This window comes from Micropterus salmoides, unplaced genomic scaffold (genome assembly GCF_014851395.1).
Source record: "Micropterus salmoides isolate LMB-PRFRI ecotype aquatic unplaced genomic scaffold, ASM1485139v1 Ms_hic_scaffold_5, whole genome shotgun sequence".
Taxonomy (NCBI): domain Eukaryota; kingdom Metazoa; phylum Chordata; class Actinopteri; order Centrarchiformes; family Centrarchidae; genus Micropterus; species Micropterus salmoides.
This window is the reverse complement of record NW_024044237.1, coordinates 9,986,674-10,094,024: the sequence shown is the minus strand read 5'-3', so window position 1 is coordinate 10,094,024 and position 107,351 is coordinate 9,986,674. Positions and strand designations below refer to the sequence as shown.

At 40.5% G+C, this 107,351-nt stretch overlaps 7 protein-coding genes and 1 long non-coding RNA gene across 11 annotated transcripts; 5 read left to right on the top strand and 3 right to left on the bottom strand.

Annotated features, from left to right (window-relative positions):
* Positions 1–1,161: 1,161 nt before the first annotated feature.
* nrg2b (neuregulin 2b) lies at positions 1,162–61,055 on the top strand. Its single transcript, XM_038699499.1, has 12 exons — positions 1,162–2,504; positions 24,912–25,074; positions 26,898–27,016; positions 27,875–27,998; positions 39,177–39,235; positions 42,876–42,899; positions 45,842–45,944; positions 49,237–49,366; positions 50,397–50,524; positions 53,098–53,313; positions 54,982–55,165; positions 56,053–61,055. Exons 1-12 carry the CDS (start codon positions 2,093–2,095, stop codon positions 56,527–56,529), a joined length of 2,139 nt encoding a protein of 712 aa, XP_038555427.1. The 5' UTR covers positions 1,162–2,092; the 3' UTR covers positions 56,530–61,055.
* Positions 37,031–56,170, bottom strand: LOC119888776. Of its 3 annotated transcripts, none has more exons than XR_005441945.1 (3): positions 56,098–56,170; positions 44,915–45,034; positions 37,031–37,197 (listed from the first exon to the last, which is right to left on the bottom strand). It is a non-coding gene; the product is annotated as an uncharacterized LOC119888776 (long non-coding RNA). The 3 variants fall into 3 exon arrangements; XR_005441944.1 differs by lacking the exon at positions 56,098–56,170 and adding an exon at positions 47,329–47,417; XR_005441946.1 differs by lacking the exon at positions 56,098–56,170 and adding an exon at positions 47,077–47,108.
* Positions 61,056–61,594: 539 nt separating the features above from the next.
* On the top strand, positions 61,595–65,357 carry LOC119888772 (N-acetyllactosaminide beta-1,3-N-acetylglucosaminyltransferase 2). 2 transcript variants are annotated; one of them, XM_038699495.1, is made up of 2 exons: positions 61,595–61,855; positions 63,236–65,357. In XM_038699495.1, the coding sequence occupies exon 2, from the start codon at positions 63,240–63,242 to the stop codon at positions 64,617–64,619; it is 1,380 nt and encodes a 459-aa protein (XP_038555423.1). In that variant the 5' UTR covers positions 61,595–61,855; positions 63,236–63,239; the 3' UTR covers positions 64,620–65,357. The 2 variants fall into 2 exon arrangements, with proteins under 2 accessions (XP_038555423.1, XP_038555422.1); XM_038699494.1 differs by having other exon boundaries at positions 63,233–65,357.
* Positions 65,358–66,623: 1,266 nt separating this feature from the next.
* Positions 66,624–69,579, bottom strand: eif1ad (eukaryotic translation initiation factor 1A domain containing). The gene is made up of 5 exons (XM_038699498.1): positions 69,412–69,579; positions 68,956–69,074; positions 68,757–68,865; positions 67,665–67,773; positions 66,624–67,554 (listed from the first exon to the last, which is right to left on the bottom strand). Exons 2-5 carry the CDS (start codon positions 69,040–69,042, stop codon positions 67,317–67,319), a joined length of 543 nt encoding a protein of 180 aa, XP_038555426.1. The 5' UTR covers positions 69,043–69,074; positions 69,412–69,579; the 3' UTR covers positions 66,624–67,316.
* Positions 69,580–72,253: 2,674 nt separating this feature from the next.
* Positions 72,254–79,295, bottom strand: ctsf (cathepsin F). The gene is made up of 14 exons (XM_038699721.1): positions 78,901–79,295; positions 78,092–78,202; positions 77,421–77,502; positions 76,446–76,507; positions 76,210–76,282; positions 75,163–75,276; positions 74,864–75,012; positions 74,667–74,763; positions 74,481–74,561; positions 74,195–74,314; positions 73,839–73,903; positions 73,560–73,650; positions 73,349–73,407; positions 72,254–72,854 (listed from the first exon to the last, which is right to left on the bottom strand). The coding sequence occupies exons 1-14, from the start codon at positions 79,144–79,146 to the stop codon at positions 72,780–72,782; spliced, it is 1,425 nt and encodes a 474-aa protein (XP_038555649.1). The 5' UTR covers positions 79,147–79,295; the 3' UTR covers positions 72,254–72,779.
* Positions 79,296–83,369: 4,074 nt separating this feature from the next.
* aup1 (AUP1 lipid droplet regulating VLDL assembly factor) lies at positions 83,370–93,119 on the top strand. The gene is made up of 12 exons (XM_038699926.1): positions 83,370–83,668; positions 84,879–85,016; positions 85,610–85,760; positions 86,175–86,362; positions 86,840–86,912; positions 87,407–87,480; positions 87,871–87,937; positions 88,807–88,909; positions 89,011–89,148; positions 90,219–90,358; positions 90,633–90,721; positions 92,755–93,119. Exons 1-12 carry the CDS (start codon positions 83,628–83,630, stop codon positions 92,798–92,800), a joined length of 1,248 nt encoding a protein of 415 aa, XP_038555854.1. The 5' UTR covers positions 83,370–83,627; the 3' UTR covers positions 92,801–93,119.
* Positions 93,120–93,792: 673 nt separating this feature from the next.
* On the top strand, positions 93,793–97,787 carry fnta (farnesyltransferase, CAAX box, alpha). The gene is made up of 9 exons (XM_038699927.1): positions 93,793–93,971; positions 94,400–94,485; positions 94,710–94,824; positions 94,949–95,053; positions 95,370–95,496; positions 95,751–95,899; positions 96,238–96,300; positions 96,584–96,776; positions 96,864–97,787. The coding sequence occupies exons 1-9, from the start codon at positions 93,844–93,846 to the stop codon at positions 97,026–97,028; spliced, it is 1,131 nt and encodes a 376-aa protein (XP_038555855.1). The 5' UTR covers positions 93,793–93,843; the 3' UTR covers positions 97,029–97,787.
* A 7,438-nt stretch (positions 97,788–105,225) lies between these two features.
* LOC119889071 (transmembrane protein 271-like) lies at positions 105,226–107,102 on the top strand. The gene has a single exon (XM_038699925.1). The coding sequence runs from the start codon at positions 105,618–105,620 to the stop codon at positions 106,407–106,409; it is 792 nt and encodes a 263-aa protein (XP_038555853.1). The 5' UTR covers positions 105,226–105,617; the 3' UTR covers positions 106,410–107,102.
* Positions 107,103–107,351: the final 249 nt, after the last annotated feature.

The window sequence follows — 107,351 nt, the reverse complement described above, 5'->3', positions numbered from 1 at the left end:
GAGTGGTATAGGGGTGGGTCACTGGACGGATCACAGACGCTGAAGGTCCTGTATTTCCCTCTTGAAATGCTGTGGAGAACCTCAAACTGGAGTCCCAGTAATGTGGAACCATCCACATGTGACTAAGAAAAGATAAACCCAGCAGGTTTTGTTGCATTTAGCACCATGGACAGCACTGAATCTGTTTGTACTTCCAGATATAGGGGTTGACTCTTTTAGGTTAATGTATTACAGTAAAGAATGACACATTTAGTGAGGACACCGACCTTTATTGCAGAAACTGGCTGTGGCCTTGAGTTTGCATGAGGTGCCATGTGATTGGCCTATTGGGACAGAGCACTAAATCTGTCAAGCCTTTCAGCACCATGGACAGAGACTGGTCCCTGAGGTGACCTGCTGATGGTCAAACATGTGGATGAAGCCATGATGTAGGTGCATACTGTGATGAAATGGCCTCTCTACATATTCTTTATCATCTCAGTCATCTATAGTAAAAAATGTCCACGTCCCATAAATGAGCTTATATCTTATCCCTTTCTCAGCATGGAAATCGAAAGGCTTTCTGACCTCTAGCGAAGGACGCACAGCTCCTGACAGGGGGAGAAAGGCGAATCTTATGAATGGCTTGATTGATTGATACAGAGATGGAGGCAGGGACTGGTTTGCTGTGGAGGGAGGAGGGTATTCTTGTGGTCACCATAAAAAGCCCGAGTATAGTGTGTAAAGCTCTCATTTCATTGGTGGAGATGCATTCAATGAAAAAAAGTGGTTTTATTAGCTGTAGCTGAGCAGGATTGGCAAAATATTTGGGTAGGATGTCTTTGCAGAACCCGCAGGTTGAAGTAACTGATGCTCCCACGTGTTGCCATAGAGTCCTCAAACTGTACAGTATCCCAAGACAATAGTGAACTGCAGTGACTCAAATAATAGTGGGGAAAATGTCAGTGTGCTGACACACTTTGTGCTCTCTTGCAGCGTGCAGTGAGCATATAGATGTCTGAGGGCAAGACTCGAAACTCCCAGCTTGCCTCGCCATGCTGAGGAATCCATTGAGAGAATTTCGCAGCGTTAGTCATCACAACAAGTATCCGCAGTGTGTGTAGTAGTCGCCTATAGCCTCTCTTGCACCTCTTGCACTGGAGATCCACAGTGGGCGCCGTGCAGAGCTTGGCTCCAGACGCACTCTGTGCTGTGTGTCTGTGCACTGCGTGCGTGATTTAGGTTTAACACAGTCGACCGGTATGGTCACATGCTGGTTTGGTCTGTGGCGCTGTACCGGTGGGTGCCCAGGTCGTTAGGGTGTTTGCGCAGGACGTGGCGAGCCGACGCCAGTGACCGGGCAGGTGATGTTTGCTCACGTAAGCCGCTCGCGTTTGATGAGGGGCGCAGGGGACGCGGCTGGAGAGTGCGCGCTACTGTTGCATCGCCTCACCGGATAACCCTTGCTATCTCATCCTGTCCGTCTGTTCCTCCCCGGTTTTGTGTGTCTCTTTTTTATGTTGCTTAGCCACAAACGGATTTGCAGGAAAGGGACTCTTTTGACGATCGAAATAAGTGGATAAAGGAGCCGACCTTGCGTGTGCGTGTGCGTGGGGTGCGTATCGTTTCTTGTGATTCCCCTGTACGCGCAAGCTGCTTTTTTCCTTCCAGAGAGGCAATGCGCCCACCCATGCGATGCTAGCCTATTAGCTGGTGAGAGAGAGAGAGAGAGAGAGAGAGAGAGAGAGAGAGAGAGAAAGAGAGCGTGAGAGGTTTCAGCCCTGGATTCGAGAGGAGGCTAATTTACGAGTCTTGTTTTGCCTTTCAGGAATAGGGGCGATAAGAGGGGGAGGGTGGTTGGTGAAGGAGAATGCAGCAATCACATTTTTAAGCATGCAGAAGCGGGCCGTTTCCGGTTCCTAGGCTGGTGTGTCCCCCCATCCGAGGCCAGCAGCCGTATGGGGAAAGCAGCGGCAGACACAGATGGCATGGACACTTCCACAAGGTCTGCCGCTCTGCCCTGCCTGCTCTGCCGGAGCCCGTTCGCCGCCGTCTCTCTCTTCCAGCTTGCTCCGCCGCCCAGCAGCACTGCAGCACAGCACAGGCTGACGGCATGAGGCTTGATCCAGTGCATTTCTCCATGCTGGTCATCGGGGTCTCCTTCGCCTGTTACGCCCCGAGTCTCAACTCCCTTCAGGATCAGGCGTACCGATCAGCCGTGGTCATCGAGGGCGAGGTGCGCTCCTTCCCGGAGAACGTCTCCTCCCGGGAGCCCTACAGTGTGAATGTCAAAGTGCTGGACGTGTGGCCCGTCAACAGCGGCGGCCTCGAGAGGGAGCAGCTCGTGACCGTCGGGGACTTCGGTTCCGAGGCCCCGTGCACCACGGTGGAGAAGGACCACAGATATATCTTTTTCATGGACCCGACCGCCGAGCCCTTGGTATTCAAAGCATCGTACGCCCCTGTGGACGCCAGCGAGCCGGAGCTGAAGAAGGATGTGGAGAGAGTGTTGTGCGAGGACTGCGGTAAGTTTAAGGCTTTCCCGTTATACCTGCCATACACTCACACCGCACTATAAGGGCCACTGAAGCTGCCATGGTGATGTAAGGAGACAGTCACCGCTCTCTGGCTGCGCGTGCGCGTGTGTAGTCTATACAATGTGTCAGCGTGTGTACACACGTGCATGCGCGCAAGTCGATTGACACTTCCATCCTCCATAACCCGGTCACCCATAATGAAATGAGAAGCGTGGCTGGGAACGCGTGTGTGCGTGTGTGTGTGTGTGTGAGAGAGAGAGAGAGAGAGAGAGAGCGATAGAGGGACGTAGTTAAAACAGCAGGTTCCACCTGGTGATTAGACACGCGCTGATGATCAGTGGGTACTGAAACTTCCAGCAAGATAAGCAACATCACATCATTACAGGAAGTCGCCTGCATGTGGAGTCTTAAGGTGCAGCTCCTGTGTGTGTCAGAGAGAGAGAGATAGATAGGCAGAACATGTGATGGGAATCAGGGACAGCAACCTTGTCTTGAGGCGACCTCCTTTCCAAACTTTGTAGTTGCAGCCTGTACTGGGCTTCATGTTAGATAAGTTGCTGTTCTAAGTTCAGAAATCGTGCCAAAAGCCTGACAGTCAGTGTTGACTGCAGTAACAGTGGGTGGTGGTCATCTCTCAACTTGTTGTAAGTTTCCACCATGGACATCTGAAAGTGTGCTCCTGGTTTCAGGAGAAACTCTATTTAAGTTATTGTCACCTGTTATGACTTCTATAAATGAACAGTCTGAACACAGCACAAGAAAAAACTTAGACTATAGTCCAAAGATGAGGTTGTAATCTTTCAATTTTTTTCCTCACATTTCCTGCCTTGGTTTCTCTCCAACAGGGAGGAAAGAAGCCGTGAATTGATCCCTGTTCTTACCAAAAGTCTTTCAGAATCAGGGTCAGCTTCTCAGCTCAAACAACATGTGAACTGGCCTCTTACAAAATGTGATTTATGTCTATTGTATATTAATCTGGTAGTTGCAAAGGCTTTCAGGTCTTTTACCTTTAGATATTTCCTAAAAGACAAGGCTGACTTTTTGGCAAATTATTGCTATGATCCACTCCACCTGTGTTTTCAGTATTTAAAATGTTACACTGCTTTTGGAATGATGTAACTACAATTTGTACCATTTACTACTGTTAAAACATCTGCTTGTCATGTGGTAAACCTGAGTGTAGAAGTAAACTGACAGGAAGTACCATTTTCCCCTGCTGCACAAAAGAGAGCGGAATAAGATCTTAACTATTCAAGTGTCACACATTTCTCCAATACCAGCTTTAGGAGCACCACTGTAAACCTTCTGGGGTTCATCATCTTTGTTAGGTGAATGTGAGGACGAAATCTTTGAAACAATGTGATTATGCGGAAACTCATCTTTAAGTTCTTCCAATCCAGAATCATTGTAATTTCCATGCAAACTGCCAGTGTCTATAAAGCGTTAAACGCTAATAGGAAGTCACTCCGATGTCTTAATAAAGGGTTCATCCGGCATCTGAGATAACAACGTGATGTTCTATTTTTACCTCCCTGACATGCTAAAATTATCAAGTCATTTATTTATGACAGTGCTGTTTGCAATCAGGCTTCAGTCTAAAACACATTTTCCAGGCAGGAATAAGCTCAAGAGAGGAGATACCCACTCATGGACTGATTCACCCCACACACATGCACACACACACACACACACACTCACACCACAAGTATGTCATGAGGTTAAAGGGACACCTTAACCAAAAATATATAATTTCTTTTAACAATTGTTAGCACTTAGCCGCATCATTGAACATAAAAATGTTTGTACTCCATATCTTCAGACAATTCTGCAGGGTGAATTGGGTTTTGAGTTGTTATGAGTTGGAACCCAGTTTAACAACAGGAAAACAATATTCAATCATGTCTCACTTTGCAGTACAGATTTAGTTTCATGTGTCTACACCTATGCTCAGTGCATCTCAAACACATAAACCTTCAGTGAAGTATTACAAAATGATCGTCCTCTGCAAAATGCAACTGCTGTGTCAGCCAGGACTCCCCCTCATTCATTGCTCACTCACAGGCTACACTGACACTTTTCATTGGGTTGATCCATGTCAGGGTAGCCGGTGAATGAGCTACGGCCGAGCAAGAGTCCTGGCCAGTGATCAGGCTGCAGATCTGCACAAGAGCATACTGTGGAAGAGTTTAATTTGAGACAGAAGTAACTGCAGCTTAAAGATGGATTGGGCTAAGGTCAGCAGACACACACCCTGAGCCTAGCCAATCCCAAACAAAGTCTAAACACAGCCAGCCAATCACAGCCAAACTGTTGGAAAAGCCCACTTCTGTACACACCCCTACCAATTTCTTTCAACACACTTAAATTATGGTGGTGCTTTTAGCTACAATATATGTTTAATTTTGCAGTAGGCCTATTATTGTAATTACTGTAAAAAGCTGCGCTTGGGTTGTAATGAGCACACAAGTTCATAGCTGAGACTAGCTGAGAATTTTAATGACAATTTTATGGTTTGTGTTAAAATTGTAATCTGTAATTCAACAACATGTTATTTTAATTGTCAAATTGTGTTACCAGTGGGTGGAGGTACACCTGTCCCCTCTCACCCAGCAAAAGAAAGTGTTTGGTGTAAAATGCCGGGAAAATGAATTCTGAGAGATAGAAGATGTAGCTCTACATTTCCTTAATGAACGAGAGTACTGCAGCTGTTGTGAACTGGCACATTTACTTACCAGGAACAGAGCTTAAAAATCCTGTCAGACTTTATTCCGTCATGACAGTACACACTCTACCCTCTGGCATATATATCAAAACCCTAAATACAAGCGAGCATTCACCGCGGCAGCACCAGAGTGCCAAACATAAAGAGGATAGTGCATCACAGTAGCCTAAAATACAGCATTACCATTTATGGTGTTTACTGTGGTAAAACATCACTACTGCTTTACTTGCATGTTTACATTTGTCAGCTTTACCGTATTGTAAAAGTGTCTTCAATCAGTCATATAAAACTGTATAAAAAGAACACAAGCTTAGCAATTAAAGATACATTTTTTAGCTTGCTTGCTACATTTCTGGACTACCAGCACCTGTTGGATGGAAATTTAGAGACCTAGTTCTGGGCTACATGAATATGTAGAAGCCTCATGGTGTCAGCTTGAAATTGGTTAAAATAATTACCAAATCTGTTTGAAACAACTGGTTATTAGGTTTCTGACTTTCTACCAGTGAATGTTGCCATTCACTGCAAGCTACAGTTCTGCAAAGTTGGAAGCACAGACCCCTCGCTGGGAGAGAAATTATGAGACTGTAAATCTTTTGGAACTATAAAAGATAGCAGAGCCATCTTCCAAAAGCAGAGCCAATGTTGATTAAATGGCAAGAGCAGTCAGGTTTCTCTCTTACTGTTTATGTTATTGAGCCTGCCATAGCTAATCTAATAAACCACCCCAACCCCACACCTCTGACCAAAACACAAAATGCCGCTTGATGAGGCAAAACTGCAGACTGGACTCTGTAGAACTGGCTGCAACACCTGATGTGAAAGAATGGAGTACAAACTTTATTCATATAGAAATCAACGCTACAGGAGTGTACTTAATAGGGAATCTTTGTTTTGTCCTGAACAACGGAAACCACATGTATGTCTCCACCGAGCTCAACTGGCCATCACTGTCGTTCCCACTACGGCTCACACTCCCCTCTTAAAAGCACAAAGCCAATCCTATCTTAAGTCCCAGGCGGTCTAAAGCGTAATGTAGGTCTTCTCTGATCATTGCTGTTGGCATGCCTTTTGAGATACATTGACAGTTCCTTCCTAAAATAGCTTTAGCTGATGCCCAAACATGCTCCTGTCACTGATGCTGTATCTAGTGCTGCATACCTCAACTCTCATGCCCTCACCCTCTCTCTCCCCCTCTTTCTGTCTCCCTCCTCATGGTGTAGCTGACTGTAGCTGGAGTGCGTGGTTCAGCTTATGCCTGCCCTCCTGTCAGTCAGCCACACAGAGGAGGAGAGAAGGGGTGTTGGGTCTTTAGCTTTGAGATTACAATTAGATGCCGCCATAATGCATACTGTATAACTTCATAGCCAGCGCCCTTTTCTCCCTAATTGAGAGTCAGAGCACTAAATTCAGGCATTTTGTATTGTACATAAAATGAATTTACTGCTATTCTGTTGTAATACTGTAGTGTCAACTTTTTCTAGGTTATAAATCACCATGCGTTAGTGCCACTTTAACAGCATTAAAGGAATAATTCATCATTTTGGGAAAAAATCTTTTTAGATTTTTAGTTAGATGATAGATATCAATCATCTGTCTGTGTGTCAAGTATGGAATTGGAGTAAGCCTAACCATGTTAGACGGTTAGTTAAAAAATATGCCAGGCTAGGCTAACCGCGTTGTGACTTCAGCTCTGTACTTACTGTAACACACAAACATAAAAGTGGTATCGATCTTCTCATCTCACTCTCAGAAAGAAAGTGAATAAGCGTATTCGCTCTAATGTATTGGAAGCATTCCTTTAAAATGAGCATTTGGACCAAGCCATCTATGTGACATGGATCTCAGAACACTCACAGCTCTCAAATGATCACCCAAATTGACGGTTATGATTTTGAAAAGGAAAAGAAGCACATCTAAATGTGTGTGTGTGTGTGTGTGTGTGTGTGTGTGTGTGTGTGTGTGTGTGCATGCAAAATGTGTATAATTATGTATAAGTGCTATTGAATGTGTCTACAAAGTGTAATTGCAGATTAGTGTGCATGTGACTTGTGTGCGTAGAAGACTGTGTTTGCATGTGTGTCTAACACCAGCACCTTATCAGCAGCAGCAGTATAATTATTCTGGGCCAACATGCACTGCTATATCTCAGCTCAGGCTCACATCAGTGTGTACAGCAGCTGGAGGGCAGAACCACTGTGGCATTGATCTCCAAATCCCAGAATTAGGAGATTTTTTTTGCTCTGGGGCAGCACGTCAAAACCATCCTTGCAACAGGAAACGTATCCAAGGCCACCCCCTTGAACAAGTCGTTACACCAATCCCAGTGAATTTAAGCGTTCATTATAGCTCTCTTTGGTGCTAACACCTTTAGGTCTGTAGTGAACAACTGTCTCTATTAGCCAATGATGTGTTTGTGGGTCCATAACAGAGTCTGAGGCTCTTCAGTGCACGTGCATCGCACACTGCTGTATGTACTGGATACTGTATACACTGCTCTGTGATTTTTTTAAATTAAGAGGCATTCCACATTAAGCCTTTAAAGGTGGCACATATTAACGTTCATACTGTACATTAATATGAGCGCACATACAGGCAGATTCACTGGACGAATCGGTGACTTGACGAGAGAGAGTGTGTGTGTGTGTGGGTTTGTGTTGTAAGAGGCCTCTCACATGTCAGTCTCATCCTTTCCCCTCTTTGTTGCGTTATCTGTGTCTATTTCAGACACCCTGTGTGTCTCTTTTTCTTCTGTTTGTCCCTCCTTCTGTCTTTCTCACTGTCCTTGTCTCAACAGAGCATTATACCTCTACAAACACACAAGCACACATACACACACACACATACATGCCAGTTAGCTGTTGCTGTTGCTGCTGTGCTGCAGATGCCCCAGTGTGCTGTCATTAGCAAGGAGATCTGGGGCTGCTATAAATTATGCACACTGAATAACAGAAGGCTGAGGATTTCTCCCCTCTGCTGCCTGCGTGTATATAAATGTGTGTCTGTGTGTGCGTGTAGCGAGAGGATGCATAGACCATGTTTTTGCTCATTTATGTTCTACTGACATTATACTGATCAACTTTGCTTGTCGACGTGTGTGTATTAGTGCACTTCTCTGTGTCTCAGCACTCTTACCCCTGCCTAACTCGTGTACATGTCCTTCAGTTATGCAGTGTGTGTGTGTGTGTGTGTGTGTCCTTGCTTGTGAATAATGTATTAGCACTTACCTTTTCCAGCAGTCAGCCTTAGTAGAAAACTCTGACACATGCCTTTTAAAGGGACCAGCCCAGTGCCACATGGCTCAGTTTGTGAATGAGGGAGGTGTTCTTGTAACCCCACTTACACACACAGAAACACACATGCAGATGTACTGCACACGCCACCCACACACTTATGCGGCTGCCGCTGCACACACCCTCCTCACTGCATCAGCAAAGTGCCGGTTTCAGACAGGATGGATTTGGCCGATGCTCCCTCTGTTTCTCTCTTCAGATTATTTCACCACAGAATTAGATTAGACATCAAACTCAAAATTGAACTATTAGAAATGTTTATGCCAAGAACATGTCAGTTGGTATTCCAGATAAAACATTTAAAAATGACAAGTTTGCTGCTGTTTTGAGAAATCTTAGGCGCTACTCTTTTCTTGGAAAGTCATTTAAATCTTTGGCATTCTTCTCCATAACTATTCCTGCTGTGCCTGACTCTAAGAGGTTGGCATGCAGTCAGCGAACGCCTGATATTCATGAAGTTGTAAAATGTCATTTTCAACTGTCACTCTGGGTAGGACTTCATGAGCAAGAAGTGTTCTTTCTCACATCCAAGCTGCTTTGGAGCAAGGCATTGAACTGATGAAATCCCAGGTGATGCTCAGTACAACACCGTGGCTGTTCTGGTCAACTTCCATATAAACCAGAGGAATAGTATTACTGAGGCAGAGAATGTAGAAACATTTCATGAGCAAGAAAAGGGTTAAAACATCCCTTTAGTTCTATATCAGGCTATCTTTGGCTCAGAAAGGTGGGCTATTTTTATCTCTCTTTGTTGTGATGATCTTTGATGGTGACAGGTGGAGTATGTTCATCCGTCTTCCAGATGTCCTCCTCTGCCTCTCTAGATGTTATCTTGAAACTATTATAGGCTTGTGGTAGATAATGTGTGAACTACATGTTCATTTTTACATCTTTTTATGCTTCTGTGTGAGCGTATCTTTGAATATACAGAAATAGTACATATTTGCTTTTGAGAAGTGGATCTTCATTTTCTTTTGAAGGAACATTCTGCTCATTAAATGAGAAGATGTTGGCAATACATTGTGTAATTCTAACTTATGAAACAATATTTTAGCTTCCCCCTGTCCCCCTGCTTTGCGATATTGAAGTTTTTTATTTGTGATTTGCTCAATTATGCTACAATTCCAACAACTCCCAGGATTGATTTTGCCTCATTTCTTTCTGTACCTGCAGGTGCATCACCATCATCTGCACTGAGAATACTGAATCTATCACAGTTAGTCAATAATAATTTGGGCAAAATAGCAACTTAAGAGGAAGTTAGGATAATATCTCTTAGCATAGAAAAGGTTTTGTTGCTATATATTAAATCAAATATTCTTGTTAAATGGTTGGCTTTGTAATACAAGAATATTGTGAACACATCTCCTCATTAACCTTCAGAAAGACAAATTATTTCTTAAAACATGGGAATGGTTTAAGTTTATATTTTGGATGAGTCCATATGAAGAAATAAACTATTTTATGTTATGTTGCATTTTCTTTGCTATTAATTTTTAGAAATGTTTAGCAGAGGTGAAGGCAAGCAAACACATCAGGATTAGGTTAGAAAACCACGTTATGTCAAATTAACCATATTTTCTGTACTTGAACAAGAACGGTAAAAGGCATGTACAAGAACTTGAACAGAAACAGTATTTTTATCAGAGATTATATTAAAAAAGTTAAATCATATTTCCAGTGTGTTTCACTCTGTTTTACTCAAATCATTTTTGGCTAATACAGTTATATGTATGGTACATGATTGTGCGCCTGTTATTATAGAGAATTCATTACAGAAAGTGATGGCAAAGAAAGATAATCACAGGGTGCATGTGAACATTTGTTCTGCTCTTTTCAGGGTTGTCCTTACTAGTGCTCCAGGATGTCAGTAGCTTTATTAACCTCATTTACTAAGGTCTGCTGTCTGTCTTCATTAGAGTCATCCATTTATCTACCATGTGTCACCTGGGTACCAGTGCATACATTTCATTTAAATGTAGGCATGGCCCTGGTTCAGTTTGACCTCATGGATCATCAGTATTTATATTATCTGTAATTATAATCATGTTGTAAAATAAGCCAGATGTGTCTAAGGCTGTGTTAGGAAAATTGGTGTGTGTATTTTAAACTAGACCTTGGCAAGACTTGTATATGAAAATACAGGATCTTAAATGCCATTATCCTTGTTTTATATCCCATAGATGCATAATGTAAGTGTTAACCAACTGGAAATGACGACACCCAATTTAAAAGTGAGCTACTAACTGTCTCTCGGGCAGCAGTAAATAAGCATTCAGACTCACTCATAATAAATATTTTTCCACTCTTGTCTCTTTGGTATGAAGTATCACAGGCTGACCAGCTGATAAAGGAGTATGCTGTGATCAGTTTACCGAGGTTACAATCCAGGGTTTTTGGGAAATCAACTTCAAACATAAAAAACTGGTTTCTCTCACTGCTATTTGGAGCTGACAAGATTCAAACTCGCCAAGTGCAGATTTAAACCTTGATAAACCTTTGTCAGTGCAGTGCAATTATTTTAGTGGATATGGAAATGCCAGTGGGACTTCAATCCACAGCAGTGCCAGTCAAACAAAAAGCCAAGAGACATATTTTACATGTAATTTAGTGACATACTAAACACCCACAGTACATTTACCTTCAGGTGACCCTCTTAAACAGCAGTTTGTTCTACTTACTATTTTGTATGTCCATGTAGTGAACAGTCTGTTCAACAACCCACACATTCAATGAACACAGTCAAAGAAGGTTAAATGTCTGGTGGAGTAACTAGATAGATGCAAAGCTGGCACACATGAACTTCACATAAACGAGCCATTCCTGAAATTACAATTTTGGCATTTCCTGCACAAGCTTCTTTCGAGCTTTGTTCTTTTTTCCTTTTCTCAAGCACTTGATATTGTTTTGTTTACATTATGGGGGAATACATCAACCTCAGCCCATACGTTTTTTAAAGAATTAGTTCCATAAGCTTACGTATTAGAGAACTTAAAGGGGGAATATGTAGTTTTCAGAGGCCACTATCAGTGTTGCTTTTAGACCAGGTGTGTGCTCATACGCTTGCTCAAACTCATGAGCAAGCATAATCCAATACACATAGACAGACCCATCGGGAGACAGCTGCACACAACATGTTGGAAATGTTACATTGAAATGTTACAGTAATATTTTTATCAGCTTGAGGTTGATCTAATCCATGCTATTTACATGAAAACATTACATTTATTGCATTTAGCCGAAGTGATACATTGTCGTTAGCTCGCCTTTCTCCTTTTCAGTAAGAAAGGTTACTATTTGATTATCTTTCACCAGAGGCTCAGCAATGTGAGCACAGCTAAATTTACTGGATGATTACGAAAACAGTTGAGTGAGCTGGACTGAATATTATAAATGAGATTTTTGCCACACTTAAGTAACTGAATGGGTCTCCCACTGTGTTGTTGTCATGTTATGTTGCATTATTGTATAATATGTGAGTGATGTAGATTACAGTGTCTGAGATGTTGGAAAAGCTACCTGAGTATCGTAAGACGACAATTAATATAGAGTGTTACGAAACAGTGGCAGATCCGATTGCTGGCTGCCCCTGCCTTGCATCACCAAAGGCTAGTATAAACAAATACCTCCACATTTGCTTTTTACCGTTAAGTCCTTTCTTGCAGGCTAAAATCAACACTTTGACATAACATCGGTGGTACACAGGATAGTAATATGGATCGTGTTAGCTGGTGAAGTAATGTGGAAAGCCATACATCTGTAGTATTTTGCACCAGAAAATGTTAGCAACTGCTCTGCGTTAACTGGCGAGCTAACGTTATCTAACTTGAGCCAACTAAACCACAACATCACAATATATTTCACATGCTTTGCTTTAATGTTAGTTTACCTGTCCAATAAGATGAAAGCCAACTCTGTGTCGGTTTTTTACATTTATTCATTTAGCTGATGTTTTTATCCAGAGCGACTTAAAATTGCTACATATATGAGGTCGCACACGTCTGGAGCAACTAGGGGTTAAGTGTTTTCCTCAGGAACAAATTGGTGGACCAGTGGGAATTGAAGCCAGGTCTCTCAGACTAAAGGAATGTGTCTTATCCACTGCTCCATCACCACCCAAGGTTTAGTTTAAAAACAAAGCGGAGGTCTCTCAGTGACTCTAGCCTTTCTGTTCTGATGTTGACTGTGTTTTCATCTGACATCGATCTGATTTTTGTTTGGCCTGATGGGCTTCAGCACATAAAACTTTGTTGCTGTTTTTTATCCTTATGTGGAGTGTGTGTTGGAGTCTTTGTTGAGCTGGGAGACGGTTGGATCTCTGTATGCGCGCTACTCTACTGGATTCCTTCACATAAAAAGCAAAAGAGTGGCTGTTCCAAGCAACAGAGAAAAAAGGCATGGTTACAGCCCGTTGACAAATAGACAGTAAAAAGTGATTTATTGATAAATGATTTCATTGAATAACTACATATAGTCCCTTTAAGAAATTAATCTAAAATATTGACTACAAGGGACTTCCAGCCCAGGAGAACATTTCGCTTGTTGGCAATAGAGGGAATGGCTAGATATAAAAACAATAGTACAGTGTGGTGTCAGAGAGGAAAAGCAGTCTCCCCTCTCTAATTGCTAGTCAAGAACCAATAAGCTGATTCAGATTTGTCTTTGTTATCTTATCTATGGCAAACCTGACAGAAAACATTTAATAGGCTGTCACTATCTTGCTATTGTACATTTTCACCTTCAAGTTGTAAGGAAAGCACAGACCCTCATTTCTACATGAAGGCTGTTCCACGGTTCGGGGGTGTTTGACCTGAAATGCAGTCCTGAGCTGTGAAGCCTAACAGTATATGTAACTTGGGTTTTATCTTTGAAGATCTGGCACACTGTTCTATTGGTAATAATAACAATGTACAGTAATTGCTGTGATCTTAGAATGCAGCAACATCTCTAACAAATAAGTCAGAGGTTGCAAGAAACAAGAGTAGTCAGACAAGCAGACAGCTGCTAGTTGTGCTCCAACTTTATTTTGAGGTAAAACCAAAAGTGAACACGCCTGTAAAGTGGCTAGTAATCCAACAGTTTGGGTTGCAAATCTTTCAAATAAATTTGACTAACCTGGGGGGTTGTTTTCAACCTGTAAGATTTAGGTCTTCTTGCTTGGTGGGATTTATTTTTAGTGCTGCTTTCTGACATCTCAGCACCTTAAATCAGTTTAGCTTGCGGCCAATGGGGGTTTAGTGTAGGTCTCAAATGTGCACTCACTTTAGTTTTGGTAAGGATCCTGGCGGCAGCGTTTAAACCAGTTGTAGATGTTTGATGAGGTTCTTTAAAAGGCTTCAAACACTGTGTTGCAGTAGTCATGATGAGTGTAAAAGGAAGTGTGGAAAAGATTTTCACAGTTGTCCAAAGAGATACAGCTTGGTGATGGTTTATTGTTGGCCCATTTTTTTTTACCCAATAAGTAATAATCTCTGTTTTGTCCTTCTTTTTGTTGTAAAAACATCTTGTCTGATCCATTCACTGATATCAGGAATGCAAACAGTTCTCTGATGTTCAGGCGAAGCAATGCATAACACTAGAAACCAATGTCAATATTGTATTAACAAATGACGGAACCTAATAGCAGCGTATATGGACACAAAAAAATGTGACCAAGGACAGAACCCTGGGGGACACCACCACAATTAAATCTCAACATCTTTGTTTTATCTTTCGAAGATGCAGAAGGGCATCTTCGGCTAACGGCGTCTTTGTTTGGTCTCTCAAAGGGGCAGTGGCAGTTCTTCTTTAGCACCTCATGGAGGACGGATGTGATCAATGCTTCAATCTGCTTATCAGGAGAATTGTGTCTGTTAGTCTGCTTCACAAGCCTGCATTTAATGGCGTGTGCGCGTGTTAAGGGGGGAAGGTTGATGGGAGAGATGAGAGGTGAGAAATGGTGGGATGAGGGGTGGGGGATAAGAGATGGAGGAGGGAGAGGCGAGAGAGCAGGATGGATGAAAACAGGAAAGGAGGCAGAGACGAGGGGAGAGGTGAGAGAAAGAATAGAACGTGTTGGGGGGGGAGATAAATGGAGGACAGGTGGGTTGCAGAATGACTTGCACACGACTCCCAGCCTGAGAAAGAAAAAGAGGAAAAAGAACAGACAGAGAGAATAGCTTTCCCCCACCGTTCTGCCCGCAAGCCCGTCATTAACTATTTATTAGCAACTCTTCACATCCTATCTATCTATCTATCTATCTATCTATCTAGCATCACCCTCTCCAACTAACTACACAAATACACTTCTCTATGTGTGTGTGTGTGTGTGTGTGTGTGTGTGTGTCTGAAAAAAACTGATTTATGTTGAATCTGAAGAGTGTATTTATACCTAAATAGATCTCACTGCAGCCAATAGAACAATGCACAACACCAACGATGAGAGACAAGGTCAAGTCAGTCTGTGTGTGTGTGTGTGTGTGTGTGAAAGGGAATGATTTATTGACAATCCCTCTTGCAACCATGCACACAGATCCACACAGAATGATTTTCACCGTCAAATGTGGATGTGACAGGTGCACACACGCACACACCCACACACACACATTGCCAAGTATTCTCTGTTTGCAATACACACGCATGCATACACTCAGACACATGGAGGGCTGCCCTGGGCTCGGTATTGGGGTTAGCTGGGTGATACTGCATGAAGGCCTGTTGTGGCTGCTATCATTCAACAACCAATGCTCATCTCTCTCTTTTTCTCCCTTTCCCCACCTCTCCCCTTCTCTCTCTCTCTCTCTCTCACACACACACACACACACACACACACACACACACACACACACACACACACACACACATCCTCTCTCCTACTCTTTCTCAATCTTTTTTCCCCTTTCTTTCTGCCTTACATCCTCTTTCTATCTCCTGCTCCCTCCCTGGTTTCCATGGTGACAGCTGTGCGCTGCAGAAATCACACTGATCGGAGAATGAGATAGAAGGAGCTTCTCTCTTTTATACATGAACACACACAAACACACACACACACACACACACACGCCCATGCTCAACACCAACCACAAACGTAATAGTATGTTTGCAGATTCCTCCACACACACACCCAGACATCAGCTTCTTCTCCACGTCTATGTACGTTTTATGAATGTGCTATGCTTCTTCACTCACTGTCTTCCTAGTCTGTCAGCTGACTCACACACACCAGCACACACACACACACAAACACCCACGTTCAGCCCATGTGTGCATGCATGTTGCTGGCCTAGCCTTCTCAGCGTTCACCTGTCTGCGAACACACCTAATTGGTTTGGCTTCTATATCACTCTCTATTATTGGATCATGCTTAGCAAGAAATTAGATCAATTTTGTTGATGCCTGCTTTGCTGGACAGAGAAGGCGGGGGGGGGGGGGGGGGGGCTGGGGCATCAGCTGACCTTGAAAGAAGGACCTTTTGATGGACGGCTGATGGGACCGCTGGTCATGTGTGATTGGATAGAGGCGCAGGCCGGTCACAAGCTATTGGCCAGACACTGCTGTCCATTTGTGGCTCCCCTACCACCCCCCTACCCATCCACCCACCTCTCTGTGCTCTCATTGAGGAATTCTCCCATCACTCGGTGATATAGAAGGCTTGGATCAGCAGCTTACAGTGCACTCGCACACACACACACACACACACACACACACACACACACACACACACACACACACACACACATTCAGTACACATTTACACACACAGACAATCACATGTATCCATCAGTGCAGACAATAAAATGCTCACGTGCACATCTGTGCATCACACACATGTTCTCCTGTAGGCACTCTCTCATACACACACACACACATTCATGCACATTCACAGTGCTGTGGAAAATCGGTCTGTGTGTAAATTGCAGCTGCAGAATTAGACTTGTTATGACTTGCTTGGTGCGTGTGGTGTGTGGGATGTGTGAATCTACTCTAATTGTGTTCGTGCACATGTATTTCAGAGTCTCTCTTTTTATGCATTTTTTAATGTCTGCAGTAGTAAAAATATTTCCTTATCAAACTAATACTCAACCCCAAACACAACATTTCCAAATTAAGTCATTTTAAAATCTACTTCTGTTTCATCTACAATATTTTTTCTGTACTTGTTAGCAAGCAGGCCATGAGTGTGTACAGGATTTATAAGCTGACTGGATGTTGTCCAGTCAGCTTACGAATAATTTTACAGGTAAAAAAGTATAAAGAGGATGATAAATAGTTTTTTTGTCCTATTGGATTTTACAACCATTGAAAGGTCGACATCACATAGTAACGAAAAAGCCATTAGTGTCACAACATGGTGATATAGAGGTTTGACAACCTTTTAAAGGGTTTGGCTGTTTCAACATATTTGTGTTAATGTTGCTGATTGCTGATGTCTCTAAATGTCTGTATTTCCGTCTCACAATTAAAAAGTATTCTACCCTGTAAATCCCTAAAAAAAAACCTCACTGTTGGTCCAATTGACAAATCGATATGTTAGTCAATCCTTATTCCCAATTTGACCCGTCAACAGTTTTCTATTGCGCTGGTCTGTCTTACAAGATGCATGGACATTTCCATGTATTTGCTAGAGTAGGAGAGCCTCAGAAGTTTATAAGATGTTGTATTTTATGCACACTCAGAGTCTAATCGTTTGCACTTTAGAGGAATCCTTAATTACCAAAAACACGTGTCTGTCATACATGTGTGTTTGGTAATTAATGCAGAGAACCTGAAGGTCTAGTCAATGAGGCAAGATGGAAATATCAATTGAATTACTTATTTAAAAACATAATTTGCCCAACATCCTAATTTACCCTATAGGTGCTAATGTGTTTCTGGCACAGCAAGAGTAGTTTTAAGACTTAATGGAGAACCCTTCACAGTAAATTCTTCCTCCTCAGCATTCGTGTTTTGGTTTTGGAACATCAAACAGCAACAGTAGAGTGTGCAGCAAGGTTACTTATATGTGTAACTGTAATTAAAGATTCAACCATTAAAAATAAACCCATCTGAGAATCTACCTGTCATTTATGAGTTTATCATCACATCTAAAATAAGATCAGTGAAGGTCTGTATTGATCAATCCTCTCTGAATTTAGTTTGAAACATTAGAATAGAACATCTTTGATGATGAACTGTAGTCATTTGATGTCTGATTAAAATAACCATAAAATAAACACACATACCCATGCAGCAACATCTAAAATTATTTTGATAGGACAAACTTTTAACGATGTCTGAATACCTAAAGTGACTTGAAGTATCATGTCAGATGTTGAAAAACGAGCTAAGACTGGAGTGGGAATTTGTTGTGATTCAACCGATCTGACACTGACACTGAAATATGGATGCCACATGCATGAAAGGTAATATCCTTCTGGTTCTCAGCTAACATTCCCAGGCTGACAAAACTTCCATGTTGCCTGAGGAGAGCGTCCCAGAGTGGAATGAGCTCATTGGTAACCAGGTTCACCACTCACAGCAGCTTCAGGCTGACTCTCACCACTCATTTCCACATTCTCAGCTCAGACTCACCAGGTGATGAGTCTCATCTGGGTGGCTGTTAAGGGGAGCTGCTGCAGTAGCGTTCATCTTGAAATATAGTCTAGAAGTCTTATTTTGAAACAGGTATGCTAGTATATGTGCGACTGAGGTATGATAATGTCATGTATCCTAATGCAAACCATCTTGTTTTAAGTATTTCCTTTAATACTAAATTATTTGCTTTTTTCGACAAATTTTAACCTCCGTACTTGTTGTTTAAGCATAGATCCCCCCCAAAAAACCATTATAGCATGTCAAGGTATTTACAGCAGGTTCAATAGAGTTTAATTTTATTAGATGATAATGCCACTGGTCATTTTGCTATACATAGTACTCTGTGGGTGCTTGTCTGAGGAAGTCATGTTGTTGGTGAAATTGTTGCTGTTGATATTAAAGGGAGCTGTAATTCCAGTGTGCGGGTACTAGGCTATAGAGTTTAATAGCAGGAAACATGTTAGCTACCTAAAACATAAACAGTAAATGTCAGGTCTTAGTTCTCTCTAGACTCACCATGTTGGACTTGGAAATATATTGTAAAGAAATACAAACTTAATCATTGTCACATGCTTTCTGTCTACTGAAAAATCTGTGGCTCTTCTGCTCCAACCCTTTCGCCTAGAAATTAATTTCAGAACCTTGATGTAGGTTTTCAAAACTCTAGACACAAAGCTCAAAACAGTCATCACTTGTAAGGCAGGCTGTCCAGTGTTCAAAACATTGTATTGTGCATTTATATCTTTGCACTTGCAGAATCATTGGTTCAAATAAATAATTTATCATGAAATACCAGAGGAACATTCATTTAGATCACCCACACACAAGATACTGATAGTTTCACTGTGTAGCTGTTCGTACGCCACAGTCTATTTTGTTCTGCCAAAGTTTCAAAATGAACTAATAATATATTAACTTCTAACATTGTGTTTTGCGCTGCTGTTCCCCGCTGCTGTAAACTCGCGCGCTCACACACTTTTGCATCCGACTGGAGACAACCATTTCTCTTTTGAGGTAATTACGGTAACGTTAACTAAGGGTTTGAACAGCGTTGAGTGTATCCACACTGTCACTGGTTTGTGAGAACGCGATCACGCTAAATTTGGAGTGCACACGTATTAGAGCCTTTATGGTAAATGCAGTTAAAAGGAGCAGAGGGAGCTGACAGGCAGGGTTAGTGACTTTATTCTGATATTTTTTCTCTTTACACAGTGTTACAGTATGAGAGTCTTACCCGAAGAGAGGCTATTAAGTCTTAATTGTACGCAATACGAGCACAACATACAAGATAATTTATCTAAATAAGTCGAAATTGGTGATTGTAGCGCGAGGATGGAGGATACACGTGACAAAGTCCGATTTTCAAAATAAGGTGTTAACACAACGTATACGGTATGGAAATAAGATCAATTTGATTATATTTACAGGAAGTATAAAACATGTTACATGTGTCCATTAAAAGTAAAATAAAATGTTAGGGAAATTACTTGTGGTTGCTGGAAAAACATTAAATAAATTAGTTGACTGTTTTGCTCTTTCATCACCATTTATAATTTACTAAATGAACATCATGTTGTATTGAAGAAGACATAAAACTAATGATTGAGACCATAAACTCATTAGGAAAGTGTTTACTGAGGTAATAAATCCGCTGAGAAGTAGGGACATTTTACCATTATTTCTAATGGAACCGGACTTCTTTTTGCAACTAGAAGAGTCGCCCCCTGCTCGCCGTTCAATAGTATGCAGGTTTAAGGGACTTCCACATTGGCTTTGCGTTCTTTATCAAACGCCAATGTGGACCGGAAACTTCCCGTTTGATAAAGAACAATGATGAATTATTACATCCACAGATAATTTTGTCCAATTGGTTCCCATTCCATGGAATATTGTTAATCAGTTTCCATAAAACTATGCATTAAAAGTAATGCAACAGTTATCATTTTGAGCAGTTGTATCAATTGATAGTTAGATCATTGTAATGAATAAACAGTGTTCTCAAATGTAATGTGTGAATAGTGATTTAAAATGGTGATACTGTTCTTAGTTAAGTGAACAAATGATCTTAGGTTTATGTATATTGTATCCAAGCAATTGGAAAAAAGTGTTAGAGTTTTGAAAAAGGACATCAAGGTTCTGAAAATAGTGCCAAAGTGATTCTAAAAAACTGTAACTTACTTTGACAGTTACCTTTTATTGGATTCACTGGATTATGTTCACTGCCATGGTTTTATCCTTCACATTCTTGTACAGCACAGAGGTCACATGGAGGCATTCATAGTAGGTGGTTTGTGTCCGAAGCACATGACTTTGACACCTGAGACTGGGGTTCACATCCTGAGTCATGTGTGAGGTTAGATTTAGGCTTTTAAATAACTTTGGTTAAGGTGGAGGAAAGATTGTGGTTTTGGTTGTACATGTTTATAGAAAGACGTCCTGTCTTGTGAGTCAGTGATCTTTCTCAAACCTTACAGTGCTTTAACCTAACCTTTAAAATATTAATCATGCTTTAGATGCAATGAGTGGATATTGTGATGCAAAAGCAAATATTTACAAGAAAACAAAGTAAATATATTGTCAGTCAATATTTACAGATCTGTTTGGTAAGAACATTTTTGCAGATATATGTTTATTAAGAACGTTTCCTTATTACATCATTTGAGCAGAATGACGTTTTGCTGAAAACAGTCTTTCTGTTGCAAATTAGTAGTTTTAAACATTATTTATAGTAGACAGGGTTGATTTTGCTTCATGGCAAAATGTAGAGGACACTATAACATGTACAAGTATTTCCCACAATTGAGTTTATGTGTGAGATTTTAATTCTTGTCTCTAGACTCACTATGTTGTACCCACATTAGACAATAATACAGGGGAAAATCCTGTAGGGCAAAAGGCAAGGGAAAAAACTCAACAATTTTCTCTAGCTTTGTCTACAATGTCTACTTCTGCTCTTATTATGTTGTGTTATGTTTGGCATTTGTTTGGGAATTGTCAAAGGAAATCTACCTTAGAGATTGATATTTACAGTTAAAGAGGATCTGAGGACGTTATTCCTTTAAAGTGGGCGAATGTCCGAGCTCTGGCCACACAGTGGGAATAGCAGTTAGAAAGAGAAGCTGTGTAGTGCTCCTGCAAATGGGATTGAATTGACCACTTGAGGTAGTTTAAAGGGATTGATTAATAGATTGACAGAAGGATTGACTGTTATTTAACACTGCATGTATGGGCAAACTGGCTGTCCTCTCCTTCTCCTCCTGTGTGTCTTAACTTCCCACTCATGTACATGTGTTGCCAAGCTTTAGAAAAATATTCCAATCTGCAGAGACCTAAATTTCATTTTAACACTTCACTCCCTTTCTCCCACACATCTTTTAAATGGTTTCAGAGAAGTCACAACTATAATGTCTGTCCGTTTTTTTATCATCAGTTTTACTTCATGTTTCTTGAAATGATACAAATATGTTAACTGTAGTTTGTGTAGAGTAACTTTGTAGAGCAACGCCTTGACTCATTCAGACTTTGAAATCATGCATGTTTTTACCAGTAATTTGTTTTTTGTATGTATTTGACTCTGCTGTGGCATTTCTAGTTAATTTACTGTTCTAATGTATTTACTGACTGTGAAGCACTTTGTAACTTGCTTTTGAAAAGTGCAATACAAACAAAGATTATTATTCTCAGAGGTGTTTTGTCATTGTGAGTCTAAATGTCAAATCTGTACTGCTAAAACTGGCCTAAAGTCGTCCCTCCAACAATGAAATCTCATCTCTTTTCCACATATGGTACCTTGTTATTAAATTACAGTTCCCATGATTTCCTCATTGTCTCCTGCAAAATATCCACAGCAAAAAACAGCAAGGAGGCTGCTCATTTTGCTATGAAAAGCTATTTGTCATGACCAGAGTAGGAAGAGTAACCCGGTGAGATCTGACTTTATGCCTTTTCACCAATATAATAAAGGTTCCTGGTAACTCATCCTCATTTTAAATGGGAGATACACAGTGAATGTTTCATGTAATGACTTCCAGCTAGCAATGGTCTAAAAAGGCTCCACTTGATAGGCTTAATGCTCCATTCATGCTATGTTAGATCTATTATATGACCTCTCATATTTGATTTAAGTGTATAAAGGAGTACAAGGGTTGAGGTATAATCAAAAAGAAGTAGTTTGCACTATTAGACAGTTTCTGTTGGAACATCATCACAGTGTTGCACTTGGTTGTTAACATGAAAAAAGGTTGGACATAGCCCACTGCTGCGTCTCGTCTGCATATGGCCTTTGGTTTCATCAGTCAAGAGGAGCACAAGCCAAGACCAAGTCTAGTTGAGTCAATTCAAGATTCAATCGTGGATCTGGTCTTTACTGAGACTTAGGCATCTTGAGCAGAAATTACCAAAATAGCAGGCAAATTATTCCAAGAAATATATAATGACAGTGACACAGTGCTGTTCTTCAGCATAACTCATTACAAGCCAGGAGCCACAGAGAGAGAGAGAGAGAGAGAGAGAGAGAGAGAGAAAGAGACAGCATCTGGTGATGTTGAGATGATTTACTTTGGTGTGACGTGGAATTATACATCAACAGTGTGTGTCAAGTTCGTGACAAGACTAAATCTCACAAAATGTAAGAACTGCATCTCAAGACGTGCTGCTTGTTCTGTTGTGAGTCTAAAAATCCTACCTAAATCTTACTTGCATAACTGCAAGCTGTTTGGCTGGTACTTCACAGAGGTTCACCCTTAATAGAAGCCCCCATCCCCCATTAATGTCCATTTGTGGAATTTGAGGATAAGGCTGGTGTTAATGTATATTTTTGTAGCTGTGAATAAATCCCATAAAAAGACCAAAACCAGCAATGTATTAGTCAGTCTCTCAATACCTTCTGACTTCCCTATCCTGTCTGTGGGACTAGAAGCACATTTGTTCCTACTGAAGATGTAAAAATAGGTCACAAATTTAAAGCTTAGTTTAAAAAAAACTGCCCTGTGTAAACAGCAGGGCACTGTAGTTGTTAAAAAAGTGCATTTCTCACTATTTTTAGTAGGGGATTAATACTTATTTGGAGCTCTAGTGAGTATTTAAGTCCAAATACAGTGGATCATGTTAAGGAAGGACCATGTCACCAAGCGCAACATTGTGGCTCACTGATGTGAGTGAGTGGAGGTCTATGGCACAAAGTAATAAGATTAATCAGGCTTTGCCTATGATACTTTCTAGTATGTTACTAGTTAAATACTGTTACTAAAGCTGATGCATTGTGATGGCCCAGTAATCTGGTAAACGGACTGTAATGCCATTTTTGTTTTCAATTGACAATTCAGCCTAACACTATATTCACTTTATTTCTTTGTAGGAGGGGGCTTGTTTTACCCTAGCAGTAGTGACTGATGTATCCAATCCATCAAGATCCTATCCAACTTTATTTTTAGTGGAAAGATCAGTTAATTTAACTTTGTCATGTAGATCAAAGACATATGTAACAGTAAAAATTTTCAAAAGGTGACTTACAACAAACTGAATGGTTGCACCTATCCCATCCGGGATACTTGCTGTTATTTTTGTGACAGTTTTTCTGTTGGTTGTATCTCCAACCAGGATGACCACAACACCAAACCTATCTGAATCAATGAAAATAACTTGTGATGTGGGCTGTAATTCAGAGGTCTACACCCAGGTTAGTGGCCCAGCAGACTAACATGTATAATTGCCATGTTCTCAGTTCAAGTCTGGATGGGAACCTTTGTACCGCATCATCCACATGTCTCTCCACCAAATGTTTCCTGTCACTCTCTGCTGTCAACGCTATCCAGTAAAAGCAAAAGGCCACAATGTTTTAAAAAAATGCAAAACCACACAATGTGGGTTGAATTTAGCACGTAAACCTTTCATCATAATCACTTAGTGCTGTTTTCCAAACTATGTATTGTGTATTAGAAGAAGACATAGAGTGTCCTCCTATATCCTATAACTAGAACTGGAGTTATGAGGTTCTCATGGAATATCCAGCATGCGATTTTCAGTATGCTGTATTGTATTTATTCACAGACATATAGACCTAGAGTGTCGTGTTGAAGCTCAACATATGCAGTTTCTACTGAGGAGTAAATGGGAGGATGCAGCAGAGCTGTGAGGAGCTGTGGGCCTATACAACAGTTGCCTCACAGTTGATCAAGCATGTCCTATCACTTCAACACTGTGTGCGTGTTTGTGTGTGTGTGTGTGTGTGTGTGTGTGTGTGTGTGTGTGTGTGTGTGTGTGTGTGTGTGTATAAATGGTACTAGATGGTGCTGAGTTGTCTCTTTGCTTTAGCTTCTGTGTGCTTGTGTTGCCTGTGCTGGCGTCAGTGATGCAGTCTGCTGTAGTTTTAAAGGAGAGAAGAGTGAAATTCTCCTGAGACTGATGAAGCACATGCATGCACACACACGTAAACCCACCACCATAGTGAAAATCTACTGCAGAGTTTCCGAGGAAAGCTTTCAGTTTGTCTTCGCTTTTCAGGATTCAGACCATACCCGAGTGCTGGTGTAGTCTGTTTGGGTGATGTATCATTGACTTTTCTTGGTTCTGTTGTCATCTCTTTTTTGAACTCTGACCTATTGCCTCAGGTTTTGACCCCAACATCTGAAAAACACACATGCAGAGTCATGCACATATACACACAAAGACACACACAAAGACACACACAAAGACACACACACACACACACACACACAGACACACAATAAAATGGAATGATTAACTAAATGTCTGTAGTTAATTTCAATAATGCAAGCTTTGATTTTCTTTCTCCTCTCCCTCTTTGTCTCTCTCTCTCGCTCCGTCCAGCCTCTGCTCCTAAGCTTCGGCTGATGCGAGGCCAGTCTCTGATGGAAGGGGACAAGCTGTACTTGAAGTGTGAGGCATCGGGGAATCCCAGCCCTTCCTTCCGCTGGTACAAAGACGGACACGAGCTTCAGAAGGGCAGAGACCTCAAAATAAAGACCAACAAGTGAGTCTGTCAGACTGGATGTATTTCATATATTTATACTCCACAATTATGCACCACAAAGTTGGAAAATGTCAAAACTCCATGCAGATGACTTTTGTACAAACTACAATGATTCCTGGCATGCAGCTCTGTTTTGATGACACTGGACAACTTCACTCTGAACTCCAACTGTTTCTATTATTAGTCAAAAATTGGACTTTCACTTTGTGTTTCATTGACTTCCAGTAAAGGGAATGAAATTTTAAGTATAGGTTTAGATTTTCATCATAAAACAACACCTACAGGCCCATGTGTTTGTTGAGAAAGTCTATGGTTGCTTTAAACATTCCTCCTCTTCAAGGCCGTCCATTGCCCGTAAAGTGAAAAATAAGCCGTTCTTGTTAAAGAAAAAATACATTGTAAAGTTCAGTCAAAGTTAATATCAAGCTTCAGCAGTCTGAGTCAGCCCAATCAAGCATGTATCTACATCTTGTTTCTGTGATGGCAATTCATGTTTTCAAATAAACAGCTCGGGCAAACAACTGGCACATGTTGTCCTAAGAGGTCCCTTGGAGGACACTCCAAGTAAAGACATTTAAAAATGTATACGTTGTAAAACATTCTAGGCACCTGATAATCAGGACATATCGTAAAGCATCATATATTTACCTCTCACAGACCTCCCTCCTCTAAACCCAGAGGTCCCCAGAAAGTCATAAAAGTTACATGACTATGTTTGAAGAAGATAATACTTATGAATTCCCATTAAAAGTCCTGGAGTTCTAAACTTTTTAATTTAATTCCCATTATAATTTCCCTGGACACTGTTCCCTTGCTGAGCCACGGCAGAGGAACACATCCTGGTAGTCGCGTATAGATTTGTTGTTGGGACAAAACCTCAACAATAACTACATGTGACTGTCAGGACCAAGATATTCACTCTGCAGCTAAGTCAGACTACTGAAGCGTCATATGAGCTTTAGCTGAATTTCACAACGAGTTTTTGTACTATACATGGAAACTGCATTTCTTAGTGTCTTAAGAAAGGTCTTGCTTCAAGGCCAGTCTGGAGAGAAGGCATGAATACACACAACTCTTTCGATATGCAATACATACGTACGTTGAACATTATATTAAGATAGACTTGGGAAAATGCGAACCTATCCTTTTATGTGCACAGTGAAATCTGTCTCACTTTCATTTTGTACCTCTGTGACACTGTTCAAATCATCTTCCAAAGCAGTATTATCAGGCACTGTCCTATTTTTGTTGCACTGGTTATCACACACGCACAAAATAATCACCTGGTATAATTACAGATCACTCTTTCATCTGTTCAAAATCTTCAATTAATATTTAATCTACTGAAATGCTCATTTAAATTTACTTGAAGATGCAATCAAACACTTATTTTGCACTTATATACACTTATGAACGACACCCTCTTCATCACTGTTGTGATAAGTTTGCTTTAAACAGACGTTTGAGTTGTCACCTTCTTTAAAGTATCTGTCTTGTGGTTCGTGTTTCCAGTTCAGTCACAGCATTTTAAAGGAGTACAGTGTCCTTTCTTGTGATCAGTTCCTGTAACCCTGTAAAGATTGGGTTTAGCCTGGGTCTGGGTTGAACTTAATAATTGTCCGTTAGCATTGCTGGCCACTCACTGTGAACTTGTATAATGATCCATTGTTTATGGCTATCTGGTCTGGAAACAGGAATTACATTTCTCATCCATTCCTGGATGAGTTTGCTGCTGTTGAAACAATAACTGACGCTGTCTTTGTATCACTCTCTCTCTCCCTTCCCCCTTCTCTGCCTCTGCCTCTCATTCCCCATCACTGAAGGAAAAACTCAAAGGTGCAGATCAGTCGTGTCCGTGTGGAAGACTCTGGAAACTACACCTGTGTGGCTGAAAACTCCCTAGGACAAGAAAACACTACGAGTATAATCAGCGTGCAGATCTGTGAGCATATCAGTCTCTATCTATCTTTCCACACAATCTGACCAATTAATGTTGATTGTAACAAAAAGAAATGACTATCATTAAGATAACTTTTAACTATTATAGCACATTGATATAAACCGCCTTTATATACGATTTGTTCTTTAAGCCCCCTTTCCTACATATATTTTTTCATAGAGAAAGTCCACACACCTATGGAGTTGTTTTTCAGAATAAAAGGGTTAGAATAGAATAGAATCACATGTTTATTATAAAAGCTACGTGATATAAAAAATGTTACCTGGCCTGTGACACCATATTGTCATCTGTCAAGATCAGTGAGTGTAGTCTCAGTATATCGTTAATGTCCAGCTTTTGTATCTTGTATCAGACTATTTTCCATGCTGTGGGATTCTGTCTAGCGAGAACCCAGCAGTTACAACAGAAACAGAAATGAGGGAAAACAGAATCACGTATTATACAGTATTACTATCAAAGTATATTACAGTATACTATTATCACTTATTAAATATAGCTAAATAGACCCTTCAAGTTTGAAAAGAAGAAGACAGAAGTGTGTTGGAGTTGGGGGAGCGTGTGTATTCGACTGAATCTTGCTCTTTCTACTCACATAACCAGCAGCTGTGAGCTGGAGAGCTGCAGTGTGCACAGGAAAGTGACTGATGCCTGCCCAAAAAGTAGATTTGTTACACTAAGCTATTTGAAATTCACTAAAGAGGTCTTAAAGGTATGTGGTATAGGACGATATGATATGTGGTACTATGGCTGCCATCAAATATGAACACCTTGTTATTTTAACAAAGAGGTGACAGCATTTTTTTGTGTTTTGTGTTTCCTTTTTGACTGTCCTCCTCGCAGTGACCACTACCACCCCATCTCCAGGTGTGAGTCATGCGAGGCGCTGCAACGACTCAGAGAAGGCCTACTGTGTAAATGGAGGAGACTGTTACTTCATACATGGTATTAACCAGCTGTCCTGCAAGTAAGTTGGTTGATCAGTCGGCCCCCGTCCCCTCAGTCATCACTGTGTAGTCGCTCCCCCGTCTCTCCTCCCTCCATGTCTCTTTCTGTCTGCCTCTCTCTGGTCTCGGACACCTAGTTGTACCCTCCCCCACATACATGCACCTGTAACCCACCTAACCACTCACTATGGACTATGTCTAAGGCTTGGTGTTTGCAATTTTTCACCAATTGCCACAGAAGAAAATTGTTTTGTTTTTTCTCCATAGAGCTGATGTGACTTGGACATTATGTCCTCATGCATTAAAAATATAATGTGTTTTGCTCCACGTAGATCACTTTAGTTTACAGTGAGTGAGGTCTGCTTGTGACAGACATGCCTGAGAAAAAAATTGGGAGGAAATGCTAATGTATTAAAAAAGACCATGGTGTTACAAATTATATTGACAAATTAAATTATATTATTTATTTAATCAACACTGAAGATAAAGAGCTCAAAATTTTTTTGTAGTTGAGATGCATATGCTAGTAGAACCCAACTAGGGAAAACTGTAGGGTTTTGGGGTTTTTTCAAGCCAATATGCAGGGTAATGTCAGTTTATGTTGGGCAAGTCCATTGATGCTATGGTAAATAATATATATAGTAATCAGCAATTTTAAGAAAAGCCTTTTTTTTAATCTTCCATCAGAGTACAGCAGAGCTTTGTCTCCTTGGACTATAGGTTAGCAAGCAGGTAACTTGTGTAAGAAGGCAGTTGATTCTACTTTTGATTACCATGTAGCAAAAAAAGAATGGCATGTAAAGTAAAGGACGTCCCGCTGATGCAGTATATGAGCTGCTGTCTCTATTGTCGGTTACTCTGTTGGCATGTAACCACAAAATGCTTTGCATGCTGAGGGTAAAGCAAAGACAACAGAGGACACAAGACAGATTTTAATACTTCAGAACTGTACAGTACTGGACTGAACCCTAGCCCTTAAGTCTGTGTTAGCCTACATTTTATAAATATATTCACTGTCACAGTTAAACTCACCACCATCTATCATAAGCCATTGTTAGGAGTCAATTACTTGGCAACCATAATCACAGTATTGTTAATCCCTAATGGCTAGCTGCAAGTATTAACTATACTTTAACTTTAACATTCAGATAAAATTTCTAACAAGATCAACTGATAGTTGATATTAGCTTTGACTCAACAAGAGCTGATATTCTGTTGATACTAATGATTTGATCATGAACAGTTAAAAGTCCAAATACAGTATCTCAAAAAAGTGAGAATACCCCTCAAATTATAGTAAATATTTGATTATATCTTTTCATGTGACAACACTGAAGAAATGACACTTTGCTACAATATAAAGTAGTGAGTGTACAGCGTGTATAACAGTGTAAATTTGATGTCCCCTCAAAATAACACATCACATAGCCATTCATTTCTAAACCGCTGGCAACAAAAGTGAGTCCACCCCTAAGTGAAAATGTCCAAATTGGGCCCAAAGTGTCAATATTGTGTGGCCACCATTATTTTCCAGCACTGCCTTAACCCTCTTGGACATGGAGTTCACCAGAGCTTCACAGGTTGCCACTGGAGTCCTCTTCCACTTCTCCATGACAACATCACAGAGCTGGTGGATGTCAGAGACCTTGCGTTCCTCCACCTTCCGATTGAGGACGCCCCACAGATGCTGTCTCTGAAGGGAGGGGATCATGCTCTTAGAGCCCTGACCGATATGGGATTTTTAAGTCCGATACCGATTTTAATATTTGAGGATTATAAAATCCGTTAGCCGACATATCGGCCAATATTCTTTTTTCCCCTGATTTTAATAAACACATAACATAAACAAAATTATTTGTTACATTTGTTAGGTTGAGACCTCACCAAGATCCCATGACATAATGCAGTTTAAAAAGTTTTGATAAATAAGAGTCAAATGTATAAAACTACAGAAAACATTTTAAAAATATCTGATTTATTATAAATTATTACATTTATAATATAAATTTAAATTATTAAATTTATAATTTATTAAATTACTGCTACTACTAATGAACATTAAATTAAATAGTGTATGTATTGTGGGGGCCAGCAAAACAGAAACTATAAACTACTACTAAAAATAATAATAATACCATATATCATCTCTCACGTCATTGCTGTCATAATAATGATAAACAGGGCTCTCCTACATAGGCAAATAATTTTATATATATATATATATATATATATATATATATATATATATATATAAACATTTTTTTATTTTTTTTTTGTCAAGCTGTAGTTATTATCTTAGATACAATCTGCCACAATGACTACTTTCTAAATCTATCTGCACTGCTCTGTTAATTCCATCCAAAGCTACAGAAACGATTTCCTTCTGGCTCTATGATACAGTGACGCAGAGGAAACGCGGCCCTTGAATTAATCTAATACTACATGACTGTCTACAATGAGGACCTGCAACTGTGTGTTAGATACTTGTTCAGCTCACGTTTATTCACAAGTCCCCTACGGTTTAATCATTTCTGACACGCTGACTGTAACTAGAGACACTACAGTTTAATCGCTGATTAATGTTAGTGTCCTCCACTGATAAACACGGCATTAGATTTGTGGCTAATTTAGCCAACAGGCAGCGTTATCTGCTGATGGCGATGTTAGAAATTGTTTAGAAGTATTAAATTAGAGAGAAATGAGAGGACCGGTCACTAGAACTGCCAAACTGTTTCAGAAATAAATCTACATTCACATGTCAGCAGCGTAGCCTCCAGCACTAGGTTACCGTAACATTAAACACACTGCTGAGCCTGGGGAGGGCAGTGAAAAACGGGAGGGTTATCAAATCTGTTCTCCTAGGAGGAAAAGTGATGAGGGATATTTTTATTATTATTTAAGTCATGTAATTGACGTGACAAAAGACCAACTCACCGGGAACACTGAGTGTGAGAGCTACCAAGAGTAACCGACCGTAGCTCCAGCTGAGCCGGTGTTTTGACAATATATGCTGCCTTGTCGAAAAATGCTACCATAGCGCAAATCGATAGCAGAGTCCATCGAGTCGCGCTGCCCTATTGAAAAAAGGCTACCTTATGTGTTGTCATTTCCAATCCCATAAAGGTACAACTCTTACAGTATTAGGATGTCTTCTGTTTTTTTCTGTTTTTCAGGGGTAGCGTATTCTGATATACTAAAATCCTCTATCAAATAATGCTCCCACTACAGAATAATTTTATATTGCACCATTACTCACTCCATGTGTACTGTAAGGAGATGGGGAGCATGTTCAAATACTATATTATAACATCTTTATTTAAGATATCAGGGGTAGCATATTCTGTTAAGACTAATAATGAATAATTATTTTGAAAATGCTGACGATCAACCACTGTATCTATGGCATGCCCAACAGCAAGGTTGCACAGATTTATGGGCGTGGAAACAGACCTCGCTTGTGGGTCCTACGCATGCGCAGAACTGCTAAGTAGCACATCTCGATAGGTAGCATAAATCAACAATACAGGGGGCCCTGAGCTCTGGTACACTGCGGTCAGCTGATGTTTTGTTCTGTGGTGCTACAGTGTTTTGAACTGAGGAGCTGCAGCACGCCCCCTGGTGGGCAAACTATGAAACACTCATGACAAGAGTGAAGGATCCGACACGCTGTTTCTTTTTTAATAATCATATGTTGGCTGTTATAAACGCCGATGCAGATATATCTGCAAGTAGCTTATATCTGCAAAACGATAAATCGGTCGGGCTCTAATGCTCTGCTTCAGTATGTCACAGTACATGTTGGCATTCATGATTCCTTCAATGAACTGTATCTCCCCAGTGCCGGCAGCACTCATGCAGCCCCAGACACTCCCACCACCATGCTTGACTGTAGGCAAGACACACTTGTCTTTGTACTCCTCAGCTGGTTGCTGCCACACACGCTTGACACCATCTGAACCAAATAAGTTTATCTTGGTCTCATCAGACCACAGGACATGGTTCCAGTAATCCAGGTCCTTAGTCTGCTTGTCTTCAGAAAACTGTTTGCGGGCTTTCTTGTGCATCATCTTTAGAAGAGGCTTCCTTCTGGGATGACAGCCATGCAAACCAGTTTGATGCAGTGTGTGGCGTATGGTCTGAGCACTGACAGGCTGACCCCCCCCACCCCTTCCTCTGCAGCAATGCTGGCAGCACTCATACGCCTGTTTCCCAAAGACAACCTCTGGATATGACGTTGAGCATGTGCACTCAACTTCTTAGGTCAAACATGGCGAGGCGTTCTGAGTGGAACTTGTCCTGTTGAACCGCTGTATGGTCTTGGCCACCGTGCTGCAGTTCAGTTTCAGGGTCTGGGCAATCTTCTTATAGCCTAGGCCATCTTTATTTAGAGCAACCATTCTTTTTTTCAGATCCTCAGAGTTATTTGCCATGAGGCGCCATATTGAACTTCTAGTGACCAGTATGAGGGAGTGTGAGAGCGATAACACCAAATTTAACACACCTGCTCCCCATTCACACCTGAGACCTTGTAACACTAATGAGTCACATGACACCGGGGAGGGAAAATGGCTAATTGGGCCCAATTTGAACATTTTCACTTAGGGGTGTATTCACTTTTGTTGCCAGCAGTTTAGACATTAATGGCTATGTGATGTGTTATTTTGAAGGGACAGCAAATTTACAAGCTACAAGTTATACAAGCTTTACACTCACTACTTTACATTGTAGCAAAGTGTCATTTCTTCAGTGTTGTCACATGGAAAAATATAATCAAATATTTACAACAATGTGAGGGGTGTAGTCACCTTTGTGAGATACTGTCTGCTGTTTACTCCTGGATTGTTGGCCATAGATTTATCTTTACTTGGCTCACAGTTGTAAAGTTGACAGGATGCAGGAATCGTGTGGAAGCCAACCGACACTCAGAAGCTCAGACACGCGCATGAACACCTCACTTTGAACATGTTTAGAAGGTGCTTCGCTTCTGTACAGGGATAATAGAGTACAGAGTAATAGTTTAGGACATACACAGCTCAGGCCTTACAAACTTCCCCATTTTCCTCTTTTTCTCCTCTTCTCTGTCACCATATTTTGTGTTGTCCCCGTAGGGAGGAGACAGGCAAGCTGGATCTGAAAGATAGTAGTAGTGATGCCATAACTATTTTTGCACTGACACAGACCAGGAGTGGTTAATGAGTTTCACTACATGCTAAGTATCTAGTACTTCTTCTGTTGTTTTGAAAGAAACTGTGAACATAAAATGCATCACTTCCTGTGAGTGGGAGGATTTTTCCCAGGAAACAGCTACCAGACTGGTAGGTTTTAAGAACAGCAAGTGCAAAGATGTCCATGAACTCGTTATTAGATGAATCACTGCTGTGTATTATCAACTTATTACAGTGATTTATTTATAGTGGCACCTGCAGAGGCAAGTTATAGCTAGTTATAGTTATAGAATCTTAGCTAGTGTAGTAGAGGTGGATAATGGCATCATATTAACAGTTATCGGGTTGCATTGCCCTTCTTTGGTATACATTACAGTACTTTGTATTAACCTATGAAAAAGTCTGTGTTTTCTACTTCATGAAACATATATTTTCCAAACTGGAGGTTGTAATCTTTCAGTTCCAACTTGCCATACACTGGGTCATTTTGTAGATGTGTAACAAACACTTCCTCTGACAGCGTGGATAACAGATGGCGGGTATAGTCGTGCATGATCAAGAGCTTTGTTGTTATGCTTCCTGTACAATTGGATGTATCTGCTTGATATCCATCCTTAGATGCTTTGGTGTGTGTGCCAGAGTTTCTTAGTTTCTTCATTTCCATCTCTCTCTCTCTCTCTCTCTGTCTTTTTCTCTCTCTTTCTCTATGTATATATATGTGTGTGTGTGTGTGTGTGTGTATGTGTGTGTATATATATATATATATACACATACATATATACATACATATATGTGTGTGTGTGTGTGTGTGTGTGTGTGTGTGTGTATGTATGTATGTTTCTATCCCTTGCTTCCCCTCTTCACTCTCTCTATCCCTGCATTTCTCTCTATCTCTCATCTGATGTACCTTCCGGTCATTGCTGAAGGATAAATCAGGATTTTTTTTCATGGTGCTGACAAGCAGAAAACTTTGTTGGAGAGGGTGCATATAGACATTACAAGCTGCGTATATAGCAATTTAGGGGAACAAAATATGCAGGATTGTACAACCTTCTGTCCATGACTCTGCTACATACGGACACACTGCATATTTCAAGAAGCTACAGCAGACCAGCCAGCAGTTTCCAGAGAGTTACTGTAGCTTCTCAGCTTTGTCATCCTTTGTTGGCCTGTCTGTTTGGGTCGTTGGAAAACAGCATGTAAATAAGACTGCTGTCGGTAGACTGTCTGCTCGGCTTGTTCACTTTAGAGATATGTAGACCCCTGCTCACACTCACATACAAAGACACTCACGGTTCTGCACAACAGCTGCAAATGAGTGCACTGCGTGGAACTGGCAGACAGTAAAAATGGTTAATATCCCTGAAATGTAAGGTGGTATTTCCAAGCTCGTTTGTGCATGGAAACATATAATCTCCTCTTTCCTGAAGGGGAAAGTAATGCTGTACTGCAAAATGGAGTCTGTAGGTTAAAGTGGAGGACAGCACACACAGAAAGGCACCCTGGCTAAAACAGAGTGTGGAGGTTTAAGTGGAGATCAGAACATACAAACATTGCCTCTGGCAAGCTGTTGCAGATAAAGCTTGGCGTGTCATGCTTACTCAAATTTCCTTTCAACCTATGTTATAGTTTTTTGTGTAGAGCTGCAGATAGATCTGATTCTATTTAATCTGAACTTTGTTGGTAAACTCTAGTCTGGCAGCCAGTAGAAAACATTAGCCCCTGTATTCCCAGCTATAGGTTGAAAATGCCGAATTATCCATTTGAATCAATAAAGTTCATGTAATCAAATCTAATCTGATCCTCAAATGTCATGAGTTCAGGCTATTATTGATGTCTGAACATAATGTCCATCTCTGTGGTTTTTTTCTCTCTTAAATCTGACGAGGCTTTGTATAATGAATATAACAAAATGAATCACAGGCTTTGCTTTCATTCAAATGGCTGGAACAAAAGGTGTGCTGGCTTTCTTTTCCTCATGGCTGCAAGAACAGTAGAGTCGGGGAAAAAAGGAAAAGCAAGCACGGGCAGATAAATAAAGGGTGGAGAGAAGAGGGGAAATGCGAAGCAGAGAGAGAAAGAGAAAAGGCAAAAGGGAAAAGAAATGATATACAGTAAAAGCTCTGCCGGCATAGGGCTGCTTCAGCTCAGAGTGTCTCCCACCTCTCTCTCTTTCTCTCTGCTCTATTTATAACTCTATGGGAAATTGCTGAGTGGGCTCTTCCGAGGGTTTTTGCTGTAATTGATTCAAAATGCAAGTTGTCTCTTTAGTGGTGAGAAAGAGGAGAAAAGGATACCCAGTAAGTTATATGGACAGTATACACATGCGGTTAAGACTAAGGTCCTTGCGTTTAAGCTGGATACATTTGTTGACCCGATACTTAATCACTGTAATAAATACATTATGGTCGTGAGAGCCAGAGGGCTTCGGTTATCCTATAATGACTGTAAGAGGGCCACACCCAAAAGATAACTGTGGTTCATCCACAGTATAAGGTGCACTGCAGTTGGATCACATTTTCTGTAACATGCCTATTTTTCATTTGACTGCAGTTAAAGTTGATTTGCTATAAATTATGGCAATGCAAATATAAAATCAATTATGCCTGACTGGATAAAAGCCATGACACCCATTATAATACACAATTCAAGACATCTCAAAAAGCTTTTTTTATTTTCAAGGACATCAGTTGTAATGAGGTCATGTAGTGTTTCATTTAAAGAGCTGATAAAGAATAAAAGAAAGGCAATACCTATGCTTAGCTTCAAAGTATTAAACATTACTTATATTTTGGACCATGTACATGCATACATTTTCTAGTTACTGTGATGCAGTGAGGAGCCTACTTGTTAGTTTCAGTGTTATGAGTTTGATGGCTGATGCCAGAATATGAATCATATTCAGCCCGTGGTATTGCTGACAGCTCGCCACCCATCCAGAAACAAAACACCACATTCTGCAGCTGCATGTAAACTGTTGCTGTTATTTATGCACAAGAAATACCAAAACCTATTCCAGCCATTTTCATGCTCACACACTGTGGAAGGCTGTCTCTCTGTGTGCTGTGTGTGTGTGTCCCATTTTTATTCTTGTAAAAAACTGTTGAATTTTACACATCTCCATTTTAGCGTTTGTCAGAAGGTCATTTTGACAAGTACTCATTCTCGAAGGCTCAGTTTACAGGGTTCACATTATGCTCATTTTCAGGTCCATAAATTTATTTAGGGGTTTTACCAGAATAGGTTTACGTGGTTTAATTTTCAAAAAACACTGTATTTCTGTCATACTGCACATTTCTGCAGCACAACTTTATGTCTATTGACTGCCTGGGGGGTATCTAACATTTGGTAGGGAGGGTGGGGGTGAGGGCTGGCAGATGTCTTGTCACTGTGTGTGCTGCAACTCGGTGCGTTTCTCCGCCAGTGTTTGAGGGCGTGCCACACGATCTGCTAGGCAAGCATTACGACACGTGTTACATAGTAACGCAGATAGGTTACGGAAGTAAAGGATGAACTACAAACGAGCTGTTTTCAGGCAGTTCAGAGCAGTGTTTTCTGTGGGAGATGGTAACTCCCTTTGGGCTTTTTCACTTTGCAAACCTATTACATCCACACAAAAAAAGATATAACACAATAAAGGAAAAGGAAAAAGGCAAATAGCATTATATGAAAAGTTTGTGAGGGTTAGCACACTTCCACACCAGTCAGCATTACACAAATCAAGGATGTTGTTCTCAATGGAGAATGCAGCATCACTCTCCGTAATCACTGCATGTGCATGACTGAACAGGGTACTGCTTTGATTCCCTGCTGCCCCCCCCCCCCCCCTTCATTAATCTTTGACCTCAAAATATTCTACAGGGAACATTTGTTAGCAGACCAGGAAGTAGATGAACAGTAATTCAGTTTTATTCAGAGCACAGATAACAGGACTTGGGGACAAAGCGAGCGGGCTGGACGGAGCAGGGGTCTCAGGCTAACTAGGGCATATTTATAAGTCAGGACTCTCTCTAGGCTGGCAGGCAGCGTCTCCAAACATGACTGAAGTCTCTCTCTGTAAACAGGCAAAGGAAACTGGCGTTAGTAAAAAAAGGCAACAAGAATCACTTAGGCAGTAGAAAAACACAGAGGGCCGGAACGCATGTTATCGCAGAATGTTAACTGACGAACTGGCAGGGAGTGACTGTAGAGCCGGGGTTTTAACAGCATGGGTTGACTGCAGGCGGTGAGCCAGGATGACACGCCCAAAACACACAGACTGACAGACAGAGACAGACAAAGACAAAGGGGAAGGGAAAACACAAGAAACAAGAGGATGGGGAGAAGGCAGAGCCACTCCTAACAACATTCAAAGACATTCCGAGTACTTATGTGTTGGTTGGAGTACTAACCATAACTGTAACTCTACACTGCATCATATTGATAAAGTTATACACATAGCAGAAAGTATCCAGGCAGCCAGTAATGCAATATGTTTGTTTACAAATTCCATATTCCGTCCACATTTGGTATGTTAATAAGATAATACATTTAGCAGTACATACAGTACAATACATTCAGTATTTTTCTATTAACGGTGGATCAAATCACTATGTGTAAAAGGTGTCTCTTGTGGTGACAAACACACAGAGAATTATCACCTGCAGCTTCCCTGCAGTAGAACGATAGTTTCTTTTTTCTCGTTGTTTGGGATGCATGGGCCGAAACCATATTATTTTGGTTCACTCTTACAGCTCTCATCAGCCTTATTTCCTACAAAAGCAGGCAGCTGTTTTCAGTGGGAAAAGCTCTGATAAACCCACTGTATGCCACCTGCTCAGCACCAAACAGTAGACGTTTGCAATTACCTTGTGAAGAAAGTAGAAAATGTAGCTGGTGGAGACCAAAAACAGAGCTAATATGCAGAGTGTGAATATTTGATTTAGATTCATCAGGTTCCCAGAAACTCAAAATGAATGTTAATGTTGCTCATTTGCTGGATGTGTAAATAGGCAACTGTTTACTAACACGTTTTTCTTTCCATGTTGCTTAACATGCACTGGCTAGCATGTTAGTCAGTGAAAATGATCCTGTTACTATAATGGTAATCTACAAATCAGTTAGATTGATTTGTTAATCTTGGATAATGTCAGTTTTGAAATAAAGGCCTGCATGAGAAAATGCATTTATTAGGGAGAAATTGAATACAGTATAAAAAAATGGCCAGCCATTAATTTGAACATAACTCTGGCAGCATATATTCAAGAAAGGTTTTCTCCCTTTACTTTGCTGCTGCTTTGGGCAACTTACGACACATGCAATGTCTATCTTTCCCCGCCCCTTATGGCTCATACCATAGACTTTACATTGAGATGATATCATGTGCAAAGAACACTTTGCTGAGTCTGAGCAAGTTGTACAGGCAAACAATGGCAGTATAAATTGACTTTGTCTGCTGTTTTACCGTTTTTACAGATATATTTTATAATGGACATCAAAATTATGGATGTCCATTATAAATCAGATCTACTTAAAAGTTTCCCTTTGCTTTGCTTTTCTATTTCATCATGGTTTTGGTCTGGATTTAAGAAATTAATGCAATGAATGAGAGGCCATAATCTACTATAAGGCAATTGGTTGTGTGTGTGAGTTTGTGTGTGTGTGCTTGCGGTCATCTGTGTTTGTGTATGAGAGGGGTTGGAGGTTAACCACTGTACGCTTGACCCCTCCTACTTCCTGCACCACCATCACATGACCCTCATGACTGTGATGATGTCTTAACTGTAGCAGTGATGTCATATTGATGCCGGCAATGTCACGGTATGCAGGCCATCTCTCTCTCTGTAGTTGGTGGACTGTGCTGTTTCTAACCCCTCATCTCTCTGCTCTCTTATGTCTCCCTCTTTCCCTTCCTCTTTATTTCCCCCTCTTTTCTATCTGTCTTTGTGTACTCCTCCTTCTCTCCTGCCTCCTGTTTTATCCCCTCTCTTCCCTCTGTATCTTTAACCCTCCCCACCTCCCTCCCCACCCCGTGTCTTGTTTTCCCTCCATCAGGTGTCCCAATGACTATACGGGGGACCGCTGTCAAAACTCCGTCATGGCCGGTTTCTACAGTATGTCCATTTGCTCTTGTCTGTCTCCTTCTCACTGAGATGCTGCATGCTATGGGGTTGGGTGGAGGGAGCGCTGTGTGTGTGTGAGTGTGTTTAATTGTGTTTGCAAACCTGCTCTTATGTTTCATGTAAGTTAACGTGTGTGTGTGTGTGTGTGTGTGTGTGTGTGTGTGTGTGTGTGTGTGTGTGTGTGTGTGTGTGTGTGTGTGTGGTGGGGGGAGGGTGTAAATGTGAGTTTGCATGCCTCTGTGTCCACCCCTCCGTCTGCCTGTCTCCCCTGGTTCCTCTGTGGTGCTCCTCTGGACACCAGAAACAAACAGTTGAGATAGTTTAAAATCTACACGTAAGATATTTTTCCCACTAGTCCATCTGCTTTAAATCGTATTTAGAGCATATCACATACTGGATGTCGAGAAAGCTGCATAAAAAAGTATTGGATTAGAGCAGTCGCACAGTAACAAATGTCAAGATACGTAACTCACAAAATACAATTCACAAATAAATGCAGAGTGATTGTATCTGTAAATCTGTATCTGTCCCTCTAGTTTACAACTCTGATATCATCATTTGTATGTCAACTAGCCACCAGTTACACTTGCCAAACAAGCAACCAGTGGTTTGGTTTGGTTTCTCCTTCTCCTTCTTCTTCTCCTCTTGTAGTTTAACAGCTGTTGGCATCATAATCTGTATTGTTGGCATCCATAAATGTTACATTATTGGAAAAGCTTGTTCATGGGAATTTTTTGTGCGACACCAATGGCACGGAACAACACTCTCAAAAGGATCCACTCGAGTAGGTGGAGATTCACAAATATATACCACTGAAAAATGGAAATGAAATATACGAGCTGTAAATTAGAGCCACAGGTACAGATCCAGATTTACGCATACAAATCACTCTGCTTTTATTTGTGCATTGTGGTTTACAAGTTACGTATCTTGACAATTTTTTCTTATTAGTTAGGAGACTGTTCTAATCCCATTTTTTTAAATAAAGCTCCAGACAGCTCAACAATCAAGCTCAACAATCAGTACCAAATTTTAACGCTGTGTTTACGCTTACATTTTAAAATTCTGTATTTTTAAGCTGTAAATTGCATACAAATACTTTTGCAGCTTGATCCAGAGAAGTGCATAAAAAGAAACAGAGGAGACAGAGAATTAACACATTAAGCAATGCAGGAGGTTGAAGTTATTTTTTTTTATTGGATTTATTGTCACTTTTCTTTGTAAGTGGTCCATTGGTGCTGCTTAGATTTCTATGTTCTAACGATCAAGGCTAAACTATGTGTGATAGGAATTATTAATACTAGTCATTTCTCTATGCTGTACCTCTCTTATAAACAAAGAAAAATATTGATTTTACTTTAAGGAGTAGGAGCACGACTGACAATTGAAGGCTTTAGATGGAGAACACTGTAAGTCCTTCTGACATTGTTTTGAACAGCCGCCAGTCATTACGAGAAGCTACAGTGTGTCCAAAATCCAAATTATTTGGTAAGTGAATGAGAATGAGATTTAGGCTTAGAATATGTAATTTTAAGTCTTAATGTAATGAGATTTGAAAACATCACTCATGGTTGCATCTATCTGAGAGCCAGTCCCTTTGTGATATTGATTTTCATATAAGCCGAGTTTCTTCGTATCACGTCAGTGAGACCTGTCCTAAACTAAGAGAGGAGTAACCCCACAGCGGTGAATGTGACAACCTGCTGTTTTCACCCTGAGCATCCATGGATCATCTGATAAAATCTCTCATTATGGCATGTGGCTAAATTCTGCTTGAAATGTTTTGGGATTGACTTCTAATATGTTCAAAATGGTGTCACATGTTTTGCTTTTCATTATCATGTGAGTGAAGGAACAGTTAGACATTTATGTGAAATACACTTATTCAATGTCATTAGTAAGTTGAATATTAAGCAACAGCTAGGAAACAGTTAGCATAAGCATAAAAACTAGAAACAGGGGGAAACAGCTAGCCTGGCTTTGGTCAAATGTAACAAAATGCTCCTCTAAAGCTCTCTAATTGTTATGTTATCTAGATTGAACTAAAATGTGAACTAACATGTAAAAACTACAAGTTGTGGTTTCAGGAGCAGTGTTATCCTGTCTTGATGTTAGTCGGAGGTTACTTAAAAACCAGTGGTGCTGGTAGGCAGTTGTTTTTTCTACCTTGTGACAGAGTGAGGCTGGCTGTTTCTTCCTGTTTCCAGTCTTTATGCTAAGCTAAGCTAACAGTCTCCTGGCCCTGGCTTCATATTTACTATACAGAAACAAGAGTGGTATCGATCTTCTCATCTAACTCTCGGCAACAAAGCAAGTATGCACATTTCCCAAAATGTCAAACTATTCCTTTAAATCATAGGGATGCAAATGAGGGCATGTGTTGTCACTCTCCTGTGATTGCATGGGCAGTGACACTGAAACAGTATTGGCAAAATCAGATGAAAGAAACTGCTCCTCCCTCCACTGGCTGTGTCACGGTTCTGTTACTGGCTCAGCAATCACAGAGAGATAAAACAGAGGGATTAAAATGACCCTCTTCTTCTTGTTTCCAGGGGTTAAACACTGTTGCTACACGCCATGTTGTCTTGCTTTGCTGTTTGTCTGTTGCGGAAGTTTCCACACTGAATAATGTCCAATTTTTAACCAAGAACAGGTTTTACATCATAATATATCATACTATGTAATGTCTGCTTATTATGACCCCATCATCAAGCCTTGTCTACGCGCTGAAATCTGTCTTTGTGACGTTGTGCTTTTGTTTTGCATTGTGATCCTCGTTCAGTCAGTTAAGGGAATACTTTCTGCTGTTTTAAATACATGCTAATTTGTTACTGCCTGCTTTTCTAGCGGTACAAATGTAAAGCACTTTCAAAATGCAGAGTAGTTAAGGTTAGGGTGGACAGTAGATTGGCTGGCTTTTGTATGTGAATCTCTCCTTACGGCCAGTAATGCATGCAAAGCCGTGGAAAATTGCAAATGCCGAGATGATTTCTCTGTAAATCACATGAAAGGTTATAATAGCTGTACGCAGCAATAGTGGGACAAATTGCTATACAAGAGGTATGCCGTAATCAATGCAAAGGCACACAATCGCCATTAGTCAAATGAGTTACAACACCCACCCCATTTGCTGTGCCAGTCTCATCGACTGTACTGTGTTTTTATGTTGGAGAGTAACTCACTGCTTTTAATCTTTTGTTTTTCTTGTATTGTTTCTTTTGTTTTGTTGTTTTCTGTCCAATGTTGTTTACTCCAGAAATGAGGTCTAGTAAATATAGCAGTAAGTGATGTGGCTTCTTGTTTGTCCGTCTGTCGCTGCATGTCTTTTCCTGCCTGTTGGATTCTCTTTCCTTCTGCATTTGGTTCATTTTTTCCCTTCGCTTTTTGTTTGGTTCCGTTGTTTGTTTGTTTTCTTGTCATTTCTGGGGGTCACAGAGCTGAGGCTGTCTGGGTTGTCTGTCTGTTACTGGACGGCACACATGTCAGTCACCATGGCTGACAGCACTGATTAACTCATATCCTGGTTCAGCGTATACAGGACATGAAAATACTATATCTGCTCCAAAGTGGACACTACACCTGACCCTATCTGTCTCTTTCCTTTTACCACGACAACTTTCTGCGCTGGCAGAGCTTCTCAGAATTGAATTTATGGGTATGGAACATTATTATTCATTTTGCTGTGCTTAAAGGGTTTGCCAAGATCCTCTCACAGTCACACATTATTGTGCCATCTTCTTTCTAAAACCAACAACTGGGTCTCCCTCAACCTGTCCCTCTTTTTCTCCTGCCCACTAACCTGCTTTAAATACATGTAACATCCCTTCTCTGCATGCACTCCTCTTACATTCTGAAAAATTTGGAAGAGTAGACTTTAGAGAAAGAGAGAATATTAACTGGGAAGGATACATGAATGAAAGAAAGTGCGTAATTATAATTAAAACACAATGTAATGGGCCTTATACAAAACAAAGTTGTGTTTGTCTGGACACCATATCGGAGCAAATGTTACCTTCTTTGTCCAAAAATCAGAGAATGTTTCACATCATCTATAAATACAAATAACTGGCTCGTCCTCAAGGCTTTGGCAATGTGCATATTGGCTTCAGCAGCCTGTCGAATAAAAACATGCAAGCTGCGAGTATTTTTGCAAAGCGTTGCCAAAAGCGAGCAAAAGGCCTGACCACATAGTCTGTCCTTATTATTCTGCCCTTGATTGACTCAGTGTCAGAGTCAAGAGCTCGCCTATCCTAAATCACGATTGCTGTTGGCTCCACTGTGCCAGCGAGCTCGCCTTCCCATTTCCCTTTGTCTGTATCAGTACCCTGTGACACACACACAATGCCGGGCCAAGGCTCTCGTAGGCTTGTCAGTCCCCAAAGAGGCCCTTTATTTAGAACCCCCTCGCCCCCTTCCTTCCTTCATTCCCCTTCAGTGGCGTGTCTAGAGCTTCTTGAGGGAGGGGAAAGGTAAGGTGATGAATTAGGTAAAGGGGACAGTTTTTGATTCATAAGCACCTGTTTCAAGCTGTTTTCAGAAATTATATCAGAACATTCAGCTCTCTGATGTATTTTTACCTTTTTCTCAACTAACCTTCGCTAGAACCACAACTAGATACATACAGAGAGATATTCTTCAACTAGTGATTGCTCATAGGTATCAGTGTCTTAAGTGGACTGCTTCATTTTTAGTCCGAACTGAGAAGAAACTTTGAAACTAACAAATATTTGAGTTTATGACATTGAAAAACAATGATTGGTCTTCAGGGGCTTTAATTCAGCCATAACTAACAATCCAAGGGCCTCTATAATCCTGTTTTAGTTGATAAGGGGACAAAGTCAGGGCAGTCTTTGGTTTCTGGGGACTAGCTTCTCCCTGGGCCTTTCTCCTGGACACGCCCCTGCTCCCCTCTCAGCCCCCTTCCTCTCCCTCTGTCTCTCTGTTTTCTCCCTCCTCACCACTTAGCCTTTTCTCCTTTTATTCCCTCCCTCTTCCCCTCATGTTCTGTTTGTTGCTCCCTCTGTCACTGTGTCGTCTCGCTTGCCGTTCTGACACAGAGTGTTACACCATAAAAGGCCCAGAAACCAGAATTAACCTAGACAACACCAAGATGGTATTCACACTGCGTCACCACAAACCTGTTAGAACTTAATGAGTTTAATGTGGTGCAGTGTAATGTGATCCAAATCGGTCTAGAGATGTTCTCAGCAGCAAGTCACCAGCAAACGCTTTTGTAGACAAAACTGTCAGAGGCGTTGTCCGCAGAATTGTTAGTGAGCAAATAGTAAAATGTATGCATTTTGGCTATGTAATTATAATTAAATTAAATAGCTTTATAAGGAATAGTGAATAGTCTTTTATGGTATTATATTTCGGAAGCCAAAACAGTCTTAATAATAATAATTATATAGATAATTATTACATAATATTAATGAAAAACTCCAAGACAACGATTATAAAAACTGTTATGACAACTTGCTTCCAACATCAGAAAAATAACTGATCCCATAGTATTTCCACCTGTTTTTCAAACCAAAACATTTAGTTATGTAAATCAACTTTGATTTAAGGTCAAGGTTAAGGACAGGAAACTAAAACAACTTTGATTAATCTTGGCATTAGGTTTAGATTACTAAACTACTATTTAGAAAGTGACTTGTTTTTGCTGACCTCCAGTGGTTTAATGTCTCATCTTGCTGCAGTGATGTCCTCCAGGACCCTGTGGATCCAGGTGCAACAGGCTTGGAGCTTTCAACCACAGAGGGCAGCAATACACTGCTTTTAAACAACCTTTAACAAACAAGAGTTGGAGAATAATGATGTTTAGACAAAAAATGAAAACCTCAGCCAGTTAAGTCAGATGACCTACCATATGACCACCAAGGGGTCTCCTAAAAGCCTTGATAGAGTATGAAAACATTACCGTTCATGCAATCTGCAGGAATGTATACAAATAATTGAAGCTTATGTATCCCTTTATAATTAATGTCAAAATAAAATAGAAAACATTTGATAACTTTTGTGACAGTTACAGTTATGGTGTGCTTTATGAATACCTAACCTTCATACTGTCAGCCCATTGTGGTGTTAACACTTTGAACACTTATTTAATTTTTGTCTTTTGTTGATTCCATCCATACAGGCATGCATTCAGATCCCCTCCAGTGCCATCTGTAGCATTACATCCCCATGGCCATTGTAAAAACACTTGTGTAGGGACAGCAGGAAGTCTATGACAGGATTCAGGTTTACAGCTCTGCTTTTTATCATAATATTTATAATCTTGTAGAATAACTCCTGTGTTGTAGCGGCACTGTATGACTAGTAGAGTTAGAAGTGAAAGGCATGTGACATGACAGAGCAGGAGCTGTTTTATAGACAGCACAGGGGATAGGATGGCAGCAGATAATAGTGAGTACCTGTTTCTGTAGTTACCATCAATGGCGTAGCGCTCATGCTGTGTGTGTGTGTGTGTGTGTGTGTGTGTGTGTGTGTGTGTGTGTGTGTATTCTTGTCTGTTTTATGATTGTGTATCTGCAACGCATGGATGTGTGCGTGCATGTGTGTGTGTGTGTTTTTATGTGTTTCCTTCTACAGAGGCTGAGGAGCTCTACCAGAGGCGGGTGCTGACGATCACAGGCATCTGTGTGGCGTTGTTGGTGGTTGGCATCGTTTGTGTGGTTGCCTACTGCAAAACCAAGTATGTGTCTTTGAAGAAACGATAAATGACTCCCCATTCATGAAAGACTCCAAACCTTTAAATTCACCTACTGCAAATGTCCTCTGTGGCGGACATATTATTACAGATATATATGACATTATTAGACGGCAGCTGATGCATCACTGAGTAAGCAGCATTTTATTCTTGTAGTTGGTCGAGTTGGGGCTAGTTTTAACTACTTTATGTACAGTTAGTTAGTGCAGTGGTTCCCGACCTAGGGCTCGGGCCCCTCCAAGGGGTCACAAGACAAATAGATGATTAATGAAAGAGGAAACGGCTCATATGGTGTCTTTATTTTTGTTATTTTTATATAATCATTGCTTTAAAATACTGGATCTGTAAAATGTAGAGGGGAACGTCTCTTTAGTAGAACTGCTTACACATTATAGACACCTGAAACGTGACAAGGAGCCCCAACTAGTCACATGAGACTCAATGGCTACGACCTGCAAGGCGAGGTTCACGAGACTGATGGAGACTACAGAAGGCTTTGCTAGCTTTTCTGCAGTGTACTGTGCGAAGAAGCATACAACAAAACACTTAAAGGGACTATATGCAAGTTTTTCAATGAAATAAATCAAATTTTCATTGCCTTATTGTCAACGGGCTCAAAACTCACTTAGAAATGAAGTACACGCCTGTTTTCTCCGTTACTTGCATCAGCCACTATTCTGATTTTAATGTGAGGTCTCCGGGTCAGATTCAGCGCAGATTATCTCAGACTACAGCGACAACAAGGCAGCTAATGACATGTAGTCCACTAACACCATAAAACAACCAGCTCACAGCAAAACACAGGCTCCACGAAAGGATACAAAACAACAATAAACGGTTTATGTGCTGAAGCCCATCAGACCAAACAGGTTCAGATGATGTCGAGTAAGAACAAAGTGATCATTAGCAAAGCTGGAGAAACACAGAGAAAGTCACGTTAGCTCCCCGGCTAACGCCGAGCAGTTGCTAATGTTTTCCGGTTCAAAGTTATATCACTTTCCACATTACTTCACCAACTAATGCGACGCATGTTACTATCCCCTGTACCACTGTTGATTTAGCCTGCAAGAAAGGATGTAAAGGCAAAAAGCAAATGCGGAACGATTTCTTTACTTACGTTAGCCTATAGTGATGCAGTCAGGAGCAGCCAGCTAACGCTACAGTAACGTTAGCTCCGACCTGTCGCTGTTTGCTTCCTAACGTTCGGTTTGTTTATTGTGTTTTTACCAATACTCAGATACATAGCTTCTCCACCTCTCCGTCGCTGTAATTAACGTGACCCACATAATATAAAACACTGCAACAAAACGGTCACAACAACCCGGAGGAAGAGCCATCCACTATCATTCTTTACAGTAAAGTTACTTACTGCGGTCTAACGTTAACTGGTATAAAGACACAGTCCGTTTCATTATCATCCAAAACATGTATGTAAGCATCCGGTGACAGATTCACAGATAGTAAAGATGATTACTGAAAAGTAGCAGGGGAGCTAACGATGTAGCACGTCGGCTAAATGCAGTAAATGTAACGTTATCATGTAACGAGCATGAATTAGTTAAACCTGCGGTTGATAAAACTATTACTGTAACGTTGCAGTGGGAGTTTCCCTGAGTTTCCAGTAGTGATGTGCGGATCGATCCTAAAGTATCGATATTTCTGATACCAACGTTTCCTGCTCTAGGATCGATGCTCACATAAAAGAATCGATATCTAAACTCAGTCATTTGGAGTGAGTGTGTGATGTTGTAATTACACACGGTTGATAGGAACTACTTTTCCTTCCGCCTGTCAAAGTCATGCTTGCGCTAAGGCTCTGTGACGGATCTTCTTTGAAGTGAGCCGCTGCAGCCCTTTACATTACTGTGAAGGTAATAATGTTGCTCTTTGTGCAAAGACAGTGTAATACTTTGGCAACACTGCAAACTTCGCTAAACATCTGAGATTAAGTCTGTCACAACAATAGGATGATGTTATGAAGCGGCAGTTCTGAGCAGGATATTTTTATTATTAAAGAATATGACAGTAGTTTGATGTCTTGTCATTATGCAGCTATTATTTTGCCTACTAGTTATTTCTCTCCTAAATATAGAAACGGGAGAGGGGAGGTCACATTAAACTAGAAATAAAACATGTAAAAAGTATTGGTATCGGTATCGACAAAACCAGCCTGGGTATTACTTGGTATTGGAATTAAGTGGTATCGCACATCACTAGTTTCCAGCTCTGTCTGTTCTCCCTGTCTGTCTATAGCCGCTGCCTTTTTTCGGGAGTATTGAGCAAATATGTGGCTGGCTGTGCTGAATGAAATGTATGGCGCCGGACCGGTGTTGATCTGCCTCTGAGACGGGGTTGAAGTAACAGAGCCTGAAAAGCCACAGCCTGCATGCAGGTGTTTCTGCGTTTATTGTGGTATTTCTGTATGAAAGTGGTTGTGTTTCGGATTATGCTCCCTCATGAGTTCAAGCGAGCTGAAAACTACATAATGCCCCTTTAATGAAAAAGAACTATAATAATAATAATAATAATTGATGAGTTGGCAATCAGTCACATAACCCTCGCCTTGCAGGTCATAGCGGTCTGTCAAGAGTCCCCTTAACTAGTCTTTGCTTTTTGGTAAAGGGTCACAAGCAGAAAGGTTTGGAAACGATCTGCTATCAAATAAATGTAATGGAGAAAAAAGTATCATACAATGGAATCACTCAAAGTACAAGTACCTCAAAACTGTACTGGACTGTACTGGACTGTACTGGTGTAAATGTATGAAGTTACTTTCCACCACTGCTGTAGTAAATAATTCACTACACTACATCTGACCAGGTAAAAGATAAATCCTTAGTTGCTTTGTCATGTTGGCAGCATGATCAAAAAAAGAGAGAAGGGTCCAGTCTTAAACAAATATAGAATAATACACAATCACAAGAAGTTGGTCAAGAGCCTTCAGTTATTAATAAATCCCAACTGCTCTTCACAACATATTTTTATATTGTTTAATTTTGCTGGACCTCCATTCCTGAGCATTTTACAGTGAATACTTTCATCCCAATAAGTGGCCAAAAGGTGTGCAATAGAGAGAGGGTGCTGCAGTGCTGTGATCATAAAACGATCGTGTGATGAGTGAAGTTCTAGCAGAAGAAGTAATGAAAGCTAAAGACAGCAATGGAAGAAATTTTTAAAGAGCAATTATAGTGAATTATGGTGCAAATGATATCAGTCACTGTCTCTAGTTCAGCACTTTGCCAGACCACTTATTGTTCCTTCATCGCCGCCCCTCCAGGAAGCAGAGAAAGAAGATGCACAGTCACCTACACCAGAACCAGAATCAGTGTGTGGAGCAACCCAACCGAATGCTGGCCAACGGACCCAACCACCCCGGGCCTGGTCCCGAGGAGATCCCCATGGTTGACGTGAGTCCAAACAGTGGAAACACACAGCAGAGGCATGTACAGGTGATCCTGAGGCCAGATTTAACTGACAGACTGGAAGTAAAGTCACCTCCTGACAACCCTGCACTTCATGCTGAGAGGAAACACACAATAGGTCATTCCAGATATAAGGTTTTCAGAGGCAGAGCTGCTCTCAAGGCAAAAATAAATAAGGAACCATAGTTTAAAAATGAAACAAAAGTAACTGCCCGATTTAATGTCAAAACGAGGAAAAGTTAGTCAGTTTATGGCAAGAGGGATAGGTTTCATAATAATTGCTTTTTTTATTTAAGACGCTGGTTAAACATGCAGTTGGCTCCAAAGTGGGTGCGGTGTGCTGTGGTTTTGTTTTAGCTTCTGGTACCTAACAATAACAATTATACAGTACAACAATGGCAGAGACGCCACACTTTGTCATCTCCAGGCTGACTTCGCCTTCCCATCAGTGCACAGGATTTGCTGAAATAAAACCAGATAAATCAGTGCCTTTAATTAAATATTACTTTCCTATAAATAGGATTTTGGTGTCAAAATGTTCAGAATACCCTCATATATTCATTAATGCCAAAGTAGGGAGAGAAGAGGTCCGCAGAGCCACCGCTGGTTCATGTCTTCATAGGTGGAGTTACTCAAAGACTTTATTTAGCTTTGGCACTCAGAACTCTGCCAGCTATTTTAGGCTTCAGAGCGATTTTTGAGTCCTCATGCAAATAAAACTCTGATCCCCCGACAACATGGAAAAATACAGTGGCACATAGCTGACAGATGTTAAAGAGAGGGCAGAAAACGCCAACCGTTCTCTCTGAGAAGTAATGGGGATGAGTCAGCATAATGGCAGCAATGAAAATAGTGAAGTGATGAGGAGTTAAAACAGATCTGTACAGAGGAATACTCTCATCATTAGAAATCTCTTTGTATGTATAATTTATCTATATTTACTAAATGAAATTGGTATTTTAAAAATTAAAACATAGCGTTATTATGTGTTTATGTATGTGTGTGTGTATTGCAGTACATCTCCAAGAGCGTCCCAACGACAGAGTGTGTTATCAGCCACGGAGCTGAGGGTGCAGGCAACTACGCAGGCAGCCGAATGTCAACCCGCTCCCACCACTCTACCACTGCCTCACATGCTTCTAGGTAGACATGCACATGCACATGCAGATGCAGATGAGCACGTATACATAGGCCAACATAGTATGTTCTCTATTCTTAATTTGTCTTTCAATAAGAACCCAACAGTTTTCATAGGGACTTGTTTCTTTTGTAGGAAGTAGCTCCAATGAGAACTGTTGGCAGGAAGGTCTGCGGATTATCCAGAGGAACGGAAAAACTGTTTCTGGAAAGAAATATTCCTGTTTAAGTTTGTAGCGAAGGGAGAGAACAGACACCCCACCCGGATTCAAATCCAGGTCTACAGGGTACCAATTGTCTACCCTGTAGACCCAGGTTTGGATCTGGGTGGGGTCACTTCTCCCTTCATGACAACGTTTTTTTAATGTCATTTTTAAATGCCTTTGTACCAAAAATAAAATTCTTATAAAATTTTTATTGGGGTGGCAATAGAAACCTTAGAGACAACTATCTCAAAACCTAGACAGCTTGAGACTCGCACTGGAAACCTATAAGTGTTGTTTGAAGAATGTTTCGTTCATTTGACCTAATCTTGTATATGACTCAGGAGGAACGATTAGTCTGAGGGAGTAATTCGTTCATTTTCACGCATGCGTGAATAGTCTTGGACTCTTAAGTTCACTCGTCACACGGCAGCTGCATGGGCTCCGTCAGCACAGGAAACAGAATTGATTAGTTTACGACTCTCAGCTGTGGGTCTCTGGGTTTGAGTCGTTCATTTGTCACGTGACAGTTCGGCTACTGTGCAGCAGGAATGAACTAATTGTTCACCACTCACATCACAGTCTTTTGTTCATTCAGCAGGCTGAGTTACTGCCAGCGCCGGAGAATGAGAGGAAAGTCGGTTGTCAGGTAACAGTCACTAGACTGATTACAGTGCAGTGATGTTGTGCTATAGTTTTAACAGAGCCATACCTTAATTTTGCTAGCGTTTGCAGCTAACAGCTGATGAGAGTTGTTCTGGGTCCGCTCCACTTCAGCGCCCTGACAGGGTTCTACCGGGAGCCGAATTACCTCCGAGGTCATCTCCTCTCCAAAACAAACAGACCCGGTCATTAAAACATTAAAACACAGCCACATAGCAACGTTAGCGTTAGCCCTGTGGTGTGTTTACAGCTAACAGCTGATCCGAGTCCGCCAGAGAACACAACATAACTTTTCCTTTTTATTTATCAACAGAGCCGTGCTGTTGTTTCACAGCTCTTGACTGGTGAAACAACATCTTGAGCGATGTGTTCATGTTTGTTTCTCTCTGTCAGCAGAATCCGGACCTGATGTGGCCCATTATGCGTCCAACTGCTGCCTTTATATTATGTGTTAATATTTATTTGTTCCTCTCTCTGTGCTGGAGTTCTTATAAGAACTTGGTGGCTTTATCCAGATTATTATTAACCCCTTGACGCCGATTGTCGCGAATTCGCATCATACCTCTTCCTTGCAGACTGCAAGCCAAGATAGCACATGGATTCCCCCAATGCCTGTTGGTGCATATTCGATACGTACCTAGGAACCATTTGCAAGCCCTGGTTTCTCGTTTATGCCTGTTATCGCTAATTTGCATCATACCTACACATACCTGAATTTATCTTTTCTATGTTTTAAAGACAAATTAACAATCTTCACTTAATATCAGCTTGAAAGCAAATGAAAACACAAATATTTTTTTTAATTTTTTGATTGTAAAAAAATTCAGGCGTTAAGTTGGGGTTAAATTGGTTGAATTTTAATAACAGTGTGTTTTATTCATCTAGTGTGTTATTACTTCTGCTATATGAATGAGCACTTTAGAGATATAATGATAGTAATTGCAGTTATATTCATATCACTGGTCTGGTAGTATACTCAGGAAACATTGTGAAAATGGACGGATTTAGCCAGAGTAGTGGCGATTGAATATTGATAACATATTTATGTGGTTTTTACTTGGTTTGAATTTGGTTGTGGCTCCATGGGGCTTTATAGAATGATGATAGAGAAAGATCAAGAGGTGAATGTGTGCATTATACTTTGTCAATTAAAGTAAGCCAGGCAGCCTTCTGTGTTTGAGAACTGCGCTGTTTTTTAATCGCCCACTAGAGGGCTGCAGCGCTGCAGTAACCAGCCTAGTTCAAATGAACGAAATGACAAAAAAAAGAGATTAGTTAATTTTAATGAACAAGATTTGATGACTCGAGTCTGTCAAAAGAGTGACTTTTCCCATCACTAAAACCTACACCTTTGAAAAATATGTGGTCTTTGGCTTGATGATGTTCCACTTGCTTCACCAGCCACTTTTTTTTTACCTTGTCATGTCTCTATGTCATGCTGAACAGGGCGTGTACAGTCTGTGTAGAGTTGCACAGTTGGCTATTGATTGTCATAGCAATCTGCAGTACTACCAGCTCTGCTACCTTACCCAGAGTGATTTGATTCAGTGTTTTATATCAAAAATATCACTTGATGATGTTTTAATATACCATGCATGTGAACATTTTTGAAGAATAGTCTCTTTAACTAGCATTCCTTCTTCCTCTGCATCCTCCTGCCTCCTCAGTGCTGTAACCTTTTCTAACTTGTTCTGCTAACACCCACACCTGCAGACACGAGGAGCAGACGTGGAGCATGGAACGAACAGAGAGTATGAACTCAGACTGCCAGTCAGGTGGGCTGTCCAGCTCTGTGGGAACCAGCAAGTGCAGCAGCCCGGCATGCATGGCGAGGAGGGCCGCCCACTGGGGCTGTACAGACGTGTCAGGACCGGGTATGCAGTACGGGGATTCCTATGACTCTCTAAGAGACTCGCCTCACAGTGACAGGTAGGGAGGGTGGTAATGTGTGTGTGTGTGTGTGGGGGGGGGGGTTAACTCTGTCTTTGTTCATTCTACAACACTTTTGCTTTGTTTAGTTTTTTTGTCAAACCAGCCCCTTTACTCTTTGGCGACCCCAAGTGGGAGTTAATTGTTAGGAATCTTTCAACATGTCGGTCACCCAGATACTGTATGTTGTAATGTGGCTTCATAAACCAGTACTGTCCTGGGATCTAAATGAGATCTTCACATGTAGTGGTAGTGAAGGTAATGAAACAAAACAAAAAAACAAACATCATTTGTGAACTTTTTGTCAAAAAGTGAAAAGAAGCTCTCACTTAGTTGAGTCATTCTGTGAAGGTCAGTTATTTAACTACATTTTAAATAACTTTGGTGTTAACTCAACCTATTTTTATCGTTAGTTAGTGGTTTCCTCCATGTCCCAGATTGCCCTCCGACTAATAAACAGACTTGACATTCCTGAGCTTAGCTATGTTTGTATCACCTGTCTGCAACACAATAGTACAGTTACTTGCTATAAAACATGGATATTCTGTCAATGTTTTCACACTGAATAACTTCTAAAGGAAGCTTGGAGTTTGGAAGTTTGGAGGAACGATTTTAGACCTTTTTTTTTGTAAAGCAACTTGTCTGTACAACATAAAACAAGTGGTGATCTGCTTTGTGTCTCCCTGTTGTGCTTCATATGCCATTTCAAACAACCTTAGAGTTTCAGTACATTTTAATGCAACAAATATGTAGTTCCCAATAAGCATAAATCATTTTCCTGCTGAATTGACTCACTCTTTGTTTCAGAAGTTGGCATCTCTGCTGTGGCAAAACTGTGCATTAACAACAGAGTTAAACTTAATAAGGTGCAGCAGTCTTACGCTACTTGCAGCTGTGATGACACATGTTCAGTAATATTTTTCAAATTCTTGGGACTGACTGAGTGGGTGGCTCATCAGTTAACACTGTCGTTTCATGGGCGAAAAGGTCCTGCATACGAACTTCAGCCAGCTGGCTGCAGTGTTTTTGCGTGGATTTTCCTCCCACAGTCCAAACACTTGCAGGTCAGGTGGACAGGAAACACTAAATCGCCTGCAAGTGTGATGGTGGTTGTTAGCCATGTGATGGACCAGGGGGTGTCCCCCTTCTTGTCCAGTGCATGCTGGGTGTGCCCCAGCCTCCCGGCCCTGAGTGTTTTAGAAAACAGATGTTTGGGACTGACAAGCTATCAGTGTGTCAAAGAAGTTTATCTCATCGCCTACTTTTGTACCCCACTGATTTGTTTCATGACCTTTCTGGTGATGTGTACTGTAAGGTCACTCGTAATCAAACTACTTGTACCTTAGTGCCAAATCAAAAAAACACATGCAAAGCAGAAATGCAGTTAAACAGTCAATTCTTCTTGGTACGTTTTGGCAGAAAGCATCAAAGACTAACATAATGCTAAACATGAATATATTAAGTTTATGTGTTTCCAACAACTTGTTGCCACTTACAGCTTTGTGTACAGTTTTAAAGTTAGTGTATTTAGTTACCCAGACATTATTGTTCATTACAGTTGTAGCCATGTGCTAGTTTGGGTGGACTGTTACGTCAGCACATTTGCATGTACGTGGTCGAGGTGTGATTCAGACACTGCAATAATTTGCTGTCATCTTTCCTGTCCAGGTATGTGTCGGCACTGACCACGCCAGCGCGCCTATCTCCAGTGGAGTTCCACTACCCACCATTGCCGCCCCAGGTGCCCACTTTCCAGATCACCTCACCCAACACAAGCCACGCCCTCTCCCTTCCTCCTGCTGCTGCTGCCTACCACAGAGAAGATGATCAGCCGCTGCTACGATGCCCCGATGTACGTAGGCAAATATAGTACACACATGTCAATGACTGGAGCAGCACAGTGTTCGTGACAACATGAATGTCAGTTAATGGAAGTGGCTGTTGATGTCCTATATTTTTTCATTGTCAACAAAAGACCAAAATACATCTCTGTTGTGACTTCTCAACCTGTCTACGGCACTCAGGCCCAAGCCCATTTTTTCATACTGGAGATGTAAATCTTTACATTTAATATATTCAGTTCAGTTATGTTTATTATTTTTTATTTATTTTTTTATTTATATAGTAAGGACTGAGTGAAAATCAATGAATTGTATGTAAGTAATTTGTGAATAACTCCAAATGGAGAACTATATAGTAGATAATGGTAAATGACTTGAGAACTGGGAGATACTATGTCTATGAAGACATAGTAGGGAGATACTATAGGGAGGGAGATACTATATGTATGTAGGTAATGATTACTTAAAGGGGTTATATGTCATTTTTCAATGAAATCACTTATTAATAAATCAAAAAAATTCAGACGGCAGTTAATAGTGCCTTATTTGGGGACTATTTTCAGCTGTGGATAACTACACATTTGGTGCGCTAGTGAGTATTTATGTATGTATTATATATTCGGGATCACATATATAATAGAACAACAATCAGTTTATAGATCAACAATACTTGTTAGTAGGTTGAATTAATTGTTGGTTTTGCTTTTTTCTTGGGATTTGTTCTTAATAAGAAACATATAAGCTAACATATAACGAGACTCATCCTTTAACCTGATGATTCAGGTCCTTGTGTTGGCATCCACCATCAATGCTTTGAGCAAACCACTGACAAACATACTTTACATTTAGAGTAGGCTATACAGTTTCTATTAAATTCTCTACTCTGCTTTCGTTCTAGGACGGAAGTTTATACAGGCAGCCCCGGCGTCCACGGCGACCTTACCTGACGGAGAGCACAGGAAGTCTACCATCAAGCCCCTACCGTCTCCCTGACGACGAGGCCTACGAGACCACGCAGGAGTACGCCTCTTCAAGGGAACCCATCCGGAGCCGGCGACGCCCGCGTCGCAACCGCCTCAACGGACACATCTCCCAGCGTTCAGCGGGCCTACGGGACTACAGCTCACAGAGCTTCAGCGAGTCAGAGGAGGAGGAGGAAGAGGAGGAGGAAGAGGATGCTCACGGGGAGAGCACACCTTTCCTTAGTATGCAGAACATGAACATGGACCCGCCCTTAACCGTTCCGGGTTTCCGTTCGTCATCTGGTGCGGACACACGGACTCCCCGTGGGCTGAGTCGGCCGGGGACGCGCAGCAACGGGCAGAGCCGCGGCTCCCAGTCGCATCGCTCCAAGGCTGACAACATGCCCCTTTAAGACTTAACCCCCCTCCCCCCTCCCCCACCTCCCCCCCTCCCCTCCCCCCCGCCACCCACCCCCTCCACTTCACACACTCCCCTTCCTCCTACACACAACCAGTGGACTAGAGACCTGCACCTAGGAGAAATATTTTTATTTTGTATAACAGACAGATATTCTAAACAAATGAAATATTTATTTTCATTTCAGCAAAAATTGTCTACTAGCTAACAGCAAAGACTTTTTTTATAACGGGGGGGAATATTTATATGTAAAGTTTTTTGATTTACAGCATTATGAGAGATGAAAAAATAAGAGAATTACGTGCCAATTTTTTCACAAGTTAGATAAATAGAATAATATTGTGGTGCCTTTTGCTGTATGCTGAAGTCGGAGGTCCCATTGAGTTTTTGTAGCCTTTCTTATAAAGACTCCTCGTTTTTATAGAGACCAACCCTCTTCCTTCCTTTTGCTTTCGTTCTATCTCTGATTTGGGATCTTCCTCTTTTTGAACTGTGATCTGATTATGTCATCATGCAATATTGATTCCTCCTGTGTAAAAGGTGTCTGTTTACATGAGTATGATACACGCAAAATGCGTTCGATTCACAGGGACATTAGTCACTGACGCAACCGGATGTGTAGGGTAGTTTTTCTTGGATGATTTTTGGATGAATCACATCGGCCATTTGTGTCCTCGTTCGCTGCCTCTCCGTCATTTGTTGTTATTTCTGTGAAAACAAGAGTGTTCAGATTCCTGTGTAGGTGTTCAGGGTGCTGCCATGACATTGGTGGTGGTTGCAGTGTGTGTGTGTTTGTTTCACGTTCGTATGTCCCGTTGGGGACTTTAACCTGAATGCACACTGCACAAACCCTATGAGGACTTGTGTCACCGTGGGGTCAAAACTTGAGCTTGATACTGCTTTTTGAGGGTTGACTTGGTTTTAGGGTTCAGGTTCCAACCAGGTTAGGGGTAGGGTTAAGGTGGAGCATGTGGTTGTGCTGGTTAAGGTTAGGGTAAGGGGCTAGGGAATGCAGCATGTCAATGAGTTGTCCTCACGGAGATAGTGGAACAAACGTGTGTGTGTGTGTGTGTGTGTGTGTGTGTTTGTGCGTGCGTGCGTGTGTGCGTGCATGCCTGTATGTATACCTCATGAAGCCTCATTTGGTTTTAGCCTCCATTCACCTTGGAGGGTGTGGTCTCTTGTGTGACTGACATGCTCCTCCCACCAATCCTCACGCTGCCAGAAGCTCCATTGCACTGTAAGAACCTCCCTCCATGAGCAGTCATTGGCCAGGGAGCTGCCGATCCAAACCGAACCTAACCACTCCAGTTGTAATCCAGCCTGACTCTGGCCTCCCGTGGACTGCCCAGCCCGCCCGTTTCCTATGCCAGCAGCTTAGAGCCGCACTGTGTCTCAGGACTTCCCCATCACATCACAGCCAAAAGACTCAAAGCAGAGAGCGCACGTCATCTCAGCCACAGTTCAGTCCGCAGGCCAGATCCACATCCCTTCACTCTCCTTCCTGTCCGTTCGTCAGGTTTGTTGCGTTCACTTGTGGCCATGATTAAGGGAGCGTGGGTAAAAAGTTTTGGAATCAGAGGGGAGATTCAGCTGCTTTTTTTTTTTTTACTTCAAAAGGCTGTGTGTATGTGTGGAAGTGGGCATGTGTGTTGCTGTGTGTGGGTCACAAAGATGTTTTCGATGAAAAATCATGTTGTGCGGAGACCACATCTGTTCACTATTTTGTGTGGGGTGTAGCGAGGAATTCTGGGCCCCTTAAGAGGAGGATATCGCTCTGGGTTCCCCCTTTTTCTTTTACCCCCTTTGTCTTTTTTTCACTTTTTTTACTAATATAATCCTACTGGAAACTTTTACGGGCCCCCTCCAGCTGTGGGCCTCTTGGAAACGCCGCCACTTTTCACCCCTGTAGTGATGGCACTGCTCTGATGGGAAAAATCCCATGCGGTTCACTGCGTACAGGTTCACAATGCTAGAGAGCAAGTTTCTGAGTCTGATTCTACTTTTTCTTTAGCTCACAGCCAAATGGTGGTATATAATAATACTGATTACTGCATCCTTGATTTGCATTCCTGTACCTTTGTTGATTGAACTTCTTTTGCTTGGTCATATTGACTGAATGATCTGTTATGTGTCTGTGTCCGCCTGCCCACTCCGACCCACATTGCCCCTCACCTTCATGTCTTTCTCACCCCGTTACCGACCTTCAGAAGCAACTAGCAGATGAATTCAGGCCCCATCACCAGAGGAGTATACTGAACAGCACACTAACATTGGGCTGATCTCGCCAGAAACTCTTCCACTTCCGGTATACATCGGGTTTAGAGACCCTTTAAAGCTCACTGAGGAAAATGATATTGTGTCAGATACAATATGTGTCGCTATTAGAATTAATTAATTTAAGTTTGTTTGTTTTCTGTTTTTGTTTTTCACAGGAGATGCATGGATCACAGATAAAGAAAGTATCTTAAAAATGGCAATGACCCCTCAGATTCAGGGGATCTTGCTGGAAATTTATAAAAAACATTTTTTGGGTTCATGGCCCAAAGGTCTGGCTAGTTTTGTCTTAACTATCACTGTAATCAATCTGGGATTTGCAATGTGGAAATACTGCAAGTGAGGGTAGTGTGCTTCTAGAGCTAGTTGAATTGTTAACACCCCCCACCCTCCTTCTCCTCACCCTGCACTCCCCCCTTTCCCTTTACATACACACACATAAATTTCACACATCGTACACTCCACACACACACACACAGAGACACACACCACACACGCACACACACAAAGCCCTTCCATGTTTGTGTTTGTCAAGCAGTTTGCCTTTGTCTTTTTTACCTACCGACTCCCTCTCCCCTCCTTCCTCTCTACCTCCCCTCCCCTTCCCTTCCTCCTCACCCTTTTTTCTCCTCTCCCCTCCTCTCCTCTCACCCCCAACCCCTCTGCATGTCCTAGTGGTACTGGTAGTTGGGTGCATGGAAAAAGCAGCAAGCAAATCGTTTTTCCACTCTGTGAAAAAATAAAAAATGTGTCTTCATTTTAACATTCAGCAATAAATCCCCTTCTCTTCATGTCCATCAGTCTTGGAATATGCTAGAAGATTTTTTGCAAGTTTTATCAAAAACATACTACTTGTAAAAGAAGAAAAAAATCCAAAACCACCCCTTCATATGAAAAATAAAACTTTATTCCTACCATTTTGAAACAGTCCTGTCATCTTTGTGACAAAAACAACTGTGGTTTGTTATTTTTAATTTACAGATGTTTGGAATCTCTTATTCCTTCTTTATTTATATAAATAAGTGGCATTAGTCAAATGTGCACCAAATCCAAAGTAAGAATGGAGTTGAAAACAAAGGAACATTATATGGCAGCGTTGACCTTGTCTACAACTGGACGTGCCGTGCACTGAATGAAGGTCTATATGTAATTTTATACATAGAAGATTATTTGCAATATTTCAAGTTTCTCCTAAATGTTTTTAGAGAAAGAAGGTTGTCAGATTATACGTGTCACAAAGTGTTAAATAATGACTTTTCCTAGAGTATCATAATTTCATTCAAATGGGCTTTTTTTTCCACAGCAGACACTTTGACATGACATATACCCGGTAAACCACTGGTATAATTAGTAAAACTATTTTATTATGGCTGCATTCCATTTAGTTTTGCTTCTTCCAATGCCCTGTTACTGTGTATGATGCTTCACTGTCATGGCTTACTGGTGCACTTCAATATCACAGCACAATTGTTAATTAGCAGTATTAGCAACACCTGTGCTCTTCCTCCTTGCTTCCATGTTTGAAGCTACTCTCACATACCAGCCCATGACAAATTTGATGAAATCAGCCGGGGACTCAGCCATCTTCTTTACCACTCTGTATCTTTAACAGGTCTGTCCAACATCCTCCCTCATCACACAAACATACAATACAAACATGTATTTAAAATGTAGGCCTATTTTGGGGAATTTTGCTGCCACCCAAATGTGACGATTGCTGCTTTTTAATTATTTTAATGTCTTGTTAATAAAATTGAGGTTTGGCCTGTTTGGACAAAACAAGCATTGTGGAGGTGTCACTTTGGACTCTACGTAATTGTGACGGCATTTCTCACTATTTTCAGAATTTTTACAACCCTAATGACTGATTAGTGGAGAAAATAATTAGCATTAATCCATTATGAAACTATTTTGTATCAGACAGTAATTAATGATTATTAGTTACTGTCCGATACAAAATAGTTCAAAACGAGCTCCCCCTCAGCCAACGATTATCTCCACTCTTACTAGTTCTTTTCTGGAGACCTACACCAAGTTAATCAGTTTGAAACTTTGAACTGCATCAACTGCTTTTAACTGGAAGAAAGTTGACCTTGAGTTAAGATTATTTTGTATATTTGTGTTTTATTTTTTCTCTTTCTAGGCGTCTATGACCATGGCTTGACATTAAGCCTTTCTCTATGGTAATATAACTTTTTCCATAGCTAAATAAACCAATAAACAGGTATTTAAATGTTGATTTAACAACACCACCGTTCATAATTTATGAAATAAGTGAAATATTTAGCTATCACCACGGCTGTTACATCTGGGACTTGATTGCCAAGTATTGCAACATGGAAGTTTCAGGATTCCAGGCATTTCAAGCATGTCCTGTTTTTCCGGATTATTGATTAGCTTTGGGTTGATGAGGCTGAGAAGTGATGTCACTTCGTAGAAAATAGCTGTCACCTGTCGTCAGTCAGATGGAGGTTTTAATCAGTCACTAGACTTGTTCTGCACACGTTTCACTCAGCTACTGTAGTCAAGATGTAAGACATTATAGAGTAACAAGTGTTTGCAACAAGTCAACACATAGAAAAGCTGCTGGAATGGTGACATCAAGAGTCAGTAACAAAAACTAAAGGTGTCTTTGTTTTATATTTACATCTCCAAAACCCCCGTCCACCCTCCCATCCGTGCATGGGCGGGTGGTCACCCATGGGCGTGACCACACTAATAACATGTCGTTCCTGTTTGCTCTCTTTCTGTCAGTCGGTGGATCCCCTGTGTGCACACCTGTGTCCTCTAATATCGGATGTTGCTCACACAAATCTCAGGGGACTACAGCAGCCTGATTATTCTAGAAAAGGAAGCCCATCTTGAAGGACCACGAGACTGATTTGGATTACATCTTTGGTTCTTGTCAATGAGGGAATTTTGAATTAAATGTTTTACCGAGAAATTAGCTGATAGCTCAGATTACTAGCATGAACCACCAGCTTTGCTTATCAAAACCAAAATGATGATTTTTTAGTGCATTAAGGAGCCTTCACTTTGACCGGGTAAGCACAGAAAACTGCTGACTTTTTATATTTCAACACTCCAAGATGATCTCACTTTGTCTGTAAATAAAATGCAATAACGGTAATTATAAATTTCATACAGTATAATTATTATTATTAACATGCACATGTTGTGGACTGTGGTCATTTTATGTATTCATCTGCTGATGTAACTATGTTTACTCATTTTAAAGTGTGAATAATTGGCTCTCAGAAACTCTCCTTTCATCATTTTAAATAGTCAAGCCTGAAAGTTCATTCTTGACCTCAGTATTTGACAAAACAATTTTACCACAAGAAACATTTAGTAGCTGATCTGGAGCTTTTAATCATATCACACATTCTTGCCAAGCCGCTGGCCCAGTTGTCATGGAATTGTAGAAGCACATGATCTGAGAAATTTGGAAATCTGGAAATTTGAACATTTGAACATTTGCGATTGCATACCAACTGGGCAAACACCACCTGCTGATGAAGATCATGTGATGCAATTGAAAACTCCAGAACAGATACTGGACCTTCTGGTGAGATTGTTTTGTCAGCCTTTAAAAATTGCCTTATTCTCTGTCATTGCTTTTCCCTCATGACTCCCGACTTTGTTTTACTCTAGAACTTAGCCTCCCTGTCTGAGTACACGCTCAGTCTGGGCTTTCATGGTAGGGGAGACCGGGAGTGGTTGTAACACTTTTTGCTTCAGCAACTATAACTGGCAGAATTTTTTTGCTTGAGTTCTGAAACTTTTATACAAAGTACCCAAATTTGTTTACTACAAATGACACCAATTCAATCCTCTACAAGAATACAAGAATATCACAGACCCCATGAGTTGATGTTAAATACATGGTGTTCCTTTGTTTCAAACTACCCCACTACTGGGGGGGTTGCATAGGGCAGTCAATATTAAAATACAATTTTAGAATCAAGAAAGCCATAGTAGTATGTATAGGTGATGGTTGTAACACTTTGTAAATATGTTTTACAACCCACCCCACCCACATCAGCCATTGTTTAGCTAGCTGGTTTGAAATTATCAGGGTGAAAATGCATCACATGTTGCCTAAGAAATTACATTTTAACCTAATATAAGACATGTGATTTTATCTGCAATAGTATAGATACTAAACAAAAATGTACTTACCTCAAAATAATTTTTTCCTATAAATTCTGAATGTGCCTTGACCACCATGTGTGATCAGGGAGGAAGTACTGAAATGATCACATCACTCCTATCTCTAAAAAGTGGGACTGGTGATGTTACAACTCTCCCCATGTGACAAACATAACATAACATTCAATATATTTTTGATGTTCAAAAACTCAGTATCTCTTTTTACACACTTTAGATTTGTCCAAACTCACATACTGTTTTTGCATTAGCAGTTGAATGGCGCGGTGCTTCTGTCGCTGGTGTAACGTGCTATTCTGTCTATGCACGCCGTGCATCTGCCTGGCCCTGCTGTTCATCTACATTTCTGTCATGGTGTGTATGTCCATGAATGGCGGGGCACAGAAAAGCTTGGAAACTCTTCACTTTGTGGCCTCAGGAACCTGCAAGAACAAGAGCTTTGCATCACACCCTAAAGCTTTCTGGGAGGTCACCCCGGACAGAGATGCCTTCTGGAACCAGCTCCAGCTGGCCATCGACCGTCATTTCAACCCCATCCTACACCAAAACAACACCAAAAGGAGATCTGAAAATAGTAACATTCATGAATCCCCATTGAGGCAAAGTTACTCAGAAGTTACCAACCTGGACAGCACAAAGAGAAACTTTGACGAGCTACCACAGGAGATGCAAGACTTTGTGAGGCACATGCAAAGGAGGGACTACCCAACCCTCATCCAGCCAGATGGAGTATGTGGAGCTGGGGCAAAGGATGAGAAGGAGCCCGTTATGCTTCTCCTGGCCATCAAGACAACAAAGCTGAATTTCCAGAACCGACAGGCCATTCGGCAGACCTGGGGTCAGGCGGGATGGGTAGCAGGAAAGATGAGCAACAGCAATGGAGGAGAAGAAGCAGGAGGTTATGTCCGCAGGGTGTTCCTGCTAGGCAAAGAAGAATCTCAGGAGCTGGATGAGGCTTTACTTCAGTTACTGCAGATCGAGAGTAACCTTTATGAAGACATTCTGCAGTGGGACTTCAATGACACGTTTTTCAACCTCACCTTGAAAGATGTGTTGTTCTGGAGCTGGTTCTCACACTTCTGCAGTCAAACTCGCTTCGTCTTTAAGGGGGACGACGATGTCTTTCTCAACACCCCGAAAATGATAAACTACCTCCAGGACCAGCTAAAGAAGCCACAAGCACACAAGACCATAAAAGACTTCATGGTGGGAGATGTCATAGATGTAGCCATACCCATCCGAGTCAACAACTCCAAGTACTTCATCCCAGACAGCTTCTACAAGGGCTTCTATCCTCCATATGCAGGGGGTGGAGGGGTGGTGTACTCAGGCCTGTTGATCAAACGTCTACACTACATTTCTAAAAGGGTTCACATGTTCCCCATTGACGACGTTTTTGTTGGGATGTGTATGATTCGGCTTAATGCTTATCCTGTCCACCACCCTGCCTTCCTCACGTTTGACTTTCCGGAAAAGGAAGGGGAGGAGCTGTGTGCGTACCACACAATCCTATTGGTACACAAACGAAGCCCCACCGAGGTTGTTAGACTTTGGACGGACATGAAAAAGACACAGACACAGTGTTGGGATGTGCCCCTGAGAGCTGCTGACAAGAACAAAATCAAACAAACACTATAAGTGGATTATCCCCTGGCCATTTTTTTTAGCAAAGTTAGTTGAAGAATGTTGCCACTATAGTCTGATAGTAAACATTTTGGTGAACTTTGGTCAGAAATATGAAGAGGTAAAACTGTGGGAACTAGCGTCTGTTTTTAGTTATTCCAGTTATCCATGTTCTGCTGTTATATTTAATTATACTAAATTAAACATGCCAACAGCATATAAGCACATCATTTCTAAACCAGTGTTTTTGCACATTTTACATACATGTTTTTTTTTACTTCTATTAAGGCTATATTATATAGATATTACATATAATCAGACATGGATGTTAACTGCAACTTGACAGGTTGGAGGAGGCATAATTCTTGTTGCTCATGAATTCAACTTTTAGTTTGTTAAAGGAACAATGTGTTCGTTCTACCCTCAAATTACCTCTATTTAAGTATTTAAAATGTATTATCAAAGCAAAGGTGTTATTTAGGTGTTAATATGAGATTGAGTTTACAGTGGTTGAGCCAGTTTTGCAGTACTGGAAACTGGAAAGGTCACCAATCAGTACACTTACATAACCTGAATTAGGTGCTGTGCTGATGTCAATCAGCTTCCAGTGATGTGAAAAGTTGGGTTCCACCTCAATTAGGTTGCTTAAGAAAACTGTCTGTGATGAATGTGTAAAATACACTCTTATACATTCCTGTAAATTTGTTAATTTTTTTTTCATATCCCAATAAACTTTCAACACGTCCTGTTTTATTTCTGTGAAACCAAGTCCTCCTTAATGACCAGCCTTTGTCAGAAACTGAAGCAAAGTCCAAAAGACTTTTTTACACTCTGCTTTGCGTAAGCGTCAATTACAGACACTTGTGCTAGTGATGTAGTGATGTGCCGGTATGAAAGCAAAGTCCAGAAAACCAAATGTCATAATCCAAGTGTCTGGAGTGCAGAGCTCTGGGAGGGGAATGACAACAAAACTGAAGTCATACACAAAATGTGGACTTTCTGGTTTTCTTCATTTGTGACAGGGCAGTGGTTCCCAGTAATATCTTCCTGCCCAGTGACCACAGATATAAACTGGCTATAAATTAGCTAACTCTGGCTCAGTGGTTGTGTTGTGCATGGCATCTAAACTAATAAGCAAGTAAACACAGAAAAACACTGAGAAGCAGAATGAGTTGTCCATTATGGAAACTCAAGCTGCAAAGCATGTGCTTTTGACACCATCAAAAAATTAAAACAAAAAACTAATCCACTAATTCAATGAGCCAACATAACTGGTAACACCAAACTTTTTTTTTTTATGTTCACCCATTTTATATTTAGATTTCCTTGTTCTGAATGTTTTGATGACACTATTTAAATATTACAACACATCTCTGCAAGCTCTAAATGCAATTATTAGTTCTATTGAAAGGAAGATTGTAACTCTCAAGAGCGTAATTTCCATTGGGTATGTAGGGACATCATCTCTCTGAAGTGTGCCAAAGCTGCCAGAATCCACATGTGAAGAGTGGATAAAAAAATGTTCAGTTCATGTGATTTGCCATTTATGCTTACCACGCGTCCACAAGACCGTTTTCTTTTTAGTAAAGATGCAAATACAAAATATTCTACCAATGATGATAATAATGTATGAATGCAGAAAATAAATATTTAGGGGTTTCTTTATTCTTTGCTTGAAGACTTCATTGTACCCTGAATCCAAACCAACACCCTTGGCTCATCTGATTGTTTGTTAAAAATGTAAAAATATTTGCACTTTTAAAGACCGTGGTAGCAGCCATATTTGTTAGTCTGTTGCAAAATGTAAGAATTATTAATGTTTAATAAAAAAAAAAGTTTTCAGCAAAAATATTTTCACATTGTGAAGGTACGCACTCAGCACTGTGGTATCTGAAGCACACATTGTCTGACTAATGAAGTTTCCCCTCACACCTGGGGGGGAAAATGCATTAAGAGACTCCCTGTAGAACTGGTTCTACCACAAGAAAAAAACACAATGCTCAGCATTTTTACATGAAATGTTGTGAGCTCATGTTTTGAGAATTTTGTATTTATTTTCGTATCCCTGCTTGTATAACTTCTGCACTTTTTCCTGAAGAGTTGTTTCTTTAAAAAATGTGAAAAAAAACAAACACTGTTTACGAAAACAAAATGTTGACTTTTTGAAGTGGAAGACGTGGGGACAGGATGATGTTAGGAAAAATAGCTCAAGAATTCATCTATTTCCTAAACACACATCATTACACAAACACAAAAGCAACTGGGCAAGGAATGTCAGGAAAAGATGAGGCACAAAGCAGCACAGTGGCCAACTATTAAGTACATGATACAAGGTCAGTTGAAACTAGAGCATTTAATAAAAAATAAAAATAAAACATCTTTTGGTGCTTGAGACCAATTGAATTACATAGGCTATCAGCAGTATTCATTTGGAAATCAAATCAACACAGTTAGCACTACTCTGTAAAGGGTGGTACCAGTTCAGGTCACTACAACAATACCCTTCAGAGGAGCAGCAAAACTGAAAAGTTGTTTAAATCCTCACCACGCCCTGCACTCCTCAATCAATCATTTTACACAGGCAACAGACAACAGGCTGCAAGACCTGCCGAGGGAGCTGTTGCACGAGGACCGTCCTTTCAAATCAGTCAGCGGTAATGGCAGCACTCACACAGCTGTCACTCTCGATTGTCCGTGTCCTCAGCGCTGCCACTAGGAACCATTCTCTGTCCTTCCCTCTTTGCTATCATCTTCTTCCTCACTGTCCTCCTCGTCCTCACTCTCGCTGTACTGGTAGTTACAGCGGTTGGTGTTTACGAAAAGGTCGCTCTCGTCATCTTCAGAGTCGCTAACTTCCTCTTCCTCATCTTTCTTCTCCTCTTCCTTTTCCTGCTGATTGTTTGCATGCTGGTTCTCCTGCTCCAGTGGCTCCTCCATAAACCCTTCTGGCCTGGAGGAAGTCAAGGGAAAAACCACAATACACCTGGTTACACTTGACAAAATCATGCTGGTTGTGTGATGTGTGTGTGTGTGTGTGTGTGTGTTTGTATTCCCACTGACCAGTGCTGTTGTTTTTGCAGGTACTGAATGTGATCTTTGTAAAGAATGAAGCTGATCTCTGCCTTCACCTTCTCTCCTTCCTCGATGGGATCCACAATGACATAGTCACCTTGGGGATCAGAGAGCAGACATATTTAAATGCAGAGAAATAGCCAGTACCAACTAGTATGTAATCACTTACAATATTGGCCCCTTCTATTGGTATCATATCAATACCTAATTTCTTGCACACATATGAGCACTGTACATTTTGGAGCTATATTAGACTGATGATATTTTTGTGCATTTTAGAGCCTATATGAAATGAAAGATCCCATCCTCCAGCTGCATGCGGTTTAACATCAAGTGTGCAAAACAAATCAATACATTTTGTTCATACTTCACATTTATACGGCATTTCTCTGTGAAATTCTCAATCCTTGGCTACATTTAAAAAGGTTCCCCGTGGTTTTTTGACCTCTAGTAGCACTATAGGGCAATTTTCTATGAGCGGATTGGAGTTTTGTTTTGTCTCATTTACGCACACAACCACACACATACACATATGCAGAACACATTCCTGCTAATATTGTCACACAGTGATCTACAGGTGCCAATAGTGGACAGGCAGCAGTGTGCCAGGTGAGGTAGAGAGGAAGACTGCAAGCAAGCATAGGCGTAAACAATCCCGGATTCAAAATGTTTTTTTTTTTTTAAATCGGCATTACAGATATTATACAAGTAAGAGAAATGCAGTCAACAGGTTTGTTAGACCTCAAAGACCTTTGATGATTGACTGATAGTGTTAAGATCTCTGTAATCTTGTTGCAACTGTATGAGATTTTCACAGTAAGACAACTGTCTCAGAATATATTCAAGTTTTATACTTTCACAAGTATTATACTTTCAGAAAATATCATGTCCCGACAAACATGAAATTTGATATAAATATACATTTTTTAATAAAACTAATACAGTAGAATTCAATACCGTAGATATGCAAATGTGCATGATATAATAACCATAAATATTCATACCAGCATATAGCATGCAATCCTACTCTGTAATAATCTATAATACATATATCTATAAGCAGCTGACTTCATCACCTACCTCTCTTGATCCAGATGTTTTTGCGGAACTTGGTGGGCATGCTCACCAGGAAAGTCTCCCCCTGGGCAGTGACAGCTTCATGGAGGTTATTACCCCGGCTACTGATGACCTACAAGTCCACAGGAAGAGGATGGAGACAGAGTCAGGAAATGTCTTGCTGTTACCTGTAATGTGTGTGGTTGTAAAGTACTTAAGTCACCTTCACGATCTGCTGGTTTTCTGTGGGTGTGACAAAGTCTCCAAGAACCTCCTGGACAACGTGTTTCCGTTTGGTGGCCTGAGACATTATAAACGGTGAGATTCAGGTTCCTTCGCCAGCTGAAACAAGAAGAGAGCGAGGTTAAAGTGCTGATCTGATTTCTGAAAATAAACAATAGCTAAGCTCACACACATTAGTTGCCAGTTAACGTTAGCTCAGCAACGTTTATAAAACTTTGACTACCAAAGTGGTTTCAATGATGGATGGACGAATGACAACACTTCACCTTCCCTCAACTTAACGTTACTGTGCAAGCTAGCTACAAACGTGGGCAAATAGCTGTTTTCTCACATCAGCTCGCTAAGTTACTGATTTAGCTGTTAGCTGACTAGGCTAACATGAGCTATCTCATAACGCATCCTCAGTCTAAACCACATTAGTAGATTACAGGACAACCTTGAAAGAAAGAAAAGAGTAACTGTATCTTCTTGGTGCAGAGTGTTTCTGGGCAGCCAGACAGCGGCAAGAAATTACTTTACAAACAAGACACGTTGTATTATTATATCAGTGAAACACACGCGTTCCAGTTTTCTGACAACACGTTCTTCTTCTTCTTCACATGGATTTCCGGCAGTTTAGACGCTTCTAGGCGTATTACTGCCCTCCTCAGGAAGTCCTGACAACACGTTACACTTCCGGTGTGAAGTGGTCTACCCTTTTCCTTTTCAAAATAAAGATCCCCCCCCCCCCCTTTTATCTGTAGCAAAACAGCCATGCGATGCGGGTTAAACATTTCACACAAAGAAGTGGCCATTATAATTTAACTTTGTAACTTAATCATCAATAGTTATTTATTGTCTGAACTCATAATTGTATAAAATAGAGTTTTGTTTCTAGAACACTGGTCTTATTTTCAGTCGCTTTGCATTGTGGGAAATAGAGTTTTGTTTTCTCTCAATTTGAGTATTATTCAAGATCACTAGCATTCAATAAAGCTCCTGTTACCACATCCTGCTCATGGTTACATGGGTATAAAATAAGTTTTTCTTTATTAATGTCAGCATTTTCTTCTCATGAATTATTAAATACTTATAAGCAGAGTACATAAGGGTCCAGACAGACCATAATAGCAGTGTGTGTTTATTAAGGAATATGTCGTTTTCATAGAAGGTCACTATGATATTTTAGAAAGTTGATGCTCATTTTGGTTTATTAATTAACTATAGACAATATAATCTAATCACAGTCAAATGTAATATTGAAGTTATTTGTATTTATCGTGAAAGAGTCATTCTGTTGCTCCAGTTGTGATGACCCTCTCATTGTCTGGAGGTTGGCAGGACAACCTCAGCAGGCAATTCGCTGAATTAGGAGGGTCGTCAGTTTATTGCGCTCACCTGGCCCATGTATTCATGTTCAGTCTCGGAAGGACGTATAAAAGGCGGAAGTACGATGTAGGTGTTAGAGACAGCACGTTTAGAGGGAAATTTAAATTGAGAGGCAGTTTCTGAATTTGTGTGATTAATCGTGATTTTGTATTGTTTATTGTGAGGATTTGTTTGAAGGGGTATTGCCTGACGCCCTGTATAGGTCCGGGAACGATAGGCTACTCCTGAACAGGTCTTTGCAAACTCAGCTGCACTCCAATACGGGCACTATTAATAGAAACAGGGGAGATGCCCTTAGAAATAAGAAAACATAAACTTGGTTTGAAGTATTTAATGAAATTAAAAGGACATAATGAAAAATTACAATAAAATTAACAAAAAGCAGGTAGAGTCAGCATTGGGTGTTTATGGGAAAAGCAAGGAGGATCAAAACAAACTTAACAGAAAACTTCAATCTATGGCAGATGAAATTGGTATTGTGAATTTGAATGTATGTCGTTCGGATATACCTTCATGGTTGATCCCAGATCCCATTGTTGAGTTATATTTTATGAAAAAAATAAATATGTCAGAGGCTGTAGTGAAGGAGATAAAAGTCCGGATGTGTCAATTATGGGGAGGCCACTTACAAATTTATACTGATGGGTCAAAGGATCCTGAGAGCGGTGAAGAGGCTTTTGGTGTTAGCATTCCAGAAATAGGTTATAAAAAAGGGTGTAGGATTCCAGATCACATGTCAGTCTTCATAGCAGAGCTCGTGGCAGTTCTCTGGGCATTAAGGTGGGTTGAAGATAATAAACAGGAACATTCAGTCATATGTAGTGATTCAGCAGCAACTCTAATTACAATTAAAGATACTAAAACAGTCCAGACCTGATTCACTTGTGGAAATTATGCAGGTGTTGTATAGAATTCACAAAGCAGGGTATAAGGTGGGGTTTCTGTGGGCTCTGGCCCATATGGGTGTGGAGGGTAATGAGGAGGCAGATGAGGTGGCAAAGAAGGCAGTGCTGGAGGAAAGAGTTCAAATTAATTTACAGTATAGGTCACCAGACTACACAGAAATAAAAAAATGGATAGAAAAATCATGGGAAAATGAAAGGAAGAGGAGGATATATTACTCAGTACAAAGAATTGAAGAGAAAGGAAAATGTGCTTTTAGATGTAAGAGAAGAGATGAAGCAGTTCTATCCAGATTGAGGTCTGGGCACTGTGGGCTGAGGAGTGGGCTGGCTCTGATTTGGTAAACATCCTAATGGAGAAAGCGCAGACAAGGAAACAGGGAAGCATGTATTAGTTCATTGCAGAAAGTACTCTCGTCAAAGGAGGAAATTGTTTAGAGACGTAGGAGCAATTGGAGAAACTATATTTAGCCTACGCCCTCTACTTAATTTGGATATCTGGAACAAAATGAAGAAACTTCATCAAACTGGATTATACAAAAGGATATAGGCACCATTAAGATGTGAATAACGAACAGTGGAGGGCAGCAATACGCCATAGATGCGTGTAGTCTGCCGGAAACAAGAAGAACAGTTCAGTCTCTCCCTTCTTGCAAGGTACATCCATGCTGTGGCATCTTCGTTGCACCTAGTTTAATAAATTATACTCATTTTAACTAAGTACCTTGCATGGAGTCCCTCTCCCTAAGCCAGTATGTGACAAATGGGCCGGGATCCAAACCCATTTGGTAATGTTGAATCTTGCCTACTGTGGCAAATGAGGAATTGTCAATTAATCAAGTATGTTGGTGACTAATATAGTTTATGTTGTCAGTGAATACTAAAATGAGTTTAGATGCTTTTTCAGCAGGATTGAAGTGACTTTTGTATTTAGCATTGTAGATAAGATTTTGGGGAGTATCATGCAAAGTTTTTTGTTCTGTTGCATAAAACACCATAAACAAAGAACAGGCTTCCACAATTCTTTATTCAACCATCATTCATTTCTCACTGTCTTACAGCAGTTTTTACAATTGCATTGCAGCTATGGAGTAATGTGCAGACCAATACATAAGGTAAAACTCCCATCTTTCAAAAGTACTACATAGCATTAGCAGAAACACTGGAAACAAAACATCCGAGAAAACTGACAAGACAGCAGTCTAACTAGAATTAGTGCACATTCTTTATTGATCATGGGCTCAGTTACAATGAGGAGAGTTAAAACCAATACTGCCTAAAACACAGCAATCTTTATGACTTGTGGAACAAAATGCAAATAAAATCTACTTTAAAATCACTCAAAAATTTCTCAAAAACACTAGCTTAATTAGAGCTGGTATGTTTCTAGTATAGTAACACGAGGTGTGAGGTATGAAGGTGCAACATCTGGTTTAACGGAAACAATGGATCAAATGTGTGTGTGTGTGTGTGTGTGTGTGTGTGTGTGTGTGTGTGTGTGTGTGTGTGTGTGAGAATGTGTAGTGTTAGTGGTTTAGTTGACTACAGCAGATGAGCACATCTTGTTGATCCCACACGCATTGGACCCCCTGTATAGGTAGTAGTAACCCTGTGCGAGAGAAAGAGAGAATCACACATATTCTCACTACTTTATATGGGCAGCAATAAAGTAGCTAACTAACCTTTTATCCTGTATGATAAAACCTTACAATTAAACACAACATGATAAAAAACAGTAGTTAGTTCTGTACAGTATGTGTCCCATTATCACTGAGCATAAACATCATCTCTTTGGCGGTCTTCAAAACACTGAACAATCTAACCTTCACAATAATGTTACATGTTGCAGGGCTGTGGTACTAAATCCTATTAGACTGTAAAAGTGGACAGGCTCATTTTAATGTGCCCCGTCCCTATATGAGGTGAATGTAAAACATGCAGTCACAGTTAGAAGCGGGGTTTTCATCATCACTTGGATTGTTTAGGTCAACTTCTTATCGTTTCAAACTCGAGTGCACATTGAAACATTTCACGTGAGCCACTACACTACACTCTTTCTCTAAATCTACAAACAAAGAGTCTTAATAGGTGGGGTTGTCTCACCTGGTCTCCATAATCTTCCCCCCAGCTGTTTTTGATGGCCCAGAATGGGACACCGTTACCTGAAAGCACAGAAACATTCATAAAATGCACCTGACTGCATCCTGCAGTTTGATTCACAAAATGATCATCCTTCAAGTTGATATGCATGTTACAAATGTGTCTGTCGCAGGAGTGGGAACTGAGTAAATGAAGAGAGGATAAAAACACTTACGGTCTCCGTATCCCACCAGCAGCACAGCGTGGTCGATCATCCAGGGGTTACAGAAGATTTTCAAAGGGTGAGACACACCCTTCCTGTAGAACTTCAGACATTCAGAAGACAATTATGAAATTAATTAAATGTGGATAAATTCTTGTAAAGAATAAGATGCATTTTGACATGATGCTGTTATCTCTTGATATATAGTTCTCATGGACGTGATGGAAGTGTGTTGAGTATGTCGAATTTGTTGCTGTGGTTGATGAGTATAGCAGTGAGAAAACGGCTTACCTGCATGGCAAAGGCATTTAGAGCAACAGAGATTGGTCCATTCTCAGCCAGCCAAGCTGCAATTTCTGAGGAGAAAAACAAAACAAAACAAAAATGAGTCCATTTAACAGCCCTTTGTTTCAAACTGCCACATGGCTGAATTTTCTAGTTACAGTTAATATACCTGCAAAATCAGCACCCATTCATATCCACTACACTGTGCATTTGTCTTTGAAATAGGAAACGACAAATCACTGGATTCACTGTATGTCACTTTCAGTGTGTTTATTTTAGTATGGAAATGCTGTTGGAACATTTATCAGCGCCTTCTCTTCCCTTTCTTCCTCACTGCCTCTCTGTTCGCTCAGCCCACTCACCCTTCTCATCTTTGGACAGCTCCACAGAGCTGTTGATGTAGGCGGCCACCTTCATGGTGGTGAAGTCGCACCTCTGCTTGTGCCCGCTGTAGGTGTAGTCAGTCTCTGTCTCCAGACCACCTTGAAGGATGAAGATTAAAAGGTTAAAGCTTGCCCTCTGCATCAGCATAAATCACATGTATGCTTGTGCAACAAATAGCTGTAATGTAAGAAGAGGTGGGGATTGGGAGCTAAAATGATTCAAAGTGTTGCCACATCACTTGTCCTCCACCCGTGTCTTGCTTACCCAGCTTCTCAATAGCTTCATAAGCATTGGACGGCAGCCCTCCACGGCACGCCTGGTCTAGCCCATCACAGTCAACCAGCTCTGTGAGGGACAAATCAGTGAACCAATCAAATCATGGCTGCAGGAGAAAGTTGTTGAAATGTTGTATCATCTGTGTTTGTGCACATGTGTATACACGTGTGTTACCTTGTTCAGAGAGGGACAGCAGCGTGCCATTTTTCAGGAACCACTGGCCTTCAATGTTGCCCGTAACAGAAAATGCCCAGCAGGATCCACACATACCCTGCAAGAAACACACACACACACACACAGGAGGTATAACTTAATCATTAGTAACATAGGATTAGAGGGACTGCCCCATAAATAAGTCTGTTTGTTGGTACCTGGTTCTTAACAGGTGTGACAGCTCCATGATCCCGCCAGTCCCAGCTGGGAGGGGCGGGGTCTCGGGCAGGTGAGGCCGGTTTCATTGGTCGATGAAGAGTCCATTGACTCAGTAGCGGGTTCAGGTACGTAGAGCGAAACTCTTCCTCTGGAGAAAAATCACAAGGACAGAAGTCACACTTTTGTGTTACTTCAGACATTTATTGGGGGGGGGGGCAGATGCAACACATGAAAAGCAGAAGTTGTATTTCCTCATTGACAACGGTGTGGAAATACAAGCAAATGCACACACACATACCAGTTAGGTCGCTGAACTTGGTGACTCCATACTCAGCTGAACCTTGATCCAAAGACTGGATCTTCTCAGCAGTCTTCAGGTTCTCGTGGAAGATGCGCAACCGACGGTCGGTCTCTGCAGTATCAACGGTAAAAGACATACATACCACATGATTTGGCACTTGACAGTAAGAGACTTTGTTTTCCTGCCCTGTATATTAATCTTTTACATTTTTAATCATCAGTGTTTGGATCTGGGTCAGCCCAGATCCAAACACTGATGATCTTCTCAAACAACCAGTCAGTCCTTATCTAATCTATTATTGATTATCTATTATATCATGTTATTCATCTATAAAGCTTGACAGTTGAAGCTTCCAAGGTACCTCACATCTCTTCTCTCATTTAAATCTCATAACTACAGCACATGACCAGGTAACTGCCTACCTAACCTCACATTTCCCTCATGTACACACTAAAGTTGGCAGAACTGGATTCAGGTACTACACACCTTTTAAATGGAATGAACTGCAAACTCAAAATCCAGTCTTATATTCCCCCTGGAGATTTTGAAGCTCTATTATCATCTTACATTTTCTATGATTCTTGTAACTAATAATGACTATTTGTTTATTGTGTAGTTGTGTTGGTTCTGCCTGTTGTTGTTTTTCCAGTGAATATTTCTTGTTCTAAAGTCTCTCTTGGAAGATCTGCCACTTTCTGACTGAGATATAATCAGTTGCTCTGTCTGTCTGTTTATCTTTTTATTTTTTATTTCTAATAGTGTATTCATATTTATGTGCATTTCATGTCTTATCCATCATTTTTTGCTATTTTAAACCTGGTAATGTTTATTCACAGCTGATGAGATGCTTGTAACCAATAAAAACCAGTACACATGATATCCTAATTTCATAGGCTCTGAATGGATGAGGTTATTTATTCTTATGTTAAGGTAGGCTTTTATTGTTGCTATAAGCAGGACGGTGAAGACAGGAAAAGCAACACTATATGCACCTTCCTATGTTTGGTATGTACTGTATATACTTTACATGTGTCAGTCTCTCACCCTCTTGGCTGCTGTAGACCTTGCTGTATTTAACCATGAACTCTTTGAACTGGCCCAACAGCTCCACAGACTCCTGACAGATAAAGCGCAGACAAACACACAAATTCAACAACACATACCTCACTCTCAAAGTTCAAATTGACTGTTTACACAACAAATGCACAGCTGGAGAATATAAGACAGATAAGCCAGTCCTGTTATTGATATACAGTTATTGACTATGATATAATTTTTACCTCCAGGGGCTTGCTGGTGAATGCGTCCACGACCTTGTTGGTCTCCTCTAGTTGAGGTTCAACTGATGAGACATTCAGGACAACATGTTAAGTCTCAGATGTGCATACGTCGAATTACTGGAAATACACGGAAGGTGCAGAACAAGTGCAAGTTTGACATAATTCATTATGGCTTGTGCATGAAAAATAAACACTCGTCTTTTAAGCCTGAATCACAAAGTAGGCCTACGACGGAGAAGCCTAAAATACATTCTATTAATGCATATAACTTATGTTTACAGGAAGGCAAAAATCAACATTTACTGACAAAATCAGAACTATTTTACCACTAAGCAGTGAAGGTCATATCTACAAAACTGTAAACATGCAAAGTTTTGTCCTGGTGTAACATATTTTTAATACATTGTTTTAACCAGTTTGACATCCTGGAAGTTACTGCTGCAATTACAGAGGAAGCAATGCATCATGGGATAACACCGAAACTACAGGTGCATCTCAAAAAATTAGAACATCTATATTTTATATATTCTAGATTCATTACACATAAAGTGAAATACGGTATTTAAAGCCCTTTTTAAAAAAATCTTGATGATTACAGCTTACAGCTCATGAAAATCTTAACTCCAGTATCTCAAAATTGTATTAGAATTTCAGAACAAAGAATTAATATTACAGAAATGTCGACCTGAGAAGAGCTCTCTAATCAGCTAATTAACTTAACACCTGCAAAGGTTCCCTAAGTCTTTAATCTCTTAGTCTTTTCCAATATTCAGATTTTTTTTATATGCACCAGTACATAAACAATAGGTCAACAGTTATACAATTACAGTTAACCTAGAGGGGTAAGAATAAATGCCCCAGATACCTATGAGTCATAGCTGTGCTCTTCAGCTATATTTGACCGCAGGACAGGTGTAACTGAAAAACCATGACTCCTAGATGTTTAGTGATCAATGTTTTTGGATGCTGACTGACCTTTAGGCTGGCACTTCTGTTTGAGCAGAGTTGAAGTGCCCTGCCAGGGAACGTCCCACACTTCAAAAACACATACCTCCGTCTGAAATGAACAAAAAACATACACATACTATAAACAGTGAATTAACCTAATTATATTGTCATATACAGTATACACTCAGTGTGTTGAAAATTATTTCTGTAAGTGGAATCAGGTGTTTAACACTGCAGCTCAGGCTAACAACATCAAACAGAGCAAGTTATTTATGTCATTTTCATGTCTTTACATTTTAAAAGTGAAACGGCCATCTGTTTTTTTTCTTCTTCCTGGGCTTTAAAAGAGAGCTCATTAAAATGGAAATATGTTTCCACTATACAGTCTAAGAATAGAGGAACAAATAAGCTAACAAAAAGAAAAGCTTATGTCTCAGTGTTGTGCATGCAAGCCTGTGGGCGTGAGGCATGAGGGTGCTTCAACTCAAACTCAAGTCACAAGAACATCAGGTGACTGGTGATGCTGAACAAACTGAACTACACTGTTGAAATAATGATGTACACAATTACATGCACACAAAAGCACCTCCCCATTTAGGGATATAACATACATCTTAGTGAAATCTGCGATTGTAAAACCATGACATTGACCGACTCTCTCTTACTCAGGGAGAGTCACAAACAAACACACATCGTACCTTGAGTTTCTGTGACACGGGATAGAAGTCACATGTCCTGAGCATGGTGGATTTCTTACATTGAGTGTTACTCAGTTCCACTGTTATAGTGTAGCGGATACCCTTAACCAGCTGGAAAACAGACAAACACGCACACACACAGTGGTCATTTTTCATTCACAAACCTTAATAAACCTTTTACTAAGACACAAGTTGTTCTAGTTGTGTTCAAATCTAGTATAGTAGTGGTCAAACACACAAAACGTGTGTATTTGGATGACTTTTATCCAAACTAAGCTTTTTGTGAATGTATGTTGACTCTGCTGCAGTATCTGGATGCTTCTTTTGCTGCATGGACACTCTGGTGGCACTAGGCCATACTGCACAGATGGATGCGCTGATAGATGCAACTCTGGTGAGGCCATTTGGTTGCAGTGTCAAGCCCGGTAGAACTCAATGCCACGACTTCCGGTCAAAATTAAAATAAGAACATATCGACATATGCCGCCTGTAACCTTTGCTGGTAAGCAAATGTGGTGACAGGACCGCGAAAGTTGAAAATAAAAATGTACTCAACAATCATTTTTATTGTATGCACAGGAAACATTTGTACGATAGATTACGCCATTTATGTGAAGGTAAATCACCTTCCTTCCGGTCTTTGTTTTGCTAACTTGACGCAGCTTTAAAATGCCCCCCAACCGCACTGTTGTTTACAACTCTCACTGCAACATAACACATCGTTGTGCAAACAATATCCTCCACCCTTACCAGTATGTTATGACTAAATAAAACGCTACAATGATAAATAATGTCACCGTCTTTGTTACCTGTTTGGTGGCAGAGATGAGCCGGCTGACTTTGCGGAGGTGCATCGCGTTGGAGCCCCGGTTGTAGCGCTCCTCGGCGAACTCCAGAGCCTTCTTCAGGCCTGGATCCGACTCCTGCAGACGGATAGAAGAGCCAGGAGGCCCGAACAAAGGCCGGTCGAGGTCCTCACCAAGCCCGAGTACCGAGCCCAGCACGGCGGTCAGGGCCAGCCACAGGATTACCGGAAAACAGCGGAATCCGACCATGTTGGTCCTGGTGTGTTGTCAAAAAGAAGGGACCGGTGTTCAGTCTTTGCTCAGTTAAAATGAGGGATGTTTGTTTTCCTAGAAGAAAAATCGATGTCGAGTGTATCAGCACTGGTTACACAAGAGGTAATGTTGTAGTGTTGTTGCCAAACAAATGTGAGGCTGTGGGAGGAGACTGCGAGTAGTAATGTGCGGGGTGTGTTCAAGAAACATACATTCAACTCCAGTCGTAATGGTGTTACTTATAAATCCTTAATAACCGGTTAACATATTACATAATTGTATATAAATCTAATTAATATTCTAATAACTAATAATATGTTAGTTGTGACTGTAAATGAATGTGATATCTTATAATATCTGTTATGGCAGAAAATTGTGTCCTCTTACATTTAATCTTTTATATATGATCTTTTAATATTATTATTATTATTACTGTTGTCGTTATGGCTTGGATAGATATATATGTATTGTGTTTTTATCCTTAACCTTTCCTCTCCTATACTCCTTATGTTAGTCCATCCACATTTACTAGGGTTTAGGTCAGAGCTGTGAGATTGTTTTGGTGTTTTCCCCTCTTGTTGTTTCTCTCCCCTCCTTGAATGTTCATTCAAGGCTGAGAGACGATCTCTGTTCCCCAAAACATAGAAACCTAGACTGTGTAAATGATGATGGATCCCTTTGCTCTGGACCAACTGTATATGTGTTTTAGTACTTCTCTGTTTATTTTCTTTTGTTAAATAAATTCTTCAAAGACAATGGTTGGTTGTAACTCAATTCTTTTTTCTCAACCCCTCACCAGGAATATAATTTCCACGACAATATCATGTACATATTATTTGAAAAAGCCAAACAATTTTTGCTCCTTAATTCTACCCTGAATTTGATTAAAAACTACTGCTTTTAACTGATTAGCAGATAAAAAGGAGTGCATTTGAACAGGTTATTTCCTCCTGGGAGCAGGTAATGAATGGTACCTTACGTTGACATAATACACCCCGTTAACAAGGCAAAGTTAGAGGACAGAAAATAGCGCGTCATCAGTTTCTCAGGGGAAACACTACATACAATAATCAGCAACGAAGAAAATTATTCTCAACTCATCCTACCTGGTATGAAATTAGGTTAAAAAAAAGTAACATTGATTGAATTAGGCACAAGAAATTATATTGATTAATTAATAAATATTGATGTGGTTAGTTATTGCTCCTATACAATACCTGACATATTCATCTAATAAATCTAATTTAACTTTTGTCCTTTCATGAAAAGACTGTTGAATATGAATCACAGTTTTCCTGTTTAAAACACCGCATTTGCGTTTCGAAAGAAACTGCTAGAAACTGAGACAGCATGAAGACACACCTGGGCTGTTGTTGACTGGATAGGAATAAGAACATGTAGAGCGCAGGGGCTCTTCCTTGAACTACTTTTAGGCACATTTACTAAACTCTTAAATAATGTATAGCCTACTTGTTACATTATATTGCAAAAGAAACACTTAGTTTGTGGCACAAATACTTGTTTTATTTGAAAGATAACAAGCGAGAACAGCAAACAGCTCTGTTTAATTCTGACCCGTCTCTGTCATCCTGCTGCTGCTGCACTTTCTCTACTTTATTGTCGGACTGCAGGATTTTCATATAGTGTTGGCCTAGCCCAGTTCTTGATCAAGAATTGATTTTGTTCATAATTATGATATTATTATTACGAACAGAACTGCTAGCTAATTATATATTTTGTGTAGGCCTATTCATTTAGTGGATGTGGACATTAAAAATCACCCACTGGCTGTCCAGTTTATTGAAATAATGTGAGGCACAGAGGGGGAGGACATAATGTTAGTCTTTCAAAACTTATAAACGCATTGAAGAGCTGTTAACCATCTGTGTGACGAAAAATTTATAAATTATATTTACATTCTATAATCAGAATTATTATATGGACCTTTCAGTTGTTGCTGGATATTGGTAGGGACGTGTCCCTTCTAAATGTTAAGGTTTTTTTTAAGTTATTGAACACCAAATGTTCAACAACTGTGGACTGTAGATTGTTGTAATGGACTGACGTGGGAGTACCAAACACAAACCACTAGAGGGCGACACACACCGTCACTTTAGACGGTTTACCTGTAAGGAGACCTTTATTTTGGAAATAAAAGGACAACGAAGAGGCAGAACGTTTAACTGGATTAAGAACTTCTTATGTAACAGGACAATTCAGGTGAGGGTGGGAAGCGAATAATCAGATGAGCTTGAGATAGAGAATGGAACCCCTCAAGGTAGTTTAATAAGTCCAGTGCTCTTTAATATACTAGTAGTAGAGTAAGGAAAGAAGTTCTCATTGTTCTCAGATGATGGGGCTATCTGGAAGCGAGGGAGGAACATCTCCTATATTTATGGTCAAACGCAAACAGCATTGGACAAAGTAACGGAATGGGCTAATGACTGGGGCTTTAACATATCTACAGAAAAAACGAAATGCATGATATTTGGACATGAGAAGAAAATGCCTACACAGATGTTACAGATTTATAATAGGACTATTGAAAGAGTGGAACATTTAAAATTTTTAGGAATGTGGTTAGATGAAAGGATGACATGGAAGAAGCATATTGAGATGGTTTCCTTGAAATGTGGGAAAATAATTAATGTCCTAAGGTGTGTGGCTGGGGTCGACTGGGGAGCTGACAGTGAATCTATGATGATGATATACAGAGCAATGATAAGATCAACTATGGATTATGGCTGTGTGGTATATGGGTCAGCAGCCCCTTCAGTGATTAGCCAACTTGAAAGAGTCCAAGCAAAAGCCCTTAGAGTGTGCAGTGGGGCGTTTCGCACAACCCCAATTCCAGCACTATTAATAGAAACAGGGGAGATGCCGTTAGAAATAAGAAGACGTAAAATTGATTTGAAATATATAATGAAACTAAAAGGACAGGATGGAAAACTACCAACAAAAATCCTGTTGAGTCAACACTGGGAGTTCATGGAAACAGCAAGAAGGATCAAAACAAACTTTACAGAAAAACTCAAATCTATGGCAAAGGAAATTGGTATTATGAATTTGAATGTATGTCCACCAATATGTCGTCCAGATATACTTTCATAGTTGATCCCTGATCCCAATGTTGACCTATATTTTATGGAAACAAGCAAAAGAAATATGTCAGAGGCTGTAGTGAAGGAGATAAAAGCCCGGATGTGTCAAATATGGGGAGGCCACCTACAAATCTATACTGATGGGTCAAAGAATCCTGAGAGCGGTGAAGAGGCTTTTGGTGTTAGCATTCCAGAAATAGGTTATAAAAAAGGGTGTAGGATTCCAGGTCATATGTCGGTCTTCATAGCAGAACTGGTGGCTGTTCTATGGGCATTAAGGTGGGTCGAAGATAATAAACAGGAATATTCAGTTATATGTAGCGACTCAGCAGCAACTCTGATTACAATTAAAGATACTAAAATGAAATCTAGACCTGATTTACTTGTGGAAATCATGCAGGTGTTGTATAGAATTCACAAAGCAGGGTATGAGGTGGGGTTTGTGTGGGTACTGGCGCACATGGGTGTGGAGGGTAATGAGGAAGCAGATGTGGTGGCAAAGAAGGCGGTGCTGGAAGAAAGATTTCAAATTAATTTACAATATGGGTTACCGGATTACACAGAAATAATAAATAGGTCAGTGAAAGAAATGTGGCAAAAATCATGGGAAAACGAAAAGAAAGGGGAGAACATATTATTCAGTACAAAGAACTGTAGAGAAAGGAAAATGTGCTTTTAGAGGTAAGAGAAGAGATGCAGTAGTTTTATCCAGACTGAGGTCTGGGCACTGTGGGCTGAGGAGTGGGCTGGCTCTGACTGGTAAACACACTGATGGAAAATGTGAGTGTGAAGACAAGGAAACAGTGAAGCATGTATTAGTCCATTGTAGAAAATACTCTCGACCTGGGAGCAATTGGAGAAACTATATTTAGCCTACGTACTCTAGTTAACTTAGATAGTTGGAACAAAATGAAGAAACTGATCGAATACCTACATAAAACTGGTTTATACAAAAAGATGTAGGCAATTAGCATTAGGATGTGAATAACGAACAGAGGAGGGCAGCAATACGCCACAGATGCGTCTAGTCTGCCGGAAACAAGACGAAGAAGAAGAAGTTTACTTTCCTGGAGATGGTACTTTTATTCTGGAGGACTCTGTCCGGAAGTGTTTTTGTTTTTGTTGCTGCTAGCGAAGCACAGTCGCTAGCGCTGCTAGCACCGCAGGCAGAAACATCTACGGACGATAGCTAAGCTAATATTTAAAACTTGCTGAAAAGGGCTGCCCGAAAACGTTTTACTCCAATCTCACTAACATTAGCTGCCATTTCAGCCCCGTACGACAAAACTGCTGTCGTGAACGTAATGACTTATTTATTTTTAGGGATCAGGTTGTTGTCTTAGCATTAGCCTCTGAGCGAAGGTCTGACCGTCAGACATGGAGACTCGGGGGATTGAAGACATGTTTGACTTTCGTCGGTAAGTCATCTAACGGCAGCTAGCTAATGAAAGCAGGTGTTTACCTTTAGCTAACCTTACGGTTTTATCCTGTGTGTTTAAGAAATACAGTAATGTTATAGGGTTAATGTGATCGGTGGCTAGCTAACGTTAACTAAGTTACTGTAGGCGTCCAGGGTTCTTTAACCTTTTAAACATACAGCTAGCTAACCTAGCCGTGTGGTGGTACAACGTAGTGGACTGTTGTGCAACATTGTGCAGTGCTAACGGTAATTTAAATGTACACATCGCGCTGTCCTCAACTATCAACGTTAGCGAACTCAACACCTCAAAGGGGATGTTGAATTTACATCGCACTCATTAGCTCGTGCTAGTTGAGCGTAAAGTTTTCTGAAAGACAGTAGGCTGAGACAACATTTGTCTCTGTGTATGCGGAGTGAATAAGTTTGTAACAGTTGTGCCTCGACCGTACAGTCTAAAAATAAATGACCCATCTTTCACACGGATACAGGTGGGACATAAAGCCTCTAGGTGCAGCAGTACTGATTACGGTTTCGGATTGTGGGACAGAATAAGACTCTTCTTAATCTAATATCTTATTATTAAGCATCACGGATGTTCTTTAGGACCTAACTACCAATCACGTAGAGACACGTGTAATAACGTGTAGAAAATGAAAGCTGCCGACTGAGAGACTGAAACTCACTCTATAAAGAAGAAGACGGGTGATGTTTATTCTTCAACAGAGAATCATTATCATATAATATATAAACTAGAGATAAATGCTCAGATTCACCATAAAGCGTTAAACTCTCATTTAGTAGTTTATCAGCATGTGTAGGATACAATACATAGTGGCTGTCCTGAATGTGGGTTTTTTTGTTTAATACAAAGACAGGTAGTACTCCTTAGCTCCTCAGTATGACACATTATATCTCTGTCACTGGTCTTATTATTTATATATATTAAAAAGATAATCATTGTTATTTGATAATATAATATGGCAACACAACTTAAGAGTGATAGCTAGTAATTAACATTGGTATTGACATAAATCCTCACATGGCTTATATTTATATTTTTTGTTTGTTAAAATGTGTTCCTGCTTGAAGTTACTGCCAGTGCGATTCATGTAGTCTGACAAGAGCTCACAGGCAATAACATTTTACTTTTTTAAACTTTAATCGACTGCATTTAAAAATCTTGTTCACGTCTCTGTTTCTTTGTACAGGTTTCCCAAAGATGCTGTTGTTCTCCTGCTGTTGCTGGTTTACTTTCCAGTTGGCATTTGTTTGATGTTAATACGGATTTTTATTGGTGTTCACGTGTTCTTGGTGAGCTGTGCACTTCCAGAAAGTTTTGTTAGAAGGCAAGTATTTTATTAAGTATCTATTTTTCTTTACATTTTACTCTCAGCAGTAGTAATGGTTGTGGAAACAGCAATAGCAGTTGTAGTCACATGTTTGTGTGTCATTAATAATAATGAAAGTGTGCATTAATAATAACTGAGGTGCAAGTAGTAGTAGAAATATAACAGTGACAGTTCATGTTAAAACACACTATATAATGCATACTGCGTGTCCCATTAAAAATAATTGCAGCATGGTAGCCTCTCACAGCTACAATGACTGCATTAAATTCAGCCGCCACATTAAATACCATTAAGGCGAGTGGCTCGGTATATTTGATATGGTATGTGTCTGTTACATAGCGACCTCTTGTTAATGAGACCTGGCTCTCATTAATTTCCACGTTTAAATAAAGGTGAGGACTGTGGGATCGAAGAACCTTAATGTATAATTAGACAACACGTGTAAATTACCTGGATATTGCTTTTAAGATCAGTGCAAAAGAAACATACTGAGCTCAGCCCTTGAAATTGTTAAAAAATAATAAATGAAAAAACTGCTGTCTGATTACATTCACCCTTATTTCTTTGTACTTCCTTCTTTGTACTCTTAGATTTATTGTAAGGATTATGTGCTCTGTCCTGGGGATGCATGTGAGACAGAAAAACCCTCGTTTCAGAGACAAAAACACCAAGCTGTACATATGTAATCATGTGACAGAGTGTGACCACAACATAATCAACCTTCTGACCCCCTGCAATACTGTGAGTGTTTGACTTTCTTTGTTAAACCATGTTATACAGTACACATTTAAACCTTTTAGCCATCTGTCATGTGTAAAAATGCTACATGCTTCCTATAGTAGTTGGCATTTTCTAAATCACCTACATGTCAGTCAGTGTTAGATTTGAATTGTGAATGATCTGCTTGTGAAACTGTAAGGATAAAAGTACATAATGTTCTGTAAACATCAATGGCTGCAGACAACACATGCGTGTTTGCAGAGGAGGCAATGTGTGCACTGGTGCATGAAGGATATTAAAGTCTTATTTGCTTAGTGCCCAGGCCAGCTTTCTATCCTATTTTGGACTTTTTCTATAATACCGGTGCACATTTTGGTTATTTTACTGTTAAACACAGTGTTAAGTGAACTTGCTGTGTCTCTTTCTGCTTGTTAGCCCCAGTTAGAGGGCTCCACAGGCTTTGTGTGTTGGGCCAGAGGCTTCATGGAAATCCATTCAGCTTCTGGCCAGGCAGCAATCACAGAGTCTCTTCAGAGGTACTGCTCTGCTGAAGGCACCCCGCCTTTGCTCCTGTTTCCTGAAGAGGACACGACAAACGGCCGTGCTGGCCTGCTCAAGTTCAGGTTGGTGCTACCGTTTCTGGGATCTAACTACTCCTTATAAAAACACGTTGTGTACATGTTGTGTATCATGTGATTCATGTCACTGAGGACGACAGTTATTATTTGTGAGTGGAAATGGTGGATGCAATGCTAGGAAATGTAACATTTCACCCCCACATATTCTGCTTGTAACTCTTTTGTTTCTGGTTTTGGATCGTCCTTCATATTTACCCATGATATTCATACCAGTCCTACAGCATAGCAGTAACTGTCTGGGATCTATCTGTATTTCACTGTCACGGAGACTTTGTTTTGTCATGACTGTGTTTGTAAGAAGAAACTGATTTAATTAAACCAGCCACAAATTATCATTCTTCTTCCATGGCACTTTGAAATTTGAGTTTCCCCCTACTAATTTCCCTCTAGAGTTCTATGGGCAAATTAGTGTATTGATGTGAAAACAGGACCACCAATACTAAATATATTTTTTCTTCTCAGTTCCTGGCCTTTCTCACTGACTGAGTCCATTCAACCTGTGGCCTTACGGGTGACCAGACCATTGATTGCTTTGGTAATGTCGTATGAATTTGCATTATAAGACAGAAATAGAGTGCAGGGTTAAGACACAAAAATAAAATAGACTCTTTACCAAAATGTGACTGTTGTGTATTTACAGCATTCACAGTTTGAATCTTGATAGCTGTGCACAATATCAGAGTGTTAAGCAACAAGTACAAAGAGAAGGGGTTTCTTAATGTGGTGGGTAATGACATATAAACCATGTCACATGACTGCCTGTATCCAGACACTAAAATACCATTTCCGTGCTATGAAAAATCATTAGAAAATGAGAAAAAAGTAATTCTGTCTTGTGTTGCTAAATGCAGCGTTGGCTAAGTGAGGATATTTTTAAATAGATGCAGGATTTATTTGGGTCAGCATAAGACCGTGCCCCAGCTGTTATTGACATATCCTCTGTGTAACTATCTGTGTAGTTGAATATAGTGCATGTCACACTGTAATATAACAGTATGATTGACTTTGTTGTATTTTGTCCGTCCGCAGAGCATACCAGAGTCAAGTTGGCTTTTGGAGCTCTTCTGGACATTTTTTGCTCCATGTACAGTGTATCATGTAAGGTACTAAATAATTTGTATCATTATTTCTATCGGCACTCGCTTTTTAAAGTTGAATCCTGATATTAGGCAGCTGAATGAGCAATAATAATCCAGTAGGTTTTATTTTTCTTGTGAAACTGAGATCATTTTGTGGAGACGTGAGTTACGCCAACAAAATCCACAGAGTACAAAACATCAAAAGCCAATGAAGTCATTTGGGCTTTTGCACAAGTAACAACCCCAGGCTCATCTTCTCTGACCAATAAAGTTGATTAACGAGCATATGTTTCATGGTCTTAAAACTAAGTTGCAAATATAGTTTTTAAATGGTTTTCTGTTGCTTCTGAGCAATTGTGTTGCTATGATTTTTGTCAGAATTACTTATTGTTTTGCTTTGTTTTTCATTTCCAGTTGGCTCCCACCAGTATCCAGACAAGACGGCGAGTCCATACAGGAGTTTGCCAACAAAGTCCAGGAGGTAAAAGCAATGTTTACCAGCTGAGTGGATTCATAAATGGTTAGATTTGTAATAGGGTTGGGCCGATAGACGATGCCATTGTCCATCGGTGATGGCTGACAGACATCACAACGTTGAGCCGGCATCATGATTGTAGAAACCCCGCCCCCCCAGGAAAACAAATCTCAAATTTTCACATTATACCACCGTGTGAAAGCAGGTTTTAATGACCATGAACATTCTCATTATTGTTTTTAAGTATGGTTTTCACCTGCCTCGGAATTCTCTTCTCCCCACACTATGACACACTCACACACACCTGCACCTCAGGTAAACTGTGTTTTATAAAGTCGCCTAAAAGACTGAGAACTTTTTTCCGTATATTTCCACCCGCAATCTGTTATCACGGCAGCAGGTGAGCTGCATGCCGGCTTATTAATGACGCAGCCTATCAAACAACTGAAACCAACATCTGCACTCTGTGTGTTCACTGCTGATTTACCTGGTCCGTGTGTAAAATATCCACCTTGACTTGTAACATAAATTTAATAGTCTACCAATTATTTTTTTTACCGAAGTCTGTGCGAGAACACATGCACATAAGACGACTGCTGCTCACCCCGAGCGCAAGTGTCCACGCACCGGATGACATCGTCCGATGGAAATTTGCTCCTTTAATTTTAAAATTCTAATTTGGAACGGTAATGACATGTTATACGTAATGAAACTTAGGCAATTCAACCATTTTCCTGACCCCTCACCTATACTCAGATCCCTAATTAAGAAACTACATCTAGGTATAGCTCTCTAAAGCCAAAACCGTTTATTTATATTCACCCTATATTGCGTTGTACGCCAAAGTTGTATCATTATGTGTCTTTTAATTTCAGCTACTAGCCGGTGAACTTGGTCTGGTCTCTACCAAGATCACTAAAGCCGATAAAGCAGAGCACATCAAAAGGAAAAGACACAGTGTTCCACAAACCTCTACAAGTAAGTAAACTCACACCCATCTGGGTCTCTGCATTTAGGGATTCAACTGATTGGTTTTAGAGTTTTTTGGGGGATGTCAGCTGTTCTTTTCCTTACCCCAGGTGTCAGGCCTGCCTCTATTGGACTTGGTTTCATGGTCCAGAGTTTGGGTACTGACGATCATAGGATTGCTAAAATGGCTCAACAGGTGAAGGACGTGTTGCCTCATGTCCCACTGAATGTCATCGCAAAGGACTTAGGTGGGACCCGACTTAAGTGCACGTTTACATTTTGACCCCACATGAATGTACTGTCATTATTGTTCACTCTGCTCTTCCTGCTCTACCACACTGCTCTATCCATTCATCCAATTTGTTATAGAGCCCGACTGATATGGGATTTTTAAGACCTATTTTGATATTTGAGGATTTTAAAATCCAGTATTCCGATATATCGGCAAATATCTTTTTTTTTATTTTTATTATTTTTTTCTCCTTCTTTTCAGAAACAGATAACATAAACAAAGATTATCGTATCGTGTGTAAATATGAGACAATACCAAGATAGCATGACATAATGCAGTTTAAAAATACATGTTTTACTGTTATAAAGAATAATTGATTATGTCAGCTGATTGCTGTGTTTTGTGGAGCTCCAAACACGTGTTGCCATTTTTCTTCTGTCCCTCCATTTCTTTATAAATTGTCATTTATTGGCTGTTAAGAACACCTATAACGATTTACAGTATAAACTATGTAGCAATAAAAATCGGTCAGGCTCTAATTGTAACACAGCCTTCAATTCATAGTTTTCAGTCACATGACATGCGTGGTGACCTGGAGCGCAAAACAAGAGACCAACATACAACAGACAACTCCCCCGTAGAGATGCTGCAAAGCTGTCAAATTTTATTTGGATCACCTTTCAACTTAAGAAAAAGAAAGATATGAACACAAACTGTAAGTGTTGGGCATATCCGATCTATATAGCGTTACAGCGACTTCTACTGTTAAAAACCGCCAGGTCCCTGCTGCCTCTCCAATGCGGTAATGTTTACTTTTACCTTCTGGGGAATCCCTCACCTAACACAGCCCAGGCTTGTCTCCTCCTCGATTAGTAAATGTGAAAGCACAACATCCGTCCAGCATTTTGGCAACGCTCAAAGTAACACTTTGTATCACTTGCTTATTGGTTGGCAGGCAGCGGAAAAAAACTTTTTTGCCCTCCAAGGGAGCGTTTTCCTTGGAATGTGACGTCACGTGAAAATTATGAATACTTCATTGGGGTTTACATTGTTATGTGCTTACGGTTGTCTCTTGATTTTGTACAGCAAAAACCAATTGTGTTGATACCACCATAACAAATCTACTGGAGAACAAGGAGGAAACTCCATTGGAAGCAACCGAAACGTCGACATTTGGGCCTTCCAAGAACAGCCCCTACTCCTGCGATTCTGCTCCCACTTTAAAGGTTTGACGTTTCAGCATGCTGCTGTGTCTGAGCTCTCTCACTGGGCAATTTATAATTTTGGATCCATTTTAATCTTAGGCAAACACGTGAAGTTCATATTTCCTTGAATTATAAACAAAACAATTAAATATTGGAAATTTTAGTTCTGCTTTGTTCTGCTGTGCCACGTTGATTGATTATATTTGTTTTCACATACAATCTGTTGTAACTGTCTTTTTGGTGGGGTTTTTTTGCTTTTATGAAGTTTCTAATCCCATTTTCTTTTCACCCACAGCCTGCTGCCAAATCTTTTGGGAAATCACCAGTTGACAGACATTTATCTCTCCAAGAGAGAAAAGATGCGCTGTATAATTTTGCAAGAAGGTGAGATTTTCTTGCCTTTACCAATATCACATCATAAAGGAGATTATTATTTGTAAGAGGAGCAAAAGGTGTTTCAATATTGCAGCAGAAAATGGTAAAAAGGTCAGCCGTACATGGTGGAATGTCTCACCTGCTGTTTTTATCAGATATTCCTGGACTCTTTGAAAATGTTCCTGTTCAGGTCATGTTAATAAGTCACCTCAGAGAAAAGTCAAAGCTGCTTCATTATGCACAACATCTTGCACTTCTGCAATATTCATTTGGTTTGAGATTTACTTTGAATTCATTCCTTGGGTCACGTCTGTCGTTCAGTACTGATTCTGCGGTGTTACAGCAGCACCAGGCAAACGTTGTATGTAAAAATACACCTGTGTTCTCTAATTTAGACCCTAAACCTTTGTCTCCGAAACAGACGTGAGGGAGTCATTGAGAGAAAAGTGGACTGGCCAACATGAGATCTCTGAACTGTGTATTTAGCACTGCCTAGTGTTACCTAGTGTAACTTAAAAGCTGCACTGATCAATATTGTTATACAAACAATAGCTGAAATAACTGTGATAAATGTGAAACATGTCGATCGTAGTGACAAACCCCCAAAGAGTTATCACCTGACTCTGCAGATCTGTTAGCTCATAGTTTTGGTTTTATGCCTCACAACTTTACTGTTTGAACACCTTTTGAAAATGCGTCAGGTTAGTTGGAGAGTAAATTATGTGTGTGTGTCACATTAACCATCTATACCAGGTGTGTGTATGTTAAATATCAGAGGTGTGGACTGGAGTCACAAATGACTTGACTTGACAAAATCAAAGAAGACTTGTGACTCGACTTTGACTTGAACAGCAATGACTTGTGACTTGACTTGGACTTGAGCCTTTTGACTCGAGCTGACTTGATACTCCCCATGCCTGAATATAAATTATGATATAAAAAACTGCGCAACGCATCAACATAGCGCTGTGCTCAATTCCTCCACCTCACGGAGAAAAGAAAGGTCAGGTCGAAACAGTGTAGAGAGACTGCTGCAGCTGTTGCATGAAGCTGCTTCCACCAATTATAAAAACAAATTAACTAAGATAAAAACGATAATAGCGCCGGGTGCTGTTTCACAACGACACCTGTTTTGTTTTATAAATCCAGCACACCTCTTTCCTTTACAGCTGAGGCCCTCCCTAAAAGGTGTGTTCAGTGATGCTTTACCTGATCGGTTCTTGTAAAATATCCACTTTGTCTGCGTCTTCTAACGTCATAGCGATTTATAGTTTTCTCACTGCTGGTTTCTGTCACTGCATCTCCCGACAAAACACCACGGTTGTATTTCAGCGTTCTGTAACGTAACTTCGTCAACTAGAGTAGTTCACCTGTCACCTGCTCTGCTCCCCTTCATGTGTGTACACACACACACACACACACCCCCCTCAGTGACCCATCCGTCACCCAAAGCTGTCAACTTGGGGGAAACTGTGCTGTTGTCGTCCTCTTGCACTCTAGATGCTGCTTTCAAGGGCTATTTGGGATTTTGGAGTAATGCATATATAGTAGCCTAGTTTTTAAAAAGAAAGTATTACATTTCAATAGTTTACTGTTTCCTAAGGCAAGGAGTAATCCTGTTAAATAATTGTGATCTCAATATTGACCAAAATAAGTAGCAGCCCAGAACATTTAATTTAATTCATGAAATTTGTTGGGTGAAACTGCACCTCTGCCTTCTTTCTGTACATGCTAATGATTCATTCAATACATTGTTTTATTTTTAACTTGAAAAAACTTTTTAAATGGTTTTAAATTTGGTGAAGAGCGCATTATGACTTGTTTAGGACTCGAAACTCAAAGTTAAAGACTTGGACTTGACTTGGACTTGCCACTCATGATTGGTCTGGACTTGGGACTTGAGTGCCAAGACTTGAGACTTGACTCGGACTTGTAAAACGATGACTTGGTCCCACCTCTGTTAAATATTTCACTGATTATACTTCACTTTTGCAGAGTAAACACTGACGGATGATTTTATCTCTCTCTTTTTCCTCATTTAGACGCTACATTGAAAAACATGGATTGGATCAAGAAGACAGTCACTGAACACACCTTGGGTCAAGCCATCATTGAAAACTTGTCAGAGAGGAGCATTTTCAACTTGCATAGCTGTCTTATTTGAATGGTGATTTTATATTCTGTCAACGGGATCTGTTGAAAACCACATTTTGTTAGTTGCAAATAAAGGACAAGTATTCAAAACATGTACACGTTGATGGAATGGTGATTATGCATGTGTTTAATTCTTCATTCTGGCTGATACATAATTTTGATAACAGTTTGTATTACGATCCACTGACTGTGAATCATCTATTTATTTTTATAATGTCCAGAGTCGTCGATGAAAATAAAGTTCAGCTTGACCTTAAGGAAATTGTTTCCTTTGTATGTTGACTCAAATGTCCAAAGCTTGCCTTGTGAAAGAAAAGTATTGTTTAAATGTGAATTATATTTTGAATATTTCATTTATAAGTGTAAGGACTTTTGTCATATTTATAATTTCTAATGCATGCTTGCGTACAACCAAATCCTGCCATAAGAGGGAGCCAGAGAGTCAGTCTGTTTGGAGCGTAGTGGTCCCACAACAGGTCTTGACCAGTCTCTTCTGTTCTCTTTAGGAAAGATTTGGTCATTGGGACAAAAACACAAGACAATAAAACCAAAAGTTGCCCAAGAGGCGGTTGTGAAGGAGCAAGATGAAAGTCAGATTGGTCGTATCCAGTTTGAAACAGGTGAAAAACAAATGTGTAGATTGAATTGAATGAGATACTTTACGGCAGTGTCAGCAGCGGTTATTTCTGTCCACTGGTCCAGTCCTTATAAGAGGGAAGTCACAGCTGCGAAGACAAACATCATTAAAAACGTAATAATGACTGACATTCTTCCATAATAAATATTGTATACTGTATTATAAAGGCATGTCTGGATGACATTTTAATGACTACTCTGAAACGCAGCTCGTTGTTTGGGTAGAAAGGCAGTGTTTCCTGCAGTACGTAAATGCAACATTCCGCTTCACCGGATGTTACGTTTTCGTCTTTCCTCCCGGAAGCTGAACACAGAAGCGATTAAAAGCTACCAAGTTCGCGATGTCAGGTGTCGAGGAAACTTCAAATGAACCTTTAGGCGTAAAAGACGACAAAGAGTTTGACGTGGAGGCTGAAGACCACCTCGGGGATGATTATTTTGCTGACCCGACTCGATATTTATTTTACAGGTAGCGTTTGGCTTTAATTTTCCATAAACGTTTGGATGGCTAAGACTGGTAGCTGCTGTAACGGTAACGTTATTCTTCCATTAACTTTAGTTTGCAGTAACATGATAATGTTAATGTTTGAAACGTCTGGTTTAACCATTGTAACATTACGCTGATTGACTAGGTAACTTCTGTAAGTTCATCTCCACCACTGTCAAGTAGGAACATTTAAGTTAACTAATGCGCAAATACACTGTACCGACACAACGATAAAAATAAGTTTATCTTAATTATTTCGATGTGAATTTAATTGTTCCCCCCCCCCGCATTTGATTAACAAAGTAGTTCGTGTTAGTGACGTTACTGTAACGAGTGCGAGCTACATTAGCTAACGTTAACTCAAGGCAGTGAGCAGCCAGGAAACCCACCCCCGTGTTTTTGTGTTTCAGAGACAGAAAGGAGTGGGCTGACCTGGAGCCTGTTCCTCAGGATGATGGCCCAAATCCTGTAGTGAAGATCGCCTACTCTGAAAAGTGTAAGATTGTTAGTCAGAGATGAAAGACACCATAGGAAGTGACACGCAAACCCCCACAGATCCACGAACCATAGCTTGTAACACTTACACATTCACCTATACATGCACGTATACATTCATTTGAAATGAAAACAGACATTAGACCAAAAAAATATCCTGTAGCAGTCAGAAGGTTGTTGTTGACATTCTGATTTGTACTCTTCTACATTTATTTCTCCCAACAGTCTCAGATGTTTATGACTATTTCCGTGCACTCCTGAAGAATGATGAAAAGAGCGAGCGCGCTTTCGCCTTGACAGCAGAGGCCATTGAGCTGAACGCTGCCAATTACACAGTTTGGTGAGCATGCTGCATGTTTGGAATACATAAAACTAATGTGCTATTTAGCAGGGTCTCATTTTGACTGTGTCCTCTGTGATGTTTGTGATGTATTGTAACAGGTGTTGGGTTTGTGTATGTGCAGGCACTACAGGCGAGTACTACTGCAAGCCCTGTCAAAGGACCTGAGGCAGGAGATGAGGTACATTACTGCCATCATCGAAGAGCAACCCAAAAACTACCAAGTCTGGTGAGTGCTGCCAAATTAATTTCAGGCCACATGTTTGTGTAACAGTTGGGACATTACTTGAGAAAATATTCGTAATCATGCTCATCAATATGTGTAAAGTATTTGTTTGAAAAGGCTGTCGATGTCAATTTCTAAATGTTGTTAACCTTTTATCAAATATAAATAAACAAGACTCTGTTGAAACCAGTTTTTCCTCAAAAAGATGAGATTCATTGACTGGGGTGAAGACAGCCTGAAGCAAGAGATTTGTAAAATGATTCAATTTAAGGATAACGTTATAAAATATAACCAGTTTTCTAAACTCCTCCCCTCCCAGGCATCACAGACGTATGGTCGTAGAATGGTTGAACGACCCCTCGGAGGAATTGGAATTCATTGCAGACATTCTCAGCCAAGATGCAAAGAACTACCACGCCTGGCAGCACAGACAGTGGGTCATCCAGGTAGGTGTTGGGACACTTAGCAGAGTTTGGCTTACAAAAAAACCAAGGACTGTGATCCAGTTTTCTGCCCACAGTTAGCCATTCTGCCAGATTAGATCCTTTATTTATTAATTTGGTGGTTTGTTGATGTGGTGTTTGAGTCCTTCCATGGTCAGTATTTGTCTTAGGCATCGCAGGGCCTCCACAAAAAGCAATACATGATTACATAAACAAGTACATTGCCAATGCCAACATTTGTCTTATTCAATCTCCAGGAGTACAAACTGTGGGACAATGAGCTGGAGTTTGTGGAGAGTCTCTTAGAAGATGATGTGAGGAATAACTCTGCGTGGAACCAGAGGCATTTTGTTATTTCTCACACCACCGGCTTCTGCGATCCAGCCATAGTGGAGAGAGAGATTCAGTAAGTACTCTTAACAAAAAACTGGATGATGAAATTTTATTTGTTCAAGATGGATGAAAAAAGTTGCTTATATTTATAGGATGCGAGTCTTTATGTACAAAGATCTATTAAAGGCATTATAATGTTGAGGAGACAATATTATTCACTGAAAGTCAAATACAGCAGAGCTACACATTTATCCTGTATTTCCTTGCCAAAGTAAAGATGTCCTGTGAACAAGCTGTATGACTAATGAAAGTTTATTTTTATAACCTCAGCATTGTTCCTGCTTCAGTCTGTGCAAGTGCTTTAAGTTTTCTGCCGCATACATGTTACTGATTTTTCTCTCTTTGTGTAAGGTATTGTCTGAACCAGATCAGGAAGGCTCCCCACAATGAAAGTGCATGGAACTATTTGAAAGGGTAAGATGTAACATCAGATCTTTTTTTTATTTTTATTTTTTTTATTCCTACAGTTAATCTAAATCCTGTGAGGAGAAGGAGCAACGTGTATTTTCTCTGGTATGAGTCTTTCCATCCTGTTTGGTCTGACTGAAGATTTCTTGAAGCCAAATCACCAATATGTCAGTGTGCCCTACCATTCAGACATTCACAATATATATGACATGCTACAGGGGGAAAAGCCAAGTGGAGACTTGAGTATTAAAAATGGAAAAGCTCACTGATGGTTTATTTTTGCTTCAAGGATGATGCAAGACAGAGGTCTGTCTACTCAGCCTGGCTTGCTGGAGAGAGTCCTGGAGCTGAAGGAGACTCACTGTTCACCTTATCTTCTAGCATTTCTGTTTGATTGCTATGAGGACGCCTTGGAGAACAGCAACCAAAAAGAAAATGTGGAGGAAGAGGAACGAAAGGAAACTTTAAGAAAGGCTCTAGAAGTAAGGAAAATATAACAGAAATAAACAGAAGATTGTGCCATTGTTGTTTTTCTGACCCTTCTTGTATACGTTCTCCCCCCCTTAAAGATTTGTGAACTTCTGGCACTGAAGGACACCATCCGTAAAGAGTACTGGCTGTTTTTGGGACGTTCTTTAAAGAGCAAATCTGGAAGCAGTGGTCCCTCTGATAAGCCTCTGGCAGATGATCCTGAACCGTCTGTCCCAGCCTCTGGGCAGCAGGAGATGAGTTAAGAGACCAGCAGGAGACTCGCACCATGTCCTCTCCTATCCTGCTTCATCAATACTGTGCAGTTTAATAATAATGTCAGTTTCCATCATGAATATGGCTGAAGAAGTTTTGTTAACTAACCACTAACATGAGATGACCTAGGTTGAAGGGATTGAGCTGAAATGTAACACACACCGCAAATGTCAATACACTTTAGTATCAGACAAGCAACGCTGTGTTTCAAGCATGGGATAGCGAAGTCACTTTTTATTTTACCTGAAAGAACTAGGACTAAATAACTACATAATTAAGCTGTATCATACATTTAGTCAGGTTAATGTCGCCTTTAGATGTATTGGTGGCTGTTGTCATTCTATTTCCTATCAGTCTGTGTTTAATAGCAGTCCACATGCAATAGTACTAATGAGGCTCTTGAGTGTGTTTGCATGCATACTTAATTCAATTTAATGTCTTTGACTGATTGTGTCTAGGTACACATCTTAACTAAATATCTGGTTAGAGAGAAATAATCACTATACCAGCATCCTGGTATGTTGATTCATTGTGTTGCTTTTAAATATAATGTAGTTTGTTTTGTGGTAACTTGGATGTTCTTCAAATACAGGGATATTTTCTAATGGACATTCATTAGTGCCTCTAAATGAGACTTTAAATGGAGTATTGTGTGCATGGAAACCCACTCTTTATCTAAATCCTGGAACTTTTTTTTTTTTACCTTCTGATGGTGTTGGTCAGAGAATAAAAAGCGCCATGAAACAAAATATACTGTTTGTAGCAAAACTATTGAAATGCAGTGCTGCTGCATTCTGATCAATGACTCGGACATCACAGCTTTGCACCCCCCGATCTATACCAGTTGCTCTAAATTAGCCTCTGCTCTTGCTGTTGGTCAGAGTGCGTTCTGTTTGGTCCTCTGGGCTGTGCTGCCGAGAGAAAACCGAACTAACCAGCGAGGCAGTGCGCACACAGCACATGTATTGACAGCCTCATGTCCTGGACTCCCCCGGAGCTAGGAAATGGATTTACTCCACTAGATGCAGCTGTTTCTACTTCTGACACTACAAACCAAGCACTTGGTTTGCAAGCAGTGTGTAATTACAGCTTCTCTAAATACTTGATATTAGAGTAGGACAGCTTGCTTTTCTCTGCTTTTCCTCCCCACTGTGGAGGACACTGATGGGCTAGTTCACGTCATCAGCAGTTATGAAATGACTGAGCATGAGAGCCATATGATGCTGATGATGTGATTAATTTAGTCTAATGTACTAGCTACCTCTAAAAGATTTCCCCCTTGTCCCTTAACAAAATGTAGTAGCTTTGGGTTAATCTGTGAAGCAGCTACTTTGTTAATTAATAGCTGAAATAACAAAACAGGCGACACAATGCACAATCCAGGCTGTGACAATGAATATTGGCTCCACTGTTTGAACTTATTAAACAACACAGATCAGGTACCTGCTGCATCACTTTAAGCATTGTTTGGAGGACAGTGTTCCCTAGTGGTTAAACTCAGAACATAAAAGGGGTTCCAGACAGTGTGTAATTAAAATACTAATTACACCCAGCACAAATCCAAACAAATCACCCAGTTTCCCTGACAGCCTGCAGGTTATGGAAGTTATTAAATACAGGTGAAGAAGACAGACTGCAGCCAAATGTCTTCTGTTCTGATGTCCATATGTGACTTCCAAAGCAGCGCTTTTATGTAGACTTGTGATGTCACTCGCTTCTGTGCAAGATGCACGCACAGATGCAGTGGATTAACAGGAGACCAATGTTTTGGTTAAGAGTCCTGGACAAGATCCAGCTTGGTTCTGAGACATCTGTTTCTTCTAAATGGTGGAAAAAGCAGCTAATCCTTTGTGGGATTCTGCAGCCTCTCCATTTATCACGGAGTCAGCCACATGTTTGTTTGTTTTAACTCTGAGATACACACTGATACCAGAACCATACACGTGTGATTTTCGAGGGGGCACATTTTTGCATTTTTATTGTATTTTCACAATGTAATTCAATACAGAAAACAGACAAATTTGGTGAAAGGAGTGAGGAACTAACCTGTCACTCCAGTTGCAATTTCTATAACTTTCTCACCGTTTATACACAAACACTTTGTATTAACACTAATTAAAGAGAACCACATTGAAATACATAAAGAGACAACAAACCTGCCATGCTAAGCTTATATTATTCAATATTGTTCTTAATATCAACAAATCCCCTGAAAAGCCCAAAGCCAGCAATGAAATGAACCTAAATGTATTGCCTATGTTGTCATTGTCTGCATATCTTAGTCCTCTGTGTCATTGAGCTTGCTGTCCAAAAAAAACATCAATTAAGTCACTGTTACACTGACTGACACGTTGTGTAATTATGATTGGGCACTTTATTTAGAATCAGTCTCACATATGCTGTTGTGGTGCATCAAATTGTCACTAGCCCACAAAATGTGTATAAATACAGGGCAGAAAACTAGCCAACAAATTTGGCAAAGTAACAACTGCTAAAACCTATAGTGCCCAGCTGATTTAGGATTTGGTAATGAAACTTTTCATCTCTAATGAAAGAAGAACAAATGGACTTGACTGAAATTGAGGTGCATACACATACCCCTCTCTCACTCCTAATATTCACTGTCTGCATCTGCAGCATCACTGTTTAATAAAAAGGCAACATACAAAAGATAATCCTTTTTATTAAAACGTCCTTGTTGACTGTTTTTTAACCTCTCATGTGATCGTCGTCACTACACCTCTGCCTTCCTACTAATGAACCACTGTCTCATTTTCATCATCATCCCAGCACTGCTCCTGAATAGAGGGGGGATTTTTTTGGAAAACAAACTACATGGGTATCCATACAACTATTAATCTTCTTAAAAGCATAAAGAACATTCACAATGATGCTACTGAATGTGTAAGAAATGTCCTTAAAGTATTAATCTAGTTTCTGCGTGCGCTGTCTCCAGACCAGCCAGTCAATGATTTATAATTGACTTCAATTTTTTTTTAAGCATAACTAAATGAACTGAGTGGGATGTTTAATGAGAAGACATTGCTCTCACATTAACTGTTGTTAGTCTTTATGATTTAAACTTATTATCTGGATTTAATGCCTTCTACTCTTACTCTTTACTCTTACTTTAATTTTCCAAAAGTACTTTGTTTAAATGTCAGTCCATGAAAACCAATTGAAAATATTTATAGTGGGCAATCAAGTATGTTAATACATCTAGTATTGCAAATTAAAAGGACCAGGAGAAGAATTGGATGTTAATTTTCCTTTTGATATACAGTAGATTATAAGAGGACATTGTATTAATTTGCTTTGGATTTATTTTAGACAATGACTGATAATGATGATGGTAACACTGGTGAGAGCATTACTAATTGGATAATGGTTAGTTTCCTACCTGACAGAAATAATGTTTACTGTTAGAATACGAAATTGTTCATCATCTCCTGCTGCCATTAAATGCGGCATCCCTCCAGACTCGATTTTAGGCCCTCTCTTATTTTCACTATATATATACTTCCTCTTGGTACTATTTTTGAGAATTACAATATTTTGTATCATTGTTACGCAGATGATACACAGTTCTATACCAGTTACACCTGACAGCACTCACTCTCTGAAAAACCTCTTAAACTGTCTGACTGATATCAACGACTGTCTGACTGATATCAACGGCTGGATGGCTTCAATTAAATGAAAATAAAACTGAGGTAATTCTATTTGGCCCTGTCATTAGCTTAAGTAATTCACTTGGTCCCTTGACTACAATGAATACATACAAGAATTTAGGTGTTTTCATGGATACTTCTTTGAATTTTAACAAGCAAATCAGTAGTGTTGTGAAAGGCAATTTTTATCAACTTAGAATCATAGCCAAATTGAAGCCATTTTTATCCCATAGAGACCTGGAAACAATTATACACGCGCTTATCACCTCACGGCTGGACTACTGTAATTTCCTTAACCTAACACTGTAATTCAGTATTCAGTGTATTTGTGTAAACTGTATTCTGAAAAGCATTTACTAAAGATAATGGCATTCTTAAAAGCTCCATAGAACCCACAGACATCTCTCAGCACAAGACATTAAATGAAGAAGTAGCTTATAAAAACCAAAATGATCCCAATATCTCACTTGGGGGCAGCAGAACTAGCTCGAAACATAATACATCGAATAAAGGTGATATGGCTGTGTTAGCAAACAGTTGCTTAAGTACTTCATCAGACACTGAGAAACAATTATTGATTTGGAGTCATGTTTCTGGCCAACTGAAAATTTAAGTGCAGTTAACTCTCCTTATACCTCTGTTGTGGTTTTCACTAACTCATTGATCTCCACTAACTCATTAGGAAAAAAAATGTCTGGCTCTTTGCTGCTAAATGCTCAACTATGTTCACCAGCTACATAGACCTTATATAAGAAATGGATGTATTCATCGTGACGTCCCCCGTTGGTTTGTGGACTGCCGTTCTGAAGCCTCGAGTTTGGCCGATAGGCCGCTGCCATGTTGAGTTTTTGCAAACCAGCGGCACAGGACGTGACCATGTTCGGACGAGACGGCGGCGCTAACGGCAGTGTGTGGCGCTAGCTACCTAGCTTAGCTAGGTGCATCTGTAATTCACTTGAACCGTCATTTTAACAGAGCTGATAACTTTGTCTAGAGAACAAAAGGCTTAAAACTAAATGTACTCACCAGAGAAAGTGAACAGCCTACTCATATGCTTTTTCAGCAGCGCTGGTTAAATTTACACAGTACCGTGTGTAGGAGTCACTCTAGCCTGACTGACAGGTCGCCATGGTAACGACTTGTTAATCATAGATAATCCCGCCCTAAAGCCTCCCCTGCTTTATGGTCCATTTTCCTCTAAATGGGACCATAATTTACTAAATGACTGTCCGTTCAATTGAATGCAGATTTAAGGAACTTCGCATTGGATTCACGTCTCAGACCGGAAGCTTCCCGATTGACCAGCTAATGTTAGTTGCTAACGTTTTCTAGCTTTTTCTGTTGGGCAGGTAACGTACATTGGGTTTATCAGAGCATTATTTTCAAGCTGACGACAACAGCAACCTGTTGTGGCTGTAAATGAGGTTGATGAGAGCAGAAGCTGCCTGCTGGAAAACCAAAACTGTTAGCTAAAAGAGGCTAAAAAATGCCGTAGAGCTGAGGGGAAGAGCAGAGTTAAGGGCTGATTATCAGTGGGTTGGTCACAATAAGAAACACCTTTCAAATTACACTTTGCCATTTAGTCCATTTTAACATAAAATATTGATTAGTGCAGCTTTAAATAATACACTTTGCTTCTTTGTTTATTTTCCTTACAGTCCTGCCCAGTTGATAGGCCCTGTCCCTTGTCCTGGCTTGGCCAGACGGGTCATCCGCCTCTGTATTGATTGTTTATAGTTTTCCTTTTTGGGATAAACATTGTTTGAGTCCTTCTCAGTTCCAGCCGCCAACAACAGTTGAGATTGCTTTAGATTCATCAATATTTATAAGCTAGCACAGGATTGTACAGGCTGGCCTGTCACCACTGTTGTAACTGCTGCTGTAAAACTGCATTTCAGATGCAGGAGTGGTCCCTTCACAGCTGACTCTTGGCACAGCTGAAGTAATAGGCACTTAAACACACACACAAAGCATCACACACACACCTTAACTTGTAGTGATTTAAGTTTAAAAAAGCTGCTCTTGGAGGGAAAAGGGTGATTTTACCACAGTGTGAGGGATTTATCTGAATTGTTCTGTGTATCACTGAATAGGCCAGGTTTATGTTTGGTTTATCATGTTGTCCTTACACTGCTGGATAAAAACAATGTACTGCAGTGTTCACACACTGAGCCAAAGTGTGTCCTCCGCAGTGAAATTAAATACATTTTTTGCTCATTATAGAGTTGTCTACAGCCTTCCCACTTGCAGCCTTGTGTGTGGGGGGCAATCTAACCTATTCGGATGTGAATTACTTTCCTCTTCAGTAGCAGCATCTTCCAGGTTTGTGACCATGAGAGGGAAATTGTCTGTGTTATGGAGGTGAACAGGGCTCTCCTTGTGCCCTGATGAAAGACATATGCTGTTAACAACTTCTGCTTCATCAAATTTGTCGGACAATTGAATTCAGTAGTTTTCCCTAAGATTGAAATTTGTGCAGTGCACCTGTGACTGCTCTTACTGTGCGTTAACTACAGCCATTTTCTGAGTTGGCCTGGTTCAAGTTTATTTGTATAGCTTTTAATCACAGTTACAGTCTTAAAAGGGTTCACAACGCCCACATTTTATAACAACAAATGTGAAAATTCGATCTGCTGATCAGCAAAGTGTGGACATTATACAATACTGTAACAGAAGGGCTGTTTCTTTTCCTGCTGAAGTCTGGTCTGAATGGGCCAAAAGATGAGAGGTGTCAGTCTCATTGTTGCTGTTGATGGTGTTGACTTCAACAGCGCTGCCAATAGACCAACTCACACTGGCAGAGACACCAACTGCCAGCAAGCAGGACTGCCAATCAATCAACCAATCAGCAGATCATCAACTCATCATTCACAGCATCTTCTCTTATCTGCAAACCTCCGCAAAGTGGTAATAACCTAATTAGACTCAGGCTCACACACACACACACACACACTTACTGGCAGCTGTACTGGTACAGTCAATGAGGTGGCTCATTGTGATAAATGGGTGGACGAGGGCTTTCCCTGGTGTAATTCTCCCACCTGCACCCATCAAACGTTCGGTTCATTAAGTCAAAAACACGCGCTTGTCCTCTGAATGTTTTCACATCTAGGGTAAATGAATTGGAAATAAATCAAATCCAACAACTTGCCAGCAGGTCAAACGCTGGGATACTTTTACATATCCTTGAACTTTTCTCAGATGGTTGCCTCTTATTCTGTCATTTTTCCATGTTTTTGGCTACCTCATGCTCTATGATGGGCTTTTGTTTGGCTATGGAAAGTGATTATTTTGGTCAGTCCACCACTTTGATCCAGACTGAAATATCTCAACGGCCATGAGATGAATTGCCATGACACATTGTAATGTGACATAGATTCATGGTACCAATCTGACCCAATCTGATCTGGTCCTAATCTCCCCTATCCAGCATTTGTTAAAGGTAAAATGTGAACTTTGGGACAAAACAAAATCTCCATATCTGTCTCTGAAATGTTCCATAAAAACAGATATTAAACCCAGAAATTTATGAAACATATGTGCCGTCTACCTGCTCCTTTCTCTTTTAATAGGAAACATATTGGACATTATACTCAAATGACTTTTCTTTACTTTCAGACTGTAGGCTGTATTTTGATGACTCACTGCATGTCCTTGTACATTGTTGTTGTGGGACTAAAGAGAATTTCTCCAAACAGTAATCTTCCCTGCAACACCTGGGCTTCATTTGATTTTTCTCTCTGATAGTCTGTGTCCCTCAGAATCTCCATTTGACGATGGCGATTTGGGCACTGAACCCCCCCCCCCCCCCCCCCCCCCCCCTCCCTGCAGTTATGTCCATAAGAATAATAATAATATAGTAATAACAACATGGTTATTAAATCTGTGGTAAATAAAACGTGAGAAGTATAGTTTCTTCTCCTACATTCACATATACCTGGTGTAATTTTTTTTTGGGGGGGGGAGGAAGGATGTAGAGGAGTTATTAATTTCTTTTGTTCATGTTGAAACATCCACCTGACAAACAACAACAACAATTATGCAGGGTTGATGTAGACATATAACAGTATGTATGTAGCCTATAAATAACATCCACTAGAATTAGTTGAATAAAGTTATAATAATAATAATAATCCTTATTTGTAGAGCACTTTTCAAAAACATGAAACATGAAAACATTATATGATATTATATTATTGTAAAAATTATAATTAACCAAAACTTAGTTTATCCACCTTTTATTTGCAATGTAGCCCACCAGTAGCCTACAAATGAAATGCAGTGACTCACAGTTATTGCTAGCAAACTGATTTTACTACAAGCCTAAGGGCTTTAAAAGGGTGTAAATAAGTGCTGGTGTTTTCTCAACCAAAACTCGTTTACCCACCTTTTCGGGGCACCTTGCACACATTTAAAGTCTCCGTATAGGGGTGTTTCAGTGATTTGAAGGCCTGTGGGTCATTGGTCATTGGTCCAAAGGACCCTCAAGCATCTCAGGCTCAAGCAGCCGCCTCCTTCTTTGCCACAAAAGCGCCACACATCATCAATCCGACGACTTGGCGGACTGCGGATGAGACACTCCGTTCAGCAGGAGAAAAAAAGGAAAAAACTTTTGGTCAGGAGAATGCTTCCAGAGTCTGATGGGCGGTTAGGTGATCTGGGGTAAAGTGATCTTTGCGAGTGGATTATCGATAAGTGGAAAAAAGGAACGCGTCCTTGGCATTAGTTATTTATATATTCCTGTAAAGCGGCTGGGATGCGAGAGAGACGCCACAGCGGTGAGGATTGCCCGCTCTGAACCGGAGGAGTCACCGGCAGATGATGTCCCAGAGTGAGAGTGCTTCCAGAGGAGACGAAGGAGGATGAAGAAGGTGGCAGAGGGATCGAGAGCGGCAGAGGTGGAATATAATGAAGTTGAGTGGGAAAGGACTGTGCACCGTCTTCTCCAGCACCCTCCTCTTCGTGTGCGCCCTGAGCGAAGTTGTCGTTGGATTAAGATGCGTGTCGTTGGGATCTACGGTGAAAGCGCATTTCCACCTCGGGTCCGCGGCCGGGGCTTTCTACTCCGGGCTACTTGTGGGAGTCGGGCAGGTCTTGCTGGGCTCCGCGCTGCTCTTTTGCATGGAGAAGCCCGGCTGCAGGAATTTCTTTCTCCTCGGTGTTGTGGTCTTCTTGTTGGGAGTTCTCACCGCCTTCTCCGGCGCGGTGGTGGACGGGGACACGGCTTCTCTGGTGGAGAGGAAATATTCCCATTACTGCTTCCACTCTGTGGTTGTGAACCCTGCCTGCGAGCAGCTGAGGGATTACCAGCGGAGTCTGATTGTCTCCACTGTTCTCAGCACCTTGGAGTGCGTCCTCGGGCTCGTCAACCTGGTGGTCATCAAAAGGTACAAATCAGAGCAGTTTTCTAGGAGCCGCCAGTCTCAGAGGCAGCGCGCGGGCGCGATCATCTTCAGCGAGGAGCGGGACTGCTCCTCGGCGGATTTCCAACCGGTCTCTTACATCAATTTGGGTGTTTTTAATATGTTTGACGAGACAGGTGCAGAAGTGCAGTGCGGGGGACACCCGTCAATCGAGCTGCCGGGATACTCGCCCACGGACCCGGAGCTCAATCATTGCTTCCCTTTCTCCTACCCGCTCCCCAGTGAACTGCCGCCCGCATATGAAGACATTTTCCCCGCTGAGGCATGCAACACATAGCCGCCCTGGAGCAGCCCCTTGCAGCGCTTTCCTCTGCTGTGACAATCAATACCTTTGTGCTTAAACAACCCCCCTCTTCTCCTCTCCCAGCACCCCCCAAAAACCAGTAAGTTAGGCTACACAAGGGGGACAACAGCAGTGGATTTTCATTCACCTGATTCCTTCTCATTCTGCTATTTTCTTAGCCTACATCTACCTGGTAGCTTATAGTGTACATCACCGGTCAGACTGATGAAGAGGAACAGATCAAAGTGATACAGGCCCAGGCAGATCAAGGCCCATAAACGCAACAGCTTGCTTGTATAACAAAAGCAGAGTTTGTGTTTTGAATGTTTGCTGTTAACATTTTTACTTGTGAATAAAAAGTGTATTTAACCTCATCTGATGTCGTGAAGCTGCTGCCAGTGTAGCTTTTGGAAATCCTGTTGATGTGGTCAATCTAAACTTCACTGTAAAGGGTTCAGCCAACTTCTTCTGATCGCTATGGTGCAGTGTAGTTCATCAATTGAACCTTTATATTTTTATAATGATGAAGAGCCATTCGTATTCTAGGCTACTATATTTAAGCAGTTATATCATCCACTGGGAAAACATCTGAAAAACATCATCATGCTATAATGTTGACAAAAAAAAAAAAGACTCCAAAGGGCTCAGCTTCTCACACTCTGATGCTGCAGTGATTTATTATTTCGTTCTCATAAAATTGGAGGACTCAAAAGAGACAAATAAAAAAATAAAATAAAATAAAAAAAATTGATCCAAGCAGATGAAAAAAACATCCTGACTTTTGTTTCCTGTGGGTCAAGCTCTAAAAACACTGGATCACATTTCCCATAATGCCACTGGATAGCATTTTTCAGTAGACTCTTTGTCTGATGAACATTTTAAAACTTCACACCCTCAGTTTGCATCACTAAGCCTACAAATTTTGTGGTCTTCAAG

Bases quoted from the DNA above. Each gene is read 5' to 3' on its own strand.
- fnta (XM_038699927.1), top strand. From the start codon at position 93,844: ATGTCAGGTGTCGAGGAAACTTCAAATGAACCTTTAGGCGTAAAAGAC. The intron at 93,972-94,399 runs GTAGCGTTTGGC...TTTGTGTTTCAG, and splicing joins ACTCGATATTTATTTTACAG to AGACAGAAAGGAGTGGGCTG. The intron at 96,777-96,863 runs GTAAGGAAAATA...CCCCCCTTAAAG, and splicing joins CTTTAAGAAAGGCTCTAGAA to ATTTGTGAACTTCTGGCACT.
- eif1ad (XM_038699498.1), bottom strand. From the start codon at position 69,042: ATGTCTCAGGCCACCAAACGGAAACACGTTGTCCAGGAGGTTCTTGGA. The intron at 68,866-68,955 runs GTGACTTAAGTA...GTGGACTTGTAG, and splicing joins AAAACCAGCAGATCGTGAAG to GTCATCAGTAGCCGGGGTAA. The intron at 67,555-67,664 runs GTCAGTGGGAAT...GACTTCCTCCAG, and splicing joins CTGCAAAAACAACAGCACTG to GCCAGAAGGGTTTATGGAGG.
- LOC119888772 (XM_038699495.1), top strand. From the start codon at position 63,240: ATGGCGCGGTGCTTCTGTCGCTGGTGTAACGTGCTATTCTGTCTATGC.
- ctsf (XM_038699721.1), bottom strand. From the start codon at position 79,146: ATGGTCGGATTCCGCTGTTTTCCGGTAATCCTGTGGCTGGCCCTGACC. The intron at 78,203-78,900 runs GTAACAAAGACG...TCTGTTTTCCAG, and splicing joins TCATCTCTGCCACCAAACAG to CTGGTTAAGGGTATCCGCTA. The intron at 74,562-74,666 runs GTAACACACGTG...TGTCCCTCACAG, and splicing joins GCTGTCCCTCTCTGAACAAG to AGCTGGTTGACTGTGATGGG.
- LOC119889071 (XM_038699925.1), top strand. From the start codon at position 105,618: ATGAAGTTGAGTGGGAAAGGACTGTGCACCGTCTTCTCCAGCACCCTC.
- aup1 (XM_038699926.1), top strand. From the start codon at position 83,628: ATGGAGACTCGGGGGATTGAAGACATGTTTGACTTTCGTCG. The intron at 85,761-86,174 runs GTGAGTGTTTGA...TCTGCTTGTTAG, and splicing joins TTCTGACCCCCTGCAATACT to CCCCAGTTAGAGGGCTCCAC. The intron at 86,913-87,406 runs GTAATGTCGTAT...GTCCGTCCGCAG, and splicing joins CCAGACCATTGATTGCTTTG to AGCATACCAGAGTCAAGTTG.
- nrg2b (XM_038699499.1), top strand. From the start codon at position 2,093: ATGAGGCTTGATCCAGTGCATTTCTCCATGCTGGTCATCGGGGTCTCC. The intron at 27,017-27,874 runs GTGAGCATATCA...TCCTCCTCGCAG, and splicing joins TATAATCAGCGTGCAGATCT to TGACCACTACCACCCCATCT. The intron at 53,314-54,981 runs GTAGGGAGGGTG...TTTCCTGTCCAG, and splicing joins GACTCGCCTCACAGTGACAG to GTATGTGTCGGCACTGACCA.